The sequence below is a fragment of the Pangasianodon hypophthalmus genome, chromosome 13, assembly GCF_027358585.1.
Source record: "Pangasianodon hypophthalmus isolate fPanHyp1 chromosome 13, fPanHyp1.pri, whole genome shotgun sequence".
Classification (NCBI taxonomy): Eukaryota; Metazoa; Chordata; class Actinopteri; order Siluriformes; family Pangasiidae; genus Pangasianodon; species Pangasianodon hypophthalmus.
The window spans coordinates 9,214,335-9,358,513 of record NC_069722.1 but is presented as its reverse complement, the minus strand read 5'-3'; the positions used below and the strand labels follow the sequence as shown (position 1 = coordinate 9,358,513).

The 144,179-nt window shown below is 38.5% G+C and overlaps 6 protein-coding genes, 1 long non-coding RNA gene and 1 other non-coding gene across 19 annotated transcripts in view; 5 read left to right on the top strand and 3 right to left on the bottom strand.

The window, feature by feature from the left end:
• The window catches only part of LOC128319789 (uncharacterized), a 49,785-nt gene extending 42,157 nt beyond the window's left edge, over positions 1-7,628 (bottom strand). Inside the window, exon 1 of the long non-coding RNA XR_008303255.1 lies at positions 7,494-7,628. This is a non-coding gene — a long non-coding RNA (uncharacterized LOC128319789). The remainder of the gene's footprint in view (positions 1-7,493) is intronic.
• The window catches only part of pdgfbb (platelet-derived growth factor beta polypeptide b), a 14,367-nt gene extending 4,815 nt beyond the window's left edge, over positions 1-9,552 (top strand). The window contains exons 2-7 of one of the 4 annotated variants that reach the window (XR_008303253.1): positions 456-552; positions 1,936-1,998; positions 4,691-4,884; positions 5,141-6,206; positions 6,848-6,961; positions 7,135-7,271. Coding sequence is in view for 3 of the 4 variants with exons in the window: in XM_026917140.3 (XP_026772941.3) it covers positions 456-552; positions 1,936-1,998; positions 4,691-4,884; positions 5,141-6,206; positions 7,135-7,268 (1,554 nt within the window). In the remaining variant the exon portion in view is untranslated. Of the gene's footprint in view, positions 1-455; positions 553-1,935; positions 1,999-4,690; positions 4,885-5,140; positions 6,207-6,847; positions 6,962-7,134; positions 7,283-7,539 lie in introns of those variants that run through there. The other 3 variants (XM_026917140.3, XM_026917139.3, XM_026917141.3) reach the window with 3 other exon arrangements.
• An 8,478-nt stretch (positions 9,553-18,030) lies between these two features.
• Positions 18,031-30,781, bottom strand: csf2rb (colony stimulating factor 2 receptor subunit beta). 2 transcript variants are annotated; one of them, XM_026917276.3, is made up of 14 exons: positions 30,626-30,781; positions 26,936-27,101; positions 25,149-25,254; positions 24,853-25,016; positions 24,469-24,620; positions 23,813-23,960; positions 22,856-22,979; positions 22,607-22,758; positions 22,075-22,208; positions 21,551-21,719; positions 21,018-21,111; positions 20,833-20,905; positions 20,114-20,211; positions 18,031-19,598 (listed from the first exon to the last, which is right to left on the bottom strand). In XM_026917276.3, exons 2-14 carry the CDS (start codon positions 27,030-27,032, stop codon positions 18,989-18,991), a joined length of 2,121 nt encoding a protein of 706 aa, XP_026773077.2. In that variant the 5' UTR covers positions 27,033-27,101; positions 30,626-30,781; the 3' UTR covers positions 18,031-18,988. The 2 variants fall into 2 exon arrangements, with proteins under 2 accessions (XP_026773077.2, XP_026773078.2); XM_026917277.3 differs by lacking the exon at positions 30,626-30,781 and adding an exon at positions 29,361-29,682.
• A 14,004-nt stretch (positions 30,782-44,785) lies between these two features.
• Positions 44,786-83,514, top strand: pvalb6 (parvalbumin 6). Of its 3 annotated transcripts, none has more exons than XM_026916054.3 (5): positions 44,786-45,071; positions 79,552-79,620; positions 79,923-80,055; positions 80,160-80,269; positions 83,034-83,514. In XM_026916054.3, exons 2-5 carry the CDS (start codon positions 79,560-79,562, stop codon positions 83,057-83,059), a joined length of 330 nt encoding a protein of 109 aa, XP_026771855.3. In that variant the 5' UTR covers positions 44,786-45,071; positions 79,552-79,559; the 3' UTR covers positions 83,060-83,514. The 3 variants fall into 3 exon arrangements, with proteins under 3 accessions (XP_026771855.3, XP_053095427.1, XP_026771856.3); XM_053239452.1 differs by lacking the exon at positions 44,786-45,071 and adding an exon at positions 45,134-45,152; XM_026916055.3 differs by lacking the exon at positions 44,786-45,071 and adding an exon at positions 59,352-59,656.
• Positions 83,515-85,511: 1,997 nt separating this feature from the next.
• Positions 85,512-95,859, bottom strand: baiap2l2a (BAR/IMD domain containing adaptor protein 2 like 2a). Of its 3 annotated transcripts, none has more exons than XM_026916069.3 (14): positions 95,590-95,859; positions 94,673-94,748; positions 93,059-93,145; positions 92,226-92,287; positions 91,312-91,347; positions 91,098-91,178; positions 90,881-91,012; positions 89,260-89,358; positions 89,110-89,167; positions 88,800-89,007; positions 88,200-88,265; positions 87,975-88,122; positions 86,794-86,834; positions 85,512-86,677 (listed from the first exon to the last, which is right to left on the bottom strand). In XM_026916069.3, the coding sequence occupies exons 1-14, from the start codon at positions 95,641-95,643 to the stop codon at positions 86,602-86,604; spliced, it is 1,224 nt and encodes a 407-aa protein (XP_026771870.1). In that variant the 5' UTR covers positions 95,644-95,859; the 3' UTR covers positions 85,512-86,601. The 3 variants fall into 3 exon arrangements, with proteins under 3 accessions (XP_026771870.1, XP_026771869.1, XP_026771868.1); XM_026916068.3 differs by having other exon boundaries at positions 87,975-88,119; positions 91,276-91,347; positions 95,590-95,857; XM_026916067.3 differs by having other exon boundaries at positions 91,276-91,347; positions 95,590-95,856.
• A 4,212-nt stretch (positions 95,860-100,071) lies between these two features.
• cbx6b (chromobox homolog 6b) lies at positions 100,072-125,092 on the top strand. The gene is made up of 10 exons (XM_034310188.2): positions 100,072-100,331; positions 101,038-101,081; positions 101,169-101,234; positions 104,230-104,296; positions 104,389-105,636; positions 116,084-116,776; positions 118,838-119,090; positions 120,638-120,879; positions 121,915-122,094; positions 122,880-125,092. Exons 1-10 carry the CDS (start codon positions 100,263-100,265, stop codon positions 123,111-123,113), a joined length of 3,096 nt encoding a protein of 1,031 aa, XP_034166079.1. The 5' UTR covers positions 100,072-100,262; the 3' UTR covers positions 123,114-125,092.
• Positions 125,093-127,836: 2,744 nt separating this feature from the next.
• Positions 127,837-134,879, top strand: dnal4a (dynein, axonemal, light chain 4a). Of its 4 annotated transcripts, none has more exons than XM_034309663.2 (5): positions 127,846-127,978; positions 128,632-128,745; positions 129,880-129,963; positions 132,258-132,341; positions 133,685-134,879. In XM_034309663.2, the coding sequence occupies exons 3-5, from the start codon at positions 129,892-129,894 to the stop codon at positions 133,847-133,849; spliced, it is 321 nt and encodes a 106-aa protein (XP_034165554.1). In that variant the 5' UTR covers positions 127,846-127,978; positions 128,632-128,745; positions 129,880-129,891; the 3' UTR covers positions 133,850-134,879. The 4 variants fall into 4 exon arrangements, with proteins under 4 accessions (XP_026771848.1, XP_034165554.1, XP_026771850.1 ...); XM_026916049.3 differs by having other exon boundaries at positions 127,847-127,978; positions 128,632-128,757; XM_026916047.3 differs by lacking the exon at positions 128,632-128,745 and having other exon boundaries at positions 127,837-127,978.
• Positions 134,880-143,783: 8,904 nt separating this feature from the next.
• Positions 143,784-143,856, top strand: trnav-cac (transfer RNA valine (anticodon CAC)). The gene has a single exon. It is a non-coding gene; the product is annotated as a tRNA-Val (tRNA).
• The last annotated feature ends 323 nt before the right edge of the window (positions 143,857-144,179 follow it).

The window sequence follows — 144,179 nt, the reverse complement described above, 5'->3', positions numbered from 1 at the left end:
TCAGGCATATCAGTGATTTAGAATCCAATCCTCTTCATCTCTCTTTCTTTCTTCATAAATATCTCTCAGTGATATCCCTTCTATTCTTCATCTCTCCATCCCCCACTTCCTCCCTGCCCCCTTTCCTGTCCTATGTCTCCATTAAGTGCTGCCATATGAGTAAGAGCAATAGTCACCCAGTGGCCTCTGTCTGGACCCACACTATGAACAGAGTCCTTGTGCAACTACAAGCACTGAGACAAACCAGCTTCCTCTACTTACCTACACACACGTGTATGTGTATGTGCGCACGTGCATGTACACACAACTCAAAACACACAAACATCAACAGAATAGTGCCACAAACACTTTTGTTCAATTTAGAGCTTTAGACAATGCTTTAGTTATACAATGTGTTCACAAGTGATGATCTCTCTCTCTCTCTCTCTCTCTCCCTCTCTCTCTCTGTCTGTCAGAGGGATCCTCTCCCTGTAGCTCTGGCTGAGCTGATGAAGAGCGGCTCTGTCTCCTCCACAGAAGATCTGCAGCTGCTGCTGCTCTCTGACTCCGTAGGTAAATCTGCTCTTTCCAAAATTCATCATTTTTCACATACCGTATCACACTGGTCCATTCATGCTTTTTTCCCTCACAGTCAGGGCTCTCTGATAAGGCTCTGTTCTCTCAAACCTCACACAGTCTCAATTACATCTCACATAAATTAGAACACATTGATGTGTTGAAAAAAATCAATAAAAACTATGGACCAATGTTAATATTTTTAGCATCCAGAACCATTTTTCAATAAGCAATATGTCTAGCACAGTTTCAAAGGTACAATAAACTGGTAATATAACCACACAACATTCAATTGACATGAGCCAGGGCACTTTCAGTGCAGGTCCCAAGCCCAGAAATGGGGAGCGCTGGCATAAAACTTGTGCCAGAACAAATATGTGGATAGGTGATCTGCTGTGGGTACCATGGGAAAATCTTCAGGATGGAGGAATTTTCAGCTGCACAGTAAAAAAACAACAAACAAAAACAACAACAACAAAAAAAACGTTCCTTTTTTTTGTCTTATTAACTTAAAAGAGCCATAAGAGAGGCTGTAGAGGGAATGAGAGTTTATAGCCATTATAAGCTAAATGATAACAAGAACTAACTTGTTTTGGGACATTCCACAACATGTAAATGTAACCATAAATGGACAAAAAGTATAACTTGTTCTTCAGTTAATTAAAAAAATGCTCTTGTTGGCGAATTGCTGTGGTATAAAAGGAAACACTTCCACATGAAGTCACAGCACCTCGTTGTTGATTATTTTCCTATAACAACACACCCCATTGTGTTTCATTCCTGTTTTATTACTGTTCTTCTTTTATCTCACACATACAGTATTACATTTTCTCATGTAGATTTGCAGTGCATGTATACCAAGTCTCTCTACTATAGCTAAGTTACTCTGTGCTATATGCTTTTAGATTATTATTGCCTGCTATCATTCTGATTTGTTTGAACACCTAAATGTATTAGCTTATTATTCTATTATGAATGATTCAGTTAATTCTGTTTATTTAATAGGAAATGTATGTAGTATGTAGTATGTAGAATGAAGCATGTAAGGGCAGACCTGATGATGAGTGTATCATCCCTATAGGATCTCACACTCAATCAGAACAGTATCATTCACTACTTTAATAGAGTGCTTGGTAATAGATTTCCCGTAATAGATTTATAAGGCTTAGTTATTGACTTAGCCATTTAACACACACACACATGCACAGAGAGAGATGAAGAAGGAGAGAAAGGGAGCGTGAGATTATAACAGTTGTTTGGAAATATTGTAACAATGCTAACTGCTAAAAGACATGCAGACAAACAATAGAAGTCATAATAAATGTTGTAGAGATAACATCGCTCAGCTTAATATGAAAGCTTTTTTTTTTTTAATTGCAGATGACGATCCAGAGAGCGACCATGCCAACAATACCAACAACCGGCTGCCAAGGAGCCTTCTGGGTAAGTTTCAGACAGCTTGTTATTTATATCTTGTTTTTCTTTCACTGCTACTCCCTCTCTCTCTTTCTCTCTCTTTCATTCTCTCAGTTTTTTAGCTACTGATTAAGATTTTCTGTGGCAGTTATAAATCACACTGAGATAGCTGACAATAAATCTTGTGCAGAATCCTCAGATGCTGTTTTAAAAATCCATTTGTAACTAAGCTGATGAGTGATGCCAGCTAGCTGGCTGGTTGACTGATGGTCCTGTGTGCAAGTGTGTACGTGCTTATGCAAACGTATATGTGACTGGTGCCTTCATCTCAGTGATAACAGCCTCTCCATCACACTAAGCATCGTTACCTCATTCCCTGAATCAGCATATCGAACCTGTCAGTCACTGAGGTAGAGGTGTTTTTCAGGCAGCTGTATCAAATCACTGTCCCTATCATGACAGAGAAAAATGTGGAGTATCCACATAATGTAGCAGGGCGTTAGTGCCAGTGCTGAGTGAGCTCTTTTTAAGACAACCCACAGCACAAAATTTATTCTGCAGCACTTGTAGCATCTGTTACACCTACTGGCTACATCGCTAACTGAAAGAGCTTGTCCACTGAGAGCTCTGTTTTCTAACTTCATCAGCAGCTATACACTTTAACTTAATTTAATACAGTTCAGTTCAGCATGGGACAAAGTTTTCTTATTATTATTCCTTGTACAGTGTAATGAAAAGCTTACATGCATGCAAGAGTCAAGATATAATGTCTGGGCGGTTTAGGAAAACCCATTGGATATTGCTGTGGCTGAATTCTTGGAAATCGTCAAAAAAGATGAAATTTTTGGTTTGGATTTGGCCAAACTTGTGTTTTTTTGGTCTATAACATACTTTAACTCCTCAAATTTAAGAAACATTTTTCACCAAAAATACATTCAATGTTTTATTACTTTCTACGTAGCTTTCCTAGGATATCTTCCTGCAAAGACAAACGTGGTGGTAAAAACCCTCAGTTTGTCCAAAAAAAAAAAAAAAAAGTTCTAAACCTTGCTAGCTAAGTGTGATTTATTCACACAATGAATGTCAGGCTTTGAATAGGTTTTAGCTACATGCCATAATGAAATGGACATAAGCAAAATCAATTCAGTTTGTAATCGGATACAAATTGTAAAAATGTCCGTCATGCTCCTGCGCCACAATCAGGATGAAATCGTTAAATACAATTTTCTCCTTTTTCACTTTTGCCGTAAACAGATTTTTAATGCTACAACAGAAACATATTTCAGTTCAGGAAAGTCTACAGTATTCAGAACTACTATATATAGCAGAAAATGTCATAATTGGTTGTATCCTCTTAGGCTAAAATGGCAAAGAGACACTGACACTACCTTCTTCAGAGCAGATATGGAGGCTAAGAGGGTTATTACAAAGCTTTTACCGTCTTTTGGTTCTTTTCGAACTGTTTTTTTGTTCTGTTATTGCCTTATGGGGTACCTTCATTGTCCGTAGAATCTAGTATTTTTTTAAATTTGCCAATTAACTGTAATGCAAATATTTGTTATTAAAAACTATGTAGTCTTGTTATCGAAATGTTCTTGAGTGGAGTAAAACTAAAATCAGGAACATTTCAGTGACAAGCCTATATGGAGTGAAAACATTTGCAACCCTTAAGGGTTTTTAATGGCAAATCTTTATATTACAATATAAAGATTATTACTTATATTACTCAGGTATTCAGTAGCAGAATTCAGTAGCAGAATTCATGTAATCTTTAATCTTATCAGCTCAGCACTGTCACTTCCTTTACGCAAAGCTTTGATTTTTTTTGCTTATTTTCTCCGCAATTTTGTCATCATTACCACCCAGCAGTCAGTTCTCCCCTATCGTACGACAGCTGCCAAGCAGGGAGGCTAACATGTGCTTCCTCCGAGATACATGAAGCCACACCCTCTTTTGCATACATGAGCTCACAGACACCCACGATTGGATAGTTTTGCTCTGATTGACAGGAGAAAGAGCATGGCCAATTTTTGTTCCCTTGGCACCCAGCCACAGATGGCTATGACATCATCGGGACAACAATAGGGTGAAAGCTTTTTTACTGCATCTCTCAGAAGCCAGTATTGTTCCGGGTTTTTTTTTTTTTTTAGATGTCCTTTTAGCAATGATCTTAAATCTACAGTGGGGCCCAAAAGACTGAGACCACTAGTGAAAATGCTTTTTTTGCATTCTTTTCTAATTTAATGCTACAATTTTCATTACAAATTATAATATTGACAACAACTTGAATGAAAAGTAGAATCTGTGAAATATTTACATGAAATTCATTGTTTCGTAGTATTTGCTTTAATGACAGTGTGCACTTGAGCTGGCATGGACTCCACAATTTTGTGCAAAAACTTAAGATCCATTTAAAATCAAATCCATCAGAGTGTCATAAACCATAATCCAATTATAAAAGAAAATAATCCCAGATCTTCAATGCGGTCTCAGGTCTCAGACTTCTAGACCCCACTGTATGTAGGTGTGATAATTTATGCTGTTACCAGTTAAGGATATTGATGACCCTTTACCTCATGATGACTGATTAAAGCACTAACAATCCTATACTGTTCTAGTCATTTGTAAGAATGCATTTAGTCAGGTTTCTTGATAGTGGCTTGTGTATTTTGAGCTTGTTGCATACGTATTTGTTATATCTCTGTGTTTTCCTCTGTAGATGCTCAGCCAGCACAGCAAGCCCAGTGTAAGGTGAGGACAGAGGTCATGGAGGTCACCCGCTCTATGCTGGACCGTAGCAATGCTAACTTTCTGCTATGGCCACCATGTGTGGAGGTGCAGAGATGCTCTGGTTGCTGCAACACAAAAAACCTTAAGTGTGTAGCTGTACTCACTCACACGCGCTATCTACAGGTACGCACACACAAAAATACAAACCTACTGTACCTGCCTATATTTAATGTCTGCTCAGTTAGTAATAATTTAATTGTGATCACCATATTTGGCTTCCTTAGTTAATTAAATAACTGATATTGAACAATTTAGCTGAAGTAAGTAAATGATTTTTATGCACTGAATGTGTAAGAGTGTAATGGTCCTCTATTGGCTGAATAACTTTTTATTATAACATTGTAAGGCAAACCCTCACTCATTCCCTACTCTTGTCTAGGTGATGAAGATCCAGTATGTGAACATGCGCCCAGTTTACAATAAAGCCATAGTCTCAGTTAACGATCACGTGGAGTGCCGCTGTCAGCCTGCTCCTCGTCCAGCCTCCCGCAGAAAGTCTCCTGCTCACAAACAAGAAGTAAGAGATCGCTCAGGTAAACCTCGCTATAAAGATGAGCTTCACCGGAGAGATGAGCTTAAACCCAACCAGAGGCTTAAACTAGAGGATCTGCTAAGCCACAGCTGGCTGCCCCTAGAAAATGGACACGATGCCTGGAGCCATAATAAGACACACCACGGAAAGAGCAGAGATCATTCCCTTGGAGATGGGAGGAAGTATAACAGCAGCTCGAATGGCACAAATGGCTGGTCTTCTGAGAAACTGACAAATCCTCTGCCCAGTCACATTAAGAGAGAAGATACAGGTATATTACTACACAATGTGACAAGGGCAAGAGAGAGAGTGAAAGAGAAAGAGGCCAAAGATGTAGAAATACAGAAAAACAGTACAGTAAATGATGGTAGGCTGACTAATCAGTCATTAGTGAATGGGGTCAGCCCCACTGAAATAACCAATCAGATTCCACAGCATGAGTCAGAGCTAATACAATGTGCAGGCCACAGCAAAAGTGCCGAGGGCAGTCAAGAACACAGAAATGAGACTATTTCCCAGATGGAGACCACCCAGAATCAGACACACAGTGAAGCACATGTTGGGCAGACCAATCAGACTACGGTTTCTAAAACTGCAGATAAAACCAATCAAAAGCAAGGCCATGCCTTTAATGCAGAAAAAGAACCTAGTACTAGAATAAAAGGAAATGAGACCCCAGAGATGGTGAGCACTCAAGAGGAGACAGAGGGGACCAGAAGCAGGTCCACTTTGCTGAAGGAAAGGAAGGCTTTAGAGGAGGAGAAAGAGGAGTTGCTGTTACTTCACAGACGCCTTGATGAAGAAAAGCACAAACATTTCCTGAAAACACAACTACACAGTCAACATGAGGACCAAAAACAGCACCAGCTGCACCACAAACCTCAGCAAACCCACACAACTACACAACGGACAGGTAAAAACCTACAAACATGACATGACTAAAACGATTTAGTTCAGATTTCCCATTCCACAAATTTTTGGGGCACGGCAAATTTTTTACCCCAATCACTGTGCGCTTCCATGACAACCATTCATGTAATGTTATATTTCAGCAAAGCAGTTTTCTCAGTAGGTGAGTGGTCACTGGGTCTCTATATTTTCAAGTATGTTTGATTTACTTGCAGATGAATCATGTAGTGTGAAACCCTCTGCAGCTAGTAGCAAGTACAGCAATAAGAAAGAAAGCCAATAAGAGTCTGAGAGGAAGTGTGATTCATCTGCTTTCATGTGCAGCAGATCCCTGAATCCAGTTTAACAGCCATCTATATGTGTGAGAGGGAGAGGGCAAAATGTAAGCACATTCATAATGCTTCTATAAGAAATTATTTGGCATGTTTAATCAAAATGGCTGTTAGGACAAAAATAAAAGCAAAAATAAAAACAAACATGACATGATTCCTGGTGGCACACAGTATACAAAAATAGCTACTCTTTTCACCCTATACCTCCAGTTCTCTTTGCAGAACAGACAATCCTCACTGCTCACATCTACCCAACTAATCCTTTCTCAACCTCTTTTTCTTATATCTCTTTTTTTGTTTCTATTCAAAATAGACAAATTCAGAAAGCCGCATGATAGACAGCTCTTGCGTATATTTTCATGAGAAAGCGGGATCTGAAGATCCAGCACACTTGTCTGCAACCAAAGATAGTGTGTGAGAGTTGTCTGTAAGCGGTTGTCTACATCCCTTTGTCCACCAAATAACTGATTGCTAGTGATTCAAGTAATATAGAGTACTTCAAGAGCTATTATAATATTCAAGAGCTATAATTAGTCATTCTGAACATATTTTATTTAATCGCATCACTAAATGATCTGTCTGTCTTTATTCTGCTCTTAGAAATTAGAACAACTACCCCAGTCAGAGTGTCCACTCCACACACACATCCCCGACTGCCCCCTCGTCCACCAAAGAGATTGAGGAAACATCGCAACCGCATAAGCAAGGCTGTCATGAGGGCCATGCTCATGTAGCATGCATAGGTGAGGTACGCAACACACGCATTTACGCTTACACTCCTAGAGACAAAGGTTCCCCCCTAAAGGGTTCTAGTAGAACCCTACAACAGATGGTTTTCCTTTCAGAAAGCTAGAACAGTTAACTATCAAAAGAATCCTTGAGGAAGCCTGTTTTCTAAAAGTGAATGCCTTTGCAATGAACATTATTGTAGAGTAACTATGATTAAATGAATAACTTACTACTGTCAGCTGTGTAATTCCTCTTTTTCTGTATGCTCTCTTGTAGATGTGTGTAAGGTGCAGTACCTCTCCAGATCATTGCACTATCCTGAATAATATAATTTATTCATGTCTTCCTGTCTATGGAGATCCACAGCCTCTAGTACTAATCCTCATGCAGTAACCCTGTTTCTGGGAGCGTCTGCGTTTGGCAGAGATCTAGGGGCAGAGCTACATTCCTACCATATTCCCCTGACATAAATAACAGTGATGTTATTAAAGGGGACAGAAGACATTAAGACAAGCAGAAGATTTGCCCTGGATTCAGACTGACTGTCCAGTAGTTGCTACAACTCCTCAAAACTGCTCTGAAGTCCTTTTCCTAAGTTATGCTCCAAGTTGGAAACCTGCCATGACTCTGTGGAACAATGGAGCTGAGGGAGTGGGCTTGGGAATGTGTCACTGAAACTTTTAGGATAGAAAAAGACATGCCTGGAAGTCTAGAATGAAAAAAAATCCTCTAGAATAAAAAAAAGAAAAACACTGGACTTTAGAAGATTTTTGGAATGAATGGGGCTGGTCTGTGGAAACACTCAGAAATAAAAGAGACTGGTCTAGAAGCTCCCTAAGCGCTCTGAAAATGCTACTCTAGAGGCTCATTCAAATGGAAAAGACTGGTTTAGGAGATCTGTGGAGTGGAGATTTTGAGCTAAATGCTCTCTGGAATTAAAACATGAGTCTGGAGAAGATCTCTGAAAAAAGAAAGGCTGATCTAGAACTCTTTTGATTGAAAACACTGGTCTATAGAAACTGAAACGGAAGAGACTAAATAAAAGTACTACTCTTGTAGCTGCTTCAAGTGGCTTCTAGTTTAGTTCTATAATGTGGAAATGATCAACTAAATGTTCTATGGATTGGTAAAGAGTGGCTTAGACGATCTGGAGGAATGGAAAGACTAGTCTAGAAATAAAGTGGAATAAAGTTCAGTTTATATTCTCTATAGATTAGAAAATACTGGTCTAGAGGATCTCTGGAAATAATTGAGTAGTCTTAATGCTCTCCTAGAAGATTTCCATGATAAAGACTGGTAAAGAAACTTGTTTTTAATCAGTAAGCACGTTATAAGAGAGACAGAAAACCAGAGCTCTCCCATCCAACTGATATAACCAGATATATCCATACAACTGACATAACCAGTTTCTCTTCTAACCATAATCACCAGATCCACAGCTAGTTTGAGTGGTGTACTATGCCATAAATTTGTAGAAAAAAATGGTTCCATCTTGCACTCTATATCAATTCCTGTCCGTCCAGGGGCACCCTTAAAAACACAGTGTAGAACCCATTATTTCTCCATCATGCAGGAGTAGATCACCTTTAGGAAGCTGAGAACCCTTAACTATGGAAAGAAGCCTTGAGGAACCCATTTTATTGGTAGCATGTAGTCATATCTGTGGAACATAGTACAGAGCTGTCAGTGTCTGAGACATACTGGACAGCTTCACCTCATCTATAGTTGTGAGCTAGATATAGATTAACACAAGTGTTTTCATTTATCCATTCATTCAGAAAGAGAAAGGTAAAGCAAAACGGAAGCGAGAAAGGAACATGGATATAACTCAAACAAATTTTCAGTGTTAAACAGTGTTTCCAGTATTTCTGGATTATTAAACATAATACAGTATTACATAATACAAGTCACAACCACTTAACAAATCATATACAATACATAAACACAGCAACAATACTGTTTTAATTTTCTTATTTAATTTTCATATTATTTAATTTGACTGCTAACACTGGAAATTCTCAGATGGCAAATAAAGGCTTGCAGTTCTATTGTATTAATATGGACCTCTTGAAATATGACGGTGCTATGTAATGATAAGAAAACAGCTTTACCATTAATGTTATTTATTCTTTTATGATTGCTTTGTTATTAGTTTTTCTTCATTAATTTTACTTATTTGTTTCTCTGCATTCTGTTAAAGGTGTATTTGTGTTTTTTCGGCTCTAGATGTATGTGAGGCAGTGTTTTGCACCGCAAAAGGAATATGAATAAAGAACTAAACTAACCTGAGCTAAAGTTTCAGATGGGCCATTTGCATTTCATGATTTCTATAGGACTGTGTAAATGCAGTAGTAGACATGTGGATTTTGCTTCTGTCAAAGCTAAGAGTAGAACAATTTAATGTTAAAATTCAATTTAAAAAACAAACTTACATATCTCAATCCACGTCCAATATGATTTTTGTGTGTTAAATTGTATGGAATGTTTGTGTTCCAGCATTTTCTGCATAGCTCTATGTTGTGGTTTATCATTCACATTTTTCAAATTTCATTTCCTTTTTCTTGTCCATACTTCATATTTTTACATTTACTGATTTGGTAACAGTTTTCAAACTAAGTCATACTCACTTCTTCTGTCTCTCTTTTCAACCCCTCTCTCTTCATCTTTCTCTCTCTTATTCTTGTTGACTTTAACTAGATATTATGAGAGTCCCACTCCTTTGCCCAGTTCAGCAGTCAGTGACACAGGAGTGTATTAGCTTTGTCCTAACCATTCTGATTAAAACAAACACTTTGCCATTACTGGTGCTCTTCACCCCTTTGCCTAAAACAGCCCCTGCCTGCTCACATGATTTTGGTTAGTGCAGGGAGGGATGGAGACTCAGATTATTATATTGTTGCATCTCACGTCTGTAAGCTTAGCATAATAAAAAGCATAGAATCTGTTTAAGATCTGGTTAGACAGTCCGCAAAATAATATGATAATATCACATCACATACTTGATATACAAAGTTCCTCAACTTACAAAAACCTAGGGAAAGTTTTTTAGTGCCAAATATATTAAGGTGCTAATATTTTCCTGTGACTTGGTGAATTTTTACTCTACGAAATGTTTACATTGAGGACAGTGATTGAAACAACATGCTTTTATGGTTTCTGCATAAGGTTTCCCCCAGGAAAGTCCTCTGTTTTGACAGTGAGACAGTGTCTCTCCTGGACAATTTGAGAGTCAGTATCTGATTACAAACTGGATTGATTAGGGTTATGCCCATTCTGTTATGTGGTTATTTAACAAATTAATCAAAGTGTGACATTTGAAGTGAGATATCCTAAAATATTTCCACATCATTTCAGTAAAAAAATATGTGCATATTAATGTAATTCATTATTTTTTATGTATTTACAAAAAAAAAAACTTTGTGAAAAACAAGTGAAAACCAGTTTTTTTTTTTGGCTGTTAACTAGAATTCAGACTGACACATACACAACAAAATAGTATATCTCACTTCAATCATTCAACAGACCAGAACACTATGGTTTTGTTTACCATGCTCATGTACTATGAGTTTTAGAATGATTTAGGAACTTAGGCCAAGGTTTTGTGTGTCAGCTAAATCTGCACACAAACAGTGCTAACCAGTGTAAACCAGCTTGGATCCTCATGGAATTTGCTGGTCTGTGCTGTTTTTTTTTTTCTTTTAAGTACTTAATTTACTACTCAAACATGCATAGCCTATGGTTATGCATGAAAACCCCACAACACTTACATCATGCCTGTTTCCACATACATCCAAAGATGATTTTGCAATGGGTTCTAAATTATTCTAGGGATGTGTAAGACAGTGAAGAAAAGCATATAAGCTTCAGATGATTACTTTAATCTAGTTCTCTTTTGTTGCGCACTGAATTGTGTAAATGTGTTTTAGGGGCTTGACATCATTGTGTTTCAAAAACAGCTAGCTATAGTTAGTATCTGCTATATTTACTTATAATTTATTATGAAAACAATGTAAAATCTATAACTTTTTTCAAAAACTTCCAAACACGTGTACTCAGAAAAAGGCTGAACACCTGCCACTGAAAGACCAAAACATGGTCAAACTGAGTACAGAAAGAGGTGAAGTGTGTATACTGTTTTAGCTTATCTGGGCATTAAGACCCAGAGGGTCTTTTTCCGCAAAAAAATTTCTCACTACCGGTCTGCATCTGGCTACAGCGTGGAATGCAGAGCACCGGTAATCCCACACACACAATATACCGATATCATATTAAGGAGTTGGATAGAATGGATAGGAGTGAGGCTAGCTTGGCTGGATCAGAGTGGGTGGGCAAACACAGGTCACAACACTCCTCACAACCATCTGCACACACAGACATAATAAAAACCAACAAACCTGCAAGCCTGAAATGCTAGAATGCTATTAAATTCAAGCTACAGTACATACTTTTTGATTTTTATAAAATGGCTATTGATTCATGGGAGAAAATAACACTACATTATGATGTTCCTGACCTGCTGTGAGTTGCCCTGTCAGAGTCAGAGATGATATTTATCATAATTCATGGAAAACCTACATGCATATGTTTTACACAACAGCTCCAATATGTCAAACACCTTCATGCCCCAACTTTAGGCTCAAAAGAAGTCTGACTACACAGAAATCAGCAGCCAATCGGGGAAGAGAGAGTAAGAGAGTGACAGTGTAAACAAAGCAAATGGGAGCCTGTGAGTGGAAAAATTCTGATAATTATGGGAGAAGGATTCATGACTGATGAGTTTTAGCTTTTTTTCTTGCTGAACAGACATAAGCATTTATTTGTTCTCTAATTGCTTGGAAGGTAATGAATGAGTCTGTCGATTTGTGAAGCTGTTTAGATAGACATTTGTGTTTGTATTTTTAGATTTCAAATTCAGTTATATTGAACAAGAGTGAGTCATTACCCTTGGTGTGTAACTTAAAGTTCTTGCTTGTTCTGTGTTTTGGCTAGCATGCTAAAAATATGCCTAATGTGTTTGACAGGCTGGAGAAGAAAATACACAGAATAAGACACATACTGTAGAGAACACATAGAGGTGATAAAAATACACACGCTGGAAGCGACCAGAGGTGATAATCTTGTTTTTTCTACTCTGTATTTTAGCTAGCTATCTATAAGCAGTGGTCTGCCAGCCTTGTTTATGTGTGGAGTCATCTCCATTGCTGATAGACTCGAGCCAACACAGCAGCACACTGTGAGATACGGTGGAGCAACCACTTTTTCATAATGCATCTGTAATACTGAGAAAACACCATTTATATCCTAAATGCAAAGCCATGAGCTGCATCCCAAAATTTGTCAGTACACCACTGGTGTTATTGCTATTTATACATACTGCTTAGTGCATGTCATATAGTTTAGGCCCTGAATTATATTTTAATGTGTGTATTCACAGCTGTATGATTATTCCTGGGCAGTAGTGGCAGCGTGGTTAAACTATTGAAGGAAAGGTTGTGAGATTGACTCCTAGCTTTTACTGTTGGGCCCTTAAACTTCATCTGATCAGCTCAAGTGTAAGTTGTTTAGGATAAAAGTGGCTTCCAAATGAGTACATGTAATCCAAAACCAGAAAGACACAAGACAACTCTCAACCAGACAAGGCAGAATTCAAAAATCTTACAACTTGTATTGTTTAGAGGATTTTAACTGGTACAGAGAGGGAAAGCAAAGACTTGTTTTACCAGCAATTTAACAGAAATGTTTGTGCTGCGATGCTTTTGTTTTTATGCTGTTTTTATCCAAAGTAACATGCAAATGAGACAGGATACAATTAAGCATCTGAGGGCTTAAGAGCCTTGATCAATGACTCGGCAGTGTTAGTTTGATGGTGTTGCATGTGCTGAACCGAAGCCAAGGTTCTGCAAAAGTACACACTGTTGAGAGAGCAGTAACGAGGTTTAATGTGACATTCGTTTATAGTAACTTTAACCAGCGGCAAATGTATTTTGAGAGATGGTTGATGTATTACAATTGGGTTTACTTTCAAGATTTTGCATACACAGTATATTTACAATCATGCAACCATTCATAAAAAGACTGGAGGCTTATGCTCACTCCAAGCTCCTAAAAGTGTCCTAAAAGTCAAACCCATAGTTGTGTAAGCAGTCACAGAGCCACAGTGGTTCTGACTATGCAGCTGCAGAATACTGTTGTTTACTCCTAATCCTTCTCACACTGCCTCTCCAAACATCAGAGAGTAGAGACATTCAGCACCGAGTTGAAAAATCAGCCTCAAAGCTTTGTGTCTCTTCTCCCCCAGCAGACACACACCACCTTGCATCTCCCCCAGTGCGGGCTGTAAAAAGAAGGAGGTGGGAATGGATGAAGCTCTGAAGTGTAACAACAATACTGTTATTAATGAGAGCTTTATTCAAGTCATTTGGGTAGCTGTAATCCTGCTTCCTGATATGACTGCTGCTTCTTTAGTGACCTGATGGTGTGTGACTAATCCAGAGACTTCTCTGATGTGAGTAAGAACAATACATTCTCCTAACTGCACTGACACTGCAGCTGATATAGGAACACTGTCACGAGCTCTGAGGATACTATGAAAATCAACTTAGGGGTATGCGGTGTAGTCTTACATCAAATTTAAAGGTATCCTTGATCATTTATTTTGTAAAACGCAATTCAAGAGACCATTTCCATTTAGGTGTCCAGTCAAACAGGCTAATAACTATATGAACTCAATAATAAATATAATAACACTGATAATAGTGAGTTGTGATTTCCATCACGGTAACTAAATTAAAAAAAATCACAGACCCCTGACTATGCTTCACCGACTCCACTTTGAGAAACACTGTCCTGACTGTTCCCAAAAGCTCAGGAGTAACGTTCCTTTGAGTCACTTCCCTGTCCTTATTCCACTCTATATGTTTGTGTATGGGGGAAGACCAAGAGCCACACTGCAGACTTCTGGTGAACTGCTGGAGAGTGTTATTTGTGGCACACTGTCACACAAAGGTATGTGTACGCACAATCAAGTGTACACGGAAGCATGTCTGCTTTCACACACCCAGGCCTTCATACAAGCGCACATGCACACTCGCTCACAATAGATCAGATCTTTATCTCAATCGGCAGCACACAGCGTCTTCCTGTTATCTTATTTAAAACCAGGGTCATGTGTGTGCGCGTGTGTGCAACTACACATGTGCCTGACTAAAGTTATGCGCAAGTATAAGTGGCTGTAATCTTGTAAAATAAGTAAATACTAATGTATATGGCATAATTATACACACTGGTACTTGTGCAAGCAATAGGTGAGTAGTCAGTGCATATGTGTGTGCTTGTGTGTGTAGCAGTGTAGCAGCAACTATTATCACACATTGTATCCATGTATCACAAAATTCATTGAGAGTTTTGTGATACATGGATACAGTGTATGATAATAGTTTTATTCAGACCATAAAAGATGTCACAAGCTACGTGCATCTACTATGTTATTCAGACCTGTCGTCTGGATATGAATGTTTACATTATGTGTGTGTGTGTGTGTGTGTGTGTGTGTGTGTACAGCTGTTATACTAATAGACACTAAATCACACAGAGGGAGGAGGCCAGTCTCTCTCTTTCTACAGATTTATCTGCTCTCTAAGCACTATTTCAAAAGCACTATAAACACGAACATGGTGACTATAATTCACATGTAACAATAGTAATAACAAATCTTGTCTTTGTAAACCCTTTGTCTTAGTGCGTGCGGTCTTCTGTGGCTTAGTATTAAGAAGGAAATTTAAGTGCAGATGGATGCATCCTCTCCAGCCTCTGTGGATGAGGTTGCCATTTGCACCGTGGCCTTTTGTGATTGCCAAATATCAGACGGGATAAAAGGGTATTAGTTTTGGATTACGGAGCCAGTTCTTGACCTAAGTGTAGCTCAGTGGTTAGGCTTCTTTTGGAGTGCAGAGTCTCGATAAAGACCATTAACTGAAAGAAAAGCAGCCCATTCCAACAAATGCAAAGTTCATTGTTAAAGACAGTCATGGCAAACCTGTAGTTTAGTCTGGAATTATGTCAAGTTTACGGTGCATTCATGAAAGCCGGGAACTTTCTACTTTCCACCTCAGACCATTTGAGGTTGGAAAAAATCTGGATGTGCAGAGAAAGCTGCCCTCATTATGCTCAATAAATATAAAAGGATTTCAAATAGCTTTTATGCTTTACACACAAAAGCTGAAGGAGAGAGGAAAAAGTGCATAAAGTCAGTGTTGACCTTGCATTATTTTGCCATTATTTTAATTCATTTACAGGGCACCTCCTCCAGGCCTACTCAAAAGACAGGTTAAAAAGCCTAAAATAAAAGAGCCTAAAACCTACACTATTTTTCCTTCTTATTTTTTTACAACATCAAATACCATACTGAAGAGAAGACACAATACTGCGGCTCAGATAAATCAGAGTAACTCTGACTTTCCAAGTGGGAATTACAAGTTCCATGGCACGTAGTTCCAGAAGTAGGAAACATCCCTGTTCCTACTTAGTCATAAATGCAGCATGAGCTTTATCTTTATCTTTAAGTGCAGGGTTTTAACAATGTTTGTATTCGCAAGTGCAGCTGGCTTATTATAGTTAACAAAACTAAAACTTCCATCACGGTGAAAACTAAAACTATGATTATTGTCAAAACCAAAAAAATTTGTTAAAAAAAAAAAAATCTAATTTAGAAAACCTCCTGGTAAACAGATCTGCAGATATTATTCCAGACAGCTTAACATAACATAGAATAAAATAAAATAAAATAAAAAAAGCATGGATAATGGCATCTAACAAGAAGAAAGTGAGTGTGGGAAATTTTGGAATATAAAATTTTCACACAATAAATTAGGCCTACCTATGTACTCATTTTTCATTGACACACTGTCATCCTGAAATGAATGAGGAAAAAACCCATTTGCACAAAAAAAAAAATCCACAGGTTTATCATAATTGAAACTTAACACTGACAATTAAAAAAAATCTCTAAAATTAGAAATAATAGAAACTAACAAATCACACCAAAGCTAACTAAAACTGAACTGAATTTCAAATTAAACCTAACAAATCATATTCAAAATAATTAAAACAAATGTAATAATAAAAAAGGCTATAAAAACTGGTGTGCAAATGTTCACAACAGCCAAGGCATCTGTATCTGTCTATATAATAAAATGTGAAATAGGTGAGTAAAACAGTTTCATTATAAAGGGCATAGTTTTTGCACTACTGCAGAAGGTATGAAGTGAAGATTTAACGTCTGCATTCACTTCCTGAGACTTTCTACACACCACAAACCACCTGCTTATAATACCTTGAACTGATTCGGCTGAAGTTTTACTAGCAGACGCTGGATATTTCAGGGTTTAACTATGTTGTGTTGAAGCCCTGTTCAGTAAACAAGGCACAGAGAGGATTTGCATTGACAATGCAGATGTTCTGGATGCTTCTGAGATTATGATGAATCAATAATAAACACATGCAAACCTAAAAATAGCTGAAGGTTGGCGTAACACATACTGCACCAAGCCAGATGCATACATTGTATAGTTTGTGCTTGTAGTTGGCCTGCTGCTGTATTTTTAAATCATGTGTTGTGACACAACAGGGCCTCCGAAAGCTTGCACACGGATGTGCATGGTTATATAAGTGTCTTACTGATCTTTTCCAAGCACCTTTTAAAGGCTCTGGCTTTCCTGTGTTTATTTACAACAAAAGACAAGGGACATACTGTCCACAGAGGATTCCCTCCTCTCTCTCTCTCTCTCTCTCTCTCTCTCTCGCTCTCTGTCTATTTCATACACTCACACACACACTCACACTTTGAACAATGGATCTTAAAGACATGCTGTGAAATGCCTCTGCTTTGGGCAGAAGATGAGAATTCATCTGGAATGTGGTCTTGGTCAAGGGCATAATGATGGTGAGTGAGTCTAATGAGTCTGTATGAGGGCAATGTAACATGGAGAGAAATTATTGAAAGATAGCACAGGAAATTAGTTGTGAAAACAGGAAGTATTTTATATTTTGGAAGGATGTTGGCAGAATTTATGCACACACAGATACACACACAACATGCCTAGTAGCTGACCTCCAACCACAGCCTTTTCTAGCTATCAGCAGCATAAGTAGTCAGTTAGGGCCTCCACGAGGTTTGAAGTGCATTCTGAAATGCTTTATCGCTCACCATGGTTGTAAAGAATGGTTGTTTGAATTACTGTAGCCTTCCTAACAGCTCAAACCAGTCTGGGCATTCTCCTCTGACCTATCTCATCAACAAGGATTTTTCTGCCCACATAACTACCACTCACTAAATGTTGAAAATCTGGCACCAACAACCATGCCACAGTGAAAGTCCCTAAGATCATGTTTTTTCCCCCTATTCTGATATTTGATGTAAACATTAATGAACATTAGCTAAAGATTTTGCACCTGTGTCTGCATGATTTTGTGCATTGTGCTGCTGTCACATGATCGCCTGATTGGATAATTGCATGAAAGTGCAGATGTACAGGTATTCCTATTAAAGTGGCTGGTATGTTTATTATGGACTTCAATGATAAACCTGTTTTATTTAGGTTTGGGGTCAAATCCCAAAATGCATTATATGAAGATAAATGAAAATTTAGAATTTGTCACATATCTTAAAGAAAACAGGCAAAAGTTGCTAGGGAATGTGTAGGGCCATCCCTAGTTAGGTCTTTCTCTACTGATAGACTAATGCAGTAGGCATAATACAGGCATGTCAATTTACGTAAAAAAAATGCAGGGTGTCTAAGATTTTTATTTAGACACTGTATACATACACATACAGTACATTTACAGACAAGACAGTTTGTGGCTTGCAGTAACAGAGACCTTCATATTACAGCACATGTTATAAACAGGAGTATTTGGCAAATATCTGAGTTAATAAATTGGTAAAATTATTGTATTAAATGCAGATTGTTTAATTATTTGAACTCGTGTTAAACATTGCACAAGTACAGAAAACACTTAGGACAACCTCAAATATAAGTAATTTATATAAAAGCTTACATTCATAGTCGCAGGTATAGTAACTGTAGCTCAGGGTCTACAGTTTTAATAATCACATAACTCAGTGTGCAACATAATGCAGAAACAGAGAGAGAATAAAAGTTACATGTTGGTCTCACAAAGTCCACCAGCAATGCCATCTGCTGGACAACATGGTGTGATACAGAAAAATTGCTACTACTTGCATTTTTATGTCGTTCACACATACTGTAAAAAGGCTGATGTTTTAAGATGAGAACCGTCAAGTCACACCGTCACACCGTCAAGTTTCTCAAGGCCAATTGTGTGGCCACAAAAAACTATACTTCTGACAGCTATTTAAATTAGTAAGACAGAGAATTCAATTGAATTAGATCTTTGTGGCCACTGGAACCTAACCTTTATTTCAATCTTGGAATGATGTATAAAGACATACTGGAGTCCCAGGCATTGCATTATGGATATACCATTAGTCCACATCATCTACAGTGAATTTTCAAATACCTGTTTTGCCCGTTCCCGCCAAATCATTAACTAGAGGCCACATATTAAGTATGATGTACCCACAACATATTAAGTCATAGGTTCAAGTTACACAATGCACGGGCAAGATACCTCATTTGTTGCCCCGAAAGATTAACTTCTGGTCTCAATATATTAATTTGTGGCCTTATCACTAAAAGTGAATGTATTAGAGTCCACGCTGAGAAAGTGTCACGTAGCTGCGCTCAGGTGAATCTCCCCCTATCTCATGCAACTTTCTCTCTGTGTTGCCCTCTGGTGGTGGGACAGAAGCAGACACCCATGCTGCAACAGTCTCCATGTTGGGCATCAGACAGTATCCAGACGGGTGAGAAAAAATGGCACTGGACACCGCAGCTGGGCTTGGGGTGTATGCCGGGGGATCATCGTTAGGGTGGGATGAGTTCCTGGGCTCTCCGTTCTCACTAGCTTGATTATCGATTGGGGTTAAGCATTCTGAAGTTGGATTTTTGGGAGGGGATAAAACATAGCCTCCTTTTATTGGCAAAGAATCCTTGGGGCTCTCAGAAATGTATCTTCCATCATCATCGAAAGTTAAAAGGGAAGGGAAGAATGTGTCCGAAGTTTCAGGTGGCACTGACGAGTCCTCGCGGCAGAGGATGTAAGGTCCAATGAAGCTTACGCCAGATTTGTCTGTCATTCTGCTCCCATCTACATATAAAGACGAGTGGCTTGAGCCTTGTGGCCATCCTGATTCACTCATGCCAAGGCCCATGTCACTGTCATTGCTGCATGTCAGGAGCGGGTACTCAGAGATACTGCAACAAAAACAAAAGGGTAATATAGTTATACTGTGAACTCACTGATTCTGTTAAAAAAGAACTCCCTATCAAAATGATAAATGAGATACAATAGTCTTCTCCCCGGGTTCGTGTGGGTTTGCTGTGCTAGTCAGAGACACACTGCCTATCCTTGGGAAAGGTCATAAAAATTGAGCTTGGGCAAAAATTTAATTTGCAAACATTTCCACTAACAAAATCAAAAATGTTTCGTGTCTGGAGTTGGTAACAAGTAAAAGGCTTTAGGTGAATTTATTTCCACTGATTAGCAAAATTATCCTCATAGCTCCAATGCAAACGTCAAGCAGCAACTGATGAATAACTACATTAGAGCTAAGGGGAAAATTATATTAATTTCATTTTTTGGTTAAATGCATACCTTAATGTGTGCTATAGACTTGATTTGCCTCACTTGTAAGTTGTAAGTTGAAAGTTCCTCCAGAAAAAAAGTGTCTGCCAAAACATAGATGTAAATGTAACAAGAGTTGTCTTACCTGCCCTTACAGATGATAGGGTTATCTGAGGTCTGTATGATGAACACGCAGGTTTTCTCATTGCTAGTGTATGGATTGGCCTCACCAGCAAGAAATTTCTGTGTGAGAAAAAAGGTCATTGAAAGCTAAATAGGATTGAATTGCATGCTATTCACACTTTTGGAAGGAGTCAAGTGTCGGTGCTTTGTAACAGTCAGAAGAAGAACAGGGGGAGAAGTTTATGTTTTCTGATGCAGAAAGGGAGAAAGGCTATGTGTTTTGATGGCAACGTGACAAGCTGTGTGGTTTTTTTTTTGTCTAATTAACTTTAAAAGAGGGAAAATAGAGGCTGATGAAGCAACGACTGTTTATAGCTGCTATAATGTAAGTGATAACAGGAAATAACTGGTTTCATGGATGTTCCTTAGCATTTGTTAAAAAAAAGATGTGTTATTCTTTGATAAATGAAGAAATTGCAATTGCGTGATATAAGAGGAATAAAACACTTTGGGACATCCTGCTATTGGATAATAATCAACTTCGGGATAATAGCTGTAACTCCGCTTCACGTTGAGTCGTATTACACCACCCCATTGTTGATTATTTTCCTATATCAGCACAGTCTGTCATGTTTTACTCTTTACTTACATACTGTTTTAATCCACACGGTAAAAGCATAGATATTGCAATTTATAGTCTTCATAGAGGGAAGCCATGCTGATAGGGATAATGCTGCTCACCTTACTGCTCATGTCCCCCAGGACTTTGCTGTTAATGGGAGAGGGAATGGATACATTCCACAGTACCACTCTCCTACACACACACACACACACACACACACACACACACACACACACACACATTTTATATCATTCAAGGATATGAGTGATTTAGGTGTAGTAGGCAGTTATACTGAATGATTTACCTGTGGCAGGCTGGAAGGGCATTATACAAGATGATGAAAAGCACGGCCACTAACGTAGCTATCAAGAGGTAAATTATGGTGTTGATCCAGGGAGCTATACACACACACACACACACACAATATATATATATATATATATATATATATATATATATATATATATATAGAGAGAGAGAGAGAGAGAGAGAGAGAGATAGATAGATAGATAGATACAGATATACAAACATATGTATAGATATGTTTTGTATAAAGTAAAGTACTTTGATTTACAGTCAAGTGCAAAAGTATGCCCATCCTTATGATAAAACAAATTAAAATAGCTACAAGACATTTGCTGTGCTCAGTTTCATGGATGTTCCAATATTATACTTAAATATAAAAAATATTGAACAATCAAATAAATATTCTCTATTAACATGTATTCCCTTCGTGTGCCTTTATAACTTCCTCTTTTTTTATCCTCTTGGATCATCTCAGTTGTAATATTTGGACCCCAACCCCCTGCACGATTAGAGGTCAGAGGTCAGGGTTACCTGGATCAGTGGTGAAGTACGTGGGATCAGACCAGTCAGAGGGTCGTCCAGCATAGTCACGGCCAGGATGTGCTCTCACCCTAGCCATGTATCTTGTAGAGGACAACAGGTGGGAGGTGGGAACATTTGAACTGAGATCTGCCTCAGAGAGATTGAATTCCACCTTATTCTAAAGAGTGAGATTGAGAGACAGTGAGCAGAATGTCAAAAGAGTGATATCAAAGAGTGACAGACTTTAAGCTACACTAGTTTAGAGTTGATATTTAAATTTAGTTAATGGTTTTGCGTTTAAGTTTGAGTTAAATTTAGCTACAAGTGTGCAGATGCACTGACTCCAAAAAGGGTGACATTCAGGCTCATATAATGTTTAGCTTGTATTAACAACAATAATGGCATGAAGTGGGAATATCTTGCAGTGTATCTGTAAGTAACTATAATTTGTTCCCTGTGTTCAAAAGACAGAGACTGAACAAATTCAACAACAAACAGATCTACATATGCAGACAGACAGACATGCCTCCCACCTTTGTGTCATTGCTTTCGAGGTACACCTCATAGAAGAGTGTGAGTTTATCATTAACACTAGGTCGGGCCCAGCTCAGCTTCCAAACACCATCCTCCCTATGCGCCCGAAGTTGGGATGGACGTGGGGGCTGAACTGTGAGTCAGAAGAAGGATATGATCACCACATCTTGCAATGTATCAGTTTTACATTTTAGATTACATTAACAGGATGTACAGCAGCACAGTGGGTAGCAGCAGGGACCCTGATTCATTCATGAGCTTGGTTACTGTCTGTGTCAAGTTTTGCATGTTCTCCCTGTGTCCCCATGGGTTTCCTCCCTGGTGCTCACACGTGCCCGAGGTGTGAATAAGTGCGTGTGTGTGTGTGTGTGTTTATGTGCATGGTGTCCAGAGGAAAGGAAGAAGAAGAAGAAAAGGTAGAATAACAATTTAGAATAACTTTGCAACAATTGCAAAATCATTTGGTGGTGAGATTTATTTCTAAAGTGGATCAGAAAATCAAGGTTTAGTCCCATTGCTGAGGACACTCACTGTTGTCAGGGTTACTAAATTCTTTGGCGTTTCGTACACTTCTGATCTCCATGGTCAGCAGCTCAGGTTCAGAGCTATTCAATGAACATGTAAAATTTAGAAAGGTTCCAGAGTGAGGACGCTCAGTGTGACTGCTACAGTGGTTACATTTCCTGAAAGGACCAATACAGAAGAGAAAAATTACATACAGTGTATATCTAAATGAGGCCTAAAATGATTTTGGTTTATGAGCACGGAAGAAATACTCACACGCTTGTTCCATTGGTGTGGCCACACAGGTGATACGAGAGTAACTCGGCCTGCCTTTTCTTCACCTGCCAACTACACATCACCCCTCCTTCCTTAATTACACACTGCAGGTTAATGACACCTTCTATTAGACGAGTTGAATAAAGAGTGGAGTGGGAATGGGCAAAGCGATGGAGGAAAGAATAAGGGAGATTAAAAGTGAATGAATTAGTACGATATATAGTCTCTTAGGAAGAAGCCATTATTTGTCACATATACATTACAGCCCAGTGAAATTCTTTTCTTTCCATATCCCAGCTTGTTAGGAAGTTGGGGTCAGAGTACATGGTCAGCTATGATACAGCACCCCTGGAGTAACCATTTAGCCACCACTGCCTCAATATAGTGGTTTCATAAACTGAAACTTTCCGATTAGTTTACAATGTGAGTAATGGTGTAAAGTGGGGGTTTCGCATTTCTAGTCAGACCCTGAACCTTAAAGAACTCCTGAACTCAAAAAGTATGATTTTCTTAATAGGTAACTGTTCTTGGATGTCTGATACTGAATATATTGACTGAGATTTGGGTCAGTTTTGTAAACACAATGTAAAGATTGTCAGTTAATGATCTCCCAGAATAAGCTTCTTGACTTTAACCCAAGCACATCGATATGCAATATTTTTATTTTCACACTTTTCACATAGCTAGCCAGATAACTTATACAGATAACTGTTACTGATTAACACAATCTTGGGTTTGTTCATATATTTTGATGTGTGACCAAAATGGAAACCAAAATAAAACCCAGAAAAAAAATTTTATATTGTCTATGAGGAAGCATAGACTTTGCCAACATAATGGACAATAAAATGTATTAATAGTTTACAATTTGTTGTTCAAGTGTGCCTTAAAGCTGTTCATCGTATGGTTATATTTTTTAGTGAATTTGTTAAATCTTGTAATTAATGCCAGTTGTACCTTCTTCAGTCATCCAGACCACTTTGGGGCTCCAGCTGCTCCACAGGCCTACAGGACCCCGGGCTCGCACCCTGGCCTCATATGAGTAGCCTGGCAAGAGGTTCTGACTCTCGATCTCAAACTCTGTGATAGTGATATCATCTATCACCTAGCATGCAGAGAAGAGAGAGAAAGATTAGATCTGCAACACGAACAGTCACACCTTCACATCTCTACCACAGATCTCTATCTGGTTTCAAGTAATTTAGTTGAGTTGCATTATCTTGCATGGGAATCTTGATGGGTTTTGAGGTTTCTGTGCTCTTCAGAACAGTAGAATAATATGCTATGTCTCTGTGTGTGTATTCTCTAGTGATATTGCAGAAGGAGGTTATAGTGTAATACACACAAGACGAGAGAGAGAGAGCTACCAAAAACTAGAGGTTCATTCTTTCTGATTTCTGTGTGTGTGATAGAGTGTGAAAAGAGAACTGGACTATTATCTGTGCATATATGACTGTGTGTGTCACTGTAATGCTGATTTTCTCTCAGGTTTTAGTTATCTTACTCTAGCCTAACTGACCATCAAACATTCTTTGTGAAGCTACTTCACACTGCATTAGATCAGGGCTCAGGCTACTTAGTAACGTGAGGAGTGTGTGTCTTTGTGTACTCACAATCCACTCATGCTCATGTCTTCTGTACTTGAGCTGGTAGGTAAGGTTTAGTGTGAGAGGGGATGAGGGAGGATACGGGCTGCTCCAGCTCAGTAGTCGGTTGCTCCCATTCACTTTTTTCTCGGAGAATTTAGTTGGGGGCAGGACCTTGCCTTTAGAGTATGCGCACACGCACACACACACAATCACACACACACATACATGCATAAAATCCTCTTTTTTATTTTTATTAAAAAAAATGTTCAGTATGTATGAGCATGCACGTACACTCTTATTTATATTTTCTTAGGGTTAACAGGTAGTGTTCAGCTGACAGTTACAGGTTACAGATTTAAACCAAATTGTTTGAATAAACTCATAAGGACACACATGTCATTTTCTCACCTTGTGCAGCTATATTAAAAGTTGTCACTTTAGAAGGACAGGATGTGTTGAAGAAGAAGACATGACTGCCCATGCTAAACACTTCGGTATTATAGACACAACTCCGGGTGCGATTTCCACTAAACTGCATCTTACTGTGATCATCAGGGATACACGGTTCTCCACTACAGTTAGACACACACACACACACACACACACACAAAAAGGAAAGGATTGGGTTTAAATGTGTAGATTTGCTTTATGTTTGCTTATATCTTTTTATTGTAATCATTTTAACAGACATTTTTGTTCCTTACTCGCTGATTGGCACGAGGAAGTCTGTGTGTGACTCTACCTCCCAGGTGCAGCGTATCTGAGTGGTGAAGTCATTATAGCACTGCAGCGATGCCAGCATAGGAGAATCTAAAGAGGGTCAGAAGTCATATCTCATAAGGTCATCTAAAAGAAAGGGCTTGGAGCCATGAGCGTGTGTGAACTTTTTGGTTGAAAAGCAGTTATACTCTATATAGTATATCAGTTAAGAAATACTATACCACAGCTCTGATGAATTCTTGATTCTAATTATTCGGACGGTGTTTATTAATTTTCTATATCAGCAGATCAGACAATAGTTCTAGCTGTATTGGAAATCACAGGTTTCATTAATGAGCCCATTCTAATATATTATTTCCACAGTAACTAACACAGAGACGTGTATGGCAGACACGCCACAAAAACAGATTAATAATGTGTGTAATTGTTGATATGGTATTTTTGTAAGTTAGTCTCCAATGTCAGTGCATATCAGTCAAATGTAACACTGTACCTTTAAGCTTTTCCAACATGGGAAAGTCTAAAGGACAGAGAACTATGCAGAATAAAACACTGTAGAAATATCATCAAATTTGAGTTATCATAACGTCCTTACTTGATTACTTGACAGCAAGCCCTGTCATGCTTTACCCTTGCTTAAAAATGATCTAGCATCGTAAAGACATGTAGTACCAAAACCAATATGTCTAACCTGTAATATATTATCAAAACCTAAAACATTAACACTATCATGCATGTAGATGAGGCCTCTTTTCTTTAGCTTCCTCACTTAATTATTCCTCTGGCAACAACTATCAGTTCAAATGGAGATGTCATTACAGTTTCTTTCTACTGTTTGTTTTTTTTACAATTAAAATAAGCAATTTTTACATTCATACAGTGTGACATCATTCATGATCATTTAGGTCTGTATTGGTTAAACAGAAGTGGAAATCTGAGAATGAAATTAAAAAAGAGAGAGCCCATCCCCAGATATGTATTCACTGGCCAATTTAATAGGTAAACACCTGTACACCTCTTCATTCATGCGATTATCCAATTATATCAACCAATCATGTGTCAGCAGCGTAATGCACAAAATCATGTTGATACAAGTCATGAGCTTCAGGTAATGTTCACATCAAACATCAGAATGAGGAAAAGATGTGACCTCAAATACTTTGACTGTGGCATGGCTGTTGGTGGTGGTGTTGGTGTTATGGGCTGGTTTGAATAATTCAGAAACTGCTGATCTCCTGGGATTTTCACACAGAGTTTACACTGGTGTGAAAAAACAAAAAACATTTAGTGAGTGGCATGTCTGCAGAAGGAAATGTCTTGTTGGTGAGAGAGGTTAGAGCAGAATGGCCAGAATAGTTCTGCTGACGGGAAGCTGCAGTAACCCAAAAAAAACACATCTAAAAACCACAGTAAACAAAAAAGGACCTCAGAAAGCACGACGCAATTTTGAGGTGGATAGACTACAACAGCAGAACACCACATCAGGTTCCATGCCATGTTTAAAGTCACAGAAATCACATTTTCCCCATTTTGATGTTTGATCTGAACATTAACTGAAGCTTTTGACCTGTATCTGCATTGTGTTGGTAATACATTTTGCATGAATAAGCATGGGTACAGGTGTTCCTGTTAAAGTGGCCAGTGAATGTATATTAAACCTCATCCTAGACCATGAAAATTGATCCTTAACAAGGTGCTGTGATGTACTGCAGGAATGGGAAGAATTGTGTCCTGAAAACGTATTGAAAGTAGAATGTTTACTTCCACTTACTGTGATGAGTAGAGGTTTGAGAAGAGCACTGCTCAGGGTTGGAGCTCAGGACCAGCAGAGGCAGTGCTGCAATAAGCAGTGTCCTCAAGGGGAACATTGTATTTGGAGTGGGACACCAGAGAGCCCTGACCTCACAATTTCAAAATCTTACGGCCTGTGTGAGAACCTGTGAGACATATTCAACATACACTTACTTTTGTAAAGACTAAAATATTCAGAGCAGCAACAAAGAAGTGGATACTTTCTAAACACATATATACATATATTTTTGTTATTCCTGTAGTTGATTTAGCACACTCACACACATCTGCTAAAAATAATAGCAACAACAACATCCTACAATATTATATAACCTGGAATGGAAGGATAGACAGAGTAAACAACAACAAAAAGACTGAAATAATGTTTTGGTCAAAGAGAAAGTGAAGGTTTCTTCACACACAGCTGTGAGAAACTCAAAGCTCTTAAAGATATTTCTGTTTTTGCCACATGATTATATACTATTCTATAGTAAAACCGATAGTAGTATATTTAAGTTTGTAATAAATTAAATTTGTAAAGTATAATCATCACAAAGCCTATGGTATGGCAATTTAATAATAAATTAGATAGATAGATAGATAGATAGATAGATAGATAGATAGATAGATAGATAGATAGAGGCATGGTGCCATATGTCTATCTATAGACAAGATACTTTATAGGTAATATTATACATTGTAATGCACATAAAGGTGCCTTGCACCTGGAAAAACAGGGGACACCTGGATTTGGCCAAGGAACCGCTTGAGCTGCAGTCAAATGCTCTACCACTGAGCTACACCCCCATGGGTAACCATGTGGGGTAAGCAATTTGATCAGCCGTAAAATTAAAACCACCTGCCTAATATTGTGTAATTCCCCTTGTGCCACCATAACAGCTTTGCTGTGGTATCTGGCACCAAGACGTTAGCAGCAGATCCTTTAAGTCCTGTGAGTTGCAAGGTGAGGCCTCCATGGATCAGACTTGTTTGTCCAGCACATCCCACAGATGCTCAATCGGATTGTGATCTGGGGAATTTGGAGGCCAAGCCAACACCTTGAACTATTGGTCATGTTCTTCAAACCATTCCTGAATATCAATCAAACCATTAAGGAATACTGTTGCCATGAAGGGGTGTATTTGGTCTGCAGCAATGTTTAGGTAGGTGATACGTGTCAAAGTAACATCCACATGAATGACAGGACCCAAGGTTTCCCAGCAGATCGTTGCCCAGAGCATCATACTGCCTCCACCAGCTCGCCTTCTTCCCAGAGCGCATCCAGGTGCCATCTTTTCCCCAGGTAAGTGAGGCACACTCAAACAGCCATCCACATGATATAAAAGAAAACATGCTTCATCAGACCAGGCCGCCTTCTTCCACTGCTCAGTCGTCCAGTTCAGATGCTCACGTGCCCATTGTAGGTGCTTTCGGCAGTGGACAGGGGTCAGCATGGGCACTCTGACTGGTCTGCAGCTACGCAGCCTCATACGCAGCAACCTGCAATTCACTGTGTGTTAACTTTTTCAGCAATTTGTGCTAGAGTAGTTCTTCTGTGGGATTGGAAAAGATGGACTAGCCTTTGCTCCCCACGCGTATCAATGTGCCCATGACCCTGCCGCCGGTTCACCGGTTGTCCTTCTTTGGACCACTTTTGGTAGACCTGCAGTTTGGGAGATACTCTGACCCAGTCGTCTAGCCATCACAATTTAGCACTAAATTGACACTGTGTCACATTTTTCCTGCTTTCAACACATCAACTTCGAGAACTGACTGTTCACTTGCTGCCTAATATATCCTACCCCTTAACAGGTGCCGTTGTAATGAGATAATCAACGTTATTCATTTCATCAGTCAGTGGTTTTAATGTTATGGCTGATCGGTGTATATTGACACTGATTTTAGGCTAATGAAATATAGATTTGTTGAGATTTTTAATTCAGAATTTTTTTATCTGACATTTATTTTAGGTAAAATGAAACAAAAATAGGCATTCACTTGTTCAGTGATTAACAGTGCTCATGTACTGACCATTATACACTAACATGATCATTGGTACTTGATATAATAGCCTACTAATACTAATAAATTTATCCAGACTCAGTTAAATATGTACCAAAAACAGCTACCATAAACAGCCATGATAGTATTATGGTTTACTAACCATCGTTCTCATAAAGCATCATAGTAAAACTGTGTTGTTATTACAGTTTCACATGTAACAACAGTTAACACAATCAACATCACTGTTGTACCACGGTTTAGATTTCAACTGCCACAGTTACTATGAAGTAATGAAACCAGATGAATAGTGAACTTTCGTATAAGGAAACAACATTAGTCTAATATCTGTGTCAAAATTAATGAAATTAATGCAAAGGGTTTCTTAGCTCACGGATCCTTACATCCAAAAGTTCAGTAAACATCCCTCCTCCGTGTGTCCCATGGTCACCCTAACGGTAAATCCAGCGCGTGCTTCGCTCCATCCACACGCATTATGACGACACTGTACCGTCACGTGACGACGTGTTTCATGGTCTCCGGTAGATACATCATTAAAGCGCGACCTAGCTACTGTGCTAAGTATATTTAAAAAACAAAACAAAACAAAACAATTCGACACAGCCTCTTATTTTAATTCTAAAAGCAACAGATTTCCTGATGGGACGTAGATAACAGTCTTGCGACTTCCTGGAATAGGAGGAGGTCAGAGGATTTCCCCTTTCTGAGTCTAGCCATGGGTAGGAAGAACAGAGACGGAAAAAGTGTGAGAAAGGGAGAAGAAAGAAAGTAAAAACAAAGCGAGCGAGTAAATAACTTGGTGAATGACCGTTTTTGTAGCTGTACTTCTGTAGCATACACTTGTAGTTGTGTAGCTGTGAGCTGAGGTGTATTTTTAGCAGTTTGGAGATGAATAGGTGTGAAGTGTGAACGCTGTGGAAGGGGAAACACCTTGACGCACTAGTCCACTCTCTTCACGTCTTTTCCCGTCACATATTAAAGCACAAGCTCTCTTTATACTGAGAAGAAAAAATGGGTGCCCAACATGAGGACCTCAGCTTCATTTCCTCCACTAAATATGAAATATAACACCACCCCCCCAACCCTAAATATGAAGTAAAATAGCCTAATAAGCCTTGAGTTTATAATCTCAGAAACTTTTTTTTTTTTTTGTGAATACACTCAGAAAGATGTACTTGCTGCCACCCAGTGCAGAGGTAAGAAGGATGAGATCTGTGAGATCTTAAAAAAATTGTATGAGATTGGAAAGAAAAATTTATACACCCGGTCCCTTAAAATCATACTTTAAATTCCATTGGACATTATTCATTTTTGCTAAATGAATTTTTTTGAGAAAGCACATTACAAGTTTATATCTGTTCCTGCCTTTGAATTAGATGTAGATTAAAGTGGAGTTATCTGAGTCCAAGCGGAAGCTGTGACAGTTTCTGTCTGCAGAAAGTTGACCCATACCATGTGATTTGGACCCAAGTAACCAGGAAAACACACTGGTTCCTGACTATAGAAAACTTGGTCAATTTTCATTTCCATAATAGTATCATGTTTTCTTTAGAGATTTACAGAATTTGCTGATTAGGTATTATCATTTTAATAGGCTATAAAGATAAAAAAAAAAAAAAAGATGGTGAAGATGATTAACAGCACTTACCTCTCACGAATTCTGTTAATCCATATTACTGAGACTCAAAAAAAAATCTGTTAATAGGTGTATGTGGACTGGCTTAACTGTAGACAGTTCCTTGAGTGCATTTATTTTTCTGAGAGTGTGATGAGGGTGTACGTGTTCAGTACTTTACAAAAAAAACAAAAAAGTGGTTCCTCTTTTTTTTTTTTTTCATTGTGGTCAGCAATTTTTTTTCGTCGCCTGGCCAATGTGTTGTCACACTGCATTAACAGCAGACAAGATAATCAGGAAGTAAATGTCGAATGATTAAGACAGCAGTTCTTAGGTACAAGTCAACAGGATCCAGATGAGATTAGCCATTCAGAAAGGGTGAGACTTGGGCATAAACTGTTTTTCAGAGATGCAGTCTTTAGGGTATCCATGTGGAGCCATGCACAGCAACAGAAAGCGAGTAATAAGTGCAGAACACTCCAAGCAGAAGGAGATCATCAGGCTGAATCACTGCAGTAGAGATGTGTTAGGATCTAGCATCACATCAAGCAGTGGAAGTACACATACAGACAGAGAGAAAAAATTCAGATCATACAGTGGTTTAAAATGGTGTACACTGAGATCAGAGTGCAGTTTAGCCCTGACAGCATAACTAAAAGGGAAGAAGATGCCAGAAGATAACACAGGCATGGCAGCACCCTGTAACATAAAACTCCCTGCCACTTCACCGTCAACAAACCTGAGTGAAATAATGTCCCATGAATAATAAAATAATAGAAATTATTAGTGATGCTATCTTTAGTTTGTTTTTAGCATTCATTTACTAATCCTATGTAACCTAATGAATTTGTAACCACATTCCTTTTTATTTGAAAACTTACAAAATATACAAAAAAATTAAAATTGTATCACAAAAAAGAAACCCCATCATTTAATTGCAATTTACCTTAATTACCTTACATGGATCACCAAGTCATTGTTGATTCATCCTCACTGATGGCCTGCCTGTTAGTGAAATTGATGCATTGTGTGTATTACACAGGGCTGCTCATCTCATAGCAAAACATTAGCTTGCCTTATCTGCGTCGCCTTTACACGTCAGAATTTAAAGGCTAGTTTCAGAATCTATGAAAGAACAGATACAATCATGAGTGGGTTTAATCAATGTTAAATATCTATGTGTTTTATTCCTCTTAGTCACTGTTGCAGTATTTAAGAGGTTACAGTATTTCAGACAGTATTTAATGCTGTCTGAAAAAGGCTTGGGCTTGACTTTGAACATATTCTTAATCCTTAATGTCTATGATTAATGTAGTGTATTTTGTTTTCTATCTACTGTAAAACTATGTGTTATAAAAGCTGTTTTGTTGGAGAAGCTCTTTGAATTTTTTTTAGACTGGTTTATTTTTTATCCAAGAATCCATACAATAATGATGGTTAGTGATCACAAATACTAAGACTGTTCTAACTGAAGGTCAATGGTTACAGTTTTAATTTGGTAATCTGGCAGGGAATTGTTTTTCTGGTAATCGAAAAAGCAAATTTTTTTTTTAAAGAACTAAAATCCCGCCATGTTTTATATTTGAGCCTTTTGGGGATTTTCAGTGGAAGCAGGGCAAGATACCAGCAGTCTTCTCATTCTGAGATGGACTCATCTTGCTCTAATGGTCTTTATTCACCTTAGTATCAGATCTATGCACAGACATCTTGAGGGCAATCACTCATGTGAAAAAAGTGCATGATGCAGTGTATTTTGCCTTTTATTGCAACTGTAACTGAATTTTATATTCATACAGTGAGCTCCTGAATAATTGCCACTCTTGGTGAAGATGGGTAAAAATCTATGAAAAAAGTTTTTGTGGTTAAAAACCTTTGTTGCAGTTATTGCTACCCTTGCATTTAGTACTTTGTGCAACCTCCCTTTTCCATCATGACAACATAACAGAGTTTTCTCCTATAATGTTTGATGAATTGGAGAATACAGAGCAAGGAATCTGAGCCCACTCCTCAATACACAATCACTCAACATCCTCCAGGGTCCTAGGTCCTCTCTTCTCTAGGACTCTTCTCGTCAGCTCACCTCACAGCTTTTCAATGGGCTTTCAGTCAGGGGACTGGGATGGCCATGTCAAAACATTGAATCTTTGGTCATTGATCCATGTTTGTATTCATTTGAATGCATCTACCGGACCACTGTCCTGCTGGAAAATCTGATCATGAGGGAGTTGTAGCTTTTTGGCAGAGGCAGTCAGGTTTTCATTTAAAAATCTTCCAGTAAAAATCTCCAACTGTGATCCTTTAACAAGTTTTTATTTCTCTAACAGTCGTCCTCACTGTGTGTGCGGGTTAAATACACTTGCGTCCTCTTACAGGCAGGTTCATTAACATATTTAAACTTCTTAATTATTGCCCTAACAGTGGATATGGGCATTTTCAGGAGTATACCTAATTTTTATAGGCATTGCCTGATTTAGGAAGGTCAAGATTTTACATCAATAGGTCAAAACTTTTTTTTTATCCCATTTCATTTTTTGTGTTCTTTAATCTTCCCCATGTTGATTAATTACTAATTTATTTTACTACTTTGTAAACTAATTACTAATAAATCTGGCTTGTCACGTCATAATACCCCAATGAAACAGGAAGTCATGGATGACCATTTAAGAGTTCCTAAATACAAAGTAAGTAAAGTAAAATATAAACAGTAACATTTTTCAGTTACATTTTGCTTCTGCTTTTTAGTGAAAGGAGGACTATCAGGGAGAGAGGTGGCGTATCTCCAAATGATTTCTTAAATCTTACAACGTTGAGCAGCATGACGCTGTGTACAATTAATCAGTAATGGCAGTTTGAGTGAAGCATTTAATGTAGGCATAAACCAGGCTGAAAAGCACAGAGCTCGAAGTGATAGTATTTAGTGCCTCTCGTTCTTTAAAAAGCATGTAAATGCTTTTCATTAATCACACACAGGCGTAAACACTCACTCATTATCTGCGACTCCTCCTTCCATTTATTGACCATGTCCTGCTCCCACAATAATCTTAATTATACACTGCTAAAAAAAATTAAAGGAACACTTTTTAATCAGAGTATAGCATCAAGTCAGTTAAACTCCTGGGATATTAATCTGGTCAGTTAAGTCGCAGAGGGGGTTGTGAATCAGTTTCAGCTGCTTTGGTGTTAATGAAATTAACAACAGGTGCACTAGATGGGCAACAATGACCCCCAAAACAGGAATTGTTTTACAGGTGGAGGCCACTGACATTTTTTTCCCTACTCATCTTTTCTGACTGGAAGGAATTGATACCATTGAATGGCCCATTTTGAGTTGAATGCTGCATCATTTTTTCACTTTGATTTTCGGGGTGTCTTTGAATTCAGCCCTCTGTAGGTTGATCATTTTCATTTCCATAAAACGATGTGGCATCCTTTCGTTCCTAACACATTACCCAGTCCATATCAGTATAGATATCCAGCATGATATTTTTCCATTGAGATCTGATGTGTTTTCAAAGTGTTCCTTTAATTTTTTTGAGCAGTGTTCTGTATTGCAGACTGGTAACCAGTGACAGGAAACCATAACAGGAGCGATGCCTTCCCTCTTTCCCATGGTGGTGTAGATCATTAGCAAAAAAAAAGAATTGCAACAGTGTGGAGTATTTGTGTATATAAAAAAATGAAGAATAGTGATTCAATTCAATTAAATTTTATTTGTGTAGCGCTTTTAACAATGGACATTGTTAAAAAGCAGGTTTACACAAATAAATACATTCAGAGTATAAATTGTAAATCTATGAATTTATCCCTAATGAGCAAGCCAGAGGCAACGGTGGCAAGGAAAAACTCCCTGAGACGATATGAGGAAGAAACCTTGAGAGGAACCAGACTCAAAAGGGAACCCATCCTCATCTGGGTGATAACGGATAGTGCGATTTTAAATAAATCCCTTCTATAACTGTGTTCTACATGAACAAATAGTGCAATTGTGTAACCAGGAAATTCATTACAGTTTTCAGATGAAGTCTGTTTTGTTGAACCTATCCACTGTCCACTGATGGAGACCTGAGTGCAAAACTGCACGCGGCAACCGCAGCCCCAAAGCCACCACAGCAATCGCAGTCCCAGGCCATCACAGTACAACTGCCCATATGAACCGCAGTCCAAAGCCATCTCCACGGTCCCAAAGCAGCACCATGCCCCCAAGCATGCACCTCCAACCCCAACAGCAGCAGCAAGCGATCTCCAACTGGTGAGAACTCCAACCAGAAGTAGGGCATCAGGATGGATCATCAGGTCCGGAGAGCAGAAGGGGTCAGGATCACTAGTATCTCAGGAGTAGCATGTGTAGCTCGACAGAGAGGGAGGGAGAGAGAGAGAGAGAGATTGGTAGGTATGCTTTTTGTCCCTTGATGGTGTGTAGATTAGTGGTAAGACAGCAAAATGCAAGCAGCTTAAAGCATTGATGAACAGGGGGGAGGGGGTATACAAACTCCAGAGAAACACTCATTAATTGTATACCTACAAAGTGTCAATATGGTGGGGTACCTAATACAATTTCAATAAGTGTTGGCATACCTAATAAAGAATATACCATAGAGAGTCTCAGTGAGTCACTTAAACACATCAGATTCAGTATTCACTCAGAAAGTGTTTTGCATATTCACTCATGAATGATCTGTACTCTGGATTCCCCTTCTTGTAGCAGTTCCCTCTAAGGTTGTAGGATATGATTCATATGAAAGTATCTTAGTGGTTCTTTGTTTTTAATAGCTGTAGTTAATTGTTAATAGTTTAGTTAATAGTTTAACAGTAACAGCACCTAATGTAGTTGCAGCCACTACAGCGCAGGGTTCAAGGGTCACCTAATTAGACTTAATATTCCATACTATTCACTGGAAATGAGTTCAGTTTTGTGTATTCATACATCATTTGTTAATCATAACATAGCCTAAACACTGTCATAATTTAGAGTTACAAGCAGTGCATATAAAAATAGTGAACTTTTTTTTGCCACTGGACTTGAGTAATAGCTTAAACCTGAATTTTTTGGTGTCTTTGGTGTATTATTAATGCTGATGCGGTGAAGAGACCTCTTTCTTCCTGTTCATGTAAATTAACCCGAAAACCCCACTAAGTACAAAACATTTCCTCATCTGATTCATTTTTAAATCGATCTTGTTGGTTCAAGCAGCAGGTTAAGCTTCTTCAGTTAGATAAAGTTACTTGCAGATTTAAGCACAGCACTGAATAAATAAGAAGGACATTATGAATTTCCCAGCATGCTGAATATTAATCTGAAACCCGAAAGCAAATTAAGTCCACAAAGTATGGCATATTGATATAATATGAGCTACACAAGTGGACTGTAAAACATAAAAACATAGAGCATTGGGAGGAAATACTGTGGAGATCTGGAATAGACAAAACCAAACTATGTTATAACTAAGAAATTAAATCCTGAGAATAGAATTAAGGAAGGAACAATGAGAGGAACTAGACATCTAGACATCTATTTTTTTTTTTTTTTTTTGCATTTCAAGACTTCCTTGTCACAGATGGGTGACAGATTAAAAGAAAAAGCCAACATAATGTGTAATAGAAAGGTGTTGGGTCACCATGAGCCATCAGCTTCAATATAGATAGATGCCTGTAGATACAAGTCACTGGAACTGTACTGGAGGGTTGAACACCACTCTTCCAAAGAATATTACATCAGTTGATATTTCAATGACAGCAGTACAGAGAACTGTCTAGAGATCTGGTGACTGTGAAGGCCACAGCATATGATTTACATCATTTTCACCCTCATCAAACCATTCAGTTCTGTTCTGTGAATGGAGGCGGAAGACCCCACTCCCATCAGGAGATTCACATGAATGTGGGTTGATGACGTGGCTTAAGAGGGAAGATTTTGCAATACAAATTCAATAGCATTCATACTAACACCAACTGGATTAAGATATATAGCATAGTACACTGTCAAGAAATGCTGATTTTGTTTAAAAACATGCTGTTTCTTTGAGCATGTTCTCCGCAACATCACCATCTTGTGGCCAGCTAAGAATTTATGTTATAGTAATATAACATTTGATCATGTTTGGACACTGTTTCACATTAGAGAACATTAGGTTATTTAAAAAGTAGGTTATATATCATATACAGAGTAATATATATATACTGTATACAGTATCTATATTACTTCCGCACTTTAATCTGAATGCCCACACACATTCTCAGCCATGCTTGCGCATATGTGTGGTTTCCTGTGTCAAGTTAAAGTTCCTCTAAAGTTGTGTGCTTACATAGATGATACTCATTTAGATGTACTGTGGCTGTTTCTGAGAAATAGGGTCGTTTCTTTTATATGAAATGAGTATCACAGCTCCACCCTGACGTGTACTCACTCACATTGTACTGCTTTTACATTTATGAGTTTTGAGTTCTTAAGCCAGTCGAATTCCATTTGGATTGCAGATTCACTGAATCTTTGTAATACTTGAAAAGACTGTAAAATGGGACAAGACGCTGCTTAATATGTGTCTTATGGCCAGGCAGTCATGTGACTATATACTACAGTTTAGTGTAATTAGTCATAAAACACTTTTTCTTCATGATTGCTACCACTAACATACCACTAACCACTAAGCAGTTAATAGAATGGAATCCAAGCTAGGAAAATCCCAGTTTTTTGTTATTGTTTTAATTAGCTTGTTTTTATTAGCTATTTGTCAGCAAAATTTTTTAAGTACAATTATTTAAGTGTAGTTTCACTGGTTTGCTACTGTTAGCTGTGTGAGCTAACAATCCCTAGCACTGTTAACTAGCTAGTCAGTCATTTAAGTGCCAACTTTAGCATTAGCCGTCTGACAGGGAAATTATTTATCTTCTTGGAATTTGACTTTATCTCTCGCTTCCACTTCCGAGATGTCCAGTGCACAGAAATTCTGCAACTGAAACTTTGTGCCAGGTTCAACAGGTGAACTCCGACATGAAAATATTGACTGTTGAAGTAGCTTTCACTGTACTGATCTCTGAATGGAAGATTCCAAAAGGAAAAACGCCAATTATAATAGGCCACTTCCTAACCTGACTCTTTACAATTATTCAATAAAAAAAGAAACACATTACAGTCAGACAGTTGGATTAGCTATAATTATCTTTTAGATTTGTGGTTGGGTTGCTAAATCCAACACACTTGCATCTTTAGCAGTACAGGAGCAATGTACAGTTGTGATTCAGGTTGCACCTTGTGTCATGTGGCTAGAAGGTGTGTAAAATCAATGGGTTAAGTACAAGTGTGTTAGTGGAGGGTGTGAGTTGCGTGTCTCCTGCATAGGGTGCACAGAAGCTCTCACCATTCAGCAGTTAACACACTGCTCATCATCCCACAGTGGTAGTTCTATACACGATTGGGGAGACACCTACCAATGGGGGAAAGAGTCACAATGAAATAGGAGGAGAAATGTAGTAAAATATTAGTGGGATTTAAATCAAGTAGGTCAAATTTAAACCAAGGGATGAATCGACTGATTCAGAGACCCACAGCTCATTGACTCAGATTTGCGTTTTTATTATTGCTTGAGTGTGCACTTCCATTTCTGTTATAGTCCACTTTTTCAGTAATTAGATTCATTTAGTTGAATATGTCTTTAAGCCCACTGCATGATTTTGATTGCTGTATTTAATTTGCTTAAGTGCTTTAGAGTTTTTAAAAGCACAGTATGAATCTGAATATGAATCCATCCTTCATCACTATCCGTCACCACCATTAAAATTAAAACATCTGTGGGTAGTAAATAGCTCTCTGTGATGATCACCAAGTAAAGATAATAATGGATTATAAAGTCTAGTCATTTCCTGTATGAAGTGACTACAACAGATTTTAAAAGAAGTGCTCACCGCCTCGGCAAATTTCACAATTTCCTTTAAGATGTGGTAGAAACTACTGTAATCGACATGTACATATGATCCTTCCCATCAGGCATTTGTGCAAATCTAAAATGGAACCATTTCCTAACATCAGTTACCACACAATGAAACAACATCCTGTATGCAATCATTGATTTTATTGCTCTTTGCTTATAAAAGTAATAAGCCACACGATGGCATGTGCTACGGTGATTTTATCACATGTTTAGGGAGTTTTAGCCACACTGCTTCACAGTGCACCTAAGAATGTCCTTACCTGTGATAAACTAACTTTAAAGCACACCCACTGGTGGATTCCTGCTTTAATATACCTTTTGTAGGCATTTCCAACTACAAAGGTAATCCATTTCATCTTCAGGATAAGGTGTCCCCAGCACATTTACTGAAAGGATCTGCATTATCTATCTGTTTTAAATCAATCTATTTTTTGTATGTAATTACCTACATATTTATATTAAGTTGAACATCAGGTTGTACAAGTAAATTATTATTATTATTATTTATTGTTATTTTTTTGTATGTGGGAATGCAACATTTGTTTTTCATTGATTCAGCTTCAGTAACCACTTAATCCTGGTCAGGTTCGCAGTGGATCCAGAGCCAAACACTGGTAACACTGGGCACAAAGTGGGAGAATTCACCCCACATTCATACCTTGGGCAATTAAGAGCAGTCAATCCACCTATCTACATGTTTTTTGACAGTGGGAGGAAACTGGAGAACCTGGATGAAACCCATGCAAACACAGGCAGAACACATGAAGCTCATTAACCTGAGCTCAGGATCAAACTGGGGACCAGGAGCTGTGAGGCAGCAGTGCTACTCCCTGTGCCAACGTGCCACCATAGATTTTTATTATATTATTTTTATATTATTTTATTATTTGATATTATTATTATTATATTATGCACATACCACCCTTAATGGAACCTGATTTGCAATATGTGCAGATTAATTATTTGCATACTACTTCATGCATGAATGTGTTAAAACCATGTTGTTTCTGAGAGTAAATACATGGTATCAGCTTGGTTTCTGTTCTGCTCTGAAGTTATGCAGCAGTGCTGTTCTCTGCAGCAGCTTTAAAGTGGTGAGCCTCTGTAGCCCAGCATGCATAAGAGAGAGCATGGTGATGTAACAGCATGGAACACACACACACACACACACACACACACACAAATCTCCTACACTTACACACCATATCAAAGCATACACAAACACAGATACACAGATGCACAAATCAACCTAAAGGTTTTTGACTAAAGAGTTTATGAAAAAGAGAAAGTTGTGCAAAGTGTTGTGCATATAAATATGTTGCACTATCTAGTCAGAATGAAGCCTGATCCACCTCCACAAGTCAAAGCCAAACCTCCACAAAAAAAAAAACATGCAGAGATGCACAGTATATAAAAAGTAGTGATCGAATTGTGCTGGAAAATGATTGCTTCTCTATGATCTCCATAAAGATTGGAATCTTTTAAAGCTTAATTGTGCAACGTTTAATAATGTCTAAAGATTCTTCAAGATGTATCATAAACGTTATTTCAGCTATACCCTATTAAAACTGTGAATTGCAATTATATTATACCATGGATCTGGCTAGTGTTTTCATCGCAGGCTTGCATTTTACTTTATTTTTCTGGCCCAGAAATTAGCTCTGCCCCAAGTTGGAATGGCGCCGCTCAGCCTTGTACCTTTTCCTTAAAAGGTAATTCATGAGGTATGTGTAGTTCAGTGGAGTCAGTTGCAGGGAAGTAAGTCTGCTAGCTGTATTTTTGAAACTAACTGTGGCCAAGAACCACTTACTTTCACAGGCATTTCACAGACTTTGCAAACAACAAAAATGTTTCTAAAAGCGCAGTGTATCACAGTGTTCAAAAGTTTGCTTTCTCATCCTGGAAAAGTGGAAGTGTGGATACAAGGAAGTGAAAAAGCCACTCAACTTGCAACTTTTGCAAGTTTGTGAAGCTTGTGGCCAGCCTAATGTACAAAAGACACTATAATCTGCTTGAGCAGATGCTGAGATTAAAGATATGTGTGGGATTGTTTCTCTAGTCCCACTCCTATCTTCTCCTGAAGGAATTCTGACCAATCCTACCTGCTTCCACATACACTCTTGACCAGTGACAGGTGGGCCATTTATGACCGAGTCACAGACTGCTGGGAAGAAAACTGGTACTAATTCATCTGTAAACAGTTGGTGCCAACATTGATAGACAGAGTGAAACTCCCTCTTCCTCGAAAAGAATGGAAAAAACTATGCAAGATAAATGAAATAAGGCCCAGATTACATAAAATATGGCTTTACAGTCCACATTTTGTTTTGTGTGGTGACTTATTGGCTGTGGAAACCATGAAACCATCAAAATTCAAAAGACTCAAGCCTTGAAGACAAGACTCTGTTTTTCAAAAGAAAGCAACGAGATCTGGACACATCTCAAAAAAATTATCAAAATGTGTGCACTTTGAGAACTCACTCTTCGCAACGAAATGCAAAAAAGCCCACACAATTACAGAGCGTCTTGTTTTACCCGCTGCATTTGACATGACCAGAGAAAACGATATCCAATGACACCATACAATACAAGATATGTCCAAGGACATAAAGCAACAGACGGTAACACACACATCCTGATTTTGAGACACTTATCAAAATGAAATCATACCCTCAGGTTTCCCATTGATTTGCACAGGCTAGGATTTCAGCTCTGTTCTTGTTAAATCTCATTTTTATGTTTGTGCATTTAATAGTCTTTTAATAGCTGTGCATTTTTCATATCGATTATACAATTTTTAATTAAATATTTGGGTCAGTGTTTGTTTTATTTGTTAGGCTACTGGCCCATTCTCATATTAATGTCATAGGACACTTGAATAAGCATATGTACTGCATTTAATAAACTGATATTTTCCATTGTAAATACTTATTAGGTACTTACAACCCTAACAACTCAATAAGTAAGCTGATTTATGTCCTGTGATCTCAGGCAGCAAATGATTATTATCCAACTTTATTAGGCTTATGCAATGGATAATTATTAGTAGTATTAATAACATTTATATACAAAAGTAATATGCATTTCTTTGTTCACTTCCACATGATACACAACTTTAGTGATGCGCTGGGTCAGGTCCAACATAAAATTTGGATCCTGAAGCAAACCGTTCAAGTTGTTAACCACTTCATTAACATGGTCTTTCTGTCTCACATGCTTCATCACTTGCACATGAAATCTGTAACTTTTTGTTGGGTTCTCTTAAAGCTTCCCATCCATTCATCCATCCATTCTCTGTACTGGTTAGCGTACTCAGGGCACACCACGGACGAGGTGCCAACCCATCACACACAATCTCACACTCACTATGGACAAGTTAGAAATGCCAATCAGCCTACAACACATGCCTTTTGACTGGGGGAGGAAACCGGAGTACCCAGAGGAAACCCCCAATGCACAGGGTGAACATGCAAACTCCGCACACACAGAGCGGAGGCAGAAATCAAATCCCCAACCCCAGAGATGCGAGGCAAACTACTAACCACTAAGCCACCATGTTCCCCCTCTTAAAGCTTCATTGTATAGAATTTGTTTTGTTAAAAATGACCAAAAAAATTGAGTAAAATTGATTATTGAGTCACAGTGCAGAGTTATGCACACAGAACACCCAGAAATGAGTGTAAACAAACCAAACAGGATTAATAGAGCCAATTTCTATATTATTAAAAGTAAATGGATTCAAGCATGATGGTGTATTAGCTCTTTTCTTGCTTAAAATGTAAGGCGTTTATTTATTGTCTAATTTGGAGGGAAGAACAGGAGAAGATTCCTAAGTCTTGGGCAAGTTTATTGCAAAGGTTTAGTGAAAATACTTCTATACAGATTTTAATGTGCCTTGGGGTCTTACATGATTGCTCTATTTAGCAGCCATGATTACATGAAGATTACTTGGTGAGGTTAACTGTTAGCTGTTAAATGTACTCACTGCCCTTCATCCCCTTCCCCTATACTCTCTCTTCCACTAGGGGCTCTGTAATACAGTTAAAATACTGTATATGTGCTCAGAGCTTTACACAATATACTACAGTTTTTTTGGATTACACAAACTCAGAGTTTTGCAGTGTATTTCTTTCATATTATTTATATATTTATATATATATAATTTATATATATAATTTTTCTACCAGAAACACAAAAATTCCAAAAATCTTACTTCCTGCAGATTTAAAGGTGGTTCCTTTTGCCTGTTTTTGTCTGTATTTTGTTCTTCTACAGTACAGTCCATTGTGTGTGTTTTCTGTAAGCCCCGGTTGTGCTGTAGTCTCTGCCACACTGAGAGGTTGAGCTTCATTAGTGGCCAACTGATTTGGGACCTGTGCCTAAAAGCTTTTCCTCATCAGCACTCTGGGAGTCCTTACACTTCATGGTCACTTAGAAAATACACACACACACACACACACACACTTCTAGCTTAAATTAAGTTATTATTTATTGTAACAAATCCATATTCATTTAAAAATATTAGGTCACATTTACAGTATGTGAAAAATTGCAATATTTAATTTAAGTGAACTAGAAGTTTGGAAATGGCAGCTTATTTTGTTGTATCATTTCATCAGTTCAGTTAGAGAGACCATAAAAATCCGGTATCCAGTCCAGTAAATTGAATAGTAAATTCACAATAATTTGGTTGATCTTGGGGCTTGGCACAACTCCACACATGCTCCACATCCACATGCACAATCTGGTCTTGTCAAACCTAAAGTTGATTATTTTGTGAGCAAACATTGTTTTCAGGAAAATTCAATCTTACCTATCTTACAGAAATTCTATTTTACCAATTACCTGAGATAGGAAATTATAGTAAACAATAGCAAAAGGGAATGCATGAAAATAATATAATCTATAATCTATATAATAAAACTATCTACGGCTGCACGGTGGCACAGCTGCCTCACAGCTCCAGGGTCTCCAGTTTGTAGAGGTAGGCCTTTAGTCTTCGTCTGAAGACAGCCAGTGACTCAGCTGTTCAGACAGCCAGGGGAAGTTCATTCCACCACCTGAGTGCCAGGACAGAGAAAAGTCTTGCTGCTGCAAAGTCCAATCAAGCCGTGCTAGATATTTGAAGGGAGTGTGGTGTAAATCAAGGTGTGATAAGTGCTGCTGGTTTGTTTTTGGCTATATGGGCAAGCATCAGTATGTTAAATCTGATGTGGAAAGCTACAGGAAGCCAGTGGAGGGAGTGTAGCAATGGGGTGGTTGTGTGAGAACTTGAGGAGGTTGAAAACAAGTTGTGCAGCTGCGTTCTGGATCAGCGGTCCGGATCAGAGGTCAGATGTCACGCCATGCTATGCCCCGAGGTCCAAGACTCATGAGAATGGACAGGAAAGTTTTGTGATTGACTGTGTCAAAGGCTGCTGAAAGGTGGAGGAGAACAAGAAAGAACATCAAAGAACATTGCAACTGAATCTGATTCTTCATTTGTCTTCAAATCACAGCTTATTTTGATTTCACACAACACTTTAATGAATCAGACTCAGATTTGTTTCTGTTTAGACACAGCTTTGATGAATAAGAGTCTTCATTGGCCTGTTTTCTCTAAGAGTGGTATTATGTAGTTGTAAAGCTCTCAGCCCAGATTACTTGGCTCTGAATCATCTTCTTTTTCACCTTTTTTTCTCTCCTCACTCACTCTTTCTCTTTATTATATTTTATGCTCCAATTCAGTTTGCTTTGCTATTTCTTATTATCTTTATTCCTCTCTTGCCTCTCTTTCTCTCTGTCTGTCTGTCTGTTTACCTTCCTTACTACCAACCTCCATTTCATTGAATCTTTTTTCCCATTTCTTTCTTTCTTTCTTTCTTTCTTTCTCTTTCCCTTTTTGTTTCTTCTTTCAGGCATAATTTCATCTATCTATCTATCTATCTATCTATCTTCTTTTCCCCTTCTTTTTCCTTTTCTTTTTCTTCTCTCTTGCTGTTTACACTGCTCTCACACTGCTGTGTATTTGCACTTCATGCAGTCTTGTGTATTATTCTGCGTTGCACCATGGATCTGGAGAAACGACATTTCGTTTCAATGTATACAAGCTATATATAGGAATGACAATAAAACCCGCTTAACTTGACTTGACTATTTATGCTTCCTTTCTATCTCTTTTTCTTTCTCTCCACATTTTACTTCAAGCTCTTTCATCCCCTCCCTGTCATTTCTTTCTTTCGCAGATAGACACACTCCCACTCTCACTCTCTCTCTCTCTCTCTCTTACCCTGTTCCCTCCCTCCCAGCCTCCCTTTATCTTTCTCTCGCACTCTCTCTCCCCTTCATCTCACCTCCAACCAGTCAGTGCTCCCTCTCCTTTCTGCTCTCTCCCCCTGTCTCTTTTTCTTCCTCTATATCTCTCTCTCTCTGTTTCTCTCTCTCCCTCTCTCTCCCTTCCTTTCTCTCTGTCTCCCTGGTCGGTGTGCTCTGACTCCTGGTCACTCAGCTACTCTACTCAAGCCTGTCCAGCTGCTGTACTCAATCTAGGACCCAGTGTCAACACTCAACACCAGGTAAGAGACAGGACACACACTCTACACGAGGAAAGAGACAGGACACACGTTCCACAAGATGCAGGACCTCTCTTACACTGGGTAAGACACAGGACACACTCTACATTGGGTAAGAGTCAGGACAACCTCCACACCGGGTAAGAGATAGGACAAACACTCCAAAAGACACAGGACACGCACTCCACACTAGCTAGAAGACAGGACACACACTGCGCAGTGGGTAAGAGGCAGAACATGTTTATTTAACCCCAGGCAAGAGGCAGGGCAAGCACACCAGCTAAGAGAAAGCGCATATGGGAGGGGAGAGAAGGAACACATTACTACAGCCAGGAGACTGTAGAGACAAAAAATTGTAAGTAAATAAGGAGAAGAGAGGGTTGTGGAAAGCCTAGACATTGTGTGAGAGTATGAAGTGCTGCAGAAGAGTTGAATGCAGTCAATGGAATGGAGAAAAGCAGCAGCGTGAAGAATGCCCAGAAGGAAGGTTGTGAATGGGAATACGTAAGCGAGTAAGCGAGAGAGCACTGCATGCCTTGTCTGAAAATAAAAAGAAAGAGAAAGAAAATGAAGTGCAGAAACAGATATTGAATGAGAGTAAGAGAATGGGGAGAGAGAGAGAGAGAGAGAGAGAGAGAGAGAGAGGACAAAGCCAGATCTCTGTATGGATGCAGCATCATCTCTGTCTAATACTCCATTCACAAACCACAGCTGAGCTCTGACAGCCGCCTGAGCCATGAATGTGTGTGTGTGTGTGTGTGTGTTTGCGTAAAAGAAGGTGAATGGACTGCACAAAATAAATGACCTACGGGTGACAGCTCCCAGCCTTTCTTTCCCTGAATGGAGAATTACTTTTAGAGTAACAAGAGCCATGAAGAGGACACAAACTTCTACAGCAGTGTATTGCAGCGTAGCACTGATGAAGGTTAAAAGGATGGAAATGATGATGACCATGAAGGCTGTCTGTCTGTCTCTCTCTCCCTCTCTCTCTCTCTCTCACACACACACACACACACACAGACAGACACAGTGTCTCCTTGGGTTAATCTGTGCAGCAGATTGTGAATGCCGAAACAGCTGCACAGAGTGAAGGACTTTAACGCTGCACAATTAGCAGTGTGTGTGTGTATGTGTGTGTGTGTATGTGTGTGTGTGTGTGTGTGTGTGTGTGTGTGCGCGTTCCAGGGTGTGCAAGTGCACATTCATCCAGGTTTAACAAGCCCAAATAGAGAGAGACTTTGCAGAAAACAAAAAAGTAAATGAGAAAATAGGGAAGAGAGTAAAAAATGGATGAAAATAAAGGAAAGGGGACAAAAGTGAAAAGAGAAGGACTTCTTTAAACTATTTAAAATATTTAAAAGAGAGATAAGCACATGGTGTGGAAGCTGCATCACTGCACCTGTGCCTGAATTGCTGCACTGGTGCTGACACATTAGCATGTCTCTCAAGACTGATGCATGCCCTCTCAGTCTGCTGTGCTCAGTGTGTGTGTGTGTGTGTGTGTGTTCTTGAGGAGGACTGTCAGTTAGTGAATGGTATAATGTGAAGCTTATCCCAGCAGAGACATCCTGCAGTAATAGCACAAAAGTATATATGTGTGTGTGTGTGTGTGTGTGTGTGTGTGTGTGTAAGATGCATCACTCCTGCAGGCAAGCTCAAGCTGCTTGCTGTGGTTAATGAAATGGATATCAGCTCCCCCACCCTCCCGTTCACATATCGAAGGAATACATCAGCATTTTTCAGCCTAAATCTCTATATGCCACATCTGTAGCATATGTGTGATTGTCATGGATCAAGAATTATGATACATGTCCCTCTACTGAAAAAAAGAGCAGAAAGCCATTTTGCTCAACAACTCATTTATAATAGAAGTCTAAGGGCAATTGTTGAATTCTGTCAATAAAAATGTTAATTATTAACTATATAAATATCTATATAACATTAAATAACTTAGGGTAAGACAGACATGAGAAAAAGTCTTACTCTTATGCAGTTTCATCCAACCAGCCAACACTGGAGCAATAAAGTAAAAGTAGTTCCCTCTAGAGATTTAGATCTTTGACTGAATTCATAAAATAGTTCTACAAAAAATATGCATTTCATATACAGTCAGGTCCATAAATATCTACCACAGTATATTAGAGTTGTAAAGCACTGCTGGTCTGTTGAGGCAAGCATCAGTATGTTCAATCTGATGCGGGGAGCTAAAGGAAGCCAGTGCAGGGAGTGTAGCAATGGGGTGGTTGTGTGAGAACTTGAAAGCACGTCATGCAGCTGCATTCTGGATCAGCTGCAGAGGACGGACGGTGCGCAGAGAAAACTATTATCATGCTGTGTTACAAGTTCCAAGACTCATAAGGATGGACAGGAGAGTTTTGTGATTGTGTCGAAGGCTGCTGAAAGGTGGAGGAGAACAAGAAAGAACATTAAAAGAACATCGCAGCTGAAGCTGATTCTTCAATTGTCCTCAAATCACAGCTTATTTCGATTTCACAAGACAGTTTAATGAATCAGATTCTGATTTGTTTCTATTTAGACACAGCTTTGATGAATAAGAGTCTCCATCTTCATTGGCCTCACAAACCTGGCCATGAAACAACTGAGCAGCCAACTGTCCAGTTACTTTTGGTCCCTTAAACATACCACATATAAAAAGCTCCTACACAGTTCACCCGATTTGGATGGAAATGCCCTCAAATTAGAGCCGAAAGTCTTTAAGCACTTTGAGCTCATATTCATTATTTAATTTCAACTCCAATAGACTGTGGTAGACAGCTAAAATAACAAATACTCCATCCAGGTCCCAAATATTTATGGACCTGACTGTAAATGCTTATTGACAGCTTTCAACAATTGTCCTCAGAATTCTGTTATAAGCGTGTTTAGTGTAAACAGGTTTTCTATCCTTTTCTCTCTACATTCTTAGAAAATTCAGAACTCAGGTTCAGGGTTCTTTACTTGTCCATACAGGGGAACCCTTAAAGATGGGGACAAAGTATTTCCCTATCAGAAAGGGCTCCCTTTTAGCAGCCTAATGAGAACTTAAAGAGCCTGTAAAGATTGGAATAGTGGTGCTTTAAGAAGAAAATTAGGGGTCTTGGGGCACTTTTTGTTAGGAAAAAACATTGTTGTAGGGTTCTACATGGAATATTTAAGTGTAAGTAGAACCCTCTTAGCTTTCAAAAGAACAATTCTTAATTAAAACCCTTAATTATACAATGAACACTTAAAGAAAGAGCATCCCCATCTTTAAGGGTTCATTGCTTAATTAAGGGGTCATAGCTCCTAAAAAGGGTTCTACTTAGAACCCTTTCTGATACAAAAACACTTTGCTGTAGGGTTGTACATAGAATCTTTAAGGGATGCAGGTATAACCCTATTTAGAAGCTAAAAACCCTTAATTATCCATTGAACCCTTAAAGAACAATCATCCCCATCTTTAAGGGCTAAGGGGGTCATTAAGCTGATTAAGTTTGATTACGTTTTCTTAGCTTTAAAAAAAAAAAAAAGGTTCTACCTGGAGATCTTTCTGATAGGAAAACACATTGTTGTAGGGGTTGAAATGGACTTTTTAAAGGTTGCAAGTATAGTGACAACTGAAGAATCCCTTGAGGGTTCAAACATTTCTTGATAGCGTAAAGAGAAATGTGTCAGTTTGTTCCTCCGTGGCAATCACACATACGCTACAGATGTAGTACGTAGAATTTAGACTGAAAAACACTGAGGCATTTCTTTAATGAAATCACAGAGACTGCACACATTCTGACCAGACCCTGATCAATTACCAATTTACTGACTGGAACTGGCCATCTGTATGTGCCTGTGCAAATCTGTGACAGTGTGAATGTGTATGTGAGTCTGCAGTTTTGTAAGCCTTTTCTTGGTCTGCAGTGGGTTTTCATATTAAGCCTTCTTTAGCTCTTGCGCTGAATCGTATTCCTAATGGAGATTTGCCCATTTAATATCTTTTAAGCTGAAAATCTGCTCGTCCAGCCTGCAGAGTTTGATATCTTTATTAAGTTCATGAATTAGTATGTGGGTGGTATAATATGCTGTATGTGGTTGAGAGAAACACAATTTTTATTTATTTATTTATTTATTTTTTTTGTGGTGTGAAGTGTTTTACTGTATAATGCACTTTGTGAAGGGTAGGTGGGGAAACAGCATCTAATGATTTCTTGGCACTTGGTTTGTGTGTGTGTAGGTGTGAGTGTAGGAGAGAGCGTGTTTGGATAGCTGACAAATGCAAGTTTGGTGTGAATGTAGAGAGTATGAGTATGAGTATCTACAAAACGTAGCCAGCTTCTAGATCAAACTTGGTCACAGCCCCACACACACACACACACACACACACACACAACTACATTCTCTCTAGTCTGTCTCATCCTAAGACCTGTAATGTTAGCGTGCATCAGCTCTAAATTTGGTTTATGCAGCCACTTTTTTCAAACATGTATACACAAAACTCAAAGGACTCTTAGACAAACCTCTTAGACTTCCATTATAAGTGAGTTTTGAGAGAAATAAAGGGAATGATAAGACACTACGTTTGTTCTAACACTCAATCTGATGAAGTTTTGACTGCTAAAATCATCTTATAATTATCTCATTAAATGTCTGAAGGAGCCAGGGATTCGTCTAGAGAATACACAATGAGTTCATGTAAAGATGCAATAACCAAATTATTACTAAATGCCCTTTGGAATGCTTAATGAGTGCTAATTAAAACAGAAATTGGTGCAAAGTTAATGATGTGTCATTACAAGACTCTAGTTACACTACAATGTCAGCATGCAGAAGCTCTTGTTCATGAAAGCTGACTCATTCACACTTGTGCTAGAAATACTAATTAAAAAAAGCAATAAAGCAAGCAATGTAGTCTATATATCGTGCACAGTAGAGTGACGTATAGTTGGCAGTCTGGGAGGAATTTGTCTGTGAAAAATTACCCTTAAGTGATAATGCTTTTCTCAATGCCAGAATTGATCTGAGTTATGGACTCTGTGATATCTGTGCATGTTTCATTAATTTTGCTATGTTGGTAACACATAACCTCTGAAAAAGTATTTCCATTTGTGAAAGTATAAATTAGACAGATATACTGTAGATCCTAATTTACAATTAACTGGGGAATTCATAAATCTGTTTCAGATAAACATTTATTGACAGAATTCAAGACCTGCCCTTAGACTTGCATTATAAATGTGTTTAAAGTAAACAGCTTTTCTAGTCTTTTCTCAGTACAGGGAAGTGTGAATGACAGTCACTCATACAGATGTGTTAGATACATCATAGGTTGAAACAATGCTGGAGTGCTCCTTTAATAAATACTGAAATGAATAAGCCTATAAGCACTGACACACAAATTCACATTAACATTCTGCACAGTTTTACACTCCCCATCCTGCAGTGTTTTAAACACACCCTCCTGTAACAGCAGAACAAGTCCCATCATGCAGGCCACCATGCGGCTCCTGAATCATAACGATCTGCAGGTAGTCATCTCTATCTTACATGCACAGTGAGGGATCATGTATAGTGCCATGGTCAAATGTGCCTGATAATTCTGTCAAAATGCAATACTCAACATATATTCATTGGTCTGTCTCTAACACTCACAGAGCTAATAAGGGACTCTTGAAACTGCAGATGTTTAATGTAAACACTGAGTCTAAATAGCACTATCTCTGTCACTTTGCTGCTTTGTAAATACGTATTTTTAACCAGATGTGACCCGTGTTATTTCTAAGTGAACGAGCAGTGATTGTGTAGTCACTTGCACTCCCTGGTTCTCTCCCTGGCTTCAGTTTCTCTGGCTTTGCTTGGCAGAGCTCCAGAGGGTTTTGAGCCTCTGCCGCTGTAATTTTGCTGTCAGAACCGATGAAAAATATTGACTGTGGCCCACGTCCTTGACAGGGACAAGTTGCATGTTTGTGGTTTGGACGCAGTTTGTGTGTGTGTGTGTGTGTGTGTGTCTCAGTCGATCTCACAGTAACATCTGATATCAATATCACGATAAATTGAGCGTATACTTACTACTACAACATTAAAAAAAATTCCTTATTTCACCGAGTACCAGTAGTAGGCAATTAGATGTTGGCTGGCTTCATATAGTGGATATAAAAAGTCTACACACCCCTGTTAAAATGGCAGGTTTTTGAAACCAAGGTAAATCATGCCAGATCTTTTTCCACCTTTAATATGATATAGCAAACAACAAAATCAAGGTGAAAAACAAAGAGAAACATTTTAGGAAAAAATAAAGAAAAAGCTGCTGAAGAGAAGCAGCCCCATAACATGGTGCTGCCACCACCATGCTTCACTGGATATGGTGTTCTTGAGCATAGTGATAAGCTGTCTTGTTTTTGCCTTGTTCTTTTGTCTGTCTTGTTATTTTAAATTTATGCTCAAAAAGTTCTACCTTGGTCTCATCAGATCATTTTGCCACATGTTTTGGGGTAATTTAGTTTTTTTTTTGTGAGAAAGGGTTTCCATCTAGCCACCCTACCCCATAACCCAGACTTGTGAAAAATACAAGAGATAAATCATGTCAGATCTTTTTCCACCTTTAATATGATATAGCAACCAACAAAATCAAGGTGAAAAACAACGAGAAACATTTTAGGAAAAAATAAAGAAAAAGCTGCTGAAGAGAAGCAGCCCCATAACATGGTGCTGCCACCACCATGCTTCACTGGATATGGTGTTCTTGGGCATAGTGATAAGCTGTCTTGTTTTTGCCTTGTTCTTTTGTCTGTTTTGTTATTTTAAAGTTAACCCAGACATGTGAAAAATACAAGAGATTGTTGTCACATGCAGAGAGTGACGATTACCTGCCAGATATTCCAGAAGCCCCTTCAGTGTTGCTGTAGGTAGCAGCTTCCCTGATAAGTTTTCTTCTTGTCATTTCATCTACTTTGGAGAGATATCCTGTTCTTGATAATGCCACTGTGGTGCCCCATTTTCTCCACTTGTTGATGATGGCCTTCACAGTGTTCTTTTGTATACCTCTCCTGGTTGATACCTGTCGACAGTGAGATCCTATACATGCTTTGAAAGCTCTTCAGCAGTCAGATGACGCCAAGAAGATGTCAGGAAATCCTACAGAGACAGTTTATCTTTATTTGGGTTCACCAGTATCATCAATAAAAACTAAGACAAGTGGCCAGTGACTGCCAGAGTTGCTATCTTTTGCATAAATCCTTTGAAAATAAGGAATTATTCTAAAAGTTGGTGGTCAGGTGTAATAAGCTGATTTATATATAATATGAAACACAGTAATCAGTTTTTGATCTGGCTAACCAGATGCATATTATTATTGTTATTATTATTTATTTATTTTTATTTTTTATTAAATTATCATGTTACTAAAAGGAATCATTAGAGCTATCACAGTTTTTTTTAAAAGAAGCATTGTTTTCCTTGCTAGCAAACTTCAGCAGAAATAAATATCATGAATTTCAGGGCAGTTTCCTTCTGACCTATTGATGTTTTCCCACTTGCTTATTTCATTGCCAAGAACTAATAAAGTCATCATCGCATAACCATGGCCTCACATTTGCAGTCTATAAAAGGCCCCTGCTACTTTCCCCATCTGCTTTCCCATTCTCTCCCATTTTTGCTAATCTTGTTATTTTTAAAGTGTGCACCATCAAATTGAATGTGTTGAGGCGTACCATAAGTGAAAGGATTTTTTTTTTTCCTAATATTTGACTATTGCTAATGATTACACACGATGATCTGTGTTGTCTGTGCTGCTCAACAATCTAAAAGAGTTGAAAGAGTTGTAAGTGGGGTGATACAAGCAGAAAGCAGATGCACCGTCTTGCAGAAAGACTATACCCAGGGACACAAATCCACAAGTAGGTGGAGACCCCAGCATACTGGAATGTTTGCAAGGGGTCAAACAAACCCTTGTAAATGTGAGTGCTCTATCTATGTGCTAGTTGTATGCAAGTAAGTGGAAAGTTTTTTTCAGTGTGTAAAAGAATACGCATAAACCCCATATATTGTATATGCGAATTACTTGCATTATCAGTCAACAGACAGTGTTTGAGCTGGGTACCAGTGTTCAAACATGATGCAGTATATCAAGAATCCTTGCAACTGATCTGCTCTTGCAAGGGAGAACGTTCAGAAGACACTGAACGATTCCTGTAATCAAAAAGTACAGTATCAGGTCCATGAAAAATTCTCACTCTCTATAAAAAACATCAGAATTGTGAGTGATTCTTATCCTTAATAAAGAACAGTATCAGCACAAGAGTGATTTTTATCATCAGTACCCTAAAGAACAGTATTAACAACTTAAGTGGTTGTCTTCCTCAACATGAATCAATATTAATGCTTTGAGTGATTTCTCATCCTCAATAAAGAACAGTCTCAAACCTTTGAATCTTGATTAAATTTGGTATTTGCTAATTTAAATTTGGTATATTTATGAATACTGTCTGCTATTGTCTGGCAAGATGCATGACCAGAATGTTCTACAAACCCTCATAATGACTTTAATACGCACATCAACCAGTTCCAAAGGAAACTACCCTGGTGGTCTGAAAAAAAGGAAGTAGAATGGAAGGTTATGTATGTACCAGTGGTTCTATGACTGAGTAGAAATCACTCAGGGCCACCTGGGTCACACGAATTGATAAGAATCGCTTGATCACTGTCATGGTCATGAGGTGGCAACTCAGCAAGCATATGAGGAAATGGAAAAATTTCAAAACAAAAGAAACCACCACTCAGTCATAGAACCTCAGTTACATACAGTACATAACCTTTCTGTCTTTGTGTCTGTAAGATCTCTGTTCTCTAGCAAACTTTTTTTGATGTTAAATGTTTTCTTCCCTATAGTAATTGCATCATACCTTCTAACTCTCTCATGTCACACCGTACACATTATAAATGCTTTTTGTATCATTTGAAATAATAGATCCTAATAAGTGGTCACTTTTGGTCTCTTTGTCACTTTTTTAGGGCGAGTATTTTTACCTAGTCTCAGAGGTCAGAAAGGTGATGTCTAACTTTAGCAGACACTAAGATCATCATGGCACTCTGTGAATCGTAGACTTCAATTAACCAATTCCTGACCTGCTAAATGAGGTCACCACTTAGGCAGAATCCTGCTGGGAAAAGAGGCTAAAATGGTCTTCCATTCTCTTTTCATTTGGTGAGATTGTAGGGAAGAAAAAAGGTTTGCCTTAAATAAACGCATTGATGTGACCTAGTTGTTCAGCTTTGGTCTTTAAAAGTGGAACCGTTCTAAAAGGCAGCCGTTACACACGAGCTATTCTCTATTGATATGTTTGCTCTTCCTTCCACTTACTGTTTCTCTTTGACAGAGGTCAGCCATTTATTTGGTCAGTGGTAATGAGATTGAAACTAGAGAAAAAAAACAGAGTGAAACAGAAAGACAAACAGGGCTATGGGAAAAAGGGGATTTTGAGTGGATTTGCCCCCACAGCACAGTCACTTTGAGAAATGTAACCATAGACCAGTCAAACCTTGCTTTCTGATCGGTAACTGTGAATCACTGGGGATGGTGTCAATTTTGAAGGTGTCCCTCTTGATTATACTGAAATTAAATGTAGTCAAGGGATCTAGACAGACACATGGACAAAGTAACACAATACAATTAACCTTAACAGCTCTAGGCTTGTGTTTGACCTTAAGGGACCAACAGACTTCATCCTATCTCACTAAGGGGCCAATTAGGTTTTACTTTGGCTACCAAGAGATCTCGTGATTCATGTGTCTTAATAGTGTGCTGCCTATTATTAGCTCGTCAGAAATTGTCCCAACTGTGGCAAAAAAAAAAAAGAAAATTGTGACAAAGCAAGACCAAGATCAGATCCAAGTTTAGGTTTGTTCATAAAGTTCATATCACAGAATCGAAATTCAAACATACAAGCTAGGGTCAGAATCCAAAAGGTCAAAGTAATGCCAAAATCAGAAACAAGAAACAAAGATGGTGTGGCTTAGCAAGTTTAAACTTGCAATATTTGAAATACAATACAGATAATAAGACACTAATTCTACACAGGTGTACAAAAATATTTGGAAAGATTTGTACTTGGTTGATGGCAACATTTGTGCTTTTTTTTTCATTGTGTGAGAAGATAGAAATAAGGTTAATGTTTCAGTTCAAGGAGTGCCCAAGGCATTAATTACATTATACCTAAGTCCAAAAACTGCTACATCTAGTGGCTATATCTAGTACTATTAAATGACTTTTGATATAATCTTCAAGAACTGAAGTAGGCCCTTAGATAAACTGTTTTTAAGATCTTGTCACCTTATTGTCTGCTACTTACTAGACATTTCAGATCGACATGGATGACTGAAACCCTTAACAGGCACATAAATAGGTGGTAAAATGTGGAACCATTCTTTAAAGAGGGAAATGCACTGAAATCCTATTCTATAGGAGGAGCTATAGGAGGAGGGTAGAATGGCAAAACCTTATTCAACGTACAGGGATTAGATAAAGCGTAGGTTCATTTCTAATTCAAATTCATGAGAAAGACATGAGAGAGAAGAAATGTGTCTGTGTGTGTGTGTGTGTGTGTGTGTGTGTGTGTCATTCTTAAAGACTATCTGAGTTGCCAGCTTTCTTTCTGCTTCTCTGTGTGTGATAGAGTGTGAAAAGAGAATTGGACTATTATCTCTCCATATATGATAGTATTTGTCACGGTGGAGCTGAATGTCTCTCAATGATTAATTCATCTTTGAACTCAAGCTTCATTTAAGTACATATCTTACTATCGCTTTATATAACTGACCTTTCATAGTTTCTTGTGAAAGTATGTTTCTTACTTGACATACTGTGTTAGCTCATGATGCTAAGCAATGGAAGGTCCTCACAAGGATAGTAAGACAAACGTGTGTGTCTTTAAGTATATGATGCTGCATGGTCAGAATTGAAAGGTCAAGGTAAAATTATCTACTGCTGCAGGACTGTGTGTCATTCCTTACCATTTTTGGGACATTTAGTAAAAAAAAAAATAATAATAATACTTGCCAATCCTTGCCTGGGTTAATCTGTTGGGGACAGCTGTAGAATATTTCACTTCATTGCTTATACTAATATAATTATGTCCAAGAAAAAGCTATGATCATATTCTCAAGATCTCTTCTCAACTCCCCTCCTGCTAGGGGTGTGTGTGTGTGTGTGTGTGTGTGTTGGGTGAGTTTGTGTGTGTCTAAAGATCAACCAAACATGAAAAGTGCTGACTTAAGATATTCGGTTCGCAAGGACTTTACACCAGGCTTTAAAGTCCGCTATACACACACACACACACACACACACACACACACACGCACACAGACGCTGAAAGAATACTGATTTCGTTTTTTTTTCTCCTCAAGCTGTGGACATGACAGGAATAGGAACAGAGAGAATAAGTCCTGCAGGAAAACAAAGAGTAAGAGAGAGAAAGAGGAGGTAATTTCACGTCTGATGTCTGAGATGGACTGGGCTCCTTAAATTAAGTCAAAATGGAGCAATGAAGAGCAGCGTAGATAGGAAAGGAAGAGAAAAGGAAGAAAAAGGAAGAGAAAATTAAGAGCTAGTGAAATGTTACAAGAGCCAGAACAACTAACAGATAACACAGAATAAAATTATATATTTTACAGAGGTGTTCTGGACTAATTTATGGTTGTTCATTTATTGCCTGGTTATGTTGACTGTATCCGCTTCCGCTTGTTAAGGATGGTGGTGTGACATGTGGAAGAAAGGCCTGCTCCCATTATTATTATACAAATGCTGAGCCAAAACTTAGTTTTAGTATCCAGAATTATTTTTGGTGTGTCTCCTGAAGGCAGCATTCTGGACACTTTTTAAGGCTGCACTCATCCATCAAAAACACAATACTTGCTATTATTACAATGAAACAACAAGCACCAAACCTGGGCAATGTGTAAAAAGTGCACTACGTCATCTGTTTCAGAAATACACCAAGGTTGAACTTTTCATGGACATACTTGACCATGTATCAGCCAACTGGAGGTGATTTGGAGCAACTTTTGAATGATTTTCCTAGACATGATATCAGTATCCTGTCATATAAGATTTTGTAAATGTTTAAAATATGCAGCGACGTAACATAAAAACTACAACTACAAGAGAACTGTTAGACTCCAACAATGATGCGAGACAAAGTCTTTCATTTATAACAGTGGACCCATACAGTAAAATGTCATTCTGTTTTACTTTCTCTAAGGAAACTGGAATAGTGCAATCTCAACTTTGCCAGCCCATGATCATGGTCAGGTTTCTCTGTTAACCCCACCATTTTCCAGCGACGTTCAATGTCATATGCAGCTACATGACACAGAGATATATCAAACACTTGGCATGGCTAGTTAGCAATCTAAGAGATGACAAACGCAATGGCTTTGAAGGCAGTATCTGCAGGAAGGTTGAAGCTTTGGAACCTTATAAGTTTGAGCAGAGTGTACAGATGTGAGACAACTGGTTAGACTAAAAGACTAAAGTGCTGCTGCATCACTGTCTTTAGGTAGAGAAAAAGCAAGGGCTAATTCTATTGGTGACTCTATCACACTGCTGTTATTCAAAGTGGATTTTTCCTTTAATATACGAATACCTTTAACTGATCAATTCATGGAAGATTTCTAAGAAAATGTGTTTCCATTATTAGGGACTCACCATAATAAGTGATGTTCAAGTCAACTGATGTAGTAAAGGGAACACATACACATTCTCATCTCAAGTTTCATATTGTGTTTTGTATTATTTATAGCATTTATCACATTCTTTCATACCTCCTGCTGGGATGTGACCTAGAACCAGCCTTGGACCTCTAGAGTCCCAGAGAGAGGATTTCCATGATTCCAATGCTCATCCCTCCAAAATACACCCAGAACTGACCTAAAGTGCAATGTGGGAGCATTTTGAGGGCTCTTCCACCATAACATAGTCATCGTGACACATCCTTATTTGACCAGGTGAGAGGTGAAGATAAGCCTCACGCCTAAGTAGCAGCATAGTGTAGCGGTGCAAAGCAGTGATGAGGTTATAGCAGGACTGTCGGCTCTGTATGGTGTGTTCATCACAGGGTAAAGAGGTTCAGGAGGGAGAACGAGACGGACAAAGAAAGAGCAACAGAGGCCCTGGATGTGGATGTGTAATGTGTAGTGTGTATGTGATGTGTGTGGGAAGGTTTACCGACTCACATGCATACATGGATGCATTAGTGTGGCATGCTAATACTTAGCTATGAGAAGATTTTACCAGTCCATATTCTTGCACTAGTGAATATTGATGAGAAGTAGCAAGCATTTACTTTTAATTGCCAATTATTTATCTCCATTGGTCTAATTATTTGAGGCCAGTGTGTTGGTGCCAACAGGAATACCTAAACAGCTCCATCAAGCAACCTGGCTCTGATTCGCATCAGTGTGTGTGTGTGTGTGTGAGAGAGAGAGAGAAACTAAGCAGGTGGAGACACATTATCAGTAATAGCACAGCAGCATGAGAGGATTTGGCTCACAGTTTTCTCCCTAGACTATTCTCTTTGAAGGGTGCTGTAATGACTTGGTATCGAAACCCAAAGCCCATTCATGTTCATCAGAAACCCTGGTCCCACCCCAAAGGACACACTCAAAACCAGCGTCCAGTCAAATCACTCTTAAACCAAATATTCCCAAATGATCATCACACCCAGAGTGCAGTTTTAGATTGCTATAAATTACTTTTATTAGACTACTGCTCTGCTCACCATGCCGTTTACACACAAGTGACATTGTCACTGAATCTCTCTATCTGTTTTCTCATGATTTCATCAGCATGTGTTTGGCCCCGCCCACTAAGTCACCTGCACCTGTTCCTAGTTAATGGACTCATCATATCTCATTAGCTTGTTAATATATACTCATTTGTTTGTCAGATCTAGTGTCTGTACACTGGGTTTCTATGCCATGTTTCCCAATCCAAATGTCATTTTCCCAATTTGCAACCAGTGTTCCCAATGTCCCAATCCTTTGTGTTTTTTTTTTCATTTTTCTGTGAATAATAGCTATAGTATAGTATAATTTATTGTAACATCCAACCAATTATACACTAGGTATATAGTACAGCTAGTGTATAATTGGTTGGATGTTACAATAAATTATAGGTTTACATTACATTACACTCACCTGCCACTTTAGTAGGAACACCTGTACCCCTGCTTGTTCATGCAGTTATCCAATCAGCCAGTCATGTGGCAGCAGCACAATGCATAAATCATACAGATACAAGCGAAGAGTGTCAGTTTAATGAAACTCTGATGTGAACTCAAACATCAGAATGGGGAAAGATGTTATCTCAGTGACTGTAGAATGGTTGTTGTTGCCAGATGGGCTGGTTTGATTATTTCGGAAACTGCTGATCTCCTGGGATTTCACACATAACACATCTAGAGTTTACACAGAATGGTGCAAATAAAAAAGCCCAAAAACATCCAGCTAGCAGCAGTTCTGTGAGTGGAAATGCCTTGTTGATGAGAGAGGTTAGAGGAGAATTGCCAGACAGGTTCAAGCTGACTGGAAGTCTACAGTAACTCAAATAACAACTCTTTACAGCCATGGTGAGTGGAAATGCATCTCAGAACTCATGTCAAATCTTGAGGTGAATGGGCTACAACTAAATAGGACAGGTTAAAGCTTAGAAACCAACAGACTACCCTTAAACTCTCACTTTATTGCTCATTTGTTCATCTTAAAGCATTTTATTTAGCAACTGCAGTGAAACTAATAGCAAAGGTATGTATTTACAAGAGTGAGGAAAGTCTATCTGGAGCCACTGAGTAAAATTATTGCAAAGTCAGTGATGGTTTTTGTTCTTAATCCCTTTTTAGTGCCATTTGGAACTGTGAACCATTTAGTGCTGAATAGGTGATAAGGCTAAGTCAATGTCACAATAAAATGGCACTCAGAGAGGAGTGTGTGTGTGTGTGTAAGAGAGAAAGAGAGAGAGAGAGAGAGAGAATGTCAGTTGCTACCATCTAGAAGACAAATGCAATAATGCTGATTCAGTGCCAAGGTACAGAATGTCCTCCATGTCATTATGTACAAGTTTATATCCAGACAGCACTTTCATCATCATCATCAGAAACCACCATCCTTTTAACCTTCACCAATGCTGAATTGGAATACTTGTCTGCAGAAATGTGTCCTATTGAGGAGTCCTGTTAGTCTAATGATAGTGCCATTTGTCATATCTGCTGAAAGCGAGTGAGGGAGAGAGATGGGAAGACATGTCCGGATATGTAGACGACTTAAACAGGAATTGATTTGTGTGACATATAAAATCATTAGAATTCTTTAATAGACTTATACTAGCACCATTTGTCCAAATATTTTCATATAACAGGTGGGACAGGGCGAAAAAATGAACCAATAAAGAGAAGGCAAGATGAAGAGTATGAAAGCACAAGTGGTAGAAGATGTATGCATGGTGCTGTTAGACAGGATGGAGACACAAGGAAGGTGAAGAGATGGAAGCGTAGAAGAAATTTGCTTTGGAGAAAAGCATCCTTCCCTCCTGATTCATACTACCTTCCCTCCTTCCCTCTACCTCTCTCTACCTGCCTCTATTCATTACGCATTCTGACATCCATCTTTTCTTTTTCAGTTTTCCTCTGTTATCACCACTTTTCTTCACTTTTTCTCTTTTCATTTCATTCTCCTTCGTGTTTTTGTGTGCCTTTCTTCATTACAGTTGCTGTCGCGTTTAGTATGTCATGCTGAGTGACTATCGGTGTGTGTGTTCAGGAATAAGGGAATGTTGCAGAGAGTGAGTGCAGTTTTCTGAATACAGAATGCAGGTCGGGTAGGTAGTTAATTTGTGCAAGAATCTCAATCTTGTTCCGTATTGCCTGCTTGGCTTTACATCTTTAGAAGGTTTTCTGCATCTACGGCTTTGCTTTTCTTCTCATTTTACACTTTTGCATTCTCTTTCATTTCTAACTTCTTTAACTCTTTTATTTATTTGAATCTTTTTTCTTTGAAAACTCCGCAATTTTCTCTTATTGCTCACATTCCTGAAGCAAAAGCTGTTTTTGAATGTATGTGTGTGTCCTCTACCTTTGCTGAAATAGCTGAACTCACTAGTAGACTCGAGCTGTCATATCACCAAAGGTCAAACTATTGATCTTGTAACAGCCCAACACTCTATTATTGTTCTGCACAGCATCAGAGTGTGTGTGTGTGTGTGTGACTTAAAGTCTAAGAGGTCAGGAATATGTTACAGCCATTAAAACAAACGTATAAAGTCACATGAACTTTACATGTGTTTTTTAAACGTTTCACACATAATGTTTCACACTTTTTTCACATGAAGTGTGCGTGTTACACATGAAGTGTGCATGTCACTGCTCGACTGGTCCCACCATCTCTCAGGGTACAAGCAAGGCATGCATCGAGACTCTTCTCTGTTCTGGCACCAAGGTGATGGAATGAACTTCCCCTAGATGTCCGAACAGCTGAGTCACTGGCAGTCTTCAAACGATGTCTAAAGACTTACCTCTTCAGAAAATACTTAAATTAGCACTTTCACAAAAAAATAAATAAATAAATAAATCACCTCCCCAGCAGAGTTTTGGACTGATAGTATTCCTAGTTTGTGACCTAGCGAGCCAATATTGGAATGTATTTTTGATAGACTTCAAAGCACTATTGTAAGTCGCTCTGGATAAGGGCGTCTGCCAAATGCCATAAGTGTAAATGTGTTATTATTATTATCATTATTATTATTATTATTATATATATATATATATATATATATATATATATATATATATATATATATATATATATACTGTATATAACACAAATTCAAAACTACTGCAATCAAGGTCTTAGCATGACTGACTGACTTGAGAGCTCTTCCCAAAACTGTACTTATGAGGTTTAATCCAACTTCCTAACACAATAGCAATATAGTAAAGAGTAATGCTGCTTACTTTTGTAATACTTTTGTGGTATCCATGTGCAACACGATGCTGGTAAAACATTAGCACAACTATTTCCCCCTGAAAACATAATTACTTCTCTGAAAGGATGAATTAGACAGATTTAAAATTTAATTTACAAATACATTTCACTGAACAATTCATGCATGCATTTAGTTGCACTGTTTGCCCAAATGTTCCTCCTGATTCTGTGCTGAATAAAGCACAAAACAATCAGCTTGACAAAAAAAATCTAATGATTGTTGCCATTTTGTGTAATTTTAGAATAGGCTTGTATGTGTCTTTTCAGAGAAATATTTTTCACAGTAAGGCAAATAGAACTTATTACTGCATGCACTAAAATGCTCAAAATCTCTGATAAAAACTGAATGAGCCTGACTAGGACTTGGTGAACTCACTGACTTCACTGATCTGTAGAACGAGGGAGGAGAGAATCACAATCTTGATGTAGGGATGACTGAAAGTTTACCTGACGCTCGCACTAGCAAGTGAAAACGCAGCAGCATTTCTGGGCAGTGGTGGCTCAGCAGTTAAGGTTCTGGGTTACTGTTCAGAAAGTTGGGGGTTCAAGCCCCAGCACCACCAAGCTGACACTGTTGGGCCCTTGAGCAAGGCCCTTAACTACCAGGGGTGCATTATCATGGCTGACCCAACTTCCTACCAAGTTGGGATATGTGAAGGAAAGAATTTCAGTGTGCTGTAATGTAGATGTGACAAATAAAGGCTTCTCTCACAAGCATTTTCTACTCATGTGCATGACATAGAGCTACGATTTCATCAAAAGTGAGACATTCAACATTTGAATTGAGATTTTCTCAATTCTATGCAGATTACTTATGAAGCAGCAAAGCGATAGATTCAAACAACTGCTTCGAATGATTCTTCAGGCTAATCCTATGTTGCAGTGTGGTCTGACATTTCTTTACTCATGATTTTCATGAGTTTCCAACTCATGACTTTCAGTTTCTACCTGCAATTCCTATTTGACTCACAAAAACCATGGAAGATAACGGTGGTTTCATCATAACCTTTCATATGTGACCTCTCATTAAATGTGTACAGACATACAGTATGTAGCAGAGATCGTTGGTGCCTCCGGTAAGTGTGCATAGCTAGTACGCTTAGCTCTGCCAGTGAATCTAAGCCAAGCCTAGCCTAGCATATAATATATGTATCATACCACCAATTTTCACACTGTTTAGGGCATAATTTGATTTGTGTTTAACTAGTTAGCTTTAGAAGCCATATATAGCTACTCCATTACTTATCAGATTAAAAATAAAACACTGGACAGTACACACCCACAAATGACAACAGGAACACTCTCTACACACCCACAAGAGACAAACACCTTGTGTCACGAATGACTTTTCACTTGCTAATATTAGTTGGAAGTGTCATATTCTTAACCATTTTTCATAGTGGTAGCTAAACCTGACAAAATATCCTCTAACAATCGAAATTGAACAATGTCAGCTAAGTTAGATAGCTAGTTTATTGCATGTTTTGTAGCTAAAAGTTTCCAGTTATCGCTTAATCCTATAAAAATTAGCATATCAAACCACAGTGCGTACAGAACTGTGGAGAAAGTCGATTGAAGTTTCGATTGTAATTAGTGCTGTGGTAACAAATCTGACTCAAAAAACAGTCTATATGATCAGAATAAGAGAAGGGGAATCACATTGTTATATTAGTATTGGTCTGCTATCAAGAATGTTAAAAATGTAAAAGAAGGAAAAAAATTCCTTGTTTAAACACTAGGCGTCGCTATTATCTAAAACCAACTCTACAAAACCGATTGCTTCCTCCATTTCCTCATCTTTGCCTTCTACAGGACATTAATGAGGGTTAATTCTACCGGCCTGTATTAATGATACTGAGCTTTTGGTAAAGGAATGGAAAATATATCATTCATGCAGGTGTTTTCAGAGACGAGTACAGAGAAGTGTGTATTTAATTAGCCAGAAATTAATTGCTTAAATTAAAAGGTAATGTAGTGGCATCTGTTAAGCAGACCTGTTATCCATCCATTGTCTGTACCGCTTATCTTGCACAGGGTCACAGGGTAACCTGGAGCCTATCCCAGGAATCTCATGGCACAAGGCAGGGGACACCCTGGACAGGGTGCCAACCCATCACAGGGCATAGCCGCACACACACCCATTCACACACTACAGGCTGGAAATGCCAATCAGTCTACAACACATGTCTTTGGACTGGGGAGGAAACAGGAGTACCCGGAGGAAACCCCTGAAGCACAGGGAGAACATGCATACTCTGCGCACACAGGGTGGAGGTGGGATTCAAACCCCAAGCCCAGAGGTGCGAGGCAACAGTACTAACCACTAAACCACAGTGCTCCCTAGACCTGTTATTTATTTCATTATTTTTATTATTACTGACAGATGGTTGTCTGTGACTCCATATTTTTTCTCCATCTGGCCTACAGTTAGAAAAGCTTGGACACCCATGAGATAGATGGATGACTGGCCAATATCAGGGACAGTAAGAGGGATGTACATCCTCAGGCCAGTGATGCATTGTGTGTTGGCTGGAGTGAGATTCCCATAAAACGAAACATATAAAAGCAAGTGTATTCCCTACACACCTCTTATTTCTGTTTTGCTGTATTGTGTCTACTCATACACGCACAAGAGGCAATATTTAGTTAATTTTCGCTTTCCTCCTTCTTTCTCACATATGCATTTTCTCTTCTACCTTAACTTTATTAGAATTAAGAAAAAAATTATATGGATCCATAACTCAGTCCCCTAATTTCTCTCTCTAAATCAGTATAGTGTTCAGTTACAGTAAATGACTACATTACCCCTGGTTTGTTATGTAACATGTGTATGACCTTTTTTATCTTACATGTGTGTATGTGGGAATTCTCCATTCTTCACAATCAGAAGAATTCCATATTTAAGACATATGTTATATAACACCTCTCCTCTTTTCTCCATTCATTATTAAAGAGTGCGCATGCACTTACTGTATAATCCCACACATGTCAAATGCAAATGGTGCAAAACAAGAATCAAGAGCCACTCATCAAAATTCACTGTCTTTACAGAAGTGTAGGTCTCCTCATGCTGTCTTAGTTATGTGAAGGAGACTAGCTTTAGATTATGAGTGCCCAATACAGCCATGAAGCCAAATACAAAAAAAGAAGAAAATAGAAAAGCAGATAAAAAACAACATTGAGAAATAGCATTGTGAATCAAGTATGCAATAGAATATCTGAAATGAATGAATGAATACATGCCTAGAGTTTTTAAAGAGCAGTGGAAGTTAGACAAGAAATAGAAATAAAAGCTATTGGACAGAATGAGTCGACTAAAATGTATTGCTTTACAAACCCTTACCGAAAAGTCACTTCAACTTCACACGTGAAATTAACACGTAATTCCCATGCGGTAAACACTTTTCACACTTTTCACATTTTCACATAGTGGGCTTTTCACGTGTAATGCATGTGTTTTTATATGTGATTTTTTTTAAACATCATTTCTTATCACACTATTCTTCACACATGATTAATTTATTTTCAGATATGATTTGTATTCACACAATGTATTTATTTTTATATATGTAGAACATGTGGTTTTATTCATATGATGTCAGATGTGGGCTGGAGACAACAAGTGCAGTTTTGGGGCATGATATGTTTTTCACAAGATCACATATTACTCAAATAATCACGTGAAATTTAAGTGACCTTTCCCATAAAGGGATGAAGATGTGTCACACAGAGGATGGACGCACCCTGTGGTAATGAGAGCACTACTGCACAAAGTGAACTGATTGTAGCCTATTTAAAGAAGCAGACTATACTATATTCCAGATGGTAGACTAATTTTGCTAAATGAGGCAAAAAACCAACAGCTACAAGCACTTGCTTCCCACTGTGCTGATTTCTCAGCATTTATTTTTGTAGATTTTTTTAGCTGTGAGGAATTTCTATTAATTAATTAATAATTTATAATTCTCTGTTTTTTAATAAGAATAATTTTTAATATTTAATATTTATAATGACCATTTTCTTAGTAACTTTTCATCACCATTTCCATAACTACTACATTAGATTAGATTGATTTTTTTTTTACTTTTATAATTATTCATTATAATTATTTCAACTTTATAACATTTTGTCCAAGTCTCATTTCTTAAATGTTCCTATTTTTTGTTTTATTTTACATTTTGATTTTAAGGTACCATAAGGATGTAGTTTACTAGTTTTCTTGTGGTACCTTAAACATATACAGTTTGTTCTTCTATTTCTTCTTATTATTAGTCTTCTTCTTCTTCTTCTTCTTCTTCTTCTTCTTCTTCTTATTATTATTATTATTATTATTATTAACTGAAGTCGGGCGACATGGTGGTGCATTGAGTAGTGTTGGCGTCTCACAGCTCTGGGGTCCGTGGTTCAGCCCTGAGCATGGGTTACTGTCTGTGCATAGTTTTGCGTGTTCTCCCCATGTCCATGCATATTCCTCCAGGTTCTCAGATTTCCTTCCACCTCTCAAAAACATGCATGTAGGCAGACTGGCTAAAATAAAATACCAATAAGTGTAAATGTGTGTGGTGCACTGTGATGGACTGGTGTCCCATCTAGGCTGTACCTGGATCCACTGCAACCCTGATCAGGATAAAGCTGTTACTGAAAATGAAAAAATAAACAAAAGAGTGCAGTATATTGCATGTATGACTTTGTTCACCACTGTCCTTCTGCTTACTGAATACAGGATGAGTTTCCCAGAAGCATCACAGCACAAAGATAATCACTAAATGGTAGAGCAAGCATCATAGTAAATACTCTGTCTATGAGTTAAGCTGACCTTCACTTGTCTGACCTTTATAATGCTTTGTGAATTTAAATGGTGCATGCTGAATCTGACTACACACTATCGCATTTTTATATTATACACAAACAAAAACTATTTGAGCAAATTTCCCAAATCTCTTTTATTCATAGCTTTGTGCACACATGAAAAAATCTTCTCAATTTCTGTAATTAAGTAGAGTGAAATAGCATATTACCGCGCTATAGAGTTCTCCATTGTTTTAGCTAAATGATTTCAGTGCATGGTAGTATCATCAGTTCATTGTGCCTTGGACAAAAATTCACTCACACTCCTTCAGTAATTGCTTTATCCTGGTCAAAGTCTCAGTGGATCTGGAGCCTATTCTGGTACCACTGGCCACAAGGTGGGAGAATTCAACCCCAAATGGGACACCAGCTCATTGCAGGGCATTAGGCACACACACTCATTCACACCTATTTACTGAACCCAATCTGCCTACCTGCAAGTTTTTGTAGGAGGCCGGAAACCGGAGACTCTAGAGAAAACCCACATGAACACATGGGGAACATGTGGAACTCTGCACAGACAGCTCAGAATTGAACCCAGGACCCTGGAGTTGGGAGACAGCATGAAGCAAAATTGGCAGCATCAAAAATATTACCCTCTCTTCACTCTCTCAATCCCCACCCCATCCTGATATCACAGAATGTTGTAATGCAATAAAACAGCCAACATAGAGCTCACTGGATATGTGATGTCTGCGTGCTAGCCTCAGAAAGACAAGCCTTTTTATAGCAAACGTATCTTCAAGAGACTGTGATGGACTGGCATTCTATCTAGGATGTATTCCCGCATCACACCCAGTGTTTCCAGGATAGGCTGTGGATCTGTTGTGACCCTGACCAGTATAAAGTTGCAAATGAAGATAAATGAGTGAATGAATCTCCAAGAGATTTAGCCGTCCTGGCCCCTAAATCTTTTGTAAATCTCAAGTAGATTTACTTTGATCAACCTATATTGACCTGACACTTCAGCACTTTGGTGAGCTAAATTTAAAAGCTGAGTGAAACACCCAGCTGACTACCAGTTAACTATTAATTTTGGTTCTTCAACATGTAGAATTTGACTTAGCACAGCATATGTCTTGTAGGATGTCTATAAGTTTGATCCCTAAGTACATTTTCGTGCAAGTTCATGCTCTCACTGCTGCATTACACATAGCCTGTGGGAAATAAATGGATCAGATTAAAAGCAGAGCCCTTGAGTGCACATGAGCAGCTGGTGCATGAACTGTTCTTAATGGCTGTGTAGCTGCTCTTGTCTTCTCCTCTCCTCTGTACCCATAGCTCCTGTAATTGATGGTAATTAGGATATGGTACCCTGGACTAGTGAAGCAGCTCCTGAGAGGGTGCACCTGAGAAAAGCCCCTGAGTGGAATTAGATTCTGAGCCGCAATGCGGCTGAACTCAGTGCAGCCTGAAGCAGTGTGCGAGTAACTCCAACAGCATGGCTGACTACACTTAGAGTAAAAAAAAAAAAAAAAAAAATCAAGAGAATTACAAGACAGAAATAAAAATGTTGTAATCAAAGTGTCCTCTGGGTTCAGTAGAAGATTTATTATTTGCCCTGTTCTCCCTGCACTCCCTGTATATAACTCTGGACTTGCATGAGCAGTGCTGCATTGCTGGAGGGAGGATGTAAAGGTTGGACCCAATCAGAAACCAAATAATCCACTGTGTCCTTTCTCAAATGGCTGGGTGGACATCACATCCACTTACGTCAATGAAGATACAATCTCGTTTAAGGAGAACAATGGCTAAAAGCATTGCAGCATATTATTTTAGAAAGAGTACAGTATTGGATGTGGTGCAAGCACACAGACTTCTATTTTAAAGGTCATAGTGTTTGGTGTGAACAAGTGCAGACATGCCTGAATACTAACACATCAGTGTGTGTGTATGTGCATGTGTGTCTGTCCACTGCTCAAGTGACACTAGTAATAAATGTCAAAAACTGAAATACACACACACACACACACACACTGCAGTATTCTTCTCCCAAAGACAGTCTTTCAACATTATGTTTGCTCTTAACACCAAATAACACAACCTCAGTCTTGCTAATTTACTGTAGAAAATAAAAAAGCTTCTGAATGATTGTGGCTCTTCATTTTCTCCCCTCTTATTGAGCTCATTTCCTTTTCCATCCTGTGGTTGTATTAAACATATGGATTAGTAGAGACTATTAAAGGAACACAGAGGAGCAGCTGTGACCTCATCAAGAGTTCATTAATTCAGAGAGACTATCTCTTTCTCTCACTTGGTCTCTTGACACCTGTAATGTGTTCTCAGTGTTTACCGATACAACGTGAGTGACTATCTGTCACGTCAGAGCGGTTCAGCTGACACACACAACTCTGGTTTCTCTCATACACATGCTTTTGTCTTCTTTCATCATTCGCTGGTCAAAGGAACTTGAAAACAAGAGCATAGGCGATAAAGTGAAAGTGCTTTTTGAAAGATTTTTGAAACGTAATAAACAGCTCAGTTGTGTAACACCACCATGCCTGAACTTCTGTCCTCTCAGATATGAGCCCTTAGCTGTGCCGTGAAGGTGACAACTCCTCTGAAGGTGTGTTTCCACCACAGGAACCTTTCCAAGAACTCTTTCAGAAGCTTAAAGCAGATTTTAGTTCATTTTCAGTTCCTGCTCTGGAATAGGGTACTTTTCTGCAAACCAGTAACTATTAATGGAGCTTATTTGTCATTTTTTATATGACTTTTTATATACCAGAGTTTTCTAAATCCAAGTATCAAAGAGGGTCAGTTCCATTTTGAGTCTGTTTCATCTCAAGGTTTGTTATTTATGTCCTCCTAGGGACATTTCTCCTTGCCACTGTTCCGTCTGGTTTGCTTACTGAATAACTTCAATGAACTTCAATCTCAACCCCCTCTCTTTGTTCTCTCTGTTGCTGAAATGTCAATTGTTGTGCAGATTGCATCACTTCTGTTATTTTATCTGATTGTGAGGATCCCTGCAATATGCAGGAACTTGTCCAGGAACTGTGTAGTTCTCACTCAAGCAACTTGGTCTCATAGGATATTCATACCATTTCAATGGAACAAGGGTGACGTTTGATGACATATGAATAAAGATGCAAGACAAGATAAAAATACTAGGGATGCATCAGTACCTTTTTTTTCAGCCTGAGTACGAGTGCATGTTATGCACTTACGATAATAATTAAGTAAAGTATGTTTTATTTTCAATGATCGATCGTGTCTGATGTTCAAGAACAATATACTGGCTAAGAGCATTTATTTTCACTCACCTAGGGATATCTGCAAACGTTTTTCCTATTCTAGCCAGTGTTTGCTGCAGTGTTGGTTGCTACCCTATGCAGCTAACAGTTGACTGCTCATGATGAATTGTATGTTGAAGATGTTTTATCAGGTTACGCATATTGTAGGAAGATGCTGTAGTTCCTCATCCTGATATGTTCACAGACTACAGTTTTCAGTCTGCTGTTTTTTTGCCATCATTAATCATGTAATATCTTCGGATCTCTGTCATTTTGCGCCCTCTGTTTATTAGCACGGCAGTATACGCTAGGCTTGTGTCACATGCTATCGCAATTTTAATGAGCATGATATTGGACCAATATCCATTACCAGTACTGGTACTGATACATCACTAACAAGCACTCTTGACCCTAACCTTGGCCCTTCATATTGCTTCATATTGCTATACATTTGCAACTGTGAGAGCTATGAGAGCTGTTTTAGTTCCACAAAATCTCTGTTTTTTTTTTTTTTTTTTAAATTAGGAACATTGGAAGAAATGCTTCTTAATATAAAGCAGCCCAAGTAGGGCTCCACTGCAGAAAGAGTAGGTCTGAGTGGGTGTGATAGGAATTCCTAAGCACTAGGTCCTAAAAAAAAAGAAAAAGTGTTTTTTCTCACGTTTAACAATCCACATCACGTTTAAGAGTCCACACTGCTGTTAGCCGTGTTTGGGTCATGTAAATGTCAGTGTGGGTTTAACCCTGCCAAGTAATGTTTACACACTAATGCAACATTAACATCGAAGAGCCAACTGAGCTTTAGTAGGCTTTAACCTTTTGCTTTTTTTCTGGGTAAAATTTTATCCTTTCTGGCTATGCCTTCCAGCCACGTATTGTAATGATCTAGATTTTTCTTCTTTCTCTGCTTCTCTTTTTCACTCTTCACCTCATTCTTTCCCCCTCTCTTTCTGTACCTCTCTCACTCATCAGGCATTTCACTCATAGCTTTCTTCATTTATTCCATGACTTTTACTTCTCCTTATCTTCTTCTTTTTATGTTAAACCGTTACCTTTCAAATTCTCATCATCCCCCTTTGGGTTATGAATTTGGGTTTCCGTCAAGAAATGTGCTGAAATATGGTATAGCAAAATGCATTCTCAGAACCTGAGAGCGCCAGTGGAGCAGAATTACAGGGGCAGAATTGCGAGGGAGAGCAAGGAAGAAAGATGATTTTCCAGAATCTCTTTGCCGTGTCCTGCTGGCAGGGTCATGTGATAACCTGCGGATGCCAGCAGGTGTCTCATAACAGCCGAGTTAGCTGGAGACTTGCCATCTCATCATCAGTGCACCTGACCGTGACAGCTTACCGCTGTCTGTCTGCCTCTTGCATTCATTTACAAGCTTTCTTTCTTTTATAAAAGTTCAATATTCCATTTATAGGCTGTGATGGTTTTTATGATCATTTTGAAAGTAGCCCTAGGTGATTATAACAGAGATTATCTGCCAGTTTGAGTCCTGATCTGTTCTTTAATATAATTTCTCTGCCAGAGACAGGGGTCTCGGTTGGTCTATTAGTGCTCAGTGGTGTGAAATGTTCTGGAAGGATGGAATTTGTTTTGCTGTAGAAAATGTCTCTCTTGTGTGCTTTTGAGAGCTGGGATTTGTTGGTTGGTGTTGAACTTGTTGTTTGTGGATGCCATGGAAATATCAGAGCTTCTCTGCTCTCCTTGTGTCAGACTGAAGCTCATCTGAAACCTGTCACTGAGTTCAGCTCTGCAGTAAACTATCTCTAAACTTTTTTTACTTCACTTATCTTTCTTTCCATTTCCATTTCTTTACATTTCCATTACAAAACAGATGAACACACGGCAAGGAAACAAATTTTTCAAATTATGGTTTTACCATACAGTGTCTTCTATAAATTTTTACCCCCTTGAACCTTTCCACATTTTGTAGTGTTATAACCCGGAATCGAACTGGACTTAATTGGGATTATATGTCAAATTTTTAGCATGTTGAAGAAGAACTAATTATGATTAGCACAATTTGTCAGTAGCTGAGTCTATGGTCCTAAATGTATTGTGCTATTTTGCCCTCTAGTGGAATAACAGAGACTAGCTATTTTTTTTTTTTATTGTTATTTAGAACACCGATTCAAAATTCATATAAATTTATCAGGCACTATGTTTGACGCCCCAGGTCTAGAAAGCTAAAAGTGTTACTTTCTTAATCTACATTGTAGGCCTGTACACTCATAGAAAATAAAATTGACAGTTTGTAGTGTACATCTTAAGTAGTCCTGTGTTCCCTACACTGAAAGTTTCCTATTTGGAAAAGATTAAAATAGAACCTTTAGAATCCAGAACAATTAACCACCCAAAGAATCAACTGTAAAACTTAATTTTTTTCTAAGTGGAACTTGTGTGGGAAACATTTACTTCGAATTCAGGAGAGTTTGTGAGTTTTTCAGTTCTGTAAAAATTTCCATAGAAATGCTAGAATTCAAACCAGGGGTGTATCATGAGGTTTTGGGAGCACAATAATAGATGACCCTGTTTTTGTGGGGTTCTCTGAAATGTCAATGTACATTGTCCATCAGTTGTCGAGTTCTGAATCTTGACATTTGAGATTTAACATTTGACATTTTTGTGTTCTTAGTGAGTAGCTTTTCTGGAGCTTCCACAGTGGTCAGGAATCCAAGCAGTTGGCTGTCTTGCCTGTCTTGTATCTATGTCTTTGCTCTCTCTCCATGTCACTTTGTCTGCTGTTCCTTTTTGGTATTCCCTCCTTGAATAGGCTTCTTTTCTTTTCTTAAGGAGAGAGGAGAACCCAAAAAATACACTCCAGGTGTTTCTTTTAGAAGAGTAAATATAGTACTTGGTGTATGAGTGAAATGTAATCAATATCTTTTACAACCACAGCCAAACAGAATTAAAAATTTAAGGTCCAGAGGTTGCATTTGTTTAGTATTTTATTACACACTGGTATTGTTTTGGATGTAGTTTGTGAGTTGGTTTTGGCAGAGATTAGCAGACAGATGTAATTCCAGACATGCACGTTAAAACATCTTGCTCTGCCCTCGTTCCACCAGATGTAGGAGCAGCACTCAACAAACCTATTGACATACTTGCATTTTTCTAACACCTTACTTTTCATCTCTCCCTCCAGTCCTCTTGGGAATAGGACTTCTGGAGTTAAGGTGTATCCAATGGCCTGCAGAGGGGCTTGATAAATTTAGTCCTGACAGTGAGGGAACTCTGTATTAAGGATGGTAAGTGAGAAAGTTTAAATAGAGGTTGTCGTTAATGGAAAGTGGAATATAGGGAGACGTTAGAAAAGAAAAGTGATAGATCTAGCCTGAAGGGAAAGAAAGCAGTTTAGCTGGATATAGAGCAGATCAGCAAGACCCAGATTTGTGTGGAGGGAAATGTTAGCGCTCAAAGCGACGACTCTGAATGTGATGCCCAACCTTTTGTGCCATTTGAGTCAGTGATTCCCACACGGATTAATCCTAATCATTCGTGAACTTGCACTTATGAGTAGTGTTTCAGGCAGGTCTGAAAGTTGCATTATTTGCCTTCAAGAAAATCTAAGGGATATTTATGACCACAACAATCTAACAATACACAAAGTGATTATTCATATCTCTACATTTCTTGCAATCATGTAAGATGATGAGTAAAATTTAGCTGTACGTTTTGAATGAGTCAGTTTATTTATTCATGCATGGTGGCTCTCTCATGGTGGAGGAAATGTTTGGGTCATTTGAACACAAGGTGCAATCAGGGTCAAGGCAGAAGATTTGCTTACTGGCTGCTGTTCAGTTGCTGTTGCTTCAGTGTGTTTAGTGCAATATAGCTAGGATGTTTTGTGTAGCACTGGAAGACAAAAAATAATATAGCCATAAAGAAAAAGAATAAAATAAAGAGAGTAAACATAAATAACATAAAAGAATAAAAACATAAAAGAAAATGATCATGGAGGATCATCAGTGCAGGCAGTCATTACTGGAAAAAGTATCAGTGTTGACAGAAAATGGAAAGGCATCCAAAAGCAAATGACTCATTTTTATAGTTTTTTTTTTTCCTTTTATGGGCCAGATACATGATTTGAATCATCAGGCATGTCGACTTGCACTTGTACACTTTTTTATCTGGAAATATAACTGTAAACATACAAAACAATCTCCTATTTTAGATAGAAATATAGTGCAGTTTTCTGTTTAGACATGAAGGAAAATAGCTTTTAAAAAGTTCTTAGTGTAGTTTTAGCCAAGATATCTCAAATTAACTTGATCTCTTTAAATAATTACTTATTTTTTGTAAAAATTCTACTATACTATATTCATACTAAGGTAATAACCAAAGGATAGTTAAGGATGGCAATAATTAAAGGCATTTCCCAAGGTTATCAATAGCAGACAACTGAAGTAATATATTATATAATACAATTATACAAACAGGATGTAATAGGGGAATGGTTGTTTTACAAGCGGGTAGATTTTTGTCTTTTTTTTTTTTTTTTTTGCTATGGTGATAGCATACCATCACAAACCATCTTAAATTAAACCCTGATCATACAAATTGTTATGAATTTGAAATTGAGACCATGTTACACAAACCATTAGCTGGCCTCAAGCTCTGATCTGATCTGTAAGCACATATAGTGTTGCTAAACCTAGTTGTAGTTCTGCAAGTGCACTTCTGCTTGTGTGGTAATTGACCTCACCCTCACCTCAACTGTCTGACCTCTGCATTACAGGAAGGCTTTACAATGTTTCTGTTTCATTGTGGTCTTAATAGATCTTCTAAGCCTGGAGGCTTCTGACACTTATTTTTGTTTTCTCTTTGTCACTATCTGCTTCCCTCTTCATCTCTGTCTCTCTATCTTCTTTTTATTTGTCATGGATAAGGGCAAGATAAGGATAAGCCCACCATCACCATACTTGCTCTTTGCCCGCTGATTGTATTTGTGTTTAGCTGGTTATAGTTTTATTAGTTACTGGATCTGCCTACCACTTTTCCCAAAAACAATCTGGAGAGCTGCCATGTACATTTGCATTGCTATTATCTTATACAAAGAAACTTATCATTCTAATCATGAATCACATTATATACAGACATTTTGATAAACTGGCCAGCCATTTGAAAGTATATTCCCGTTGTTCTTTCTGGCTGCCCTTTGGAGAGGATGATATTAAGGACAGACAGCATTAAATTCCCAACTAAATCAATATTCTAATGCCTTGTCAAAGGTAACTGTCATGTGCTGGCCTAAACTATCAATCCATGAACTGAAATGATAATGATAATGTCAGTATATGTTTATCTGATTTGCGTTCAAAGCTAATTGGGTGTTATTAAAAAGTGAATGGCTTATACTCGTCCACAGGTAGTGGGGTTGTGGGGTGGTCATGGTGAAACCAATTAGTCCAATCAGTGCAGCAGCACAGGGAGATGACATACACTCACTGTCCTCTTTATTAGGAACACCTGTACAGCCGCACATTCATACAGTTATCTAATCAGTTAATCTTGTGGCAGTAGCGTAATGCAAAAAATCATGCAGATACAAGTCAAGAGTTTCAGTTAATGTTCACACCAAACATCAGAATGGAGAAAAAGTGTAATCTCTGTGACTTTGATCGCAGCATGAATGTTGGTACCAGAAAGGTTTGAGTATTTCAGAAATTGCTGATCTCCCAGGATTTTCACACAGAACAGCCTCTAGAATTTATGGTGAGAAAAACTCCTTGTTGATAAGAGAGGTCAGAGAAAATGGTCAGATTGGTTTGAACTGCCAGGAAGGATATACTAACTCATATAATCACTCTTTACAACCATGCTGAGCAGAAAAGCACCTGGTCTTTTTCCAGACTTCAACTGGAAAGGTAGGTTGTGTACTGTTTCCTGATTGACAGAGGGTTTCAACTTGCAGGCTTAATACATTTTAGCTCTATACAGAGCTGAACAAATGTCAGACCAAAGAAATTGACTCCTATCCAGCAATTAGTCTGTACTCAGAGCAGACACACATACATGTGTACTAGTACTGTATATGTAATATATAGTATACTATAATTTTACCACTTGGAGCTTGCAAATATAACATACACAATTTTTGATTCATCACTTGTGTACAAAAAAATGCTCTAATAAATAAACAAACTTTTCATAAATATTTAAATAAATAAAAAATTACATAAAAATTTTAAAAATAAAAAGATGGTCAACATTGTTCAGTATGGCAAGCTCTGCGCTCTTCCTGGACACAGAAAAGCTAGCTGTGTAGCAAACCTTTAAAAAAAATCTACATTCACAGAACTAAAGCTCTGGCACTGGCAATTGTTCCTCCAGTAGTTTACCAAGTTTACAAAGAAAAAGTTTCTTTTAGTGGAAACACACCTTACTGTGTCCCACAGTTACATGAAACTAAACTACATGTACACAGTTTCTCATATTCACAAGACTGCTGCTTACAGGATGTTTTTGGTTTTCACACCATTCTGCGTAAACTCTAGGAACTGCTGTCTGTGAAACTCCCAGGAAATCAGCAGTTTCTGAGATACTCAAACCAGCCAGTCTAGCACCAACAACCATGCCATGGTCAAAGACACTGAGATCACAGTATTTCATTCTGATGTTGGATGTGAACATTAACTGAAGCTCTGTATCTACAGTGGATATAAAACGTCTACACAGCCCTGTTAAAATGGAAGGTGTTTGTGATGTAAAAAAATGAAACCAAGATAAAGCATGTCAGAACTTTTTCTACCCTTAATGTGAAATTACAACACATACAAATTAAGTGCAAAACAATCAGAAACATTTTAGGGAAAAATAAGAAAAATAAAAAACTTACAACAACCTGGTTGCATAAGTGTGCACACCCCTAAACTAATACATTGTTGAAGCACCTTTTGACAACTTGACTTGGCAATAATTTTCCCACTCTTTCATGCAAAAACATTCTAGATCCACCAAATTGTAAGGGCATCTCCTGTGCACAGCCTGCTTCAGGTCACCCCACAGATTTTTAGTTGGATTCAGGTCTGGGCTCTGACTAGGTCATTCAGAAACATTAATCTTCTTTTGGTTAAGCCTTTCCTTTGTTGATTTGGATGTATGCTTTGGGTCATTGTCGTGCTAAAAGGAGAAATTCATCTTCAGCTTACTAACAGACACCTGAAGGTTTTGCACTAAAATCGACTGGTATTTGCAGCTATTCATGATTCCCTCCACCTTGATAAATGTCCCAATTCTGGCTGAAGAAAAGCAGCCCTAAAGCATGATGCTGCCACCACCATGCTTCACCATAGGTATGGTGTTCTTTTGGTGATGTGATTTTTTTTTTCCACCAAACATACCTTTTGAAATTATGGAATTATTATACCTTTTGGAATTGGTCTCATCAGACCATAATACATTTTGCCACATAGGTTGGGGTGATTTAGTTGAGCTTGGATATTTTTTTGTGAGAAGGGGCTTCCGTCTAGCCACCCTACCCCATAGCCCAGACATGTGAAGAATATGAGAGATTGTTGTCACATACAGAGAGTAATCATTACTTGTCAGATATTCCTGCAGCTCTTATGTTTTGTTGCTACATGATTGGTTGATTGGATAATTACATTTATAAGCAGATGTACCTAATAAAGTGGCTGATGAATTAATGTGCACAGTCTATTGGAACAGCTTACATTAAAATGATTAAAATACGATTGGATTCTTAAAAAGCAAGTACACTCCTCACTGATTTTTTTCCTTATATTCAGTTTAAGTCTATCCCACATCTGTGGCAGTGTGGACTCTGTCACTGTTCTAAATTCAGTTTAAATGTTGGTCTCATAACAGCACAGTAAGTTTGAGTTATTAAATCATATTGATTTGTTCTTTTTAATTTAATGCTGTGTATTTCACAATTAGGAGTGTTTGTCTGCAGAACTGAAGGTAGTGCTGACTGCGACTTATTTACCTGCAAAGACAATGAGATTATATCAGGACAAACATCACTGAGGCTGTTTGGAGGTCAGTGCCCAGAAGCTTAGATTTCAATCAATTGACCTTTACCTGATTGTAGGACAGCAGTGTGAAACAGCAGCTAAAATGAAAACTGCAAGGTGTGCAGTTCCCTGTGCACCTGAACATCACCTGCAGGAGCAGGTGCTCAAACAGCTCTTAACTCTGGGCAAATCGGTTCTGCAATTCTGCAAGAAAAAAGGATTTTCAAAGGTCAAAAGGTCATGGCAGCATTGTCCTCCTGGCCTCTTTATCAAAGCTAGCCTGCTGCTGAATGTAGTGGCAGTGGTGTTACTAGAGCCAATCCCTTAATCCACAAATGTTTTATTTCAAATTCAAATCCTCCCACCTCCCAAAATAATGCATGTAGGTGGATTGGCTATGAATGAATAAATAAATTAATAAACATTACAGGTTTCACTCTGTGGTGAAAAACAGATCAACAAACACAGCAATAAGAAAGGAAGGAGTAACACAGAGGCAGATGTGATATAGACAATACCATTTAAATGATAAGCATAATCTGGTTTATAAAGAAAATGCTAAAATAAAAATTAAATTAAATGTAAATACAATTTAAATAATGTGCTGAAACAAAATAAAATGCTTCATTTAATATTTTTTGAGACTCTCAATTCTGAAAATAGTGTTGCTGAAAAGTAATAAAAGCTCTCTGGATACCTCTATAGCTCTGACCCAAGCCCAAACGTCTTTAAATCCTATAAATGCCCCTATGGAGGATTACCGTGAGCCATAAGTACTGCACTGGCAGAATATAATCATAGCAGCATCTCTTAATCGCATTGCTTATCAAAGTTTCACAACACTTCCAGCCTGTCATGCCATCTCAGTGCAAGAACACAGTTTACATCACAAGATAGACAATATGCTGAGGAGGGCTGCAACATGCAAAAGACACATGAAAGAAAATCTCTGGTGGCACATTGTAGAGGTGCGTAGTGAGGGCAGGGAGGAAATGAGCCTAAGATGATACTAGGAGTGGAAAATCAAGAAGAAGTAGATTTTGAGGTTCCTGAGAAGTGAAATCATTCTAGCAGCATTAGGCATTATACAATGCATATGTAGAGACGCTTATGCCTGTGTGTGGGAGTGTAGGACTGTGTTTCTGTGGAACATTGCACATCTCATTTCTGCTGAATAAGGAACTGGGTTTCAGCTGAACATTTTGAAAAAAAAAAAGCATTTGCACAAACTACAAACAGACGTCTTCTGTTTCCCTGCACTATTATTTACACATTTATCACTTCATTTACCTTTTTCACTTTAAGCCACTCCTCAGCCTCAGAAAAATGTAACTCTGAACTAAGAAACTGAACCCTCTCTTTTTTCTCTTTGTCTCTCTCTCTCATACTCTCTGTCTATCTATCTCTCTTTATATCTAGCTGCAAAAATGGCAATGAGTAGCATCCTGAACACTGATGACATTAAGAAGGCCCTGGATGCATTCAAAGGTAAAGAATGCATTTGTTCTATCCTGGGCACATTTTATCAGACACATTCTCACAACAGATTCATCTTTGCACCAAATTATGGCCTTCAAGGGAGAATCACACTTAATAGTGTTGATTAGCCAAAAACTAGGCTTCATCTGTGCCTGTGAAGATGGTTTTCTACAATCCACTGCATGAAATGGACTGTGAAATGGTCACATCATGACCAATAATTCTGTTAAGATTTCCCAAGTTACTATAAAATGAAAACTAATTTAAGAATTCAATTTTACACAATATTCCCGTTGTTTATATTGTTGTAGCTGCTGACTCATTCGACCATAAGAAGTTCTTCGAGATGGTGGGGCTGAAGGGAAAATCGTCCGATGATGTGAAGAAGGCCTTCCATGTACTGGACGCTGACAACAGCGGCTTTATAGAGGAAGAGGAGCTAAAGTGAGACATGCACATACAGCATAGGTTTAATTTGTTCAATCAGTACTTGTTTGAGGTTCATTTTCAATGCCTCTGATATGTGTGTATGTGTGATGTGAATGAAGATTTGTGCTGAAGGGCTTCGCTACCAATGGAAGAGATCTGACTGATAAAGAAACCAAAGCCTTCTTAAAGGCAGCTGATAAAGATGGAGACGGCAAGATTGGAGTGGAAGGTGAGATATGCAACATGGCAGGAGATTAAAACAACAGCAGGGTGCTAGGCTGTTGACCAATAAAACCTTTTTCAGCTTATTTTACTAGTTAGCTTTTTAACCATCATCTTTCCGTTCTATGGTGAATTGTGAAAGAAAGATGCTAAGTCCATTTGAGAGACACTGGAAGTAGATGACATGTCAGGTAATACGATTGTATGTCCAAATCAGAATTAGGAACATGCGTATGTCAGATCCTTCTTTACACCAGCCACAGAAAGTGAACTGACTTCATTCATTGTCTTTGATCTGAAGAATAAAGAAATGTACGAAATATGCAACTGAGACAGTTTGAACTTTTAAGTGTAAAAACAAAAGCACTGTGTAAATGTAACCCCTCATTCCTACCTACTTTTCTACCTAACTCTCTTCAGGTTCTTTACATTGCTGGGATGATGCCAATGCTATTCATTGTATGCACTAACACACCAATCCAGTTCTAATCAGGCAGAAAATTTAAGTTTCTGTATTAGCCAAAGTTAGATTCAAGAAGTACACTATATAGCCAAAAGTATGTGGACACCTGACCATCACACCCTTATCTGCTTATTGAACATCCTGTTCCAAAACCATTGGCATTAATATACACTGCCTGGCCAAAAAAAAAGGTCGCCGTTTGGGTTTAAATAAGCAAATACTTAAGAGCCTATGATTGGATCATTACTGCAGTGATTAATATGTTTCAGCTGGCAGCAATTCTTTTAACCTTAACTGATGCAGTGTGTAGCTTCTCATTTCTTAAACAGCCATGGCAGATTACGTATCCCATGGTCATGGAAAAGATGTTACTGAAGGGGAAAATTGTTGGCCTGCATCAGGCAAAGAAAACTAAGGAGATTGCTGAAATCACTGGAACTGGGTTATGAAATGTCCAGTGCATTATTAAATGGAAGGATAGCGGTGAACCGTCAACTTTACAGCGGAAATATAGTCTGAAAAAAATCTTGAATGATCGTGTTTGGAGATCTTTAAAACGCTTGGTGATGTCACATCGTAAAAAAAAATCAACAGGAGAACTCACGGCTGTGTTTAATAGTGAAAGTAAGAGCATTTCCACACACACAATGTGAAGAGAACTTACAGGATTTGGACTAAACAGCTGTGTGGCCACAAGAAAGCTATTTGTTAGTGAGACTAATTGGAAAAAATGACTTCAATTTGCTCTGGAGCATAAAGACTGGACTGTGGAGCAATGGAAAAAGGTCATGTGGTCTGATAAAATCAGATTTACTCTATTCCAAAGCAATGGGCGTGTCAGGGTAAGAAGGGAAATGCATGAAGTGATTCACCCATCATGTATAGTGCCTACAGTACAAGCCTCTGGAGGCGGTGTTATGATCTGGGGTTGCATCAGTTGGTCAGGTCTAGGCTCAGCCTCATTGTGTGGCAATAAAATGAAGTCAGCTGAGCACCTGAATGTACTGAATGACCAGGTTATCCTGTCAACGGACTTTTTCTTCCCTGACAGCACAGGCATATTCCAGGATGAAAATGCTAAGATTCATCAGGCTTAACTTGTGAAAGAGTCGTTCAGGGAGCATGAGGAATCATTTTCACACATGAATTGGCCACCACAGAGTCCTGTCCTCAACCCCACTGAAAGTCTTTGGAATGTGCTGGAGAAGACTTTACGGAGTGGTCCGACTCTCCTGTCCTCAATGCAAGATCTCAGTCAAAAATTAATGCAACTGGATGGAAATAAATGTTGTGAAGTTGCATAAGGTTGTCGAAACAATGCCAGGATGAATGCGTGCTGTAATCAAAGCTAAATTCAGTGCAACAAAATATTAGAGTGTGTGACTTTTTTTTTTGGCCAGGCAATGTATATTTGGTCCCCATTTGCTGCTATAACAGCCTCCACTGTTCTAGGAAGACTTTCTGCTCAATTTTGGCTGTTATTTGTGCTCATTCAGCCACAAAAGCATTAGTGAAGTCAGGCAATGTTGAGGAGCCCACGGGTGTTCGGTGGGGTTGAGGTCAGGGCTCTGTGCAGGCCACTTGAGTTTTTCCTCTCCAAACTTGGTAAACCAGGTCTTTAGGGATCTTGCTTTGTGCTCAGGGGCGTTGGCATGCTGGAACAGGTTTGGGCCCCTTAGTTCCAGTGACCGAAAATCTTAATGCTACAGCATACAAAGACACTCTGGGCAACCATTCGGTGAAGGCCCACATATGGGTGTCATGGTCAGGTGTCCATATATATTTTTGGCAACACAGTGTATAGATCACAGATTACAAATTATAGTTTAATACTTTGGGGGCCAGTTGCAGTAATAGGGCCTACACCTGGTCCTAATCTAAGTCAGTAAGAACTGAGTGTAAATTTAAGAGCTGTTGCAAACTAAACTTTCCATAACACCAAATAAAATTTGTCTAGCAGGGGTGGGGAAGCATTTTGAGTTTCCCAGTCTCGGCTGAGGAAGTTAAGACTTGCTGGTGTAACATGCTGGTGTAACCGGCCTCATTTGAAACTATATTGTTTCAAAGATGTTGAAATATTCTGAAATATGAAAGATATCACTTATTCCTTACCAATAATATGGAGGCCTTGTGAAAAAGCAAAAAGGTTGAAATCATGATAGTGAGATCTGAAAAGGATAATCAAAGTAGATAGAATGTAAAAGACGGAAAGAATGATTTCATATTTACTACCATACTTATATTTTTATATAAGAACTGATAAAACCTAACCCCTATTCTCTCTCTCTCTCTCTCTCTCTCTTTTCAGAGTTTGTTGCTCTTGTCCATGAGTAAGCAACACTGTCCAGGCCATCCCATGCCCTAATGACTCCTGACACACACTCCCAATACACACACATACACACACACACACACACACACACACACCCTGTACATTTTCACTCACCTCCTACAATCATGCTATTTATTTTTTTCCTTTTTTTTATACAAATGTGTGTTTGTGTTAGTGTACAGGTGAAGAGGTGTAAACCTTCATCTTGGAAGTATGTACAGTAGATACTTTAAGAGGAATAGCCCACTCCCTTCATCTGTATTATTCTGCATTCCTTTCTCTCTTTCCCTTCTCCCTTTATCATTTGATCAATTGTTCTTTCCTCCACTCCTTGGCATTGCTTTGCCCTTGTCCTGTCTCCATCTCTCCCTCTCTTCAGAGCTGTTGTGAAATACACCAAATGAAGCAGGTCAAACTGTGAAAGAAAAAAAATAAAACAAGACAATATGCCTCGAGGGCTCTGACTCACTGTGAATCTTTATTTTTCGTTGTCTGTATTTTTCTGTTTATAGTTTTTGTCACATATAATATACTACTCCTGTAGATCTTTAGGGCGAGAGAGCTAGAGAGAGATAGAGAGCCATACACACAGAGTTAGAGAGTTAAGTAAGTATGGACTACATTATATTGGTTATGTTTTTCTATACACAAGTTCAATTAGAAGGTGTTTTGTATTGTGGCATTGTTGCCCTGTGGCCAGGCCAGAAAACAAAGTGCCTGTCAAACAAGCTATCATCATTACCTAGAGAGAGAGAGAGAGAGACAGCTTGACTAGGTCTATCCTCGGGAAACCTGATCTGTCCAGCACAAAATACTGCTCCCTAAATCACTCTCAGACAAATATCCACATCACCTCAGCAATTCAGCAGCTTCTAGACAGTCAATATTTAAATTAGAAACAGCACTCATACTAAACTAATCAGGTTTTTTATAGCTGCAGGATACATCATGCAGGAACAGCTATAATCTGAGCAATTAATTTAGCCTTAGTAATTATAGCTTTATTCTTATGGTCACATTGCTCTCAAAGGTGTAAAAGCATCCAATGAACATACTGACCAAGTAGAAAACTACATCACATTTAGACTGTGAGAGACAAAACAAAACAGGCTTTTATGTGGGAACAAAAGGAGATAAATATTTTGTATTTGAATCAATATCAGTCAACACTTTGGACACATATGCTCATAGAATGATTTTCATTTTACTATTCTCCACTATTTTAGACTACTAATTAAGTCATTAAAACTAAATTAAATTCTGCGGTGAACAAAACACATATTAAAGAAATTAAAACTATTTTACTTTTTAAAATCATTTTTCCTAGTGAAACTTTGCTCATTCTTGCCATCTTTTCAACTAGCTTCATGAGGGAGGCATCCCTGAAAGTTCTCAAATAGGTCAAGCTCCTTAGTGCTTCTCCTAAATGGAATCTAATTTTTTGAGGAAACGACTTATTACATATTAAAAATAAATTTTGATTTAGAACTAAATATATACATTTGCATTAACATAATATATTTATATTTGCCATAAAAACATATTTTGACTATAAGGCTTTATCCAAACTTTTCTAAGACTATGTATTCATTTTAATTTGTTCAAACTTTTGACTAGTTGCATATAAACACAAAGACAGTGCCTTCAATTGTAGCTTGCAGTGGCACCCAAAGAGTAAGGCTTTCTTGTCTATCCTGTCAAGTTACCACATATAAGCTAGCTGCCTAGTGTTAGCAGTGAAGAAAACTATTCACATTTACAAAATAGGACTTAAAAATCTTCTCAGAAACCCTAAGTTAACTCGACTTAGCTAGCTAGCATTAGCAGTCACATTTATGAACACTTAAGAACAACCTTTTTTTAAAAATCCACTCAGAACTTGTGCAGTTAGCTCTTGTTAGCTATGCTATGAACATTTAAAAATGACTAAAAACTCTCAGAAATCTTGTCAACTTATGTTAGCTAGCTAGCATTAGCAGTGATACTTACAAGCATTTAATAATGATTTAAAACTCCTGTCAGAAATCCTGTCAAGTTAGCTCCTGTTAGCTATGTTATGAACATTTAAGAATGACTTAAGAAATCCTCTTCGAAGCTCTGTCAAGTTAATCGCATTAGCTAGCTAGCATTAGCAGTAATGATTATGAACATTTAAGTATGACTTAAAAATTCTGTCAGAAATTTTGTCAGGTTATCTAGCTAGCATTACCAGGTAGTATTATTAACATTTATGAATATGACTTACAAATCCTGTCAGAAATCCTATCAAGGTATATCCTATGGAAAACCATTTTTGTCAGTATATGGCTCGAACAAATAACAAGCAAAAACTCAAGTTGAGTATACTTATGGCAGTTAGTCAAATACAAGGTCAAATATCTTAATAACTGTCCTTTAAAGACACTGTTCTGTCAGAACATCTGTTTCAGTAAAAATTAAATTGCACAAGGGAAATGATAATAAAATGACTATTTTATTAAGGAAGTCAAGGACTCATAACACAGATAAACCACAGCAATTCATAAAATGACTCATATTCATAATTCATAAAATAACAGCTAGCAAGAAAGGAATTAAAAATGACTGGATTATTTTCTCATAACACGGCCTAAGGTGTTTTATTCCCTTTTTTTTTTTGAACAACAGTTTGCCAACAATTACAAATTTTAATTTATTAATGAATCACACTTCATGATCAATCACACGTCTTTCGGTCTTTTACATTTGTAGAATAGAACAATGGTTACAACGCAGGTTTTCATGTTACAGGAAAACACAAATTGCTCTGCCCTGAAGACTCTCCCATAGTGGCAAACATACTCACTGCTACTAAGCACTGACACTGGAGACTCCTTCCATAAGTCTCCTTACAGAAACCTTTACCATTTCAACAATTTCAGGATTTTCTTTGTTAAATAACAGCATGGTTTTTTTTTATCTATTTATTATTGATCTTGATCTTATGTAGATCATCCAATATACAAGTCCCTGTGAATGAATTGCTGCCATAGATACTGTAACCCTCACCATCATTACTAAACACATTGTATATGAACCAAAAGGGTACGAAGTGGTAAGTGAAATATCCCTTTGCTCTGCCATGGATGGGTCTCTGGAAATAGACTCAGGCTAAAGTGTCCCTATGGAAAACCAGTGATGTATTATAAAAATGTTTTATTGTTTGCTACCATATATACATTCCAGGCAATAATCAAATCAATTAAATTATTTTTTACAGAAAAAAATGGATAAAAAAATTAAAACCAGGTTACCCAATTGCCTCCAAGCCCCATCTCGGCTTTCATTCTGTCATTCTTTCTCTCTAAGTACAGCAAGAATTTACAGCTCATATCTTGAGCTAGCAAAAGCCTTCAATGTCATTTTCCTCTCAGTAGACATTCTCCAGCTGGAATATGAGCAAGCAACATCTGAAGCAGTCAATTACAGCTGCTCAGTCTGCAGCATGCGTAGTGCTGATTTATGATGTGCTGCACTCTGATGGGGCTGTGTTTTGATGTCTCTCAGCTCTCACTGGTTGAATATGTTAGCCTACACGTGGAGCTGATCTGTCGTTGGTTTTGGTGGGTTTCAGCTTCACCGTTGCAAAAGGGTTTGTGCCTCTGAAAAAATGCAAACACAAAGGGTTGAGGAATTACATTAAATAGAGAAAGGTCAACAAAAGATTTTTTCACACACAACTCTTGTGTTAAAATACTTTATTTGGTTTTATTTGTACCTTGGGAAAAGTTCTGGTCGAGCGCCATAGTTATCTTGTCTCTGCAGGAGAAAGGATAAAACATTAGAGGTGTAATTAGTAAATACCACCAATGTTCCTTCCAAAGCCATGACTTGTAAGATAACATGACTGACAGGTGCAAAAAAATGTCTCCTTGTCCTGATCGGTTTGATATTTGTGGGATGCCACACAGACCAATTTTTTTTGTCTTCACCCTGTGGGGATTCTTCTTTTCCTGAGGCAGAATTGTGCAGTTTTTACATCAGCCATCTTATGTGAGACACCTGGTGTCTCACAGCTTTTCATGCACACACAAACGCACACTAAGTAACAACAAGGAAACAACATGACCTTGCTCTGAAATTACAAGGCCAGCATTAGAAACACATGAAAAATATACCATGCAAAGACAACACAAACACACACACACACACACACACACATACAAACAGACCCTCAGCAGCTGGAGCTGCCACCCTGCATCCACCAGAAAGACGGCTGAGGTGTCATGGAGAAGAGAACTTTGCCACAGTGCCTCTGCTGGCCAAAGCAGTGAACTGAGACTTAATGTTCGGCACGCATCACACTTTATCGGCAACATTTAACATACACTTTGACTACATTTTCAAACAATTACAAAAGTGCTCTAGAACGCAAACAGCACTGCTAAATGTGAAAGGTGGATGAAACGTAAAGAACGTGGAAACTTTGTGATTTTTTTTTTTAATGTTACCTTTTAAAGATTGGTATTTGGGTCAAATCTGTCATTTTCCTGTTGAGCTTAGTTTGTGGTGTCACTAATTGGCTCAAAGGTTTGAACCATTACTGTCCAATATATAAATTATTACAGTATATCATGATACCCAACTAACGTGCCAATTGTCAGTGCTGGACAATATAATGATGTTATGGTACATTCTGGCTAAATAAATGTTAAATTCATTTAATAAATTATGACAACACAGATAGAAACTTAGATACTGAAATTTTAGTTGTGTCTACTTGTGACTTTTGCACTTGTGATGTTCCTGACATTTCTTTTTATAAGGGTAAATGTTCCCACTGCATTTTAGTAGCTTCTGTGGCATTGAATTGCTTACATTACATTTTCATGGATATTAAAATCCTTAATTTAACATAATCTTTAGTTTGTACCCTTTGCCCATTTCTTTTACACTTACTTTGTTTTCAAAAGAAGTGGGTGTGACTGGGCGCGAGCTGCTCGATTTGCTTGGAGGTGGTGGTGGTGGAGGAGGCGGAGGTGCATTTGTTCTGTTGCTAGATGATTGGTCAAGAAGGTTGCTCATACTGCTTCTAAATAAGCCGCTGCTGAAAGGGAAGTCAAAGGTAAAGAACAAAAATGATATTGTCTGTGCCATTTGTGTTCTTTTGAGACCTTGCCTCACCTGAGGTCAGGCAGTCTATATGTGTCTTCCATTGGACCAACATATGCAGCTGGAAACCAGCCTTGTCTAAAAAAAAACATACATAAGCATAATTACTTTACATATGCATTAACCTATTGTTATATTTTTAAGTTAATGCCCTTGTTCAAATTTGTCATCATTTCTAATGTAACAGTTAATTCAAAGGGACTTCTATTATTATAATACATTACTAATAATAAACAGACTCAATAATGTGTTTTTTACGATTTCTGCCATGGGAATTTGTGCTTTCTGGTTTCTTGGTAACATGACAAGCTGCATTTTTTTGTCTTATTAATGTCAAGTGAGAGAAAAAAGGGAGGCTGGTGAGGGAATGACTGTTTATAGCTACTATAAGGTAAGTGATAACAGGAACTAACTTGTTTCACAGACATTCCACAACGTCAAGTGTAACTATAAACTGATGAAAAAAATGTTGTTCTTTAATCAGATTTTAATGACTGGCAAAATTGCTGTCATATAAGAGAAATAAAGAAACTTTATGACACTGTTGTAGGTAAATAATCAACATTATTCCTTGTATATATACGATTTTTCAGTTAAATCGTCTCTCCTCACCGTGCTGAACTCTCAGAACAACCGTACAGCCAGCCATTTCGGGGCTCTGGCACAAGTACTCTAATGGTTTCTCCTTTGGAGAATGGCAAGAGGGTGGAATTAGAAGAGGGGGGGTGTGGCACCAACGCTCGCATCATCCTACCGCCACCTGATCCACGGGATTCACCAATTGAGCTGGAGCGGGATCGAGTCGGTTGGGGGGATGGCCCTAGAAAGAGAGAAACAGACAGACAGACAGGAATCAAGGCATAATATGTAGCTTATTTTACAAACAAAGAATTTTTTTTTTGCTTGTGCTCTGTAGTCTCACCTCTAGAGGGCACTCTGCCTAGAGGCTGTTCTGCCCAGGCTTGACTTCGATCACCAGCCTGACCAAAAATGGGGAAAGTAACAACATTAACAACATTTGTCTATTCAAAAACTATGAAAACTGTTTTATAGTTATGAACCTTCTCACCACCTTGTCTTCTTGTCTGGATGCAGTGCCTGGACGGGACCCCCTTGTCTGATTCACCTGCTCTCTCCAACCCTCTGCTCTCTGCTGCAGGGTGTTCCCTGTCTGTGGTGGCAAAATGAGAATGATGAAGCGTAGTTCTGCCCTTTTGCTCAGGTGATCAGTGAGAGCTTAAAAGGTAGGGGTGGCAGGGGTTATTTGTTACCATATGTAAGTACTATACTTAAGCAGACCTTCAAAATACTCAATACAAATCACAAAGTGCCAATGACAGTACGCTACAAATTAATCGAATGGGCTCAGTTTACTATCCAATCATTAGGTTTTGCATCCAATAAAGTCCATCAATGTAGAAAAAATATATATCAAGAATTGTGACAATTTTTCATCTACAGTGACCTTCTCAAGTAGTTAGATCTATAGCTATCTGTGTGCATCTGAATATGGATACGCCACCAGACTGCAGTGTTGAACTTGAGGATGAGCACCCCGGCCCTACGTCAGTAAAATAGAGTGAGCAAAGACTAAAAAATGGGCTGTCTCTAATGAGGTGTCCATCTAATTTGAAACAGCATGCTGAGGTAAATTCTTCTAATTTGCTAGCATTACCTAGCTATATTTAAGTAAGTTTGCTTTTTTTATTTCTTTGCTAACAGCAGGTTAGACTAACATCAAGTCCAGTAGCTAATATAATTGGCTAGGCAGTAAGTCAAGGGGCAGTCGTGGCCTAATGGTTAGCAAGTCAGACTTATAACCCGAAGGTTTTGGATTCAAGTCTCAGGTCCAGCAGGGATTGTAGGTGGGGGGAGTGAATGACCAGCGCTCTCTTCCACCCTCAATACCACGACTGAGGCAAGGCACCAAACCCCCAACTGCTCCCTGGGTGCCACAGCAAAAAAGGCTGCCCACTGCTTTGAGTGTGTGTGTGCACTTGAATGGGTTAAATGCAGAGCACAAATTCTGAGTATGGGTCACCGTACTTAGCCACACGTCACGTCACTTCACTTCAAATACTACCTAATGGCAGATACTGGTTATTTACATTCATTAATTCATTAGCAAACTGTGCAGAGTTAGTCGTGCACATGAACAGCAAATTTACAGAGACTGATTTATTATTTCTGCATAGTTATTTTAAAATGAAAATCATCTTTAATAGTTTTAGATAAGTAATAAGTAAGTTACTTTTCACATAAAAACATGATATTACATTAATTCCAGCAGATTAAAACATTTACTTTTAACATTTTTTAATACTTGAGTACATTTAAAAAATAGAAACTTTTTCTACTTTCACTATTAACTGAGTCAGATTTTGACAAATTATCTATTCTTTCACTTAAATGAGTACTATTCACCCCTGTTAAGAGGTAACTACACTGATTCTGAGACCCATATAAACACATATATGAGACAGATTTATGTTTGAATTGGAAATCAGTATTTTACAGCAACCATACTCACAGAAATTATGAACTTTATAAACTTTCTAATAGACTCCAGGTGGTTAGAACCTGTGCTCATTGTAGCTTTAACATTAGGACATCAGAGTTTTCAGAGTCTCAGGCGCTGCTCTGTAAAATCCCTTGGTCGGGACATAATGATCATAAAGCTGAGAAAGTTTTACCTTGGTCATGAGATATAAGAAGGATTGAGTGAGTCCGCAGTGTTTCTCAGCCAGAAAGCGAAATCTTCTCTCTTGTTCTTTCAGGGCCTCTCTCTGGCTTTCCCTCAGGAACTGCACATATTCATTAGCATCCTACACACACCCACATGGCATTGGTATTATTATCATCTTCCTTCACACACACTTATATACCAACACTGCTTACATATAGACTCACATGTGAACCCCCTCTCTTCAGCTGTCTTTCCAGGGCCATTGCCTGGTTCCTCACCTCCATCTCATAGCGCCTCTTACTGTCCTGGAGAAATGATGTGACAACATCAACAAGTAATCTTTACCATTCAAATTTCTTGATAGTTTTTACTGCTGTTAATGATTGTGCAACTGTTACTGACAAATATGTAGTCTTTATCCTGCCTGCTGTTGTTTACCATTTCCTGGAGGACTTCGTTATGGAACCAGCGAAACTAAAATACATATATACACAACACCACAGTGATGAAAAAAGTATTGTGGCAAAATCAGTACAGTAGTCAAAATTACACTTGGGTAAGTATATTGAAGAGTAAAAAGTAAATGATTGTAACTAAAATTATAAATCACAATTTACACAATGCAGTTCATGTGAGGATGTTTGGTTATTGTTTAGAGGTGAGGTTAGCACTCATATCTTTTTTTTCTGATCTAATTTGCATAAATCAAACAAAATTTTAAATATCACTACATTTGCTGACCATGTTAATAGGAACACCTGTACCCCTACTCATACATGCAATTACCCAATCAGCCAATCATATGGCAGCAGCACAATGCATGAATTTATGTGGATACAGGTCAAGAGCTTCTGGTAATGATCATATCAAACATCAGAATGTATGTGGCATGGTTGTTGATGGCAGAGAGGCTGGTTTGAGTATTTATGATACTGCAAATCTCCTGGGATTTTTACACACAACACTCTCTCTAGAGTTTACACAGAATGGTGCAAAAAACAAAAAACATCCAGTGAGTGGCAGTTCCTCAGATTCCTGTTCTTCAGTGACAAGAGTGGAAGCTGATGTCTTCTGCTGTTCAAGGTTCGATGTGTTATGCATTCTGAGATGCTTTTCTATTCTATAAGAAGTCTATCTTGAGTTACTGTTGCTCACTGGATGTTTTTTTTTTGTATGTAAACTCTAGAGACATCCTTAATAAAGTGGCCAGTGAGTGTATACAAGTGCAATTACCTAAGTACTCTCCACTTCTGCACATGTATACACATTATGTAAATGTAGAGTATAGAGGAAGTCTGGAGAAAAGAAAAGAAAAGAAAAGAGAAAGCAAAAAGAAAGCAAAAGAAACCTACCACCCCTGCCACTTCACTGGTAAGTCTTCTCTGACTCTCAGAAATCTCTATTAGTATGTCACCTGTCAATACACACATTGTACATTCATACATAAATGAATAAAAAGAATTATGTGTGTGTGTCTGTGTGTCTGTGCATGTGTGTGTGTGTGTGTGTGTGTGTGTGTGTGTCAGGTGCAGTAAGACTTTTAAAGGTCGCAGCTGTTGGTCAGATATCATTTATAATTTATGATCACAGAGTCACCTCCATTACCTGATAGCACAACACTATAATGCACACACATACACATGTGTCCTGTTGCACACACACATGTGCCTGTCTCTCTCTCTCCCTCTCTCTCTCTCCCTTTCTCTCTTTGTGTGTTTTCTCTTTCTGCAAAAGGTACCCAATTCACAAAAACACATTGCAAATTTTAAGGACTATACGATGAGTTCCAAAGTAAACACACACACACACACACACACACCCATGTTCATCTAGGGAGAAGGATTTAGAAAAAAGTGCCATGTGAATGAAATAATGAATAAAATTAGTTCCCTATCAGTGTGTGTGAAAGTCACAAAGCTAATAGCAGCAATAAAGACACAGAGCTCAGTAGAGTGTGTGTGCTATTTAAAAGCTCAGTGGACTGTTGGGCTTTGACAACTAATACCTCAACAAGCACTAGTCCCCACCCAGTCCACTAGGGCAGTCAATTAGGCTTTAGAGAGATTACAATGTGGCAGCTGTACAATGTGAACACTTCATTGTGTAAAATACTCCACTGTGTACAGCTTTGCTTAGCAATATGGAAAGAATAAAATGTTAAAATTGTTGAGGAAAAAGATCTTACCTAGTAAATGGGATGACATAGTCTGCATGGCCTGTTCACCCATCTTACCAAGAGCACTAAAGTAGGCTTCGCTGGTCGCAGCTAGAGCTACACACATACAGAATGTACTATTATTAGTATACATTATTACTCTCCAACATTATGAGTGATGATATGAGCAGAGATCATAAATACCAGCTAAGATACAAACCTGCAAGAAAAATGAATACTTGTACTCTTATTCATTCATCTTTCCATGAGGAAATACGTTGTAATTTCTAGATCTTCTTGTGGATTTTGTTCTATGTTCAACCTTTACGTTATTTCTAAACTATATTTAAAACATCCAGTAAAGTGTTTTATTTGTATGGATTTGTATGGGTGCCAAAACTAATCGTCTTGTTTTTGTTGCTCGACTGTTGATTATTCTCATTTGCTCTTCATACATTAAATTTACTGTAATGGAAAAAAAAACCTCATGAATTTGTATGATTGTTTAATTCAAATGAATGAGGGTAATGTGGTTAGATTTCATTTGATCTTATATTTACAGATGAAATCATAAGAAAATGAAATGTATGAATGCTAACTCTGTCCCCAGCTTTACACTTTTATGCAAATTGAATGCAAAGTGTCATTAAGTGTGAGACCATGTTACAAAACATGTCTTGCCTAGTTGAAGATTTTTTTTACTTTAAATACCAGAGTACTTTTAAGTAAGGACACATATTTTAACTTATATCATTTTTATGTATTTGAAAACTTAACACATTACCCATACTTTCACTTATGTACAATTGTTCTGTACTTTTTCCACCCATTGTTAACAAGAATATGACCTGAACTTTAGCAATGAGTGCCATCTTAAAACATGTACAAGGAAGAAATTTAAGGGCCTTTCATTTTTTTCTGTCTACAGAAATATTAAAACATGTTATATTTATTAATATATATAACATGCTCATAGAATTCTTCACAATCCTAACATCAAGTGTTTAAAAAAAACATGGTATGAAAAGGATATATTTTTAATAATATTCCATTTTTACTTTATTTTATTAACATAAATTCAATTATCGCATGTTACTAAATGTTGGTAAGTAAATGAACTCCGGCCTCCAGGTGTAAATATTGATATTTTCAAGTTGTGAATTTTGCCAGTTAGCAGTCGCAACCGTGTTTACTAAGGTGTTATTCATATTGTGGGCTAAATTTTACTTATGGATAGGATAAACCATGGTTTATACAGGTGTTTTATTAATTAACATATTAGGTGTATTATTTTAAAAACATCAATTAATACAGGTACTTGTTATTTTGTTGATGTTACTAATAGTGCATTAATGCTGAAGTTCATTATTTGTTCATGTTAATTAAGGTGTATTTTAATTTTTACTGTTTGAAAATCCTTTTCATCTTTGCTCCATGTACGTCAAAGACATCTTTATTACCTGTTGTGTGTCATATATCAGTGAACTGTTAACACGTATTACTGTGGCTCCTTTTGAACTGTTCGGAAGCCAAAGTTCAGCTTCTTTCATGTATTTCCTGCTCACCCTTAGTCTTTTACACACCTTCCATTCCACTCAAAACTCCCAGCTTTCACACACCTCTCACTTACACCAGTTTCATTACCTTGGAAAGCCTGAATATAGTTATTCCCTAGTGCCACTAGCCTCTGCAGGCTGGGGTTGAACTGGTCCATGAGAGTCTGAGAGCAAGAGAAAAAGAGAGAGAGAGAGAGAGAGAGAGAGAGAGATTGACAGTCACATTTTCTCTATGTCAGAATGGGGTTTCAGTTGCAACAATTGTTCTACGATTCACCAAAAGAGTAGCCAACACACTTCAACCAGAACTGTACTGTACATGTTCTCTTGGCTTGAGACATTTCACATAATAGATGCTTTTACAATGGATGCATCAGTAAATCAGAAGACCAAAGGCAGGATCCACCTGTTCTATTATAGTCACTAAATCACAGTGTTGTTCGTGGCAGAGGCATTTCTTGTGTCACTAGCAAAAAAAAAAAAAAAAAACTATCACTATTACACACCCTGTTCATTGGAGGCCCACACTAAACTGTACATTTCTTTGTTACTGGAGTGGTACCCTTGAGTGTACTTTTTGCATATAGCTAGAATGCTAAAAGTATCCTAAAAGTGCTAAAAGTATCTTAGAAACTAGAACGCTGCATGAAGTGTTCCTTTCAAGCTTTATTCTAAAAGGTAATTACAGTCCAATTATGTACCTTAAATATTTTTTAAAGGTGCACTATGTCCATGTTTCCTTGTGAAAAATACATATTAAAGGTATGAAAATTAATGGTACCACCCCAGGAACAAGGAAAGGTACACTTTAGTACCCTTTTTCTAAGAGTGTACTGTTTCTGTCCTACCTGATTCTGCCAACAATTTTAAAGATAGCGTTTTGCTCAGATTGTACAAATTTAACTGAATACATTATATTAACAACAACATAGCACTTTGTGAAATATGTAACTAATTATACAAATCGTGGGTATGGATTGTGAGGCATGAAGTTTTCCGACTCACCATGTATATTCCCAATGTGGAGCGATGGAGTTGGTCACTGTTCAGCCCTGACATCTTGCAGCTCAGTTATTGTGAAAACCAAACAAGTAAACAATGTCCTGAAAGCAATATATAACCAATCAGACAAATAGCCGTCCACTGTTTGTCGTCTGTGAACTGTTGCCCTCTGTATCTACCTGTGTGTGCGAGTGTGTGTGGGTGTGTGTGTGTGTGTGTGTGAGAGAGAGAGAAACAGAGAGAGAGAGAGAGAGAGAGAGAGAGAAAGAGGGAGAGAAAGAGAGTGTGTGAGTTATTGACACTTAGCTGTGAATTATTGAACAGAGGAGGACAGACAAGGTGTGGGTGTGGACTTAACCACCTGGAACAGAGAGATCATCCTGTCCAAGCTGTAAAATATTCCTCTGTGTGTGTGTATGTGTGTGTGTGTGTGTGTGTGTGAGTGGCATGTGTTATCATTTGTTATAGAAACTGAATGAAATTACTGTACAAGTTAAATAAACGCCTTGATGTCATCAGTGATACAGTCTGTTTGTCATCAGTGTCATTCCACATACAGTCAGGTCCATAAAGTATTTGGACATTGACACAATATTCGTGATATTGCCTCTGTACACCACCACAGTGGATTTGAAATGAAGCAATCAAGATGTGATTGAAGTGTAGACAGCTTTAATTCAAGGGATTTAACAAAAATATTGCATTAACCATTTAGGAATTATAGCTATTTTTTATAGAGTCCCTCCAATTTCACAGGCTCAAAAGTAATTGGACTAATTAACATAATCATACATATTAGGATTATTTTTAATACTTGTTAATAATTGTTTGCACTCAATGACTGCCTGAAGTCTGGAACCCATAGACATCACCAAATGCTGGGTTTCCTCCCTTGAGATGCTTTGCCAGGCCTTTACTGCAGCTGCCTTCTGTTGCTGCTTGTTTGTGGGTCATTCTGCCTTCAGTTTTGTCTTCAGTAAGTGGAAAGCATGCTCAATTGGGTTGAAGTCATAGGACATTTAAGAACATTTAATTTCTTTGTCTAAAGAACCTCATGGATTGCTTTCATGGTATGTTTTGGGTCATTATCCATCTGTACTGTGAAGTGCTGTCCTATCAGTTTTGCAGCATTTGGCTGAGCAGAAAGTATAGCCCTATATGCTTCAGAACTCATCCTGCTACTTCTATCAGCAGTCACATCATCAATAAATACCAGTGAGCCAGTTCTATTTGTAGGCATACATGCCCATGTCATAACACTGCCTCCACCATGTTTGACAGATGATGTGGTATGCTTTGGAACATGAGCCCTTCCTTTCCTTCTCCATATTCTTCTTTTCCCATCATTCTGGTACAAGTTAATCTTGCATCAGAATTGGTCATACCTTTTTTAAAAGTTTTTAGCAAAGTCTAATCTGGACTTTCTGTTCTTTAGTGTTACCGGTGGTTTGCATCTAGAGGTAAACCATCTGCATGTACATTCACAAAGGAGTCTCTTGATTGTAGACTTTGACAATGATACGTCCTACCTCCTCCAGAGTGTTCTTGACTTGTCTAGACCGAGGAAGGAATTCTGCAATCATCTACTTTAGATATCTTGCATGGTCTTCCAGGCCTTCTGGTGTTGCTGAGCTTGCCAGTGCATTCCTTCTTTTTAGGAATGTGCCATATTATTGATTTGGCCACTCCTAAAGTTCCTGCTATCTCTCTGATAGGTCTGTTTTGTTTTTCAGCCTAATGATGGCCTCCTTCCCTTGCATCGACACCTCTTTGGACCACATATACAGAGTTTCCATGAACAGCTACCAAATGCAAATTCAACACTTGGAATCAACTCCAGACCTTTTATTTTCTTAATTTGTCATGAAATAGTAAGGAAACAGGCCACACCTGTCCATGAAACAGGTTATCAGTCAATTGTCCAAGTACTTTTGAAGTTGTGAAAATAGCTGTAATTCCTAAATGGTTAATGCAATATTTTTGTTAAACCCCTAATGGTTAGAGTCTCGGACTTGCAACCCGAAGGTGAACCTGAAGGTCGTGGGTTCGAGTCTCAGGTCCGGCAGGGATTGTAGGTGGGGGGAGTGAATGACCAGCGCTCTCTTCCACCCTCAATACCACGACTGAGGTGAGACCCTTGAGCAAGGCACCGAACCCCCAACTGCTCCCCGGGCGCCGCAGCAAAAAAGGATGCCCACTGCTCTGTGTGTGTGCTCACTACTGTGTGTGTGCACTTGGATGGGTTAAATGCAGAGCACAAATTCCGAGTCTGGGTCACCATACTTGGCCACAAGTCACTTCACTAGTTCAAGTCATATGCGTATTTTTAGAATGTAATCACTTTCAAGAAAAGAAGGTTTTCTGTCAGTTGTGATATAAAGGTAAACCAGTCTCAATTTAGCATAGATAAAGACGATTGGTTGAGTGCAGATATGATTGACAGTTATGCCTACTCAGAGTCACGTGACGGTGTGGGCCCACAGTTACTGGTCGGGCTACGTGCTTGTGGGCCCACAGTAGTGATGGGAAGTTTCATTTTAGCAAAATATAATTAAAATGTTAGGTGTTACCTCCCTAACACATCTACTACTTACGCAAATGTTGATCACACTACAAACAAGACAAAACTATAATGCTATTAGAAACAGAAAACATTAATTCATTGTTTACCTGGATCTTTAGTCTATGATTAGCTCACCTCACCTCTTATCTGACACCTCTGTCTTCGGGTTTGAGGCGTTCGTTCGTGACGTGACAGCCCCATATGCTTAACCAATGCAGTCTGAGCCGGAAAGAGAATTGATTAGTTCATCTCTCCAGTCTTTCGAGTCGTTTGTTCTTTTGTCATGTGACCACTTCCCGGATCAGTACCTCAGTCAGTAATACTATAACGTAAAACTGTATTTTTTGTATGTTGGATCATATTTAGGAATTATCATAAAATTATCAAAAGATGTGTAAAAAGCATTTTCCTAGAAATAAAAAAAGGTCTGTCCATTTCTGTCACTATGTTTTTGTTACTGTTTCTTGAGGATCTGTGGTGTTATTTTATAAATAAATAAAACCCTGTTATAAATAAATTATTATAATTAATAATAATTAATTATATTATAATTAATAAATTATTGATTAATTTGTCCTTTCACTGTCTGTCTTTCAGTAAACAAACACTAAGCTATATAATAAAATAATCCAAGCCTACAATTACAAAGTACTTATAGTTTGTTCATTTTTACTCCAATTTTGAGTTTGCTGGTATAATAATTGTTTTTCCTAGGAAGAATTGACATATTGGTATAATATTTCTATAAGAAGATTGGTCAAAAAGGATATAATGACATAAAGTAAAAGCAAATAACATTTTGAATTTGAATGATTAATGTTAGTTTAAAATATTAAGGTTATGATAACGTCAGCTTCAACAGTTGTAACCCAAACTGAAATAAAACTGGAGAGTTAAAGTGAATTACTTAGAAATGTAATGTGCTTGGGTCACACAAAGGTTTAACCAGTGGTTCAGCTGAAGGACAACTGTCACTCAAGACTGTCACCAAGGGAACGGTGACCATTCCACACCCATCCCCCTTTGTTTTGCACTAGGTGAGGGGCGGAGACATTCTGATTTATTAAATAACTTTACAATTAAGTTATCAAGTATAAAAGTTATTTCGTTACAAGTTATTAAGTATCATTGGTAAGTACAACTGACTTTTCAGATAAAAAACAACTTGTAAACATTGAAGGTAATTTATTATGGACTAAACATATAGTGAGTGACTCAAAATGAATCCTAAATAAGTAACACTACAGTTCTATAGTCTAATCTGAAGGGATAACTCAAAAGACATAAATCATACAACAAGGTATTGTATTTTATGAAGGTTAGAATGCACTGTAAAAAAAAAAAAAAAAAAAAAAAAACAAGTATCTCTTCTTTATCAAAGTGATTTCGCCATCATATGGACAAAATGTTTAAAGCGTAACCAACTCTTTATTACCTTTACCACATTCGGTGTTATGGAAAAGAACCATCATGGCAGAAATTAAAAGCAACAATTTGAGACTAGAAACGCATCACGTAACTGTAAGAGTAAATAATAATAATAATAATAATAATAATAATAATAATAATAATAATAATAACTATGCACCCGTTTGTAAATTAACTAATTTCTCTATCCAATGCTGTCACGTCACGTGACAAAAGAACGAACGACTCGAAAGACTCGAGAGATGAACTAATCAACTCTCTTTCCGGCTCAGGCTGCATTGGTTAAGCTTATGGGGCTGTCACGTGACGAACGAGCGACTCAAACCCAAAGACTCGAGAGATGAACTAATCAATTCTCTTTCCGGCTCAGGCTGCATTGGTTAAGCCTATAGGGCTGTCACGTGACGAACGAACGACTCAGACTCGAAGACTCGAAACAGGTGAACTAAGTCCAGTACAGAACCTATAGGATGTTGCGCATGCGCGACTGAATGAATCACTCCCCGAGACGACTCGTTCTTCCCGAGTCACATTAAAGATTCGTTCAAAATGAACGAATCGTTCAAGAACGACCCATCACTAGCCCACAGTTACTGGTCGGGCTCTGTGCTTCTGTTTTCCCCGATCAGCGCGGGGCTCCTTTCCGTCTCCTCACCGGGCGAAGCGTCGTCTCCTGTCCCAGACTATGGAGCTTTCAGCGGCGGGGGACCGCGTGTTTGCCGCCGAGGCCATTCTGAAGCGGCGCGTCCGCAAGGTTAATGTGTTCTCAGTTTCGGGGCGTTTTGCGGCCTGCGATTAAACTTTGCTCTCTCTCTCTCTGTCTCTCTCTCTCTGTCTCTCTCTCATACACACACGTACACTGAGTGAATTCATTTCAGTGACAATGCCGTGTTTTAGGTGCGGTTCATGAAAAGCAGGGATATGCTGTTTTATGTCTGTTTGGGGCGAAAAAACACCCAGACTTGATGAAATGTCCGCTCGCACTGCTTTAGACGCAGTTAGCCGTGCTCCTGTTGTGTTATTTGTGCAATATGTTGTGATGCAGAAAGCGTTAGCCAGCAGGCTAGTTGTGTGCCTGTGTGGCTAGCGTTAGCCTGTAGGACGGAGACAGCTGTTTTGTGTCTGCCCGACTTGCTAATTCTGACAAAGAGCAGTCTGCCTGTGCTCAGGACCGGGCCATGGCTTTATTTAGAGCAAAGAATAACCTGAACTCACATAACTTATATATCGATGTCTAACCACAGCCCTTTTTTGAGCCGTTTGTTGGAAAAAGCCTTGCAAAAATCACGACTGTCTGTAAACCTGTTTGGGGAACTGTATAGCTCTCACGTCTCTAGCCTGCTTTCAGAATGTTGTGTGTGTATTATTTTATTGCTGCTGCTTGTAGGACACTGGCTTCGATCATGTCCTGGAGATCTGTGTACTCACATTTCCCCATGTGCTTTTGTTTTCATTTCCAGGGACGCATGGAGTACTTGGTGAAATGGAAAGGCTGGGCTATAAAGTAAGTGATCTGAAAGGTTAATCATTATTGTCCAGTTATTAATAAACAGATTTTATATAAGTAACTCCTTGTGTTGTGTGTTTGTAGGTACAGCACTTGGGAGCCAGAGGAGAACATCCTCGATGACCGCCTCGTAGCAGCTTTTGAACAAAAGTAAGTTTGGTTCTCAGACTTCTCTGTTAAACCTGCATATAATACGCATGTATGTTTAGTGGGAATATGACATACAAAGGAACGATTGGCATGACCTCTCGAATTCTGCATGTTCATGTTTTAAGTTTCAGATTGTTAGTTTCAGGCTGATCGGCGGATCACTGTCGGATCAGATTAGACAACACCTGATCCAAGAATGTGGTTGTTGTTAATACGTGCCATGCATGTTGCATTGACATAACACAGATCTTTCACCTCAACAAAGAGCACATCTGTGTCGTCACATCTGTGATCTTTTGTATAACCTAGCTTGTATAACTTAACAGAAGTTTCCAGAGAGTCAGCTAGTTTACTGTGGGGATGTCAATATCAGTATTTGGCTGATAGTCAGAGATTTAATGTCAGTTTTGAATAATGAAAATAAAAATATGAGATCAGTGCATCCATATCGAAAGTGTAAATCTATTGAAAGTTAAAAAAGCAAATGCAGGACAAATAGATTCATGCATAAAGCCTGTGTTTTTGTGGATATTTATATGCATTTTATTCTTTTTTTTTTTTTTTTTTTTTTTAGTATGGTTGCACAATATTGAAAAATATCATATTTTGAATGTAATCAAAATTACAGGTTGCTGTTAATGTGTTACAGAACGTGGTACAGAACAGTTTTTTTAATCGCACTCCCACCTGGTCCCACAGGAATTCTGACCAATCCCATCCGCTCCTGCAGAAAGTTTACCAGATCCCACCCACTCTTGCAGTTTTGTGTGTGTTTGTGTGTGTGTGTGTGTGTGTGTGTGTGTGTGTGTGTAGAGCCAAGTTACACCAGTTCTGTAAGGAGGAATGGGCAAAAACTCCAGCAAAGTATTGTGAGAAGCTTGTGGAAGGCAACCACAAGCCTTTGATTCAAATTAAGCAATAAAAAGGCAATTCCACCAAATGCTAGCAAAGTGTATGTAAACTGAAATTCTAATATAGTAAACAAAAGCTGAATTAAATCTGTCCCTTAGCTATTATTTTGAAATGAGCTCTTACAGAAATAAAGTAGATACTTTGATTGACTTTATGAGAATTTGTGGAGTTGTGAAAAATTGAGTTTGAATGTCTTTAGCCTAGGTGAATGGAAACGTTTGGTCTCAACTGTATTATGCAGTTCTTCTCAGCACACACGCTGGATGCTGGTGTCATTAATCTGCCATCACCCAGCAACATTTGTGGTGTGAGAGAGTGCAGAATCATCATGTAGAGGAAAGTGAATTGGGGAAGTTGTCAACGCTAACTGTGATCTCTGGTCTCTATTGTGAACAGAGATGAGTGTGCTTTCGCTGCCGTTATGGCTGTTTGATGTGCGAGTGTTTTGAAGTGGTCTGAGTCAGATGATGACAGATCTAAGAACTCTACTATGGGGAAACGGAGACAGGGCAGGGCTGTGTATTGCTTGATCAGTGAAATGGGTAGCCAGTGTAACTATCTGAGTATTGAGTATATCGTGTACTAAGGTATGTGTAAGGATATAGAGTTTTCCATCTAGAGTTTTACCAGAAATGCAATGAAGAGGAAATTACAGTAATCTAAGGGGTAACATTTATGAATCAGTTGGTTCAATTTTTAGCTGATACCATCTATGCTTACATGAAAATTCTGTTTCAGGGAACAACAAGAAGTGGAATTTCTGTTTTGTCTGGATTTAATTTAAGAAAGCTGGCATCCAGCAATGATTTTAGATTTAATGGTTGGTTAATGAGGTGGGAGGGAGAGCTGTGGTGGACCTAGTACTGGGAGATAAGACCCTGTTGCTGAAACCCTGTTCCCTCTGGCCAAGGGAAAACCTATATGGTGAAACCGAGAGGACCAAGGACTGATCCTTGAGGGACACCTTTTGTGACAGGGCAGTAAAGAATTTTTGTTCACAGATGATTATGAATCGGAACTGATCAGAAAGATCAATTGTAAACCAAGCATTAGCCATACTGGAAATACAGAAGAAAGGCTGGACAGCAGAATGTAACAGATGTCACAAAAGCTACAGTAGATCTGACAGAATAAGAATGTTAATGGTACCAGTATCATCAGAAAGGTGACTCTCACAAAGCAGTCTCAGGCTGGAAACCTGATTCGTAGTAAAATAAAATTGTAGTTGAGAGGCAACCGCTCTTTTTAGTGGTTTGGACAGAAGCTTAGATTAGAAATCAGTTAATAATTAATAATGCTATTAAGTAGTTATGACATAATTAAGTTTTAAGCTACAGTCATAATTTATACCATATAAACTTACACCTTATGTGCTTTTTATACACTCCTGGGCAAAAAAAAAAAAAAGAAAAAAAATGGGCCAAGCCCAAAATGGCAAAATATTAAGATTTTAATGGTCTTAACAACAAATCATTGGTCAGGAAATTAGCAAGAATTAAAGAAATACTGTAGACCTCTCCCTGCTCTATCAATCCTGTTCCATTTATGAGCTTGTTATCAGGCCCTTGATGGGCTGCATCAGGTGTGGCAGATGACCAAATAATGACTATCTTTTAAGGGAAAAAAAAAACACCCCAGAAGATTTTTTTGGAAGACATGTGACATAGTTTGAATTCAACATCAAACTTTTTAATCATTATCGTGACTTTACCATTGTGAACAAGAAGACTTTATAAGTGAATTTCCCTGTTTCTAGCTTTTCTCCAAACAGTAAACGAACAGATGGTGGCACAGGAGGTTTCAGGAGTGCATTTGTTTAATTCTTGCTAATTTCCTGACCAATGATTTGTTGTTAAGATCATTAAAAGCTTAATATTTTGCCATTTTGGGCTTGGCCCATTTCTTTTTTTTTTTTTTTTTGCTTTTTTTGCCCTGGAGTGTATTTTTTATTTTTTTTCCTTTTATCTAAAGAGAGATAAGGAAAAAAATATATATGCTAAAATGTGTGATTCCACAATGCACCTGATGACCGTTTATCTGAGATTTATGAAAAGTATTCATCTCGTCCTATCTTTCCTTCCAGAGAGAGAGAACAAGAACTTTATGGACCAAAAAAGAGAGGACCCAAGCCTAAAACACTCCTTTTGAAGGTTGGTAAATGTGCCTTATATGTGTTATAATCAGATTCAATTTACCTGTTGTAAAAATATTCCCCATTTACCTTCTTTATCCTTCTACTTAGTCACGAGCACAGGCTGCTGAGAGCTCCCCCAGAGTCCTTGAGTTTAAACCTAGTCGGCCCCAGCCGTCCTCCAAACCTCCGCCTCCACCTACATCTGCACCTGCATCCTCGTACCATCCCAGTGGCCCTTCGAATGCTAAGCTGCAGTCTGGAGCTGCGCAGCCCAAATTGAAGAAAGACATCCACCGATGTCATCGGATGGCGCGACGGCCTTTGCCCCGCCCCGACCCTTTAGCTCCACCAATCGGATCTTCTGGTCCCTTCTCGTCCCGTCCTACAGTCAGCCCCTTCTGTGAGACAGTCCGTATCCTTAACCGGAAGGTCAAACCTCGTGAGGTGAAGAAGGGACGGGTGATCTTGAATCTAAAAGTGATGGACAAGACTGGGCCAGCCAATAACAAAAGGACTCAAAATTCCAGCCATCAGTCTCATTTAGGGCGCCAGAAAGTTCCCTCTCGGAACAGAGTGATCGGGAAGAGCAGGAGGTTTGGAGATGTATCTTTTAGATGCCTGCAGCAACCCATGAGTGGCGCTGGGTTTTCAGTTTTTAGAAAGCCGATTGAGGCTTATACAATGGACCCTTCTGAGGAAAAGCCGAAGCCTGAACAAAGTGGTCACAAAACAGGCACAAATCCATCGCCATCTCCCTCTCAAAGTTCAAAAGTCAAGACCTCAGCTGTGCCTGAAGCACTTGTCGAGCCACCGCGATCTGCATCGAGCTCAGATGTCTCAGATGGTGAACCTCATCCCCCGTCTTCACCACAGTTCCATCCCAATCAATTACCCCAATCAGGTGAGGCCAACTCTCAAATTTCACATTCTGTCAAATCCACTTCTCAGCTAACAGACTCAAAAACCAAATTGACTCAGTCAGCCATGCCTTCCTCCCCCATGTTCTCTTCCTCCTCCTCTTCGTCATCATTATCGTCCTCGTCTGAAGACAACGAGCACATCCTGGATCTCTCCGTGCCTCATGGAACCGACAGGCGAGCCAGACAGCGCCAACACTTTCGTGGCCGCCGGCAGCCCAAAGTTCCTGAAATTCCTATATCCGAAGAGGCCTCAGAGGAAGACCAGGATCTAGACTGGCATCCAGAGATGGCTGCACAGTGTGCCAACGTGGTCATTACAGACGTTACAACCAACCTCCTTACTGTCACTATTAAAGAGTTTTGCCATCCTCCAGGACTACCGGCAGTGGCCTCTTCTACCTGCTGTGCCAGTAATTTATCTTCTTCAAAAAAGACAAACCCTTGACTGTGACAACCAAAAAAAAAGGATACTCTTTGAACTCAGATGCCATACATACTGCCTTTTACAGTGAAGATGTTTGGAAATGAATTACATACATTCTGAGTGTATGCAAATCAGAAATGTCCCAAACCCTAGATGCACCTACTATTTCTCCCCTGATGGACTGTGTTGCCTGGCCTGCATTTGCATATAGGAACATGATTGGCTCTTATATTTTATGATATAATAACACTTCACTTTTCAGACTGCTGCAGTGATAATTTTGCACTTTGACCAGTCAGTGCACTTAAATTAATTCCCCCCAAAAAATTTAATCACAAAAAAGCATATTTGAAACTTGATAGTGAGTTTAAAAGGGGACTTTTTTAAAAGTATTATGCCATAACATTGGCTTGTAGAGATGAGGGAAAAAAAAAAAAGAATGAATGTTGTGGTTTCTGGCCCGATCATGTTTTAGACAAATGCAGGATCCAATCTCGCACTGATTGTGCTGTCTCGGTAAGCACAGCTGGTGAATATAAGCTACATTTTGAAGCTGAATAGAGGGTATTAACCTGACCGGCTCTTCACCCTATTCCAGGTGAAGATTAATGTTGATCCCTCATTGAACATCTGCGACATCTTTAGCCTGAGGCAGACAAATGCATTTCTCATGATGCGCTGCTTGTGATCTTTCTTCATTTGTTTTTCCTGGCCTTTATTATCACATTGTGTGCAGTGTGTGAGGACATACACTCGGTTATTTGAATATTTTTGGCCAACTGAAGAGTCTGGTGTAATGATTAACTGCCTGAAAGCACCTAACACTTTTATGACTGTGTAATAATAATGGGCTTATCTCAGTCGTTTATTGGGTTTTTTTGTTTTTTTTTATCACAGCCTGCAGTTAATAGTTCAGTGTTCAGAGGTCTACTCCTGGGATACATATTTACAGACTTTCTATTCTCTTTTGTTTTCTATCCTGTATTCAGAAGACTGTTTATCTGGACTCAGCTCTGGGGAGAAAAGGCTACATATTGCAGAAAACTAGATTACATGAATTCATCTAGAAGATCGGGTTGTAATTTAAACACTTGTTTAATTTAGGTTACAATTTGTGTCATGTATCTTTTTAAAAAGTAGGTTAGAAGAAGAAGCTTATCTGATAGCGCTCTCTATTGATCTCGTTATCATTCTTCACCTTCCTGGATACAGGTTAGAATCTGAAATCAAATGTTGGTAAAAAGATGATCCATTATATTTACACAGCAAGAGAAGAGATCTCAGGATATGGTTTTCTTCTACCTTGAGCCATTAAGTCACATTACCAGCACTGGAATCACCCATGTTATTTTTTTTTTCTTTGGGAAAGCCTTTGGGGATAATTCAGTAAAGTTTACTGGATGTTGATGGCAGACTAGAAGCACATTACGACTGGCCGCCATGTGGCAGTTGTAAAGGAAGTGTCGTGTTTGATCTCATTCCCATGCTGATATAATTTTCTTAGCCTCCAGTTAGGTTGTAATTATAGGCAAGCTCCAGCTAAGCACCCAGCCAGGCGACATGTTCTTAAACACAAAGCAGAGACTCGTAGCAAGAAGGAGAGTACAGTTGCAGAATAGAATTAAATATGGAAAGACAGCCAACGACAACGTTGTGCTTCTGGATTAATTCTTGATTAAAATCTCAGAGTGTGACCGCTGCTACGATGCCCCAATAGGAGGACGGCTAAAAGTACGGTAGTGGTATTGATGAAACAATAAAAGAAACATGTTAATGGAGAGAAAAAAAATATCCTTACGACTTCAAGCTCACTCTGAGGATGTTTCTGTTTGTGTCCTCAATTTCTGTGCAAGCCTGGTTCTCGCTGATTGACGATGTAAGCAGAATATAGTAATTTTCTTTAATCACTGGTCTATCATTAGAGGATGTTCATTGTATAATCTGACAGAGAACACACTTTATCCCACAGTCTGTTATAGCATACAGCCAAGTTTTTACCAGGATCAACACATACATCTCATACAAGTAATAATCTTGCAGTAATGCTGAAATGGCACTGTCTAAATCCACCTTCAGTGAGTGCTTTTGTCTTGTTTACAAAAAGACTACATTGACAAAATGGACGTCTTTGTAAATTGACAGAAAAGCAGGCTCTCTTACAATATGAATAATTTGCTGCTTCAGGCTCGGGTGATAAACTGGCTCTGGCTTTAACTTCCATTGCCAACCCCCCGATGCTAGTTCCCTCCCCAGTAATTCCTCCTAACATCCGAAACCGAGAGGAGTGCTTGTCCAAACCCCACATTTTAGCTCTCTGCGCCAGATTAACCACAAATCTTCATGAAAACAATTTCACTCATTTATTATGACATCTGGCCCTCACATCTTTCCTGATACCTAATTGATGAGTATGACAGCCTTATTTAATCATTTCATTTGATTCCCGCTTGTTTATATTATTGTTTAGTGCACTTCATAGCTTCAATTTTGCGATGCTTGTATTATTGTGATGCCAAATCTTTTTTTTTTTTTTTTTTTGGCATGACTCTGCATGACTTAGGCACATCTCACATCTCTGTACAAACCTTTTACAGGAACATGGACAGAAAATGATTTGAAACTTACAACCTGTGAAATGATTACATTATTATTATTATTGTTTCCATTTGATCTACTACCCATTTACTTTTATTTATTTGAAGTAAAGTGTGTGCCTATAGTGATAGTGATATAAGCACTGCAAAATGTATTAAAACGTTTACTTCTTTAGTTTATTGTAATGCTTTCTCATGATACCAGAGGGTTTGCCTAAGACACAGGTTCCTAACCTTGTCCCGCATATTTTAGCCTTTTCCCTGCTCGAGCACACCTGCTTCAGCTAATTAACAGCCTTCCTGGATGAGTGTCTTAGAGCAGGGAAAACACTAAAATGTGCTTCTCCGGGACCAGAGCTGGGAACCTGAGCTCCAAGACATTAAAGATCTGCAGGTTCATGCCCATTATGTTTTAATGGGACACACACTCACTGTGTAGATCACAAGCTCTGATGTTATGCTTTTTTTTTTTTTTTTTTTTTTTTTTTTTTTTTTTTTATATAAATACATGAAGCGCTTCTATAAAGCATGATTTTGATTTCTGTTGGAACTACACATTTTGCTTGACACCTTTGTGTGAGTGAATGAATGAAGGCATGGAAAGAAAGCGATTCTGCCTTATCTATTTATAGTGCTGCAGTATTAACGCTGATGGAACTGTACACTTTTTAAACCAGTTTCTGTCTGTAGGTCTTTGGTGTTCTTTCTGCTCATGTAATCATGAAAAGCCTTTAAATATTGAACTATGTATTGAGTTTGTACTAACAAACTCATGATAAATGTTGGTTTGTTTTTGTTTTTTTTTGGAATAATGAATGCTTTTTTTAATAATAATTTAAAAGATAACTTGTTTTTAAACTGGTTAAAAAAAGTTATGTTATTTTGATTGTGTATTCTGTATAGTTTTTTTAAATTGTCTGGCAAAAAGAACATGAACTTTTGTACTGCTCTGAAGTAGGATAGCTTGTTAAAAAAAAAAGAAGTTGGAATAAATGCTTGATTGTGGTTTTTGCAAATGAATGTGTTTTATGGTGATGATGCTTTAAAAACTTCCCCTAATCTTCCCTTCTACTGCATAAGCTATTGAGAACTAGAATAAGAGTCAAAGGATGTGATTGTGCCAGATTTGAGTAAGTCCACAGTCACACTGAAACACAAGTCAAATATTCTGGTTTTTCTTCTAATAGGTGTGTGGCATACAAGTAAGGCGGAGGCGTGATGCGGTGCGCTGCCATGCAGAGAAACAGTTAGCACCACAAAGCTTCTATTTTCCTATAACAGCACTTACCAAAGTGATTTCTTCCTCTTATACCACAGCAATTTGCCATGAATGATTTTTTCTTTTTATTAATGAAAGAATGACATGCTTTTTATTCATTTGTAATTACATACTGTATATGTTTTTGGAATATCCTCAAAGCAACTTCATTCATGTTAATACAATAGTAGCTGACAGTCATTCCCTCAACAGCCTCCAATTTCTCTCTTTTAGTTAAAAAGACAAAAAAAAAAAATAAAAAAAAAAAAACCATAAGGGTTTTTTTAAGAGAAACTAGAAAAGTCCTCTGTCCTGAAGACTCTATAGTGGTTAGTGGTGGAAAAATTACTGATCATTACAATTCACTGACATTGGAGACTCCTACCATATATGTTGAATAAATGTCTCTTTACAGAAAGCTTCACCGTATCAACAAATGTTTTTCTTTGGTAAATAGTTTTCAGCTTTTTGCAAAACTAAGATTTAAATGATCTAAACCCATACAATTAATATTTGAAAGTATTTATATTCCAGAGATATGGGATGTGGCTCAATGCACCAATAATTGTTAAAAATCCTTAGATAATTTGAAGATGATTGCATATAATGTACTAAAGTCATAATGTTATTATTTGCTACTATGGAAAAGCACATCCTTTGAAGTCCAGGTCATTTTTATCTTTGCCAGTTTCAAGGATATACAGCCAGGTCCATAAGTATTTGGACAGTGACACAATTTGTGTAATTTTGCCTCTGTACATCACCACAGTGGCTATGAAATAAAGCACTCAAGATGTGAATGAAGTGTAGACTTTCAGCTTTAATTCAAGGGGTTTAACAAAAATACTGCATTAACTGTTTAGGAAGTACAACCATTTTTTATATAGTCCCTCCATTTCCACAGGCTCAAAAGTAATTGGACAAACTAACAGTCTTGGACATCACCTAACACTGAGTTTCCTCTCTTGATATACTTTGCCTGGTCTTTACTGCAGCTGCCTTCAGTAGCTGTTTGTTGTGGGTCTTTCTGCCTTCAGTTTTGTCTTCAGTAAGTGAAAAGCATGCTCAGTTGGGTTGAGGTCAGGTGACTGACTTGGCCATTTAAGAACATTCCATTTCTTTGCCTTAAGAAGCTCTTGGGTTGCTTTCATGGTATGTTTTGGGTCATTATCCATCTGTACTGTGAAGCGCTGTCCTGTCAGTTTTGCAGCATTTGACAGAATCTGAGCAGAAAGTATAGCTCTATATGCTTCAGAATTCATCCTGCTACTTCTGTCAGCAGTCACATCATCAATCAACACCAGTGACCCAGTTCCACTGGCAGCCATTCATGCCCATGCCATAACACTTCCTCCACATGTTTGACAGATGATGTGATATACTTCCTTTCCTTCCTCATACTCTTCTCTTCCCATCATTCTGGTACAAGTTAATCTTGTATCAGAACTGGTCACACCTTTTTTTTTTTAAAAGTTTTTTTTGCAAAGTCTAATCTGGCCTTTCTGTTCTTAAGTGTTACCAGTGGTTTGCATCTTGAGGTATACCATCTGTATTTACATTCACGAAGGCATCTCTTGATTGTAGACTTTGACACTGATACGCCTACCTCCTCTAGAGTGTCCTTGACTTGGCTAGAAGGGGTTGTGAAGGGGTCTTTCTTCACCAAGGAAAGAATTCTGCAATCATCCACTTTAGCTGTCTTCCATGGTCCTCCAGGCCTTTTGGTGTTGCTGAGCTCGCCAGTGCATTCCTTCTTTATAAGTATGTACCAAGTTGTTGATTTGGCCACTCCTAAAGTTCCTGCTATCTCTCTGATAGGTCTGGGTTTTTTTTGTTTTTTTTTTCCCCCCAGCCTAATGATGGCCTCCTTCATTGATACCTCTTTGGACGGCATATTGAGAGTTCCCATGAACAGCCACCAAATGCAAATTCAACCCTTGGAATCAACTCCAGACCTTTTATCTTCTTAATTTATCATGAAATAATGAGGAAACAGGCCACACCTGTCCATGAAACTTGAAATGAATCAGTCAGTTGTCCAACAACTTTTGAGCTTGTGAAAATGGAGGGGGGAAAATGGCTGTAATTACTAAATGATTAATGCAATATTTTTGTTAACCCCCTTGAATTAAAGCTCAAAGTCTACACTTCAGTCACATCTTGATTGCTTCATTTCAAATGCATTGTGGTGTACAGAGGCAAAATTACAAAAATTGTGTCACTATCCAAATACTTATGGACCTGACTGTACACATACATCCTTGAAAGCTGCATCAAAATGTAATTTGTAGGATTAAGGTTAGATTAGATTTAGTGTCAAATTAAAGGGTTAGGGATAAATCAGTATAGGGCTGGGTTCAGGTATACTTGGTAGGTTGCTGTTTTGGCACAGCACACTTTCAAGTCGGATTACACCTTTTTTCCCCTGAGATGTAAGTAACTAAACAGTTGGAATACTAACTATGAAGCTAAAAACTAAAAAATGCTAAGAATATTTGGGAATATGGCAAACCAGCTAAGGAGATTTATTTATTTCGTGATGTACCCATAGGAAATCATAATAAACAACAGAGCCTAGAAAGATTAAATAAAACTTATAATAATACAGGCAAAATACCAATAGGAAACCACTATTTCTATAGATAATAAAGAAAATGTAAATCACAAACATATAAAGCAATCCAGTAAGATTGAATTAAACATTTATTAGGCTTATCTTTCTTTAGAGGCATTTCCCACACACACACACAAAAAAAAAAAACAACTCAAGCAGGTTTGTTTTCTTTATACTATTTATAGCTGTTCTGTCTTGCACAGCAAACTGCAAATATCAAGACCTACAAAGCTATGAGTGTGTATACTGTAATCTCACAGGTCACTTTGCACCCAGCTCCTTGCTCAGAGCAGTGTGTCTGGAGGACATTGCTGTTCAGCTGGGCACTAGATGGCACTAAACCACCAGCATACAAAGAGAAAACAGCTTCTAGGCCTCAGGCGTCTGCTTATTTCCTCCCACCAGTTGAATGTTAATGTTCCACAGATGCTGCTGTGCAGAGGAATAAGCTTCTTTTTCATATTCTTTTAAATGAGAGAGGATTCATGACCATCACAAGTGTCGCAGGAATTCAGAAGATAGTAACGAGTGACATTTATATGTTTAAGAGTGTGACATGATGAAATGATGGCCTTCAGGAAGCTATTAAATCCAGCATAATTAAAGCTTGGCAGTGCAGTGGGATTGCTGAAAATAGACTTTCTGTTCTGCGAGATCTAGTTTCCCTCAGAATGAGGTTGCGTGTGAAGTGATGAATAAGAGTCTCAGCCCTGACTGAAAAAGAAACTGATTAGCAGAATGTGTGGTGCAGAGAACTGATGGCCCAGTTTGGTTTATTGTTATTGTTATTCTCTCTCTCTGTATCTCTCTCTCTGCCTCTCTCTCTCTCTCTGCCTCTTTCTCTCTCTCTGTCTCTCTCTCTCTCTCTCTGTCTGTCTGTCTGTCTCTGTACATTTGTTTGTTACTGTATGTAGGCAATGTTCATATATGTAGATAATGTTGCTTTTTGTAGGTCTATTTTCAGATTTTTTAATGCTTTCATGGATGTGTATTTCAAATTTTGATTAAAGATTAATTAAAGAGACCTTTGAAGTCTCTCTCTCACTGCATGTATCTGTGCCTGTACATAAAATTGTTTTACTTAACACTTTAGCTCTCTTTTTTCCATCATTCTTTCCTCTGTTTTCTTCAGCAGTGTGTCAAAGTAGAAACATCAGGAGTGCTGGCTGAAGAGTTTAGTGTCTCACCTTTTGCAAGAGTATGGCTTTATTTGTAAATGTGGTATTTCACATTTAATAAAATAAAGGAATATTAAATGACAACAATTCTAATCCTAACTCAATCCTAACTTAACCCTAAACCTAACCCTAAAATGCAAGCAAGGATGTAGCTTTAAAAAAGAGAGAGAGAGAGATTATAATCTAAAACTGGCAGAAATCTTCTTAATGTATATAATTTCAAAGATTTGTTTGTTAGTACCAAATAATGACTATGAGTACATTACAATTTCTATTTATATAGTCATCTCCAAATTTATTGGCACCCTGTACAGTATGACAATAAAATAAACATCATTGAAATTTTCCAGTCAAAAAATTGGAAAAACTATTTATCTAACGATATACTGTATAATTTTTATGACATTTATTTTTAAAATAGAAAATATTTTCTCTCAAAAACATATCTTTCTTAAAAACATATTTAAATTGCTCCAGAAATTGTATTTTTGCTGCTGACTTTTTATTTGAGTAGAAACATGACATTTACATTTACAGCATTTAGCCAATGCCTCTATCCAGAGCAACTTAGAGAGTTGTTATATGGTCTCAATCAAAAGCATATCCTAGTTCAACAGATCAAAAAATAAATGCTTGGTGAAGAGGGAGGAACATGAGTTTTCTCACGGGAAATAACCCTTGTCACAGATTTTCATGGGGAAAACCAAAGAGCTTTTCAATGCAAAAGATCCAAATGATTGTTGAGCTGCAAAACTCAGCTGCAGCTGAAGGTGAGTCAAATGAAAACATTTAAAGGTGTGCAATACCTATTTGCAATAAACAATGCAAAAATTAAGGTTTCATATGACTCACTCTCATATGTATATATATATATATATAAAAACATTCATCACAGTCAGGGCCATACAAGTTTCAGGAACAGCAGACATTTACTGGGAATGAGCATGTATAGGACAAAACCTGGTTGTCTCTGCCAGAAGGTTACAAATAAGCCGTAGGTGAATCTGTCAGCAAGATAATGATCTCAGACATACAAATGAAACACAAAATCTCTTTTCCACTAGCCATCTGAGTCTCTGCATTTGAAGCTTGTTAAAAAATACAGGTCCGAACAGTCCACATTTACAAACCTAAGATAAAATGTTCTACGTGGAGGGGAGTGGTCCATGATCCTACTACTAGTGTTCTCTGACCTTGTTAGACATTACAGGAAGATGGCCAGGACTGTTATTTTCTCCAGCAGAGGCTTTGCCGAGTAGTTTTTCTTATTTTATTCTGAAAACACTGGCTTCAAAATTATTCAAACTTATTATATTATTATTATTTCAAACTTTTCAGGTTAACAGTACTCAATAAAACTATGCAGCATCCCTTATATACACTCAATGAGCACCTTATTGGGAACACTATACTAATACTGGGTGGGGCCTCCCTTTGCTCTCAAAAGCCTCAATTCTTCATGGCATGGATTCCTCAAGATGTTAGAAACATGACTTTGAGATCCTTTGCATCATGTTATTCCTGCAGTTCATTCAGGTGCACTTTCATGCTGTAAGTCTCCCATTCTAACTCATCCCAAGGGAGAAGGCCACTGAAGAACACTGAACTCATTGTCAAGTTCATGAAACCAGTTTGAGAAGAATTTTGCTTTGAGACATGGTGCATTATCATGCTGGAAGTAGCCATTAGAAGATGGGTAAATTGTGGCCATGAACAGATGCACATATAGTCAGCAACAATACTCAAATAGGCTGTGGCATTCAAGCAATGACTGATAAGAAAGCATTCCCCACACCATTACACCACCTCCACCAGCCTGGACTGTTGACACAAGGCAGGTTTGGTCCATGGATTCATTCATGCTTTTGATGCCAAATTCTGACCCTACCATCTGTGTGCCTCAGCAGAAATCGAGATTCATCAGACCAGGCTACATTTTTCCAGTCTTCAACTGTTCAGTTTTGGTGAGCCTGTGCCCACTGCAGCCTCAGCTTTCTGTTCTGGTCTGACAGACGTCGAAAGCATTGAGATGCGTCTCTGCTCAACACAATTGTACAGAGTTGTTATCTGACTTACTGTAGTCTTTCTGTCAGCTCGAACCAGTCTGGCCATTCTCCATTTTCAGAACTGACACGCACTGGATGTTTGTTCTTTATAGCAGCATTCTGAGTAAACTCTAGAGACTGCTGCGTGTAGAAATCCCAGGAGATCAGTTATCGAAATATTCAAACCAGCCCGTCTCGCACCAACAATCATGCCACAGTCAAAATTACTGAGATCACTTTTTTTACCCATTCTGATGTGATGGTTGATGTGAGCGTTACCTGAAGCTGATGGCCCGCACTACATGCGTGTGTGTAGGTATAAAGTGCTTGATGAGTGTATATTTAAGCGTGTTGTGTTCATTTTTTGTTCATTGCAGTAATTCTGGACTTGACTGCTGTATGTGAAACAGTAAGTGCTCAGTGAAGTTCAGCTCATAGAACATGGCATGGATGCTTATTGTTATGGTGTACTGAGCAGTATATTAAAAGTGTACGCGAAGTGGCGCACTAGCCTGAATGATTTTTCAGCAGGCTGTAGTGCATGAAGAGATTTGCGTAGCGGTGAAGCAGAAAGAGGGGGCGGGGCTTCAGGGAGAGAGCAGACTACACTGAAAACACTGGTGGCATCATTAGGAAAGAGGATCCGCTCCTGATCTGCTGCCATATTAACACTGTATAGCTGAAGATCAAAGGAGTAATCGGTGAATTAATATTGTTGGGGGGTTTTTAATCTTTTTTTTACCCGTTTCTCATATACAGCGCCTGCTTAAACCGCCACCCTGAAGTTCATTGTTGTGATCCTGGCCGCCGGGATGGTGGCATTTGTCGGAGCTGTGATCTGCATCATCGCCGCGGTGCACGGCGGCTCTCCTTCTCCCGCAGCCGCAGCCTCGACCGCCGCACAGCCGCTCGCCGATAATCAGTCCCTGACTGCGGGTTCGAGTGTCCTCACCTTTCCGTCAGGCTCCGTGGCCCGGGCAGGACCGATGGACGCGCTCCATGGCAGCGGAGAGAGAAACAGCCCGGAGTCTCCAACCTTCTACGGGATCACCGGCGTGAGAAGTGGAGGTGATGGCGGGGAGCAGCAGGTGGTCAGAGTCAGCAGGCTGATCTGTACTCCGGTTCCGGCTGGAGAGTGCAGACCGAAAGGCTTCCAGGCGGATGATCAGGCTGTGTATGCGGGGGATCAGTGGGGGGATCTGCGCGCCACAGCAGAGGAGCTCCGGCGCACCGTGGAGCAGCAGGAGGAGGAGATCCGCGCCGAGCAGCGCACTATCCGCGAGCTCACCGGCAAACTCTCCGTCTGTGAAAGCGGCACGCGCAGGAGCGAGGGCTCATGGGCCGGGAGGAGGCACAGCAGAGCCGGACTCATGATGCAGGACGATGCAGGACCTCCTGCACTCACCGTCCGGGAGCTGGAGAGAGCCATCATGCACATGAAGGAGCGCATCGAGAAACTGGAGGTACACAAACACACAAGCTGCTCCTAGTGCTGTGGCTTTCAGAAACTGTTTCAAAAGACCAAGCACATAACACTAGAGACATGGTTACCCTGAATAAAATCAATGTGTAGCATTTACACTGAAAATAGCCTATATTTCTTTTTTAAAAAATTAAAATATAATTTGCCTTCTTTGTTCACAGGGTGTCATCTAGCACCCTGAAGAGTGTCCCTATGTAGGGTCCCTTAAATGTTCCCTTAAAGTAGAAACCTTTTAGAAAGTTACCATTCAAAGAACCCTTGTGGAAGCATGGGGGAGGCATGTTACCAAACTTTTATTTTATTTTATTATATTTTTTTAAGTAAATGCTACACATTTTAGTGTTGAAAGTATATATTCTCTATTCAGTATTCATGAAGGCAAACAGCCTGGTCTGTGTATGTAAGTGGAGTCTAGAAGCTTATAATCATGTATTTAATGTATTTACAGACTTTTTTTTATAATTCATTCAGGCTCAGTAGGCGCAAAGATCTAGGAATTATAATATAGAATTACAGCACTGTAAAATGTTAAATAAGTCATTATGTAAGGGGTGGACTGAAAGAAAATAGCAAAGACATTGGTTACAATGTACTTATAAAAAGACAATAATGACAGTCTGGATATGGGAAAAGAAAAGAAAAGAAAAATACAGTAATATGGGCACTGGATATCTAATTATATGTCATGTCCCATACAGCATACTGTCCCATATGTAAAAAATAATAAAAAAAATTGCACACTGAATTGTCATGCATGCATTTACAGAGCTTCATAAAACAACATTGCAGGTATTTAGTGATATTTATGTTTCCAGTATAAAACTACAGGTAGCATATTTTGTGTAAGTATAAACAGTCTTTTCAGAAAATGCTTCCAGCATGAAACAACAGGTGGCATGTTTTCATAGTTTGTCTGATGATCAGAAAATGCCTCCAGCATTCAATTATGTGGGAAAATCATGATGAATTTTATGGGCGTGCAAAAGTGAAGTGCGCGCATGCAGGAACCCATGTCAGAACACCGGCATTTATACACGCACGCGCACGCGCACGCACACATACACGCACGCGCAGACGCACACGCACGCACACAGAGAGTTCAGCAGATCAGCGGTAGGATATAGATGCGATCGTGCTGTGCAGATAATCACGTTTTTTATTTTTTTTTTCGGTAAAGTTCCCTTCCCCGCAGCTCGTTTCCGCTCACGTTCACGCACCGTGGCCGCGGTGATTTACGGCTCTGCGCTGCTCTGCGTTGCTCTGATTGGCTGCAGCCGGAGCGCTCGCGCCAGTCCCGCGTTTGATCACAGGAGTGCCGCAACGGTCATCAGCGCGCGCGCGCGCTCGCGCCACTCTCTTGCGTGATTAAACCTGGTTCGAAATCAATAACGTCACTGTTCCTCAGCATATATTTAGAAGCTGCGCGTGAGCTTTGCACAGCATGAGATAATAAATAATAGGCTGCCTGGACAAGTGTAGCATCTGTTGTATTTATTTATTTATTTCTTTATTTATTTAAATCACAGTAGTACACTGGAGCATGCGTGATCGATCACATGGGTCGGAAGATGCATGAGTTCTGTAGCTGCTGCAGTGTACAGTGCTGTTGTGCTTGCTGTCCACAGTCCAAACTGTTGATGCAATGCGGGTGACTGTGAATATAAATGTGAAAATTCTCACCCAAAATGTACTAATCCCCTTTTCCCATTTTTGCTGTCATACTGAGATCAGACTCTGCGTATGGGCCTGAAACTGATCCAATACCGACTTCCTGTCCAATCCTCTGTTGCTGTGTTATGTCAAACCTAATGGCTGAATGCTGACCTTCTTTGAAACAAGCTGTGTCCTGTGTCCATATGCATGATCTGACTTTTGTCAGTCAACATCATGACAATTCAGTATAAATTAGGTTAAATAATAGATTGAAATCTGTAAAATACCAAGCCAGAGATACAAGCCAGTATTATCTAATATCAGTGCTCAGTATCACTCAGTGCATCCCTGCTCAAAACGCATTTATAATGCATGAGTGTTCTTGTAGGCAGAAATGGCTCCACTGGCTCACAACCACACAGAGTCGGGGCAGAAGGGCAAAGGCAGTGTCTCAAGCGCAGTCACGGTCCAGGGAGCCGCAGCACAGAGGAGAGTCGAGAATCTGGAGCGAGAGCTGAAGCGGAAGATGCAAGTGCTGGAAGAAGAGAGGAAAGCACTTCGCAAGGAAACCCAGAAACATCAGCAGCACATTGACCACGGGCTGGACGCTGTCCACCAACGAATCAGCAGCCTTGAGCAAGGTGAGAGAGTGAGAGCAAGACAGAGGAAGATTAAAGCAATGGTTCTGTGAGGGAGTAAACAATTGGTGGTATAGATAGAATGGGTAGAATAAATCAGTGAAAAGAGAGGGGAAATGATAAAAACAGGATGAGAAATGGGAAGGAGAACAAGTGAGAAACCAAAAGGAGAGTGAATAAACAGGAGGGATTTTCTCACTGTATTTGTACAGTGTGAGGCCCTGAAGTAGGACACTGACATACGTACAATATGTGATCACTTTTGGAAAATATTTTGTGAAAAGGTTTTTAAATCATAACATCTGATTGAAAGGTTCGAGTGCGTATATGTTCAATGTTTCTCCCTCACTAAGGGGCCAAGGGGAATATCTTCATCAGACACACTCCTCCAAAAACGTTTAATCAAGTTTCATTGATTTCAATGATTTGGCATTTGGTGATGTGCTCATGTTTGCTAAGGAGAGAGTGTATTGTTGCACCAATAAACATTTCATTAGTTCTGTCTTAAAGATCCCATGTTGTAAATCTGAACATATAAATACTGACATGACGTGGTTAAGGACTCTAGTTAGTGTTTAAATCTGAACTAGACATATGTTAGAAGGATAAATTAGAACTTGTAAATGTAACATTTGTATGTGCGTAATTCAGTGTTGTCATATGTCTTCATACGTCTTCCACCATGTGATAAAATTGTAGATTATTTTCATATACATCACCAGGCCAAATTTCTAATCAGATTAAATATATATTTTTCATTCTCTTAAAGATTTTGATAAAGACTTACTGTTGCAATTTGTTGATTAAAGTAAGTAAATAGTGAAATTATTTATGTAGTAATTTATTTCTGAATCAAAATATATTAGAATGTATCAATAATAGTTTCTACTAAAAATTTAATTTCCCTAAACAAGAATTTAAAATTTAATAAAAGCAGTGAGGAGCTCAACCTATTTGGAAACCTTAATAAAAGCCTCCAGGGTTGAAGCTCCTGAATAAACACATAATTTCTAAATCAAATAATCAAATAATCTTGAAGCAAGCAGTCTATGTGAGGAAACCCAGCAACATCAGAGTTGAAGCTGTTCTGTACTGAGGAATGGGCTAAACTTCCTCCAGGCTGATGCGCAGAACTGATCTCCAGTTACCACAAACGTTTAGGTGCAGTTATTGCTGCACAAGAGGGTCACACCAGCTACTGAAAGCAAAGGTTCACATACTTTTGCCACTCACAGATATGAAATATTGGATCATTTCCCTTAAAATAAATAAATGACCAAGTATAATATTTTTCATCTCATTTGTTTGATTGGGTTCTCTTTGTCTACTTTTAGGACTTGTGTGAAAATCTGATGATGTTTTAGGTCATATTTATGCAGATATCTAGAAAATTCTAAAGGGTTCACAAACTTTCAAGCACCAACACCACTGTATCTATATCTATTTCATAGGATTAAATAGCAGAACTGTAGAAAACCCTTCTATGGGCAAGTGGAAGTCTGATAGTCACTATTTGTGTGTGTGCGTGTGTGTGTGTGTTTGTTTGTCAGGTCTGTCTGAGAACAGGTTCCCGGAGGGTTACAGGCTCTCTTTTCCTCTGAGGAGCAGCTCTATGTATGCTGTGGTGAAGCGAGCAATCCCTACACTCCACGCCCTCACTGTCTGCATGTGGCTCAGACCTGTGCAGAGCATCCTGGGAACTGCAGTTTCTTACGCCGTGTCAGAGGACCCACATGAGCTGGTGCTGCAGCAGTTAGTCCACGGCCCCGTCGAGCTCGTCATCAAAAATGAGGTATACACCATGCTTTTCACCCAGGACCAACCACTTCCTCTCAGCCAATGTGAAAACATGTCTAATCATGCGTTGTCTGTTAGGTTATACAACACATTTTGTAATTTCTTTTGTGTATTGGATTTGATCTAAAAGTATTTTTGTGATTTTAAAGAATATTTGCCAAAAACCCACACAACACAACCTGTTTACTAACCAGAGAGCTTTTCCAGAATATTGCACCACATCAGTGCTTAAACCAGCTATACAGTTTTTTTTTTTTTTTAAATGGTTCTTCAACTGTGTTTTAGGATTCTTCATAGAACCAGTATGAGTTCCTTAACGGTTTCCCTTAATAGTTTTAGATTTAACCTTTTTAATAGTATATTAGAAAAGCCTTTACATGCTTTACATGAAGCAGTTTGTAACTATCATTTATACAAGTCTCCAAGAGCATGTGGGTGTGTTTATATAACTAAATTTTAATGTATTTCTTTTAATTACACATTTTATTTAAAATTATAATTATGTTAGCAAATGTTATTGTAATCTCTTGAAACATCTTTTGGCCATGTTTTTTTTTTCGCATAGTTAGTGTTGCTTCCAATAGTGTAATGTGGGTAGGACACGCTATCCCAGATCAGTGTGAATGAGTATGTCACGTTTATCGACAACGTGTTTCTTCACAACCTACACAACAGTCTAAACCCCGCTTAGAATCATTAAGTGGGTTGTTTCCTCATTGATTACTGTGATGATTGGTTAATGCATCATGCTTGTATTTTTCACTTTCCTTTTCATGGTGTTGCTGGCTTTAATTTGGTAGTTACCATTCAACATGAAGTTCTTTGATAGCCCTGCTAATGGTAAGAGCTTCCCTGAGACTGTAAATCCTCAAAATAATAACATAATTGACATTCATGAGATTCTCTCTCCGCCCCCTAGCCTCTCGTTATGATCGATAGATCAGTATGAGAGACTTTAAGCAAACCCTAAAGTGATGTTGAGAGAAAGCTTGCTGATGAAATATTCAAGAATTTTTCCTTCCTCCTATAGGTGGCGCAGTTCTATCTGAACCTCACGGCGGGTTCCTGGCAGCATGTGTGTGTCAGTTGGAACAGGAGAGGAGGAGTGTGGCACGCCTACGTGGGAGGCAAGCTGAAAGGTGAGGGGAAGGACCTGGCAATCCGCCACTACATCCGTCCCGGAGGAACGCTCGTCCTGGGCCAGGAACAGGTGAGTCATACGCTGGCTAATGCTCAAGACGACCAGCTGAGCTGAGAACTGCACAGTTAGTTATATTTCCAGACATGAGAGCTATACAGGTGTATATATATAAATATACATAGGGAATTTACAGGCATTTCAAAAGAAGGATTGTATTCATAATCAGGGATAAATACTTTACAGAATTAGTAGATGTTGCTCTCATGTCATTAATGTTGTATGGTGTTCACTCACTTCACCAGAGCTCAATTTCACAAAATCAGTCTATAGTGAAAATAGACAAAGGCTCCAGTGGATGATGATTTTCAGAAACGCTGTCATTGCTAAAAGAAAGAACAGATATAGCTGCATTTGATTTTCACCTGTAAGGGAGTGTGATTAGTTAGCACTTTAGTTTTGCAGTTTTTTTGTATTCTGCTGTTTTCACACTGCTAAATTTGAACTGCCATTTGGAATAGGAATACATCAGAGTTCCAGTAAAGTCAGCATCTAAACCATCCGTAGTTGATACAGGCATGTTTCTGATCAGGTTACCATGAACATGGAGAAGTTTCTTGTGTGTCTTTTGGTGGTTCTTGTGATGGAGCTTGAATCCATCAGCTGACTGGGGATTGTAAGAAACATACCTAGTTCATTTGTTCAAGTGCTTCAGGCAAAGTGGGCAGGGGTGCAGACATGACACAAGATTTCCTTGCTATTTGATTTGTATCAAACCCTAAATAAAATCTAAAAAGTCAAAAGGAACAAAAGAAATGTTGAACAAAATCCTGACTGTGGTCTTCTCTTCCCTGCAGGGTTCAATGGGTGGACTTCGTTTCGAGGCATCACGGGCTCTCTTAGGTGACCTCTCTCAGTTTAATATGTGGGACCGGCCGCTGACTCGTGCAGAGCTTTCTGCATTAGCTCACTGCAGCACAGGCATGCTGGGTAATGTAGTCCCTTGGACCAGCCGCGAAGTGGAAGTGTTCGGAGGGGTCACCAAGCAGCCGGCTGAGCACTGTAGTCATCACACTAGCGTGCAGCAGTGAGGGGTCACATCAGGAGGTCATGCGAGGAGAGGATGGGGTGGTGGGTGTCTGAGACAAGGTCAGGTGAAACGAGACTGGAAATGCTTGTGTGGAATGTCTGTTTGAACCAATTACTTAAACTCCGAATATAAGAAACTAGGGAGTTATTATTTATTTTTACCAGAAAGATTTTTTGTTATGTTTTGGGAAAGAGAAAGGATTTAGAAAGTTGGAACTTGTAAGACAAACATTCCATGTTCATTTCTTTGTACTTTGATTTAAGACTTAAGACTTTATTATCATTCAGGCATTACATCAGTTTGTTTATTTCTTGCACTTTATATTTTTGTTATTCTTCATGTTGAAGATACAGATATTACATAATGAATATCCTCAGCTCACTTGAACAGAACCTGATTGCAATGCCTCCAGAAAGGGAAAATCTGGAGGTATTTAAAATTAAAAAGTAAAAATGCAATGCAATGTATACATTTCTGAAAACAGAAATGAGCTGAATTAATGTTAAAATGATGGTGTCATATTATATGATTAGATTTTTTTAACATAATGACAAACAATTATCTCCTTTAAACTCCTGGCAAAATCAGTTATTTATGTAAAAAAAAAAAGCAACTCCAGCAGCCTGTTTTGTTGTTCTCACACCTCCATGTTCAAACCCCACCAGCTCCTGCATGACGTAATCACTAGGCAGGGGGCTCTCGCAGAAAGACATTCTATAAACTATACCTGCCAGTAGAAGCTATACAGAGATTTTGGTCATTTTTGCAGCTCAAATAATTAAATCAGGCCTCAAAAAAAGTCAGTTAATTCCCAGGAGCTGATCACGACTTTATAACAAACATTGTGTTTTTGTCCTTGAAAAAACATTTACATTTACAAGGTCTGATTTTCAGTGATCTTTCACAAGTGTAGGGTAGATGAGCATGTTTGTGTCTGACAGAACAGCACAAAGCCGTGTAGAATGAATAAGCCAGCATGGGAATGAATAAGCCTCATTCCACTCATTCCCAGGATCAGTTGACATTACAGTCAGTGACTCACGTCTAAGGCCAGCTTTATGTTTTGATAAAATACGCTATTATTGGAACAGTACTTTTGTTTAAAATCGTAAATTATTAAACTAAGATATAATACAGCTTAATGTCCAGTTTTTCATGAAATTCTCTGGAGTTGCTCTTTAAAGCCGATTATTAATAGCTAATATTATTAAATACAGTGAAGCTAATAGGAAAGTTATGTAGTTACACAATAGAGGAAAATAAGTCTGGACCCAGTTATGGAATTATTACATTTTATTTCGATAGAAATCTTGGCTCAAACTGTTTTCCTACCTGACCTTCCATACGGTCCATAAAACATTGCATAATCCATGATGCAGTGCATTTCATGAAGCCATTATTGTTCATATCTGTATGTTTAAATTTTGATAACTGTGATTAAATCCACATTCATATGAAATGAGATCCCATCGGACGTGTACTATGTAATATACTGTGTATCATGTATATATGTATATTTGATCAGAGTGTTCTATCAGAGTATGTTATTATTCTCTGAGTACAGAGACGAGGTGAGGTGGAAAGGTTCTGTTGATATGTCCATACTGAAACTGAGCACGGAGCACAAACGCCAACAAACAGTGGGCTTGCACATGTTACTATTGCAGATAAAGCTGAGAAGATATTAATATTGTTTTGCACATTTTCATGAGTGATATTTGAAAACGGCAGCAGCATGCAGTAGCACAAGGATGAAAATTTGACAGCTGAACTGAAAAGAACTATTGATCTATCATTTATATTCATTGTTTATCTTCTTTAGAGTTCATTAATGTCCAGTTGTTTGTTAACGTTAACGTGGTGCCTGTTATTTGTTTAAAGTTTGAACTTACGTGGTCACTGTGATGTCATGTACTTGGTGTATACATAAAAATAGCTCATTTTAAAAAAATGTTGTTTGTGTTGGAGGTTTTTTGCTCTTTGCTTGATCTTTTTTCTATACTCTGCTTTTCTGAATTCTTTTCATATCTCTCATTCTTTCACTGTGTTATCCGACTGAGACTAACTCTGCAAAACATTTTACTATGAGGAGTAGAATGGATTTCACTCTCGTCTTTTTTTTTTTTTTTTTATGGCCTTGGCTGTCTAACAGTGAAAGTGTCACACACACACACACACGTGTACTCTACTTCTTATAATTTATTCTCTGGAACTGCTGGTATTACTTAGCAACCATTCCATTACATCTAGCTTCAGAGCAATAAACACAAGCATGTCACAGTGTTATTGGAAATTAGACATATCTTATTGGATATAACACCCTCATACTGTAGATCTCTACAAAATTGAAAAAATATATTACCTTACAAATTCTACAATATAGTGCACAATACAATACTTCATGAGGAAAATGTCTTAATAGAATGTGAATTTGCAGTGGCTTAAATATAATAGAAAAATTTTAAAAAGAAAAAGAAAAAGAAGTCAACTATTAACTATAAAGTAACTATGATTTATTTGGCTTTCATTGTCTTCTTCTAAAAGGTGAAAGAAACAAGCAAGAGTGGTTAAATGGAATAATTTAGCTGTGGGGTAGTGCTGTTATTCACACTTCCAAAGTTCAGAGTAAGCAATGAGCCACACTGTCATGTGCCCTTGTGCCATACTTCTGGTACTTCTGCCCCTGGGTTTAATCATTCTACTGTGTTTCAAGTGCATTTTACACATACCTTACACTTGACATAGAAACTCCAATAAAGACAATAATAACTGCAGCACATACAATTTAAAGCAGAATCTTCATCCAGGTTACATCCAATGAAGGAATGTCTAAATCTTTTTTTCTATTTTTTCTTTTTATCTTCTCCATTTATCTTCTCCATCAGTAAGATCACTACTGAAACTGGGGTAATGCTGTTAAATTGGCTGTGGTTGTGTGAAATTGGGGCAGAGAGAATGGATGTGTAACTTTTTCTCAAGTCAATTAGCTATTTCCCACAATCCTCTTATTAGGCCAACAGTGTAGACCTACTTTTGAAAAAAAAAAATGGGACACATACTTTCCCTTCAGTCCTCCTTGTGAAACTAGTTTGGAAAGAATCAATTAGTACAATTCTTCTACTCATGAAAATTTAAATGTAAAAATTTTTACTTGGATTACCTCAGGGCCTAGCCATAAGTTAGCAATGACATCTAATCTAACATACACTGAATTTGTAAAATAATTTAAAATGGGTTTTAAAAAAGTAACATGAGCCTACATGAAGGAATTTAAGTTCATCAGGGAAGCAGGGGCTGTTTAGCTCTAAGTTATTTTATAACTTTCCAGGTTAGAAGGAAGCATGTACTGTATGTAAAAATATTCATTCATTCATCTTCAATAAGTGCTTTATCCTGGTCGGAGTCATGGTGGATCCAGAGCCTATCCCAGGAACCCTGGATGCAAGGTGGAAATATACCCTGGATGGAAGCCAGTCCTTTTCCTTACACCATGCACACACATTCACACACTCATTCACACCTAGGGGCAATTTAACACAGCCAAGCAACCTCGTGGCATGCTTTTTTTGGGAGGAGAGAGGAAACCAGAGAAGTTGGCAGAAACCCACACAGGGAGAATGTGCACAGAAGCTCACACAGACCATAACCCAAGCTCACGATCAACGCCATTGCTATCCACCGCTTGTCAAAATAGTACACTCCTGGGGGAAAAAAATGGGCCAAGCCCAAAATGGCAAAATATTAAGATTTTAATGGTCTTAACAACAAATCACAGGTCAGGAAATTAGCAAGAATTCAACAAATAGATAAAGAAACTTAGTTTGGGATAGCTTTTCCCTTAGATTTCTGTAAATGTTTAAGCCTTGTGGCCCTTGATGGGCTGCAGCAGGTGTCTTTTAAGAAAAAAAAAAAAACATATCAGGAGATATTTTTGGAAAATTTTGTATGTCCAGACATGTGTTAGTTACATGTGAATTTTACATCAAACTGTATAAGAAGACTAGATAAGTGAATTAAGTGAATTTCCCTGTTTCTTGCTTTTCCCCCAAATAGTTCAAATAAGTAAGTAAACGAGCAAATGGTGGCACAGGAGATCTCAGGAGTACATTTGTTTAATTCTTGCTAATTATTTTTGACCAATTTGTTGTTAAGATCATTAAAAGCTTAATATTTGCCATTTTTGACTTTTTTTTTTTGCCCAGGAGTGTATATGCCACCCCCATTTCCTTTTATCTAAAGAGAGGTAAAGATAAAATATATACTAAAATGTGTGATTCCACAATGCACCTGATGATTGTTTATCTGAGATTTATGAAAAGTATTCAACTCATCCAATTTTTTTTTTGCCCAGGAGTGTATGTAACAATGTACTATTTAATACAGAAAAATGTCCCTTCGTACAAATGCAACATGAAACATTCTAAGCACATCAGTATTAGATTCATGCATAGGTCATGAGGTTAAGAAAAGGAATTATTATTAATTAATAATTAATTATTATTTTAAGAATTATGGAAATAGAAGGAAAAATGAGTAAGGAAATTGTAGAAATAAATGTTCGTATTCAGATTTAGTTAAAAATAAGTGTTAATATTCACTTGGGTGCAGTTAGAGCTCAAAGAAAAGTGTTCATAAACCATTCAGGCTAAGCACCTATAGCTAAAAAAAAAAAAAAAAAAAAAAAAAGAAAAAAAAAACACTCATTCATTCTCATTAATCACTTTCTCCTGGCCTTGGTTTTTCCCAGACAAGACGCCGGAAGTAGTACAATCACGTGGGTTTCCTCCTCCGTGGTTGCTATGGCTGATTTGTCTCCATGTCAACGGTAGTTGAAGAAAGCAAGTTTCATCGCAGCGCGAGACAGCGGTAACGTCACACCCCGAGTGTACACAGTGCTTAACCTGTTAATTAGCGTTAGCGTTATTGCTGTCTGTTTTAGATCTCTGTTATGTGCACAAACTAGCCTGGATAGCTAACGCCTGTGTGGTTACTATGTTAGCTTGTTAGCATTTAGGCCAAAACAGAATTGCTTGCAGGCAGTAGGTTTATGACTAGCCAGTAGTGTTAACACGCAGTCCTGGCTACTTTTCCTAAACATTCCGTGTGTAATGTGAATGATTTAGAGCTATCGAAAAAAACGCTGAAGGGAAATTAGCAAGCTAAGCTTACTTGTTTTTAGCATAATACACTGACTTCCATTGTTCTGCTAGCGAGCTAGTCAGCCCAATGTGACTAAGCTAGCTGAGAGTAAGATACCGGTATGCCTAGCTATACATGGCTGTAGAAATATTTGTAGTTTTTATCTAGCTTTTATTTAGGACGAAATTATTCTTGTAACGTCGGTAAATTTTAGATGCGCTATCACTGGTTGTAAAATCCCAGTCCATAGAGTACTTAAGAGAAGAAGAATGCCTAGATTTCTCTTGTTGACCTAAATAATATTATAAGGTTGCTTTCTGGTGTGTACCCCAACAGGGTAGTTACACCGACAGTAAAACCACCTGTCTAATATTGTGTAGGTCCCCTTGTGCGTCCAAAACAGCTCTGATCCGTCGACGAATGGAGTCCACAAGACCTGAAGGTGTGCTGTGATATCTGGCTCCAAGACATTAGCAGCAGATCCTTTAAGGCCTGTAAGTTGTGAGGTGAGGCCTACATGGATTGGACTTGTTTGTCCAGCACATCCCACAGATACTTGATCAAATTGAGACCTGGGAATCTGGAGGCCACGTCAACACCTGTTTGCAGTGTGGCAGGACACATTATCCTGCTGAAAGAGGTCACTGACATTAGGGAATACTGTTGCCATGAAGGAGTGTACTTGGTCTGCAGCAATGTTTAGGTAGGTGATACGTGTCAAACTAACATCCACATGAATGCCAGGACCCAAGGTTTCCCAGCAGAACATTACCCAGAGCATCACACTGCCTCCACCAGCTCGCCTTCTTCCCATAGTGCATCCTGGTGCCATCTTTTCCCCAGGTAAGCGACACACACACCAAGTTGTCCACATGATGTAAAAGAAAACATGATTCATCAGACCAGGCCGCCTTCTTCCACTGCTCCATTGTCCAGTTCTGATGCTCACGTACCCATTGTAGGCGCTTTTGGCAGTGAACAGGGGTCAGCATGAGCACTCTGACCGGTCTGCGATTACGCAGCCCCATATGCAGCAAGCTGCGATGCACTGTGTGTTCTGACAACTTTCTAACATAGCCAGCTTTAACTTTTTCAGCAATTTGTGCTACAGCTTCTGTGGAATCAGACCAGACGGGCTAGCCTTCCCTCCACACACGCATCAGTGAGCCTTGGGCACCCATGACCCTGTTGCCGGTTGTCCTTCCTTGGACCACTTTTGGTAGGTACTAATCACTTAATACCAGGAACACCCCACAAGACCTGCAGTTTTGGAGATGCTCTGACCCAGTCGCCTAGCCATCACAGTTTGGCCCTTGTCAACAGGGCACCACATCAACTACGAGAACTGGCTGTTCATCTGCTGCCTAATATATCCTACCCCTTGACAGGTGCCATGGTAATGAGATAATCAAAGTTATTCACCTGCCAGTGGTTTTAATATTATGGCTGATCAATGTAGTGGTCTATGACTTCTTGTCACGCCTCATATCTGTACTAATACTCATCATGTGCATTCATCTGCACAACATCAAAATATCAGGAAATAATACTTTTAATATCTCTATAAATTAAACTGTTGGCATCCTGATGATCTCATTTAGTTTTCTGTGTTTGTGTTTTTTCTCTAGTAAGAAATCCAAATGGCAGAAACGGGAGAAAGTAAGAAAGAGGAGGCAGACTACAAGAGACTACACAGCTTTCCTCTCATTAGGGTGTGTATTTGGTTTTATTGCAACCCTACACAATTAGTTATGTAGTGTCCGTTATATAATTAGGTTTGTAGAAACATTTGTCAGGTAGCATTAAAGATGTGCCATGCAAATACCAACTCTATCATGGAAAAAAGTAACAGAGGAGAGTTAAATACATTTACAGCTCACCAGTGTTTTGAGCGTACTCACTGTTTTTGCATCATTTTGCTGAACCCCAACTCATCTGATGCTGTGTGATGCTCAGACACCTTGTTTCTCTTGTTTATCTGCATACAGGAAAACTAACAAATTACTTTCTGCTGTTAATTTCTTTACCCAAATTTGAAAACAATTTGTATTTATATCACTAGTAGCAAGTTACTAGTAGATAAGGTTGACTACTTATTTTGCTTCAGTGCCTCATAAATAGATACTAAGATTTAAATTAAGGTTATAAAATTATAATTTGCAAATATCTGATTCAATGAAATTATCAGAGTGTACTACAAAAATGTGTCTTGCATAAACATACAGTATATTGACAGAATTTATTCCTTAAACTTTCATTATAAATGTTTTTTATAATGAGTTTTGAGTAAATAATTTTTCCAAATTTTCAGTACAGAGAAAAGTGTAAATCACACATACACTGCAGATGCAGACGCACTGGAACAAACACTCCCACACAGAGCAGCATGTTACACCCTGTCATACTGCTTTGTTTCAAAAAAGGTCAAGAGACCCATCTGTGAGGGACTGTTTCTGAGACGTCTCATTCATAATGCTACATGAGTTCAGTAATATATATGCCAAAGCAAAGGTCCTTAAAATTCACATGAGCTGTAGAAAATGTGTCCTCTCCCAAAATACTAAATATACAGTCAGGTCCACAAATATTTGGTACTGTTACTTTAGTTGTCTACCACAGTATATAGGAGCTGAAATTAAATAATGAATATGAGCTCAAAGTGAAGACTTTCAGCTTTAATTTAAGAGTACGTTCAAATTGGGTGAACATCATAGGAATTACAGCACTTTGTATATGTGGTCACCCTTTTTTAAGGGTGTAATTGGACATACTTATATAATCATAAATTAAATTGTCATTTTTTCAATACTTGTTTGCAAATCCTATGCAGTCAATGACTGCCTGAACCCATAGACCTCCCCAAAAGCTGGGTTTATTTCTTGGTGATGCTTTGCCAGGCTTTTACTGCAGCTGTCTTCAGTTGCTGCTTGTTCCTGGGGCACTTTGCCTTCAGTTTTGCCTTCAGCAAGTGAAATACATGCTCAACTGGATTCAGGTCAGTTCACTGACTTGAGCAGAACATTCCACTTCTTTGCCTTGGGCAGTCTTGGGTTGCTTTGGAAGTATGCTTCAGGTCATTGTCCATCTGCACTGTGAAGCACTATCCAGTGGGTTTTGAATCATTTGGCTGAGTCTGAGCAGATAATATAGCCCTATACACTTCAGAATTACTCTTGCTGCTTTAGTCAGCAGTCACATTATCAGTAAATACAAGGGAACTGGTTCCATTAGCAGCCATATACTCCCACATCATAAAATGAGCTGGTATGATTCAGATCATGAGCATTTCCTTCTCTTCTGCATACTCTTCTCTTCCAATCATTCTGGTACAAATTGACTTTTGTACAGGCTTTTTTTAAAGATGCTTTTGGCGAACTCTAATCTGGTCTTCCTGTTTTTGAGTCTTACTAGTGGTTTACATGTTGTGGTAAACCCTTTGTATTTACTCTGTGAAGTCTCTCTTGATTGTTGGCTTTGACACAGATGCGCCTACCTCCTGGAGAGTGTTCTTCATCTTGTCTGTTGTGAAGGGGTTTTTCTTCACCATGAAAAGAATGCTTCTGGCATTTATCACAGGTCTTTTGAGCCTTTTTGTGTTCCTGAGCTCAGCAGTGCATTCTTTCTTTTTAAGAATGTACTAAATAGTTGGCCATACCTAAAGTTTTTTCTACCTAATGGTTTTGTTTTGAATTTTCAACCTGATGATGGCTCGCTTCACTGGCAGTCATAGCTGTTTGGACTTAATATTGAGAGTTAACAGCAACAGATTCCACACACATTTGCCACACTTGAAATCAACTCTAGGCCTTTTATCTGCTTACTTGTAAGTGAAATCATGAGGGAATGACGCTCATGTGGCCATAGAGCAGTTGAGCAGCCAATTGTCCAGTTACTTTTGGTCCCTTAAAAAGGAAAGGACTGCATATAAAAAGTGCTGTAATTCCTACAACATTTGTTACAAGATTTGGATGTAAATACTCTAATTTTTACCCTGTTTCTATTGTAGCACACAGACATGCCGGAGGAGATGAGAGTCGAAACCATGGAGCTGTGTGTCACAGCCTGTGAAAAGTTCGCCACCAATAATGAGGTTAGAACTGTGTGTATGATTCCAGGCATGGTCAGGTAAGGGGAGGGGTACTGAATTGGTTCCATACATGGCTCTGTTTTCCAACCCACGCTCGTAGGAGTGTTGACAGATTCTCGGTCTGCCTGGCACAGAGTCCAAACACTTACATCATGCCAGACCCTCATAGTGTAGCCATCTGGACTGTTACTGTAGCCTACTCATTCTGTAAATGCTAACATACATTCTGTTAGCTTTGATAAATTCAGTAATGTGGGTTGGTTGACTCACAGCAGTCTTGTAGTCAAGTCAGGGTTGCCAAATCTGCTAGAAACAACCCCATGTCACTTTAAAACAAGCCCCAAAAAATACCAAAAATCAAACAAAATATGGCATACATAGCTGCCAGATGGCCTTTTCTCATTAAACCGTTGGCCTCTTAGATTGATCTGAGAAATTCACACTATCACACTGTCAACTGACTGCACTCCATTTAGCTCAGCTTTTGTTTAAATAATCATGCTGTGTTTTCAATATTCTAAGAAACCATGCACAAATGAAAAGATAGTAAAGTAAAAACTGAAATAAAATGTGAGTACCGTTACGTCAATGCATAGCAGACGAATATTCACAGTATTATGTCAATGCATAGCACCTCTCTTTCTGACCATTTAGTGCACTTAATGGCTTTAATATAGCAATTCTTTCTACTGGTATAATAACATTTCCTACTTAAGTCCAACATTTCGCATTCAAACATAACACCATACAGTATTTCATAATGAAGCAGCAGTTTCATCAAGGTGTTAAAATTGGCTTGTATTATTGCAAAATTATGAGAATGAGTAGACCAATTTACTGATTCAAATAGCTTACATTCATATACACACCTGAGCAAAAAAAAAAAAAAAAAGAGCCAAATGACAAAATATTAAGCTTTTAATGACCTGAGCAACAAATCATTTGTCAGAAAATTAGCTAAATATTGATTAGATTAGTCATTATTTGGTCATCTGCCACACCTGATGCAGCCCATCAAGGGCCTGATAACAAGCTCATAAATGGAACCGGATTGATAGAGCAGGGCGAGATCTACAGTATTTGTTTAATTCTTGCTAATTTCCTGACCAATGATTTGTTGCTAAGACCATAAAAATCTTAACATTTTGCCATTTTTGGGCTTGGCTCATTTTTTTGCTCAGGAGTGTACAGTAACAAAAAGTTTAAGAAGTTGTTAACAGTAATAAGAAGTGTGTCTGCATGCATATGATAAGAGATCACCTTGTGTGGTCCAAATCAAGTTACATTAAATTAATGTAAAGTTGAAGACTTGAATATTAAGTGACTCACATTATTCTCTTCCTCAGAGTGCAGCTAAGATGATAAAGGAGTCCATGGATAAGAAGTTTGGGAGTTCCTGGCATGTGGTCATTGGCGAGGGTTTTGGATTTGAGGTGACTCATGAAGTAAAGAATCTGTTGTACATGTTCTTCGGTGGCAGCCTGGCAGTGTGTGTTTGGAAATGTTCCTAGCGCTGATCTCAGTCCAGCCTCTTTCCTGTTCATTCACACACTACCTACTTTTATATATTTATATACCTGTATTCACAGTACTGTTTCAGCTATGCAGATCTTTTTCTACTTGACCTTTGTGTGCATGTGTGTTTATGTAACATTTGTATGTCTGAAAGAAAACCTGACAGTGTATGCCATTTATAGCTCACCTTCTCTTCTACTGTCTTTTTTTGCTGTTTTACTTTGAACGCAGGGGATCATAGTGGAGTTGTAAAACTTTTTCTCAGCTTCCACCTCCAGTATTGACTAATAACTACTAATAATTGTCTCAGTGAATTATATGGACCGCTTCCATTTATGGATGACACACCGGCAGTGAGAATTTATTTTACATCTAGGGGACAGATTTATATACCATTCTGTTGGTCCGTGTGCCACTGCAGTGGCACATAGCATAGCAGTGCTGTAGTAATTGAACCCATGTGATTTTTAAAGTGCAGTTTGTAATGTGTAATTGTTTCTCGACCTGTAATAATCACATAATTTCAGAGATACCTTAGAAAAACTGTGATTGGCAGTATTGGCATGGAGTGGATCGGCTAGTGTCTTTATCTCAGGCTTCTGTTTACACTTTTCTGGCCCGGAAATAAGCTCCACCCCCAGCCAGATCAGAGCTGCTCAGGTCTGCCCTCATTTCATGCCTTAGGAGGCACCAGAGGGCTCTAAAAATTACAAACTGCTCCATTAAGAATATGTGTTGTGTGTGTGTGGTGTTGTGTGAGAGAGAAGAGTGTTTGCAGATATCTTAAAAAAAAAAATACATCCATCACAGTTAGTAATACCCCTTCCTTTTCCCCTTCATTTTGCCTGCCATGCAATCTGTTTCAAAGAGCTTCCTCTGTATTTTTTTTTTGTTTTGTTTTTTTTTAAGGTTCACCCTTATCTCTCACTGTTTTCTTTACTAAACCAGCATTTCTATCAAGTGTGCCCTGTAGGTTAACTTGAATACAAGTGTAAATCTTTTTAAATAAATAAAAATATCAATAGATTTCTTAGTTCTGTCATTTAAAAAAATGTGAAGGCTAACACTTACAATTTTACAACACTTTTTAACTTCTTTAGTAAAGATGATAATGAAATATCTGTGCAGCAGTTACATCAAATACTTTCTCCCATAGAATTGTGTTCCACAGGATATTAGGATTGGAAGATTTATGTCTTAACATACAGCTTATTTTAATAGTTAGTCATAGTTCTTGGGTTTTGAATCTAGTTAAAGGTTTGTGGACACCTGACCATCATACCCATATGTAGTTCTTCCCTAAACTGTTGGAAGCACACAATTATATAGGATGTCTTTGTATGCTGTAGCATTACAATTTCCCTTCACTGAAACTAAGGGGTCAAACCAGTTCCAGCATGACAATAATGCCACTGTGCACAAAGCAAGGTCCATGAAGACATGGTTTGTCAAGGCTGCAGTGGAAGAATTCGAGTGTCCTGCACAGAACCCTGACCCCCAACCCCACTGAACGCCTTTGGGATGAACTGGAACACTGACTAAGCGCCAGGCGTCCTCGTACAACATCAGCGCCTGACCTCGCTAATGCTCTTGTGGCTGAATGGTTGATTTTCCACAGCCACACTCCAAAATCTAGTAGAAAGCCTTCCAAGAAGAGTGGAGGCTGTAATAGCACGAAAGGGGGAATAAATCTGGAAAGGGTTGTTCAAAAAGCAGATGGTCAGGTGTTCACAAACTTTTGGCCATATAGCATACCTCACATTACATTTATTTCACAGCACTATACTTCAGTATGATTGCTCACATGGTGTTGATTAATTTTCTAGCAGCAGCTCTGACAGTAAGTCCAGCTGCAAGGCATGTGACAGGTTTATATTAATGCATTTATTCTAATAAATTATTGTTTCTATAGTAGCAATTGAAACTGGGAAGTTTTCTGAAGAGATACATTTTTGGAAGGAGTCGCCAGTGTTACCACTTCGTGGTGGTACAAATGTTTATAGCTGCTACAGTAAATATTAATAAGAACTAATTTGTTTCACAGACATTTCACAACATACTGGATATATAACTGTAAACTGATTAAAATACAATAAATCTTAAAAAATCATTGTTGGCAGAAGTCAACAATCGAGGAATAGAGTACTTCAGGAATAACTGATGTTGTTAATTATTTTCCCATAACAGCACACCCAGCCATGTTTTATTTCTTACTTAGTCAATTAATAGATTATTTTATTAATAGACATTAGGAACTAAACTTTATTTAACCTTTTTTTTTTTCATTTAAAGCACTTTGAAATTTTGCTCTCAAAAGTGATTTAATGAATAAGGATTATGATTTAAACTAGTTTCCAGAAATGAAGTCATACACTGAGTGCCTGAAAATTATTCAGGGAGTTCATAAACATGTATACATAAATTCACAAAAAATAAATGCAATGGTCAGTGATTTTACACTCCTCGTGATGTAGTCAAGGCACTTATCTGAATTCAAGTCTCAACACATCTCAATCAAGTCCAGAGTTCTGAAGCTGCTGCCTGAGTCCAAGTCACGTTGTGAATGAGGGGAGGTGAGAGCTGTGTCACCACCACTGATTTATCAAACATTAAATTCATCAGTGGTGACTGTGGCTGCCTTATTAGCTGCAGGAGGCTACAGTGAGGTGGCTTAAGGAACAATGTTTAATGTTAAACAATTTAGCACATCTACATAGCCACAGAGCATGTAAAATTCAGTGCAAATTTTCAAATTTGGAGTTTTAGAAGTCAGGTTTTAAGCATGGCTGGTCTGTGGGTGAGATTTTGAAAATGCTGCCCAATATAATTCTAAAAAAGCTACTTTGTTTTTCAGGGGGCTTTTTTTTTTTTTTTTTTTTTTTTTTTTTAACTTGTTTGCTGATTAAGTGTAATGTTGTTACACAGTCAGGTTATTGCCAATATGTGTAAGCTGAAAAAAAGAATATGGACACAATAATTGTTTTAAAAAAGTAATTACTGAAAAATAGTAATAAGTACTATATCGATTTTTCGGCTTGAAGATTTACAGGTGCTTTGTGGCTCCTTATCGAAAATAATGAAATAATGCCTGAAAGTACTCAGCTATGTGAAGTTTACTTGAATAATAGAGCAGAAAAAAACCCTTGGGAAGCATTTTCTCCTTCCACAGAGGTACGTATTTAAATAGTGCTATGTAGGCAAAATCTGATGCCTGTAATGTGTAGTCTGAATTTCCTGTGGTTGAATGATCTGCCATTATGGGGTTTTTTTTGTGCTCTGCTGAACTCTATCAGCTAAAAGCTTTACATCTGTGTGCATTTGAGCTCTGCCATTTGATCGCTTCCTTTGTCTGTTCTTTGGCTGCAGCTCTCTCTCTCCTGACACACTACTCTCTCTCTCTCTCTCTCTCTCTCAGCAGCAGCCGGACATTCACTATATACCTTCTTTTCATTCTACATTCCTTTTATCCTTTAAAAAAATACTCATTCCTTCACTGTGATTCTGATTAACTGATCTTTGAGCAGCTCTCTCAGGGTAGAGTAAGATTACTGATCCCACACAAGCCACTACTGCTCTGAGTTTGTGCACAGATTGGTTCTCACCAGGAGAACTGGAGATTTTGTCATCACACTGCTTCTCCGAGCACAGAGACCAACGGGAAGAGGGTCGTGTAGGTGACAAGACTGGGGGGGCGGGAGAGATTGGCAGGGAAAGGATTAAGAGGCATGTAACTATTATTAAGAAAGTAGAGCAGCTTCTCATAAGCCTTCAACATATGGTATTCTCTATCTATCTCAGTGCTGCTGGAATCATGTGGCCATGTTGCATAGTTTTATCACTTATGAGCTTGTAGACACAGGAGGTATCAGTATTGCATTCAACAAGATTTCTACATTTAAAGGAATACTCTAGCATTTTTCAATATAATCTCTATCTATCTATTTATCTACTGTATCTGTAGATTATGTGTGATTTCTGCATTTTCTGTTATGGGAAATTAACAACCCATTTACACAGTTCTCAATTATAATGGTGAGTCTAAAGACAGTCATTGAGATCTGTGAATAAACGTATACAATTCAAAAGACATAAAAGAAGTTCAGACAATACACTCTAACAATAAAAGCCTTCGGATTAGACATACATGAGAGAAGGTCTTACCAAATGGAATTTTATCCAACTTTCCTATGCTGCAGTACAGTTAAAAAAAAATTCTGGTGACCTTCTGGAGGATTTTGTTGCACAATCAGGTACTAAGTAGGGAGTTAGTAGGGATAATATAGGGGTTTGTGAGAAATAAAGCTTCACATTGCAATGTATTCTTTACTAATGAATTTTTCAATCTGAAATGACCTGAAATAAATATCCATGTGGTAGATCACTACTGTTCCCAACTACGAAACTGTCTTTGAAGAGGAAAAGAGGAAACACAGAAAATAGATAGCAGTGTACCAACACAGCTGACTTGTTTTGAAGCAGATCTACCCAAACTCCAGTTGCAGTAGATAGAGATTAAAAAAGATTCCATTAAAAGATTTAGCACTTGTGGTTACAAGGGTCACTGAGCATACTGGACTGAAGAGAAGAGCCAGAAACTCAGTAAATGCAGTCTGAATTCTGAGAACCGAGAGTAAAGAATTTATTACTTTCTAAATGGTACTCCAGATTTATTTCCCCATAAAAATCTATAGTAAAACAGATTTGTAATAGACTGCAGTCTAGAGTGGTGCATTATGTCCTGCGTAAGTGAGCCCTACATACCATAATATGAACCGGATGGATGTACCGCAACATGCAGCCTAATATTTGGGAGAAAGGTTACAGTGTGGTTATAAATACCCATTTTCGTGTGTGCTTTTAAGGTATGATATTGAAAAGGATGGTGGCATGGTATGGGTGAAAGGATACACTGACAAATCTGACAACCAAAGGGTAACAGAGAGATACTCTTTATCTTTCACTTTATCTCCATTATGATTACATGTGGCTGCATTAGCACCAAAATACAGGGTGTCCCAAAAGTCTCCATGCATAGGAAAACAAGCAAAATCTAGCAAAATGTCTTCCAAAATGTACTTACTTAACAAAATTTATTTACTTAAATACTTAGTATATATTATATATATTTTCAGATAGCCTTTAAGAATGCCTTTGACAAAAGAAGAATGTATTGAAATCATTCTCATGGCTGGATCAAAAAGCTGTCACAAGATTGAGATGGACTTTAACAGGAAACATGGCAAGCACATCACACACGACACTGTTGCCAAATTTATTAACAAATACAAAAAGACTGGAAGTGTTGCGGATCGACCGAGAAGTGGACGTCCACGAACATTCACTGACGAAAGTGGTGCTGTCATACATAGTCCCCTCTGTATGGAGACTTTTGGGACACTCTGTATATTGCCACAGAAATAAGAAAATATAGCTGCTGATTAAGTTGAATAAAAACACATATTGATTGTTGGCTAGTCCATTAAGTATTGCGTGCTAACATAATGTATTTTATATTCATTCTAACTACTGGCCTGCATTCAAGAATTCATAAATAATCCTGAACATAACTATGCATATTATGCCCTAATTCACTTTTAACACTGCCATGCTAATCTTTTCAGACACAACAGAAAAGCATTCACTCTATTGTTGGGAGATCACAACTCTGGAAAGCAAAAATTGGCCCTGCTCTCTGGATGGGAGGGAAGGCATGCACTCTCTTCCCTGTCAATCACAGTGACACTAGCCAATCGTGAGCACCTATGAGCTCATGTATGCAGAAAAGAGCAGATAGCGATTCAAAAAAAATGCTGTTGGCTGGCTTCATGTGTTTTGGAGGAGCATGTATTAGACTAACATGTGCTTCCTTCCTCATATAAACAATATGCTATTCAGCTCATTTTTTAAAATGAAGCATCATTTGATTGATTGGTAAGCCATTTTTCTGCTGCAAAAAAATTTTAATGCAGGACTCAATTTTTTTTTTCACTTAGCACTGGTGCTCTTGTTTCAGAAAACTGGGAGCACTAACAAAAATTCAGAAGCACCCACTAAAAAGGATTTGGAGAACCAGCATACTGTACGCACATTCTGTCTGCTATACAAGCACCCCATAGGGAAGCCGCAGAGGTGAAGTATTACAAATGTAGCCTAGCTACCTAACATCACACTTAGTTGTCAACCATTGTATCAAAGAAAGATCACATCAGGACTAGTTTCAAACATTTCAGTTTAAGTAGTGTAGTAAATTTTTGTAAGACAAAACAACAAATACTGTGGTACTCTATACAAGACAAACCAGTACTACTCTGAGTGGCAGTGTGTTAGTGGAGCTGCTCCACAGTGTGTGTGTGTGTCACCTGTCACAGAGTGTGTGTGTGTGTGTGTGTGTGTGTGTGAGAGAGAGAGAGAGATTGGAGAGAATACCAATAAAACACATCCCGTGCAGAGGAACATAGCTCATGCAAAAAAAAAAAAGCCCACTGATATCCTCCTCCAGTGCATTTATTCAACACCATCATAGTTTCTCAGTATGTAACTCTATTTCCTTCTTCTCTTGTCAGTCTCTCTCTCTCTCTCTCTCTCTCTCTCTCTCTCTCACTCTCTCTTGCTGTGTCAGTATATCACGCTGTCAGTCTTTTTTATCAGTATTTCTCTCTCTCTTCTTGTAACATTATAATGCTGTCACTGTTTCTCTCTCTCTCTCTCTCTTGCTCTCTCTTCTTGTGTCAGTAGATCTCTCTTTCTCTCTCTCTCTCTCTCTCTCTCTCTCATGAATTCACACACATACAGAGCTGAGTAAATTAAATATTCATATGTAGGCAGTGACTGAATTTACCATGGGGGAAAAACATGACTGCCTTCAGTGGGACTCTTATATTTGTGTAAACATTACACATGCAAAGAATGGACATTTCTAAATTTTGCCCTCACACACACACACACACACACACACAAACACACACGCACACACACTCTACAGTAAACCTTGTATACGCTCCACAGACTGGAGTATGCCTAATATAGTTTTCGACTTGACAAGAAGAGGAGGAATTTGGACAAAACCACAGTTCCTTATTAGGGAGGACACAGAATGGAAGAGGACAAGGCTTGAAACAAGAGTGAATTGTCTAGTTTAACAGGACATCAGCTGAGGTTAGAAAAAGTTAAATCTAGCAAGACGTCTTGGGAAGGATGGATAGTGGAATGAATGAAAGTTTCATCAGTCTGTGCCTGAGCACATTGATAACATACAGTATTAACTGTTCCTCATCTCTCTTCCTCTGCTGTGTGCTAGTGTGTGTGTGTGTGTGTGTGTGTGTGTGTGCATGCATGGCTGTGTGCATCAGTATGAGAGGTGCACATAAACCTGTCACTGACTGCAGAAGGAGAAATACCCCTCATCCTAGCAGCGTGATTGGAATGACAGAATAATACAGTGGAGCAATTTCTTCTTTAGCTGTTCTTGCTGCCTTAATGTTTTAGCATGTGATGTTACGTGCTGTGGTCCTTATTCAGCACAGTATGAGTAATGGAGAGATTTTCTATCATGCTCTCAAACCTGGATATTGGCAGCCGTGCACTGTGTTGTGCACATGCGAGCGCCTAGTGGCTTTAAATTAATAATGGAGTAGATTGCATTGTGGAGAAAGCGACACAAGCCCGTGTCTAAAACATAATACTACTGCACTGAATAGCTGTCTAATCAGTATGTCACTGTATTTAATAATGTTCCTGGCAGCAGCTGGAGGTATAACACCAAAATCCACTACCCTTCATCCTGCTAGCTTTGGCTCAGTGTTTAAAGCAGCGGCACATGACCATACATGGTGGGGCAGGATAAAATAAATAACAACATAGCCACAAAATATATATATATATATATATATATATATATATATATATATATATATATATATATATATATATATATATATATATATGAGCACGGGGCAGCGTGATCCGTGCCCTAGCGGGCAGTGCTTGTTGCAATTGCCACTTTTGACCACTAGGTGCAATAACTAGATGGAGCTAATGTGGGGAATGAGCACACTGCCCTGCGATTGTGCAAAAATCTAAACAGGCAGGCAGATCAACAGAATATCAGCTTATATCTGTCAAACAGCAATATTTAATTTAAATTGTTCACTCAAAAGTCTTGGTATTTTTATTTCAATGGAATTTAAAATGTATGGAGTTCAGAATGAGGACTTTATGAAGATTAACATTTGTTGAATGACTGACATATACTCACCAGCCACTTTAATAGGAACACCTGTAACCCTTGCTCATTCATGTAATTATCTAATCAGCCAATGCATAAAATCATGCACATACAGGCCAAGAGCTTCAGTTAATGTTCACATCAAACATCAGTATGGGGGAAATTGTGATCTCAGTGACAGTCGGGCAGGTTTGAGTATTTCAGAAACAGCCAGAATTTTCACACACAACAGTGTCTAGAGTTTACACAGAATGGTGTCAGTGATGTTTTTGGTACCAAAAAAGCATTTCAGAAGACACAGCACATCAAACCTTGAGGCGGATGGTCTACAGCAGCAGAGGACCGTATCAGATTCCACTCTATTCTGCCAGAATCTGAGGCTACAGTGGGCACAGGCTCCCCGAAACTGGACAGCTGAAGACTGGAAAAGGACCAGGCGATGAATCAGTCCTCACTGTAGCCTCAGATTCCTGAGGGGACTCTGTTGCTGTTTTTTGCAAGCAGACAGGAGATGCTAATGAGCATGTGCTGAGTGTGTCGTCACTGCAGCTAGTTGCTGACATTTCCTAACTGACTACATGCTCACTAGCTAATACAATCTAGGATAATATAATTAAATCATCTCTAGTAGCTGCAAAGGGTACAAAGGGATTGGCTCTGCTCCTCGGTGCATGTTTGATCTGGAGATCAGAAGAAACGTTGAGTTCAGGAAAAAAAAAAATGTTTTACTTGCATGCTGTCATTTTTTCATCACTGTGCCCAAGCTTATTTTGTTCATACGGGACAAATACAGTATGAGCAGCCATGAGTAGCCTATACAGAGGTTCACTCCGACAGTCAATCAGATTTGACTGAATGTACACGCTGCCATCTTGTGTAGAAAAACAGTTACACAGGGGGTGTGTTATTTTTGTCTCATACATCTCATACTCTCTCTTCTGCTTTAAACACCTTACATTCTTCTTTCTTTGTCTGTATGCAGTGTTTTTGTGTGATGTTTACATTCGGTTACTAGCTTTCAGTGAAGCAAAATGCAGTCAGACTAAATGTATTTTAATCTTAATTGTTTCAGAAATAGGTCCTGATAAGAAATACTGGGACTGTGTTCATGGATAAACTAAAATGGCGGCATGAGAGTGCTATGATGCTTTGTGTGTAGCATTAGCATGTAAAGAGTCTTTAATTAATTGGGAAACAGCTGCAGGTGTCAGGTGACACACGTGCTGGAGAGCTCACATGCTGCCGATGGTAGGCGGTTGCATGCTGGGACTTGCAGTTCGTCACAAAATGTAACATTTGTGACTATTTTCCCACTTAAATATGAAAAAACTGAGGCAGGATATTTTTGCAGACAGCTTACACTTACACACATGTTCTGGAATAGTGGTGTGGGTGTAGTGTACTGCCTGCACAGGGTTTTTTCTGTGTGTTGTCCTGCACACTGTGAGTCCCTTTCAAGAATGTTTGTGTGGGTTCAGTGTGGGCCAGTGGCATCAAACTGTGTAATATACAAGCTGACTCTCTCTCTGAAACTTACTTTGGCTTTCTTTAGACAAAGGCTTTTACTTTCAGCAAGCACAGTGAGTTTAAACGGGAAAAAAATGAAGATTTTAAAAAAAGAAAGAAAAACAGTGGAATAATTTTTAGATAGCTAATGCTGTGCTAACACTATCATACCTCCATGGTCAGCCATGGTTGGTATCGTTGTTTCCGTAGTGTAGTGGTTATCACGTTCGCCTCACACGCGAAAGGTCCCCGGTTCGAAACCGGGCGGAAACATGCTTTTTGAGACATCCTACATAGAGAAGGTCAGAGCACCTTCAACATGGTGTGATGGCAACAATCTGTCTCTGAATATCGGCTAGACCAAGAAGATTGTTGATTACAGGATGTCATAGAGAGAGGGTCATGCTCCCATCTACATCAGTGGAAGTGGAGAGAGGTAAGAGCTATGAGTTCCTTGGTGTCCACATCTCTGAGGATCTCTACTGGAGCCTCCACACTCAGATACAATAGTGAGAGCAGCCCGTCAGCGTCTCTACTTTCTGTGGAGCCTTAAGAGATCAGGCATTTTCTCTGACATCATCTCAAACTTCTACCGC

Excerpts from the sequence above, each read along its gene's own strand:
- pvalb6 (XM_026916054.3), top strand. The coding sequence starts at position 79,560 with ATGGCAATGAGTAGCATCCTGAACACTGATGACATTAAGAAGGCCCTG. Across the intron at positions 79,621-79,922 it reads GGCCCTGGATGCATTCAAAG|CTGCTGACTCATTCGACCAT; the intron begins GTAAAGAATGCA and ends ATATTGTTGTAG. Across the intron at positions 80,270-83,033 it reads CGGCAAGATTGGAGTGGAAG|AGTTTGTTGCTCTTGTCCAT; the intron begins GTGAGATATGCA and ends CTCTCTTTTCAG.
- dnal4a (XM_026916047.3), top strand. The coding sequence starts at position 129,892 with ATGGCAGAAACGGGAGAAAGTAAGAAAGAGGAGGCAGACTACAAGAGA. Across the intron at positions 129,964-132,257 it reads ACAGCTTTCCTCTCATTAGG|CACACAGACATGCCGGAGGA; the intron begins GTGTGTATTTGG and ends TTTCTATTGTAG. Across the intron at positions 132,342-133,684 it reads AGTTCGCCACCAATAATGAG|AGTGCAGCTAAGATGATAAA; the intron begins GTTAGAACTGTG and ends TCTCTTCCTCAG.
- csf2rb (XM_026917276.3), bottom strand. The coding sequence starts at position 27,032 with ATGTTCCCCTTGAGGACACTGCTTATTGCAGCACTGCCTCTGCTGGTC. Across the intron at positions 22,980-23,812 it reads GGTCTGGATGACTGAAGAAG|AAGGTGTCATTAACCTGCAG; the intron begins GTACAACTGGCA and ends CTCGTCTAATAG. Across the intron at positions 22,759-22,855 it reads CACACCAATGGAACAAGCGT|GAAATGTAACCACTGTAGCA; the intron begins GTGAGTATTTCT and ends TGGTCCTTTCAG.
- cbx6b (XM_034310188.2), top strand. The coding sequence starts at position 100,263 with ATGGAGCTTTCAGCGGCGGGGGACCGCGTGTTTGCCGCCGAGGCCATT. Across the intron at positions 116,777-118,837 it reads AGCGCATCGAGAAACTGGAG|GCAGAAATGGCTCCACTGGC; the intron begins GTACACAAACAC and ends GTGTTCTTGTAG. Across the intron at positions 120,880-121,914 it reads AGCTCGTCATCAAAAATGAG|GTGGCGCAGTTCTATCTGAA; the intron begins GTATACACCATG and ends TTCCTCCTATAG.
- baiap2l2a (XM_026916067.3), bottom strand. The coding sequence starts at position 95,643 with ATGTCAGGGCTGAACAGTGACCAACTCCATCGCTCCACATTGGGAATA. Across the intron at positions 89,008-89,109 it reads AGGCAGAGTGCCCTCTAGAG|GGCCATCCCCCCAACCGACT; the intron begins GTGAGACTACAG and ends CTCTCTTTCTAG. Across the intron at positions 86,678-86,793 it reads CGACCAGAACTTTTCCCAAG|AGGCACAAACCCTTTTGCAA; the intron begins GTACAAATAAAA and ends GCATTTTTTCAG.